The following is a 123,900-nucleotide window of genomic DNA, read 5'->3' as shown; positions in this document are numbered from 1 at the left end:
TCAAAGCTTCAAATCCAATGTAGCCTGGCTATTTTTCCCTTCAGCATGGGCAGTTACAGAGATGGGATGAATGCTCCCCATCTAGATAATTTCAAACCTGTGTTTAGCATGAATTCTGTCAGTTTGGAAAGCAGGCAGCTGACAGCACAGGGCAATGCAATGCCCTGGGATTCTGCTGGACTTGCACGTGGTAAGAGACCATGGTGTGTGCTTGCTGGAATGGGAGGGGTTTAGGTGAGATTAGTCAATGGGCAGAAGAACCTGCTCTGAGGGAAAGGTCTTGCCAAGATTCATGCAGGCAGTGGCATCAGAAAGGTGCTGCATTACAATAGACACACTAAAAGTCTTCCTATTCCCTTATTCTACCATAAGGACTGAGTTACTGTGAAAATCATGTTCCCTGCATGAAGGGGCAGAATAAAATACTGTTTGGCTTAAACCTATCCCTGCTTGTGAATGTAAATTAAATCTGTTCTTCATTTTTTTTTTTTTGTTCTGCTTCTTTTATCTTTGTGGAAATTTTCTTTGGTGACTCCTCTGTTGTTGTCAGCCTCACCCTTACAGGTGAAAATCGTGACCCCTTCTGAAGTTACAAGCTCTAGGAACATATCCTAGAGGCAACATGGAGTTACAGAACCCCAACTATTGTGCACTGGTACACTGGCTGTTCCTGCCCTCCTGTGCAGTTATTTGGGGAAAAGTTCTGTAGACCTGAGAAACTATATTCATAACATCCACTATTTAAGCCTCTCACTTGGATTCTTTCCTTGCAGTGAGAACTGACACACTGTCAAAGTTGACAGCACTATGCCAGTTTATTGCACCAGAAGACCTGGCTTTTCCTTTCCTCCCATCTGCAGAGCTTGGCTGCTCCCATTATAGGAGCCCTTTCTCCCTCCTGCCCCTAATAAAATCTCCATGCTTCACATGCTCCCTCAGCCTCCCTTTGATTCGTGCTCCCAGAGTCTTCCTCGCTGCTGACGTCGGGCGCCTGCACAGCTCTGTAATTTCCCGACAGCCCTTTTCAAACACTGCCTTTTAATCAGGTGCTGTGTTTTACCAGCACTTCCTCCTCTCGCTGAACGCCTTTGAAGCAAGGCTGCCAACACTGCTGGGGTTCCTTCTCTGCCGCCCTTTTTTGTTGTTTCCATACAGAATTCTAGGACAGAATTTTGTAGCTTTTTAGATGCTCTGATTTTTAATTTTTTTTTCTGTGTTGTGATCCTAATTTCCTGCAGGATTTCTTCTTCCTCTCCTGGGAAATTTGTCTCTATTTCTGGCATCTGTCCTTCCTAACCCTTCCCACGTTTCTTCCCCTCTAAAGACAGGGGAAAAGAATCCATTTAATATTTTTCTGTAGTAACGTCTATCTCATCTGTCAATAAATTACCCTTTGCCATCTCTGGGAGACCCCTTTGTCTCCCTTCACTGACCTTATTCTGTACCTTGCCTGTTTTTTTTTTAAGGGAGGATGCAATATCCCTGGGCTGTCATTCCATGAAGAACAGCTGTCATTCCTCCCATAGTGTATGCGAATGTGTTTGAGGAGGGAGGGGAAAGGGAGGGGGAAATAGGGGAGGATGGGGTTCTGCTGTTGGGAAATATGATGGTCCTATTCAGAGTGGCAAATGTTTTTTCATTCATGATATTCCACTGCAATTCTGTCTTTTTCTTCAGTGGTTTTAGACATTCATTTTCTTATTAATCTAACACTCATCTATTTGACATATAACTACAAGAATGTCTATTAAACATCTTTTTTTAACTCATTTTTTAACTCACTATGCATGCATTTTAGAAATGTCTAATTTCTGCACAGTCTCTGCAACTGTGAATGCTATCACACAGTCAGAGCTGCAGTCTAATACTACAGAGGTGGATTCTGAAAGCATTATCTGTGCCTCAAAACCATGAGTTTGCCATATCTTTTCAGTGTTACAAACTGAAATGCTCACTGAGAGGGTTAAAGAACACGGTATGGTCCTGCATGTAACTAGCTAGCTGTGCAGACCTGCAGAAGGAAGAGACAGGTCCACAAATCCAGCAATTCCTGCCATGTTCTTATTCCTCCTTGCGTTTTTGAAGCACTGCAGACTCCCAGATAACTCATCACAGAGCATTCCCTGCCTTTCTCATGGTCCAAGGGCTTTGTGTATAGCACAGGTACAAGCTCCTTTCTGCCTGCTCCTGCTCCCACACGCAGTCTAACCATAAATTAGTACAGTTTTAAAAAGCAAATACTAGTTTTGATTAAATTCTACCAATGTATTTTAAGAAACAAAGGAAGTAAATCCACCAAAGATGCTCTCACCTCTGTACCGTCTGGCAATTACACTTGTTAATGCATTTATTTTCACAATATTGGCATGAAATAAGGAAATGCAGTTATTGTCTCTGGTGTGCATAGAAACGCACCAAAGCGACCTCAAGGCACAAGACACAGCACGTGCTGGGGCCCTTAATCTCTGAGTACCTGAATCAAAAACCTGGTGAGTCTTGTTTGATCCAGCCTTGGGCTTTCCTTTGTTTGGAAGCCAGCAACAGGCACCATCCTTGTGTCACAGGCCAGGTTCAGAGATGGCCCCTGGACCTGTGAGCTCAGAGCTGTTCCAAAGGCCCAGATTAGCAACACTAGAGAGAGACTGAAGAACTTAAGACAAAGTCAAAAAGAATGTCCAGATACAACATACATGCCAAGCTCCTCACTTCCTTGTCCTGTGCTAGCAGGACATCAGCAGAATATCTTTTCTCTTAAAAGCACTGTAGTAGTTGTTTCACAACTGTTTTGTGATTGATGTCCACTCTGGCCCTTTCTCTCCCATCTGATGGCTCTGGCAGTCCCTGCTTGATTTAGCCATCCCAGCTGAAAAGGTAACCCATCTCCACAGCTAGAAGTAATAAATTCTTTAGCCACCACAGCAAAATACATTGATATGATCTTGAATTAAATCACTCATGTCTGCAGTCCTCAGTCCAGGATATCACAGTAAATTGGTATCAGCTGAAATCAGATTTACATTAGTAAATGTATCAGGCTATGAGCTGAACAGTTTGCACTGGCCATACCCCTCATTCAGCCACCTCTTCTTTGGGATAACTACTTCCAGCACCTTAGTAATGCAGCCAGCTGAACAGTGATACCAGACTTCTCCAGGGGGAATCACTGGGGCTTGGGAACCAGAGCTTTTACTTCCCTAGAAACAATCTGTGCCTTCAAGGACTAAGGCTCTGTCTGCATATGGAAATCAAGTTTTTAAATGTATTCAAATGTTGGTAATACCAACCCTGCTCCAACACCAGGAAGAAGGTGTGGAGTCTACTGAAGAATGGCTCTTGGCTACTGCCATCTTCAGGACTATCCCATGTTAATTATTCAGGTCTCTTGTAAAAAGACACCTGTGGCAACTGGCAGAGTATCTGCACAAACATTAGCAGCCTTGAGGCTGAGAAACTGTTAAATAGCCTTGGTAATAGAATATTAAAACCTTGATGATGAGCAAGCTAGCGTGGGTGGAATAATTGTCTGCTCAGAAAGAGGTGCCTTTTTCTCATTCTGTTCCTGTTGTTGAATCCTTATCTCCTGGATAAATAAAAACAAACTCCCCAGTTATTGTTCTCGTTCACCTTTTGACTCTTGATTAGATTTTCTGCAGATACATCCCTTTGGCAATGAAAATGGAATCAACGCATTTCTGATGCGCTCCAGTGGAATTCTCAGCCCCTGCTCCACCCTCAGACCACCAAGGTCCTCGTTTTCTGAATGGCAGTTAATTACCTGTCCTTCTAGCACATGGATGAGATACAACTTTCAGACAGATCATTTGCTCTGATTAACAGACTGTTCTGTTTCACTTTGAATCTTTATTCTCCTCAGCACTTGGAGCCAAACCTGATACCTTTTTGAAGAGAGAAACTCACGATGATACAAACTGCCTTGCTCAGGCTGCTTCTCCTTTCTATATATTTCAGTGTTTTCCCAGATGAGGCCCCAGGATTATTGCAAACGAGTCCCAGGAAGAAATGCTGCTCAATTAGGCGAAAAGAAACTCGAAGGAAAAAAGGAGTAGAGCCAGCAAATTGCTTGAGATAACAATCTCCCCCCACCCGTGTGTCTCTGTAACTAAGAGGATTAGCTGAACTTTCTGTGTCACACCAAAACTGACAATAAGCAACAGTGACTTCCCCCCGCTGGCACTTGTACCTTCACATGTTTCATTTTCTTGCCCACACTACTGCCTTGCCCCTTGCTGATTGTATGACAAACTTGGGGATGAACATGATGGCTCTTTCCTTTCCTTTAAGATTTATGACTCAAAGCCAAATAAAACCCAACTCAAGTTATTACATGCTCTGTTTCCTCCTAACAACAACTCACTTTTAACAGTGTAAGCTAAGCAAGGAAACATGGAAATATGGTCTCCTTGATCTCACCTGATCCATCTGCTGCTAGAGATGCAAACAGCAGCCTCGGGTCTGCCAACACGGGAGCAGGCATAAAGACGTCCCTTGGGAGCAGGACCAAACGTCTGGAATATATAAAGAAGTCCCATCAAAATTCAAAGTAACTGGGGTTCTGTGTAGATACAGCACTGCCAGCAAGGAGCTGGATGTTTATTTCAAGTTAAGATTTATCATTCTGTGGTAGGAGGACTACCCAGGGTAGTCTTGCAGTGAAAGGAAATAAACTTTGTTAAAGGACTGTCACCAGTTATGGAATCAGCCCCATGTTCCTCTGACAGTGGTGTACACATGATGAAAAGAATATGGCTTGTGGCTGAAGATGATCAAACATCAAATTATTCCAGGTTCTAAAGTAAACTAATTCCTTTTGCTTATGTAGACCTGTGACCTGTGTAGAACATCACTGTAAACCTGGTGAACAGCTCCTTTCCCTGAGCCTGCCAGAGAATGTGAACAGAGAGATGAAGTTCTATGAGACAAGGCAAAGGAGGAGCATTCTCCCAACCCACACGTGCTCCCTCCCTTCTCTTCCCTGAGTTTCCACAGAAGACTACAGCAGAAGGTGATGAAAAATCTGAAAGGTGAATGTCTCTGATACCTGAAGGGCTACACACAGGGACACTGACTAAGTAAGCACCTGTGCCAGAGTGAAGAAGGAAGTTGAAAGCAAGAAGGAGGTAGGAGAATTAGAAATGATTTCACACTGATGTAAAGCAGGTACCAGTGCACAAAAAGGGAATGTTGTGATAAAACAAGTTGGGATGTGGGACTCGGGTGATCACCCCCAGTGTAAGGTTGAAGGGAAATGCTGACACAGCAAAATCTGCAGCAAGTATTGGGGTTGGGTCATAAAATGCATGGGACTTGCCAGTTCTTGTAAAGCATTTTAGGGAACTAGGCATCTGTGCTGTGTGCCCTCTCATTGCTACACAACTCCCTGGACCTAAATTAAATCACTATGGCACTTCTGCCATGTTAAACGGTCCGAGCAGGTACTCTCAGGCCACATAAATTCAGTGAAGTAGTGTTTTGGGTGTCCCTGTACAGCTTTATTTGTGATCAAAGGGTATGGTGTTGTGGGGGAGAAATACTTCCAGACAGATTTAGACTTTTACTCCAAAAATCTGTTCAGACTGAGGCATTGTGAAAACTGCCCGGTGTATTGCCACGGGGCAAGACTGCCTTGTCACTCTGTAGCAAACCCTGTCTCGCCTATATGGAGGAGCAGTTTTAGTTCAAAGGGATCCAGGTCCATTCTCTTTCCCCATTTACATGAAATGGGACTAGAGTGGAGCGTGGCAGCCTATTAACAGTGCCCCACAGCACTGCAAGAGTTCTGCCTAGAGAGTGAAGGACACCGTGTCCAATTGAAATTACAGAGGAATTTGGGGTAGGCAGAATGTAATTACACAATTGGAATTTAAACTGTGAAATTAAAAGGAAATATTCAAGGATGAAGGGGCAGAGAGAATCCCTAATCTCCAGCCAGGCTGGGCTGTGTGACAGAAAAGTCCCTTTCTGAAGAGGGAATAAGCAAAGAGCTGTCCTGGAAGAAAGGGAGGTAGAGAATAAAGACAATGTTTTCAAAAGCACCCTAACTCCAGCTGTGTGTTTGTTTCATAGGTTATGTCTATTCTACAGAAAACCTTGCGGTTGCTAAAAGGCATCAGATGTGTCCCTCTTGGCCCCCTCTTCACTGAGGTCAAAAACAATTTGGTTCCTCATGTAAGCAGCACCAAAGCATTCCCAAGGTCTACAGCAGAAAGCGTGCTGTACAACTGGTCAAAAAAAGGAGTTCAGCCCTGATTTTCGTATAGCTACAAACCAGAATTTGCCCTTCCACCTGAGTTTGTCACACTGCTGGCACTCTTGCTTTAGTATCTGAACTTTTCCCAAATCTTAGCTAGTAATCATCCTAACAAAAAGCAGGTATTTTTTAAGGGTTTTGCTGTAGCAAGGGGAGGAAGAGAAAAATGCTGAAAGCAGGTCTGTGACAGTTTGGAGTGGCAACTCGAATCAGGCAATTGCAAATCCCACTCCTTAGAGATCTGAATCAAGTTGTAGGACCTCATTGTTGTCCCTCTCAGAGCAGAGAAACAGGTAAAGATGCCGCCAGCCCTGTGGGTCTCTGGGAGAGGAACAATAACTGCTCAATAGGGTCCTTCAATCAAGGCACAACAGAGAGAACTGGGGGCTCGTCTTCTGGGGCTGCCCAGCTACACATGCAACCAAAGACAAGTTTCTTCATTTCTCTGCTTTAGTTTGCCATTGCTAAAAAAGCACAGCAATAATTTTCTAAATCCTCAAAGCTGGTGATTTGTAAGATGTAACTGGTTAAAATTGGAAGGTTCAGAAGCTGCATTGATGACAACTATTGAAATGCATACAAAAAACTGAGCTAGAGCTAAAGTAAGTGCAAGCAAAACAGCAGAGAGTGAGAAATAGATTGAAAAACCCACCTGAAAAGATAAGTGTCCTTTTAGTAATTACCTCTCCCTTTCCTGAGGATGTGTGAAGGTTCTGAATTACAGTTTTTTTTTAAAATATGAAAATGAAAAACATGCTTCTTTTTGTCCATGCTCCCATTTCTTATCTCCAGAAAAGCAGTTAGCTGCACTTGGGAGGGGCAGAGTATTATGAGGTGATACAACTTTCCTGCTATAATTTTATTATTTTTAAGATTCAGAGGAGTGGCAACAACTCTCAGAAATAAGAGATTCAGGGTCATCCTTTCTCCAGTCCAGAGACAACAGAATAGGGTCAGAACTGAAGGCAGAAAGCAATCTGGTCAAAGGCAGCCAGAGGAGTGTGCAAGGGGAAAAAAACAGCCAATATATGCAGTGGACAGTCTCCATTTCTCTTCTGCTGTTCGTGCTCAGCACTCACAAGGTGCGTAGGAAGGAGATGTGAAGAGGGGGAAAAGTATAATAATGGAGAGAGACAGGACTGGTGGGTCCCAAGCCTTGGGGATAAGGGTGGACTCTTTTCCATGCTTGAGAACAGGAGGAGAGTGGAACAATGTAGGAGAGAAAACAAAAACAGCGTTGTGGTTAAGGTACTGAACTGCACAGCCTCCAAGCACCTGGGTGTGAGTCTGTGTCCCACTAATGTCGGCTCTGACACTGGAGGGACTAGGCACAGTCTTTACCTTGCTTTTCTTCACTTCTCCTTCTCAATCAAGAAGGTGCAAATCCTATTTTTCCCTCGTTTTTTCCCTGCCAGCTCTCTAAATTGCAAGCTTTTTGAGAGGCAGTGTCTTTTGCTATCGATAGCGTGTTCAAAAAATAACACTGTAGCAGGGAGGCTGCCGGTTCCTCTGTCAGGTTGCGTATGACGATGAGAAATAGGAAATGGACAGAAGCACACAGATAAGTTTAATTAAATGTGAGACAATCCGTGCAGTCCCCAAGTGAAAGGAATACAGAGGTTTCTGAGGACCTATGTATGAAAACACAAGGGGTGAAGAATGACTGTTTTGAGGCAGAAGCCTCTAATTATCTGGATGACCAAAGGGAAAGCAGAAGTAAACGTGATTGTAGTAACAGGGCCTTCTGTAGGGGAGAAATCTCATGTGAAGAAAACACGATAGAGAGAAGGGGGACATCGTGTGAGAAAAGCAGCATCTGGGATTCACATCTGAGTGGCACGGTGGAATTGGAGCAGAGCAGATAAGTTTGCTCTTAATTTCCCTATACACTAGAGCTGTTTCATGAAAAGGATAATTTCCTTCCCTATGTGCTTTTTGCTTAAATACTGTGATTTGTGTTTCTTTTGATCCCTGCCTTCCCGCCTCATGTTTCTTTTGTCCTCTGCCTCCCTACCTTAAAAAAAAAAGGTCTGTGAAGCACTACTGAATTAATTCTAGCAGGAGACAGAAAATTCAGAAGGTCACATAGCAATCATAGAAAATTTGGGGTTATGGGCACAAGTCAAGCAGGCCAATTAGGGTTAGGAATTAAGAGGTATCTGGTTCGACACCAAAACAATGGACGCAGATACGCTGCAGAGCTTTAAAAGATCCTCAGATACCATTTCTTCCCTTTACATGTGGTGTTGATTTTGAACACTGTATTGTTTTTCACCACCAGAAAATCTTTTTAAAGCAAAATCCCTGTGAGAGGCAATTCTGTGTGGCTGACAAGTCCAGCCAGAGAACAGAATCACAGGGTGCTGCTCGCTGCTCACTGCTTTGGGCTCTGTTTCAGCGCATACTTCACCACCATTGTGAGCCCAGTCTCACTGACTGCAGCTGAACAACCAACTTTCTTGCTTATGTCTTTTTGTGAAATGAATCCAGGGTGCTCAGCTCCTCGCAGGACTAAGCCTTGTATCATCTTTGTGTCCAATTATCTCAAATTTCAAGTATTTCCAGCAAGTTGCTCATGAGTAAGACACCAATCAGGCACTATGTGGCACTCACAATTGAAAGAGAGGTAAAATTTATCTGATAAATTATTCATCACTAATGATTTGGCCAGCTTTCCTGGATATATAGCCACAGGGATGTATGACACCTTGGGGAAGGCATCAGATAGAGATGCATTCAAAGAAAACTAGAGGAGAGGATGCAGACATAGATCCAGACTAATCTTTAGAGGGAGAGGGAAAGCACCTATGTGACTTGAGTGAATTAAGTTCTCTTTATAGGTGGTCAATTAGAAAACACAGAGCAGATTAATAACTCCCAGAAAATGACCAAAAAAAAACCCAACAAACAAACAAACATACAGAAAAAAACCCACCAAAAATAAAAACACCAAACCACTAGGAAGTACTTGTTTTCAGACATCTTTTCTGCGGTAGCTGTGGGTTCCAGCTAAGTGTGCAGAAGCTGAGTGAGAGCAAAGGCTAAATCAGGTGTGGTAATGGGCGCAAATTCTCCCCAGCAAGAAGCTGCTGGGATCAGGGAAGAGGTTACTGGGAAGTGGCATGCCGGACTGAGAGGAGTCTTTGGGCGAGATAGGGAGATACGGGAGAGAATATTCAGCGTAGGCAGGATTAGAGCTGTGCAGAGCCTTAATCTAGGCAGCCCTTTCTCTCCTCGTTTATCTGTCCTGGTGCAGCCCCTGCGTGCTGCAGTGCTGGTATAACCTGGCCATAAAACTGGATTAACTGGCCCACGAGGATCATGGCTGAACTGAAGAGGAGCACGACAATATGCCTTTGTTTACATGTTCGCTCCTGTGAGTGCAACACAGATCTTCAGGAGACAAAGTGCTTAATTGCTGGTTTAGGGTGTCAGCAAATGAATGTGCATGAGTAGGACTGGTGTTAGAGCAAAAACCTTCCCCTTTCACAGTGCAGTCCATTTCTGCTAGTGTTTTCTGCAATAACAAGAGGTTATTTTATAGGATGGCAAGAAAAAAAAAATCCCATTACCAGAGGACCTTATTTTTAAATAAAAATGACAAAATTACATTTCTGATTCACCCCTTGGAGATACACCCTGCTGTCTCCCTCATTCAGCCTTTCCTTTTTGGCTCTCTCCTACCAATGAAAAAAAAATCTAGTGGCTGTCTCTGATACGACTCCTAATTTCTTCAGCAACAGCATGCAAGAACAGATCCCCGACAGTTCCTCTTACTCCATGATGTTTTGCGCCCCAGAAGGAAATCCAGCTTGGACTCTGACCCATCTGAGTTAATGACTCTTGGAAAACGTTAAGACCGAGTCCTTAATGAATGCCATTCTACACCAGCCTCCCTTTCTTTTTTTTCTGGAAGTACATTACAAAGCTCAGGGATAACGTGTATTTACGCAATAATAAATGTGAGTAAGTTTTATTTTTACCCTGCCAAATCTGTCAGGAATTAACAAAGTTTTGCCACTCTGGCTAATTGCTCGTCCTGATTTGGAAGCTTTGAATCTCAAGCTAATTTTATTTGTTGGTCCCTCTGGTCTCATATTTACTCCCCTTTAACGAGGGAGGCATGAAACCCGACTCCCCTTCCAGGACAATTCGACGCGGGAAGTGTAAAAGGATAAAGTATTTGAGAAAAGCACCCCAGGAGCATTGGGCTGCCCAGAACGAGGGAATGTTGGGGTGGGGTTTTTTGAACAGAGGAGAATCGCTTCTGTGCAATCGCTCTTTTCTGGAGGAAAACCAGACCCTCGCTTAGGCACCCTCCTCCACGGGAACTGCAGGTTCTGCGATTCCATTTTCCGTGGATGCAATTCCTCTTTGTGCACAGGGGCTTAGTCCTGCCCAGGCTGGGGCAGAACCTGGGTGCAGGTGCAGTGCAGACGGGCATTTCCACAGCACCACTCTCACACAGCGGGGTTCACCGGGAGGCTCCTGACAGGCACCTGTCCCCCACAGATTATTCCAAGTTTACCCCCCCAAAATCTCCCTGCCTCTGCTGATTGCCTCAGTTTACCTCAAAATCTTCCTTCTCTCCCCTATAGATTAGCTCAGATTTTACCTCCAAAATATGAATTTTGTCCCTGATAATTACCTAGATGACCCATCATGAAAAGACAATGGCTACATTTACCTTATCCCCAAATTGTTCATTCTGGCCCTAAAGATTCAGTTAGATTTTTCCTGCAAAATACTTCTTTTTCCTTACAGATGACCTTAAGATTTCCCCCCAGATTTTTCCCTGTCACCAGTGATTACCTCATTTTTACCTTAATATGTCCATTCTCTCCACTAGAGATCATCTCAAGCTTTAGCCCCACAATTTTCCCTTCCCATCCACTACTGACAGCTTTGGTTTTACCTCAATATGTCACTTCCCTCCCCTACAGATTAACTCACATTTTACCCACCAAATTCCCTCTTCCTCTCCACTACTGATTACCTCAATTTTACCTCAAAATGTTCATTCTCTCCCATCAAGTTTTATCCCCAAAACCTTTCCTTCCTGCCCACTACAGATAAGCTTGTTTTCACCCCAACACGTCCATTCTCTCCCTCCTACTTTATTTGCTCCCCAAAACATTCATTTTGTCCCCTGTAAATAACCTAGATTTTACAACCATAAAAAAAAAACAAATGACCACGGGATGGACCTTTATTTTGGGGGGGGGGGGGGGGGTCGGACCGCCCCGTGCCCTGAGGGGGCGCGCGGGGGGCGCCTCAATGCGCACGCGCCTCCCCCCATCGCCCGCCGGCGGCTGAGGGGGAGCGAAGCGAGACGGTCCGGCCGCGCTGCGCATGCGCGGCGCCGCTCCGCGCCCTCACAGGGAAAGCGGCTGAGGAGAAGTGAGGGGAGGGGGGAGCGCAGAGCCCGGGCCGCATGCGCCGAGCGGCGGCGGCGGCGCGGGCAGGGAGGGAGGAGAGAGGGAGGGGAAGGGGAGGGGGGAGGGTTTATCGCGCGGCCGATTTTTGGTTAAAATATTCAAAATGGCGGACGGAGGAGCAGCGAGTCAAGATGAGAGTTCGGCGGCGGCGGTGGCGGCGGCGGCAGGTAATCATTACTGCGTTTTACATATTCATATTCATACTCGCGCGCGCGGGGCGCACCCCCCCCCCCCCGCCCGCCCGCCCGGCCCCGCTTAGCATAATTTATTAGTACTCAGGATTATTATAATTAACGGCACAGGAGGGAGCGGGGGGGGGGAAGGAGAAGGAGAAGCAGAGCAGCCTCCCCGCGCTGGGGAGACACACACACACACGCACACACCGTCCCTCCCGCACACGGAGCCCGCACGCCGGGGCACCGGCCATGGGGGCGATGGGCGGCGGCGGCGCGGCGAGGCGGAGGGGTCGGGGCGGGAGGGAGAGGGGACACACACGCCGGGAGGGAGGGGGGAGGCAGCCCCACACCCAAAAGCGTTCGGGGGTGGCTTGGCCGCCACCCGGCCCGCACGCCCACAATAAACCCGCTTTACATATTCATGGCGTGGGGGGGGGGGGGGAAGGGAGGGATGCTGGAGGAGCGATCCCGGCGGGTCGCCCGTGTGGGGCAGGGTCCCCCCGGCGGCGGGGCGGAGGGGGCCGGGGGTGCTGGTCCCTGGCTGGGGCCTGGGGAGGCAGATAGACTCGGTTTCCTTAACACTACCCTCGTTGCCCCCCTTCCCCGCAGCACACCCCCCCGCCCCCCCCCCAAGCCGGGGTTTATTTCCCCAGAGCCTGGGCCTTGCAGCGTGGGGCGGGTGGGTGCGGGGAGGGGGGCAGGAGGAGAGCGCGGTTCGGCTTTTTCATTTAAAGCTCCCCCCTCCCCTCGCAAGGGGCGGGTTCGGTGGGGGGTGGCCGCGGGGTGCACGGGCAGAGCCCCCCCGAGCCTTTCTCCGGCGGGAGAGGCACCCCTGAGGGCCGGGTTCGCCCCCCGCCGCCGAGGGCCGCGTCCGCTCCCCCTGAGGGCCGGATCTGCCCCGGCCGTGTTTGCCCCGCTCCCCCTTTGCCCCAGGGCACGGCGGTGCCGGTCCCGTCCCTCTTCCCCGCGCTCTCCCTCTCTTCCCTCTCTCTCCTTCTCATTTGAATAATGTCTAATTCGGGGAGGTTTATATTATTGAAATGGCCGCCCGGCTTTCCCCGCCTCTCATGTTTAGTAATTCAGACCTTTAATAACAGCCACTCAGAGCCCAACGCCGTGTTTATATTTTACATTCGCCCCATGTGCTTTTGTGGTTCAATATGATTCTTCTTTCTCGCTCTCTCGCTTTTTTTTAAAAATTTTCTTGGCAAACCCACAGGGCCCCGAGATCAAACCCAGGCTGTGTGAGGAGAGGAGGGGGAGAGCCAGGCCCCGGCTCCTCTGGCAAGCGCCTAGGCCTCACTCTGCTGCTTGATTTATTTACTAATAACCAAAATGACCCCCCCATCTCCACTCCACCCCTGCCAGCAAAAACAAAACCCTCCTGGGGCTTGAGCAGCATCAGATCTGCTCATAGATTCTCAAACACTCATGTCTTTTAAATAAGGAGCTTATTTTTAATTTATAGCAACTCAAGACTGTAAAGCTGTTCCTTTCATATCTGCTTTTCAGAGGCTTGGGCATTTTTGGTCCCTTTGTCCTTGATTCTTTTCCTTAAAGGAGAGTTGCTTCTAATTTACGTTTCCTGGCACTGAGAGGGCTATAGAAGACACACTCAAAATCTAAACAGCTTTCCTCCTCCCTCTGAACACAAACAGAATTGAATACTTTGAAGATAATCTTATTCACCTTCTTTTTGCTTAATGTGGATGAGGTCTAACAGTGCACTGTGTCAGATGCTTTTGTCACTGCTTGTATCTTTGACTGTTCTGGGTTGAGGCTTTTTTTTTTTTTCCCTCTCTTTCATTTAGATTTTGCTTTCAAGACAGAAGATACCACTAGGCAGTGCAGGGTCTAGAAAGGAAGATAAGTTTTCTGTGATTGTGCCATAAGAACGCCAAGTGAAAATTGAAATTAATCCTCTTAAATTGTCTGGAGTAATTCAGTTTTAAACCAGATATTAGTCTACTTAGAAATAAAACAAATGGGCTACTTGATTAGGGGGCGGCAGTAATTTAAAATAGAAAATATTTATGCAGGGATGTGTTTCAAATAAAACTGTGTAGGTTTTCATTAGTGACCATTGTTTTCACCCTGTGGAGAAAAGGATGGAACAGCAGGGTACTTGAGGGTAGCAGTGCCAGATTAGCATGTAAACATCTCTGAAACACTACTAGGAGGAGCGTTCACGTGCAAGTGCAGATGGTGTATTTCGTAGTTTGGTTCTAAATTTAATTTGTCACAAAATACTGCACTGCAGCTAATGAAAAGCATTTTGATTTAAAAAATAACAGCTCTGATATTTATCCTTTTTTCTTCACCCTTGGCTAAGACAGGCCTTGAATACAAGAGGAAAAAAAAAAAGCTGCAGAAGCTGTAATGAGACTGTTCAGGTGACTGACTGTTTCACAGACCAACAGCACAAGGCTGCCTGGACAAAAAGCACTAATATGATTTCATGCCTTAAATAGCATATGTTTTTGCACTCGCTTCACAAGATGTGGTCAAGCCGATGATGTCATTGGCCAGAGGACAAGGTGCAGTTAATTTGATTTATTGACCTGGGGTGAGGTGTAGCACTGAAACCTTCTCATAGGGAAACCATTTATCTGAGGACAATTTCCTTTATAGCAGCAATTTAACCACTGCTGAGACTGTAGATATTTTATCCAGCATGATAAAAATGTACATTGCATCTTGTGAGCAAAATTTCTTTGTCACTGGTGTTTTAGTAATTTTTATAGAATGGAGTACTGGACAGTGGCCTTGTGCAGTCTTATGGCTGAGCTGGGGTTTGTAACGCTGAATTCAGATATTTACATGCCAAAATACAGATCTGTTTCTCTCAAATATGTATCTGTGTACCTGTGTTGCAGTTTAAAATTCTACTGGAAGGTGCTGGTGGTAGAAATGTGTCTTCACCAGTGAAGCCCATAGGTAACATGTTAGCAGAATGCACCTTTTCCCAAACCTTGGCATCACCTTCACTTGTCAGAAGGTGCCCTGACTGCTGTGTGGGTATTACTGCTCAGTCTTGAGTGTTTGTCTGAGTCTCAGACTTCTGTGGTACTTTGTCACAGGCAGGTGTCAGATTTTAAGCTGCTCCTTGGACCATCTATGTGTGTGTTGGATCAGAGAATAAGAGAAACTTTTTTTTCTCTATTGTCTACCTGGCTGTTGTGAGAATGGAAGGTTGTGCTACTGTTACAGTGCTTCCTCTTTTTTATCAGGAGAATATACTCTATTTTGGCTGTCTTTTCAGCTTTTAATTTGCTGGAGACAGAAGGAAGTGTCCTCCTGTGAAATAGTTCCACTGCCTGATTACATCTACTCAGTTATTAAGGTGATGCTGCATTTTTTATCTTTTTTTTTTTTTTTTTTCCTTCTCTTTTTCAAAACTGACCAAGACTTAGCAGTCTGACACCTGGCTGGAAAACAAGCCAGGCTATGCCAGTAGCCATGCTGCTGCATGTGAAGCAGAATTGGGAAGGTGCGTGTCAGGATGGTTTTAAAACAGGAGAAGCTGGAGCTTCCTTCTTGCTTCCCAGAAAGAAATGAGGGAAATCTAAGCTTCCCACCCTGTTATTTAAATAAGAAAAAAAAATCTCAGGTTTGCTGTCAGTATCAATTTCTCCAAGACGAGCCTGCAGCGGTAATGCAGGCAGTGAGTTGCTGGCTCCCCGTGCTGGCCGTGGTGCCTTGCGAGCGCGCGCTGGTCTCGGCGAGCAGCGGTGGCCGTGGCTGGGGTGCCTCGTGTGACACGAGCGGCGAGGTTGCCTTCGCCTTGCTCTGCCTGCTGAGCCCCACGAAGCGCCAGCATGCTCTGTGCTGGGAGTCCCTTTTGTGTGAGGAACTGCTCTTCCTACTTTGGCTTGATCATAATCATTTATTGCCCAGGAAAATGAGCTTTGGAATACCATTGTCACTGAAATAATAGTTGTCAGATTTCAAGCGGTAAATTCCACATTTAGAGTAGCACACTTTTGCTGTTTTCTTTGTATCTAGATGTATGAGGATGCAAGGAGTTCTGGAGTAAATGTTTTTCCCATGCTGTTCAGGATGTTTTTGTTGGGTTGATTTGTCATTCAGTGTGTTGCTGTTAAATGGGGTGCAAGTCCCTCTTAGGCAGGTTTGTTTATTCTCCTGGTTCTCTGGCAAATTAGCAATAGTTATTTGTAGCATGCACTGAGTTTTCATTTGCTTTCCTTAAATTTTGACTCCTGTGGAGTTCAAGATTTCAAAACAGGTTGCAGCATCATCTTCTATTCCTCTTAAATTCTTGTTGCCCTCAGGACAATAATCTCGATATTTCTACTTTATACAGCTGACAATTAGGCAGCCTCTGCTCCTTGCTCTTACAGCTTTATTATTTTTATCTGGAGAGAATCAGTGACAGTCCTGGCAAATGACTGTCTTTTTTGACATACGTATTTTGAGTCTTGGTGACAAAGCTGTTGTCAAAAGAAGGTGTTGAACAAAATTAAGTATGACTTGAGCGTCCCAAATGTGATGTGCTTAAGCTGCAGTGTGAATGAGAGACTATCTCGTGTTGCTGGATAGACTTACAGTGCTGGCTGTTCACTGCTGCAGAGATTTGCTTCTGTTTAGCAAATCCCCCCCTTTTCCAAATGTGCTTCATTGTTATGCAGAGCAAGTTAAGTGTGGGAATTGTTGGGCTAAGTGTAGGAGATAAATTTAAGGGAAGATACTGGTCTCAGGGTGTATTAAATAATTGCTGGCATTTCACATGAAATGGTTTTACAATGGAAATCTAAAGGAAAAAGAATCTGTAGATGTATTTTCCTTTCTGTAGCTCTTTGCATTAAATTTCTTGAATTGTATGAATAGGCCCTCATGCTGCTTCATGTGCACTTATTTTTCTCTATAGAAAAGGGAATAATTACTTAAGATCTCAGTATTATTCCTTTCCCCAGTTTCTTATTTCACAACTATCTAGGAAATACCTACATTTGTTAACTGTATTATATATGTGAAGTTTATAGTGCATTAGAAAGTCTTTGCAAAAGGAGTTTTTTATGGACTGCTGCCGACTAATTGAATTCATTTAGGGTTAATAACACAGTTGAGTGATGAAGTGTTGGTTTGGTGTAGAGGATTTACTGGGTTCCAATCCTGAGTTTGTCACCAATTTTGCTTGCTTTGCTGTTCTGGGCTAAATCTGTGTAATGGGAATTATAGAGCACATTTTCACAGGGGTGTTGCTGGGAGAGAAATTAGCTAATGTTTCCTAGTGTCTCTGAGGGTAAGAGAGCTGTGATTCTTGTGCTTTTCCACGCAGTCATCCAGGCTGGTGCCCGGGTGGAAGTTTGCCGGGGATGTCTGAGTGCTGGCGCTGTTGGCACTCTCCTGTCAGCGGCGGAGGCCTCCCGTTGTACAGGCACAGATTACTGTCAGTTCTAACTATGCTGTGATGCAGATCTGCTCCAGGGTATGCGCTGCAGTGACAGCTTAAATCAGCCCCAGCCCGGCCTCGTCTCCCTGTGTGTTCCTGCCTCCTTCCCTGCGCTGGTGCAGATGCTCGCTGGATTCCTTTGCTGAGCTAGTCCAGGGAATTAAATTGGCAGAAAACAAGCCTAGCCAAAAATAATGAATAGGTTTTTTTATGGTTTAGCTCTTTGAACTGGCTTATAGTAAGATTAGACAAATAGCAGTACCAATCAAGGAAGGGAACAAGAAGCACATGTGTTGACCCAAGTCTTCTCATAATTCCATCCTCTCTGATGACTTTCCCATTGGCATAGATGGGGACTCATGCTCTCAGCCATGTGATCCTGCCATTTACTTGGCACCTGTCCTAGGACTTTACTGGATTCCAGGATGCCCCAGGTTAGCTTGCTAACCTGGTGGAAAACTAGCTCCAGATCATTTTACGTCTTTGCTTTGTGAAATTGGCTCCAGAAAGACCTTTAAGTGCAAGCAAGGGGGTAGGAAGAACACTGAGTGAAAGTGGAGGAAAGGAAAAGAAGGAAGGGAAAGGAAGCTTCCTCCTTTCAAAAGGAGCAGTATTCTGGTTAGCTTGGTTATAGAGCTTTGCTTTTAGATTGCCATAAATCACTGTGAAACCACAGTTGATTGAGTTGATGAGCTGCACTTGATTTAAAGTGGTACTGGCCAAGGGGAAGCAGTGGGAATGTACAGCTGTGGGCACTATGCTGGGGCTTCTCCTGTTGCAGTAGGCTGTGTATGGAGCGTGGAACTGCACCTGAGTAGAATAGCAGCTTGGGAACCAATAGATGCTGAAAATTTGGTGTGGTTTGTACTGTCATAGGTATGATTGCATTAATGGTAGCAAGAGCAGAAACTCCAATAAAAGTAGTGGATGAGACTGTTAAGTAGTTCCCATTATTTTAGTGCTGCTTATAGTGAGACACATCTGTAGAAGGGACTGTGGCTTTAAAGGACATATTGACAGAAGTACTTGGGAAATTACAGACACCATTACTTCTGCTAAATTTTGGACTGACATCCTTGTAAAGCAACCTTAAAAAAACCCCCACCAAACCCAAGCATAAGTGCTTCAGCCATTTAATATGATCACTCTGAGGCAGATTTATCTTTTCTATAAATTGTAATATTGTGACAAGAAACCTTTTGCTCATCATTCCTTTTATTTTTTCCTTCCCAGAAATCTGATTTGGCTGTATAGAGATGAAGTATCATATACAGCATGTTTGACACTGTATGACAGGGCATGAAGCTTTGGAAAGGGAAGATATGAACATCTGAGTTACTAAAACAGTAAATACAGTTGAAGACTTAAAATTAAGTGTAGAAAAACCTGTTGAATCAGGCTAGAGGTGCAGCTTGCTCCTTTTTCCTCCTCCTTTTCGTTGAGGGCTGCTAGGAAGTCACCATCTTTTTTGCAGCAAGCTCCTTCGCTGTTTGTTCTCTTTGTCCTTTCGATGATTCAGTTTTATTTGAAAAATACCACGTGACTTAGTAATTTGTGCCTGACCATAGCAGTGTGAAGTTGTGGCTTTATACTACTTGGCTGCAGCAGAGGGAGAGGAGTGTACAGTGAATACAGGTAGAAATGATTCACATTTGAATCACCCGTTTCTACATTATTAGTTAATGCAGTCTGCTGAATGGGAAATGAGATTCAAGTTTCTTTCAGGAATTCTGTTGGCAAAGATTTGTTTCTAAGTATTCATAATTTTGTTTCTTACCTGCTGATCTTTAGTAGGTTATTGCTTTTATTTGAAATTTCAAATGTAAGTTTAAATAGACACTTGAATTTTTCTAAGGCTGCAGAGAGATGGATATGCCAGTAAATGCTGCCTCCCCTCCCTGCCAGCTCCTCTGGGTGCATTTCCCACCCCATCTTCCCATGCATGTACACACAACTGCATGCACATATGCTTTGGAAAAAGTAACAGAAAGCTTGGGCTGGGGACAGGTTCTTCTAGCTCTGATTGGAGTAGTAGAAGCCCTTACTGTTTCTGATTGTCGGTGTTTTCTGTTCCTCTGTACCTGTTAGTAGGTATTTCCATTTGGGTACTTTTCAATCCATTTCAATGGAAATCAGTTGAGTTATTAAAGGCTGTGATTTGAAGTGTCTAAAGTAGCCCAGATCATTCAGATTGAAACCTGTGAGGGATGCTTGGAGTTGCTTTGTCCTCACACCTGAGGGTGCAGTTCATGTTACCCTTAATCCAACTGAGGGGTGGGCTGCTGCCCAAAACAAGAGGGAACGTGAGCATGGCAAGTGTTTGGCCATGGCTCTGTGGGCTGTTGCCCCTTTGGATAGAGGCTCTGTAGAACTCTGTCCTGGCTCCTTGCAGAGATGTGTTGGGGTTGTGTGAGGAGATGGGAGGTAGGAGTGCAGAGGGAACAGTCGCTTTCCACTTGTAACATTTGTTTCTGAATGAAGGTGTCTGTTGATTGCGTTGGAAATATGTGGCCCTTTTAAGGTATTACTGACTTTGCAATGATGCTTTCCTGGTTTTAATGAATTTGTGTTGATCTGAACTACGCATTTTAAATTGTTTTATTTCCAGTATCACAAGTGAAGCATGCAACTTAAAAGTAATTTCCCTTAAATGGATTTTATAATAAGAGCATCTTTACCTGCTGTTCCATTTCAGTCTCATTACAGATATTTTAGACAGCTTATGGCAGCAAAGTTAGCTAAACTTTGGAGTTCAGAAGTATCTTTTGGAACAATGGAGAACTTCTGCATATTTAGTCTGAGATTTAGTAGCTTGTGACTTCAGATCAGTTCACAGTGTGTCACACATCCCATCTTGAATCTCTTCATCACTAACCTCAATTCAGCTCCTGGTTTCCTGCCAGGATGGCTTTGCTTTGGTTGGGAGGGGTGTGCCAAGGTGAGGAAGAGAAGACATCAGCTGCCAGGCTGCACTGCTGCCCTAGACAAACATGGCCAGGTACCCATGACTGTAAGACAGGCTTCTAGCAAAAGTTCTCACGTGAGAGCACATCAGGTGGAGGAATGTAAGCTAGAAACCTGATTGGTTTCCTGATTGGTTGTACTCACTTTTGCAGAAGGTGAGTCTCCTGAAGTTGCAGAATTTTTTCATGTATTTGTTCACCCTTTTTCTTTTTTCAGTTTGTGCAAGGGGGTACAAAGAAGGAGTAAGCATGTTGTTCTTTACCTGTTTCAGTCACGTGTTGGGCTGCAGCTTGGCTTTTGGGAGTGTAATCAAAGGAGCTATCCCTGTGCTTGTCCTGTTTTTATGGTCTTTCATAGTTGCCTGTTGTTGGAGAAGAGTCAGGTAGATAGATCTCTGGTCAGAGCCAGGATGTGATTTTAGTTCTCTTCCAAACAAAAAGAAAATACCTTGCCCATGTATTTCCCAGTGCATCCTAAGTTTTGTACCTGGCTCCTTTCCTAAATTGTTCAGGAGCACTGTGAAGGAATTTAGGCAAGATGGTGTTCCCTGTCTGCGCATTTGCAGCTCTGGGGAACAAGTGTGAGGTTGCTCCAAGGGCTTTCCTAATCATTTTTATTCCCTACGAGGGAGTTGGAGAACTGGCAGCTCCTCTTGCTCTCAAAGCTTGTGCATACAAGAGGGTGTGTGTTAAAAATTCAGTGCCTCTGTTACTACTTTATGTAAGAAATAGATCCACAACTGAGCAGATTCCTAACTCCTTAAGACAATTTGAGGGTCTTGAGTATGAGAATTATCCTACAGACAGGGACTGCAGAAACCTGTAGATTTTGAGTTATTTTTATTTCCAAACAATTCCTTTACTCATTACGCTGGGAGATAGTGACATTGTGAAGAATATCTCCTCTCAGTTCTAAGAAATGAAAATGCTGTGTTTTATTGTTTTGTGATTGAATTTGGTTTGGAACCCACTTGCAATGTGGGTGCATCTTACATGGTTCAGTTCAGTGGTGCATAAGGGACTGGTTCTAAATGTACTAAGGTGTGAATAAAGGCCAGTGCCTCTAAACTTCCTTTAGCCATGCCTGGTTAGAAAAAAAATATTTAAATCGTTCTCAGCACAGTTAAAATTGAAAATGGATCCAGGCATATGTTGTAACCCATTTTAATGGTATTTAGAGTAAACATAACTATTTCTAAACTACCAGCTAAATTTAGTGTATATAGCATTGTATTTAAGTGCTTTTACACTCAAGTGTCCTGTAATTGTGGATGATGGACTCCCAACAGTGGAAAGAATTTGCTATATGGAAGTTTGAATAAAGGAGTTATAATAGTTGTTTGGCACCTTAAATCCCCTAGCCTTTCTCAACTGCATTTGCTGAGGGAGAGAGGAGGGGGCAGAGAGGTGGTGTTTTTTTGTGTTATGCTGTCTCTAGTTAGGTTTCCAAGTAGTTTGGGCTTCTCTACAGATCCTAGCAGGACATTTTTAGTTGTTTAGTTATTTTGTTACAATAGTGATACATGATAATAGTGACACAAGAAAAAAGGCCATATGCTGAGCTGGGCCAGCACCTACGTCTTTGCATTCCCCTATCTAGTATTAACATAAAAGTTAGACTTAACAGAAGGACTGTTGGGGAAGACCTAATTTAAGAAGTTCATTTCAAAGTCATATAAAAAGCTTTGTAAAGTCTTGAGATAATCCATAATTTTCTGTGTGCACTCAGAGAAGACACGTTAGTTGCTTAAGGGATCCATTAATGTGTCAATCTTTCAAACAGCAAAATCAGCTGCAGACACAGTGGGGTTTTTATTACTTATTAAGCAGTGATTTCATATTGTGTAAGAGCTGGAAATGCAGTGTGTACTAATGAGGAAGGGAATGTCATTGCCACTTGTCCTGTGTTTATATCACAGATAGGTTTGTGAATTGTATAATACAGACACTTCAGTTTATACTCAGTTACAGAGAAGGGGGTTCTGCATTTGTCATGTACCTTGCTTGAGGTTTTATCAGCTTCCTTAGTTTTCTGCATTTGTGGCAGTTGTTTTAACTGAATTTGTTGTATTAAGATGTGTGGTTGGAATCACAGTTGTACTCACCAAAAGCAGCATCTGTTCCTAAGGTTTAAAAAACCTATGAAAGATTGTTCATTTCCTCACATTTCTGTGGGAGGGAGCGCATTGGCATACTCCATGATTTCCTTAGAATGTGTTGTCAACTCTAATAATTTACCAAGTACACTTGATATTGTGGAACATGAGTTAAACTTGGGATTGTTGTCACCATTCAAGCAGCAGTCATCATTCTTGGTTGTGTGAGGTGTTATTAAGAGAACACTGAGGACAGAGGCATATGGGTTACAGCTGTCTACTAATCCTCAGCATCTGAAACTCCTGATTTTGTTGTTTGTGTTCTCTTTGTCCAGTGCTCATTTGTTGAGACAGTCTTTATAAAGAGGCTGGAGAGAGCAGGTTACTGCAGTAATTCTGGCCTTTCTTGTTGGTGTCATCACTGTGCTTGATGCCACTAGACAAAGTGTCCTACAAAGGTACCAAGCTGATGTGGAAATGTGCTGTTAATTGATAACTAGGGCAGTTTTCTTTTCTTAGAAGCTGAGAAAACCCCATCAATCTGAAACTGTTCAGACACACTGACTAATTACATGTAGTTATGTATAAGTGTTCTTTGGTCCAGCAATAATTTATAGATTGTTCTTTAAGACCCACTGAGGTAGCAAATAAGTATACTTTACTATATAGCGTGGTCTATTTGTTAAAATTTGTTTTGAAACAGTTTCTTTGGGGCTAATCAACCGTAAGGTTGAACTGTGAAACACTATCTGCTATTACTGACTTGCAGCTCTTGACTTTTGTATTCAGCAGGTTAATTTGAAGAAGTTAATTTTCAGATGTGCTTTCCTTCATGTGCCCTTTTAATACTGATTTATTCCCACATTGCAACATCAAACGGGTCACTTGCACATTTTATATGTAAGTGCTACTCAAAACATAATTGTGACCTGATAAATTGGCAACTGCCTCTTCTTTATATTTGTGAATGAGGAGGAGCTGGAAATAGGAGATCTGCCTCATGTGAAATAGGACTGCTCAGAGGAAAAGGGCTGAGGGTTTTTATGTACAAGGAAGCTGTTGTGGGAGCCCTGCAGATTTGAAGCTCTGTGTTTAGTCAGCGCATGAAAAACCGCGACTGGGGTTTGAGGGCGCTGCTGGTGCACTCCTTAAACAAAGGCAGCCATGGGCTCCAAAGGTGGAAAATGTTCTTTATCAGTCAGTTCTGCTGCTCTGTGACAGTTGCAGTTTGGCTATCTCTGGCTTGTTGAAATAAGAAATGGAAAATGTTGTTTACTGGAGGATTTTTGATTCTTTTTTTCCTCTGTTTCATGTCTAAACTGAGTTGTGTTGTGTATGGCTGCAGTCATATGCATAGGAGAGGAAAACACAAGAAGAACTACTCTTCTGGAACAACTGAGCAACACTGGAAGAAAACCACAGTTCTTTCAATTAGACTCTTTTCATCATGTATGTCAGACCTCTTTATATGTGCCATTGTGTTAAAAAAGTCTCACACCAGGTGAACAAAACAAGAGGTAAGAAGAAGCAGTCCACTTGCAGTAATCTCTTATTTCCTGTGTTGTTGACTGGATTTTTGTTCAAATAAGAGCATTTATTTTTGTGGCAGCACGGGTACTCCTTGATTCTGCAGTGAAGGCAGTAGTCTGTGCTTGATACTAGCTAGTTGCCATGGCAACAATTATGATGTCATGAATTCAGTACAGTGACTTCACTGCAGTGTATTTTATCTCTATTCTCAGTCTTCTTCAGATCTTTCTAGCAAACCAAAAAGCACCTACATGCCATAGTATGACTTGTTTATAATGTGATTCAGCCCAGAAAGTTTGCTGATAGGCAGGAAGAGTAGAATGCATTTTTTAATCACTCAAATGTGATTTTCATCTGAGAGAAATGTATTTTTAAAACTGAAAACATGAGAGTAGCAGTGTCCTGTTTTGTCTTTTCTATCAGAATTGCTTGTTCAATCCTGGCTTGCCTTTCTTGTTCCTGTATTCTATAGAAACAGGTGAAATGTTTTCTTAGTCTCTTTTTCACGGGTTTGTTGACCAGCAAATTGTAGCTGGGAACTTCCTGCCCATCAGCCTTTGGAAATGGTCAGCTGCTTTCAGCCTTCTGAGCACTTCCATTTATCACCTGGTTGTGTACCTCCATTTCAAGGTAGCAGAGCTGGCTGTTGAGTGCATACTCTGTCCTCTATTGCTTGCTGATAGTCAAAGAGAGAAGTATTTAGCTTTTTTTCCTATTTCTGAAATTGATACAATTTCCAAATTTAGCCCCAGTAAAAATGCCAGTAAAAACACTGAGTTTGACTAGCCTGCATTTCTTTTGTTGACTTAACTGTGTGTCTGTTTAGAGCTGGCTTATTGGCTTAACTCAAAGGTTGCCTGAGACTTCTGGGCCATCTGACTTTACATTATCAGTGAATAATGCAGAGTGTGTTAAAATGGTATGCCAGGTATTTTTTGTATGGGTTTTTTTCTCCCCCCTTGGTATGTAAATAGTTCTTCACCTTTGGCTTAGTTTGACAAAGATAGTGAGGCCTCATCTATATGGAGAAACTATGTTCTAAGTGTCCTGGAAAGCCTGGAGAAAATGTGGGATGTGCTGATCTCTTCCCATGGCTTCTTGCTGTAGTGCTAATTTGCATTAAATTGTATTGAGCATAAAGCTGTTAAGCCAAGGTTAGAATTAAATGGCCTTTTCACATTTTTCTTCCTCTGAAGAAAGAAGATTTGAAAAGCACCCAGTAGGAAGGATACTTCCACTGGCAGGGTAACATGGACACTGTATAAGGGAGATAAAAAACAAAGTTGCAGTTGTTTTTCTGCAGAAGAGAAACAGTACCCTGTGTAGCCTGTCATTTGTGATAAACATATCACTGGAGTTGAGCTGTGACATGCTGCAACTGCAGTTAAGAATATGTGATTGAGATGTTTTTGTTAACGAGCTACTGACAGAGCAGACTACAAAGCAGTGTCACAGGTACTGTTGTTCTCATCACCTCAGTGCAGAGGTCTTGTACTCGAAGGTTTCCTGCTTTTTGTTGCTAACAGCTGTGCTTAGTAGCTTTTCTTTAATCAGTGTAAATGTGCTGGTGATGGAGTAACTTGTGTTAAATTCTCTAAATGCTTTTTGAAAATTATTACCTTGTTATAATGTCTGTGCACATGGAGGGGTTTATTTACTTAAAAGAATGCCACAATTTGACTTGCTGAAGTTTTTTGTCTTTAGACTCCTTGGTCTAACACTTCATTTAGGTATTGGAGGTTTTTTCGCTTGTTTCCTTCTGTAATTTCTTTTCTAAACATGTCTGTTTTCAAGATGTGACTGGACATGGAACTAGAGAATCTTATCTAGGCTTTCCTTCCCACAAAAGGTTGGACCAGGTGATTTCTTGACATTCCTTCCAAGCTGGGCTAGTCCAGGGTTCTAGGATTGAACTGATGGAAGGAAGAACATCTTTCTTTATGGCAAACTGACATAACCATGTGTGAGAAAATTGCTAACTCAAAACTAACTTTTTAGTCATGAGAGAGAGATGAGATCATTCAGTTCTCAACAGCATTTCTATGAATGAATGTTGCATTTAGAAATAGTACTGTGCAGTTAACACCAGACTGAGTGTATATGGAATTTAAAGCTCTGGGCTGTTGGCAATGGCACTTTCTCTCATGGGAAGTGTAAGGGCAAGGGAAGTGTAAAAGATTTTTGGAGTACTTGGGAAAAGTGATCACATCTACAGTGCTTCAGTATGTGAAAATGAAAGGAAACTTGGAGTGGAAAAAGTAAAACCAAGGTTTACTGTGTGAATCCCTTGTTCTCTTTTGTGAATGGATTGGCACATGGCCTGTCTGTTCTAGATGGAGCAGAAAGGAGCCCGCTTACTTTTCTTAAACTCAGCATTTGAGAGACTGGGATGATGATGATGATGTGATGGGGAATGACAACAAGAAAACGCCCCCCCACCATTTTCTTTTAGAATTATTAAATATAACAACGTAAACTTACAGTGCTCTCTCTTATTCCACTCCAAATGGTTTTATAAGAACCAGTTATATTCTTGCCCACTGGGACTCAGAAAATAAATAAGCAAATTGGAATTGCCTCAGTTAGGGCTCTGCTTCTACTTAAACATGCAGCATAAACCCAGTGTGGAGCACTGGCTCCAATTTCACATTACAGGCTTTTACATGTGCTGTTAATACAGGGGTGCTGAAACCAACCTTTGCAGTTATTGCCAGTACTGCCAGTGCAAGGAAAAATGGCAGTATTTGTGAAAGTATGGGGAAATATTTGTCTTCATTTCAGGATACGGTGACAGATAGTGGCCTGAGTTTGTGTTTAATCAGTCTCTAATGATTTTAGTTGGGCACTTCTGTGGTTGCAGCTTTGAAGACTTTTTCTGCAGGTCAGCGAGGAGGAAACGTTTCCTCAGTTTCAAGAGGATTTAAGTGAAAAGCATTAAAATGCTTGGATGGATCTTTTTGCAGTGCCTTCTTCATAGTCCACAGCCAAATTTGATTCAGAGTTGGAATGTGCAAGATTAGTCAGCTGAAGAAGGTGAAGACTTGACGGGCTGCTTGCTGCTGTAGATGAGTTAGGAGGCTGGAAGTGCCAGGAAGGTGTTTCAGTGGCAGTGCCTGGTGAAAAGCTGAGCTTCTAAACTTTGTCCTGCTCAGGGGTCCCCTGTGACCTATGCCCCTGTCCATGGGTTCATCTGGCATCTTTCTGGATATCAGGTGACCTAACCCACCAGTTCTTTCCTGCTTACAGTTTCCTGACTGTGAACAGCATCACAGGTAGATGTGTCCTGTCTTCTAACAAAAACTCTGTCCTCTTTAGAGGATGGCGTTTTACTGAGTTCATAAACTGCTACATCTTTTGCCAAGACTTACTTAGAAAATTCTGCATATCGCCTTCAAAGCAGGTTTGAAATTTATTGGTTTGAAAGCAGTTGGGATAATCTTCATTAGTACAGAGGGGCTGGTCTTAGCAAGCAATTGTTAAAATCATTATAGGTGAGCTTTGAATTAAAAATTGGAGTTAATTGGGAGCGGTGTGAAAACCACCATGAGAAATTTGTAAATGGAGATGGGTGCTTCCCCCACAGGCAGGCCTGTGACTGGGAGTGCAGTGGGATGGGGGTGACATGGTTATCTTGGCCTCAGCAGGCTGCCTGGTTCCCTTTTGCTGCAGCTCTGATTCACATTACCCAGCAGTCCCCGTGCTTTGCCATGATCAAACGATACAGCCCTCACGGAAAAATGTGCTACTCAAAGCTCTGTGTGGCTCCTGTAGCCAACTTGATCTGTACAATGGGAAATAGGAAAGCCTTCTTTATCTGATTAAACAGCCGACTTTGGCATGAAATCTCCTTTTTAAAATCAACTTGCTGGAAGTGCTATGACAATAAAAATGCCTTTTTTTTCCCCTCTTGTTGTCAAAGCAAAAAAATTGACTGACGCTTCCTCGTTTCATGTATTACTGCCAGAGCATTCTCTGACATTCTTTGAGTTTAATCATCAGATGTGGTACCCTGGTTGTACTTAAGCACAAAACTTTTCAGTGCTCTATTAACTGCCAGTGTCTGTGCTGCATGAGGGTTTCTTCATGGTGATCTCAACTATTGTTTCTTCTTGCTTCCTATATTTGTGTTAGATGGATCAATAACAAAATGAATTACGTCTCAACAGTAATCATTAAATTAGAGACATCAACTCAAATATAAATAGTTTCAGGATGAACATGTTTGAGTCCTGAATTTCTCTTTAAAACAAATGTAAATTTTGGGAAATAACTTTTAACACACAAATAACATTTTAAATGTAAAATATACACATGGTTAACAAGAAAAAGTTTCATAAAGTTGACTGTTTATGTAAGGAAAAAAAGGGGCAAGTTAATTGTGTATCCTGTTTTTTTAGAGAGCTCCATGAATGTGTGTATCTAATTTGAACCTACTGGGTCTTGCCTACTGAAGCTCCCTCTACAGTCAGTGTAGCTGATGATTCAGATGGTGAACTTGGTCTCTGCTTCCAAATAGCCATGAAACAGTGCTCCTTGTGTACCCAGATCACCCTGCATAATGAGTGCTCGTGAACTTGCACAGATTAGCCTGGTTTCTGCTTCTGCTCTGGTTTCTAGTTTTGGTTCCTCTAGATAATTTTGATTATTGGGGACTCGGGAAAGGTGATATTGTTTGGACACTTTTCTTTTTGATGTCTTGTGTAAGGTTCTCTCCTTGCTTACCAAATACAGACATTCTTGCTTTTCTGCAGTGGTAGAGGAAGGGTTTGGGGGAAAGGGAGAGGAAACACAAAAGCAGAGAAATAATCCTTTGGAAATGGTTTGGAGGAAGATATAAGAGGGAGAGAACAGCTCTGTAGGAAAAGAATACTCTGCATATTCTTTATAAATAATGCATCATGTGGGTGAGCTTCATGTCTGTTCTGTGGTGTAGCAAATAGAGATACTTGCCTGGTTGTAAATGCCAGGTGTTGTTGGAGTAAATGAGAGAAAAGTCACAAACTGCGAAGGAGAAGTTTTAGGATCAGTGAACTTTTCCTTTTGTCATTCAGTTATCTATCAGTACCTGTAATTAAAAAAGAGTGGTTGGAGTAAGAGCAGTGTTCAAGTTATGCAACCTCGAGATTTTAGGCAAAGATTGGCATTTCATCTGGCTCCCCAGATTTGTGGCTTTTGCATTGGCTTCTGCCTCTCAGATAGCATTAATTCAGTAGAAGAAGAGAGATGTTTATTGTAAACACAGTCTTTCATAGAGTGTTTGTGAGCACTACCATTAATTCTAGGCACAATTAATTATAAGGTGAGGGTAATAAACAAAGTTGATGATAAACAAGGTTGGTATCTAGTCAGGCTGGAGAAGAGTTTCACTGAGATGTTATCTTGATAAAAGCAGTTGTCCACAGCTCTTACAGAGGAGGGAGCAGCATTCTTTGTGCTCTGAGGGGATCACAAGGTTCCACGTAGGATTTCTAGGGATGATTTCAGTTTTGAGAGCATGTAGAGCATTATATGTGGGACATAGCTCTTCCAAGCTAAAGGAGTTTACCATCATGTTTTACTAAACACACATACATTATAATAGTTTTGTTCTTTGACCCAGAATTAAATTAAAATCTAGAGACTATACAACTCAATTGGTTGTGCTCTCTTGGTGGGTTTGTATTTTAATTTGGGCAGTGTCTCCAATGGGGAGAGGACATACAGACTTCTTAGGAAGAATATGGATGTTTGATATTTCCTGTTCCAGACCCTTTGCTTGAGAAGCTGCATTGGATTTATTTCCCTTTTAGATTTATAAAAGCTATCCTGAACACTCAACTGTTTAAATACTGGTGTGATGTGCCACTGCAGAGGCGTTTTACTTTCATATTGCTTTCATTCAATAAGATGCGCATTTTTCCTGAATAAATGAACTCATATTCACTAGTGCAATTGATGATTTCTCCTCCTCTTTTTTTCCTGCTGTAACACTGGCAAACAGTTCAGTTCATCCAGGTGTCAGTGCTTTTAGTTGTGTGATCAGAATTTTCTAATGAGGGGAGGAAACAGTAAGAACTGGTTTGAAATCACTTTTCAAGGTCCAAAAAGAAAAAAGAAAGCAAAGCCATCTTAAAATTAACAGCTGGAGTATTATTCTTTATGGCCTTTCAGAAGGGAAAGAATAGAGCTGGGGGTTTTTTTTGGCTCATATAAGTGCAACCTTACACAGTTTTCCTCTCATTTTTCTCTCATGTTCACCCCTCATCTTTATCCTAGAAATGTAATTCCTCTTCTGATGTCTTTCCTCTGAGGTTTGTCCTCTGTGACGCAGACTTAGTTCAGTTGACACAATCTCTGATTCTGTTCAGTTCTGCTCTTTTTTTTTTCATCATGTCTCACGTTATTTTTGGTCAATTAATTTTAATGATCTTTTTAGAGAAATTTTTTATTTCAAGGTCTTTTTTTTTCTGAAGCCCAAGTGAATTGAAAGCAAAAATAAAGCCATTCCAAAAGCTTTCAGGGTGCTTAGGACAGAGTAGTGTCTGCACAAGGGCACTCCACTCCATCTTGTAAATAAAAAACTTGAGTGGGACACGTATTTCTAGGCTCCAGTTTCTGTTTTCTCTTGGCAGTGGAGGTGGGATTAACCACATTTAAATAGTATTTTGAATTTTTTTTTTTTTTTTTTTCTGTGAGGATGTTTCTACAAGGAGAGTCAATAATTTTTTTCCTATCCCCAAACAAGACAGAAATGGGAAGTCCTTCACCATCCAGGCTTGCTGGATCATAGCTGAAATACTGTGTTACCTGAAGTGACTGGCTTCTGACCTTGCTCAGTGGTCATGAGAGCTTTTTTCCCCTTGATCCAGGATGCTTGTGTCCTGTTTGGAATGATTGCCTGGGCTTTTTTGGGGCCCACTTGGACAACACTGGAATATAACATTTCCTCTAGGCAGCTTTTGATTTTTATGCAGTTGAGTTGTTGAGTGGTTGAGGCAGATGGTGTCTTCCATTTAACTAGTCTCCTCTTCCTAAAGCCAGTGGTTTTGATGGCTTGGAGCAGCAGCTCTGATGAGTATTTCACCTATAACTGAGTATGTTGAAGTGGGAATTGGGACAGGAAGCTGCATAATAATTGTGTGTGATTTCTAGACACACACAAATTCTGCAGACACAGGTTGGTCAGATGAGGATCTTTGGTACTGTCAGAGACTCAAGTGTGGGAGGAAAAGTGTTATTCAGGCTGCTTTGTAGCATTGATGCTTCCAGCGAGCAGAAACAAATGTTTGGCATACAAACTCCTATGACTCTTTGATTTCAAAAGATAGTCCAAGTTTACTCTAATAAAAGCCTATTTTATATTTATAGTGTTCTAGGAAGGAAGTTATTTTGCCCTTAGAAAGTCCCTGTAGGACTAGAGAGTCTGTAAAAGCATTACAAGTTATGTCTGTAAACTGGCAGCACAATGCAAAGCTGTAGTTGAGTGCCAGAACTTGCATTTGTAGTAGAAACAGATTTTCCTAGGCCTTTGCTGCAAAATGGTGTGTTCTAATATTTAAAACTGTTGCTTTGAAGTGCCTTCTCTGGGTTTTCAGAGGATGGCAGTTGGATCACTTTTCAGTCGAGTAGCAATTTGAAGGCACCCTCTTCCTTCCTGAAGTCTTGAATGAGAAGTTAATGCTGCAAGAATGTGGTCTTATCAGCAGGCTGGGCTTTAATTCAAGGTAAAAGTATACAAGGTAAAAGTCAAATATTCAGGAATTCTGTGACTCTTCCAGGCTTTCTTCCTGAGAAGCCAGCTCTTGGTGCTATTCTGTCTCAAAGGTAATTCTGTCTCTACCATAATCCATGTTCTTCACATCAGAGAATAAATGAGGATTCTCTCTGAATTTCTCTCTCATTTGATGAAGTTTTAGATGTTTCATGGAAAGACTTCTTTCTCTTACACAACAAATATCTTACTAATTGTGCTGTTTAACAACTATGGGGAAATTATATGGCAGGGTGAAGACTGGTCCTTTTATGAAGAAGCAGGAGTTTCAATTACTTTGTTTCATTTTAGAATAAGGATCTTGTCATTATAAAATCTAGGATTAGCTTTGGCTTCCTTTAGCACCATGCTATGAATATGTCTAATCCTGCAGAAATGTGAAGTACACACTTGATCTTCATGTAAGAGGAGAAAGTATTTCTAGCTATAGTAGCTGTAATTAATTTAATGACATCGTGCCAGTAACAGAGGGTCTGAGAATGCTATTATACTTCAGTCATATAATTCATGGTATTATAATTCAGTCATAGTTAAGAACTCATTTTTGCATGTAGATCTTGGGGCACAGCATGTCCATTCATCAGGATTCTGGTAAAACTTGAAGATCTGTAAGGATGAAAGAATAAGAGCTGGTGGAGGGATGAATAGGGATATTTAGAAATTCCTTTGTTGCACTGTATAGCAGTTCTAGCCAGGAAAATAGGCTGGATGTTACCTTCTTCCAACAAGAAATTTGGTGTGCTTGTGGAAATTTGTTGTAAAGTTCAGCTTTTCAAAGGGACATAATAAACCAAAGGTCTCAGCGTTGTCTTTGTGCGTTTCCAGTCAGACACTTCCAGGTCTCTGAGCTTTGATCTTGGAGCCAGCAGGGAGAGGCGCTGCCTATTGCAGGATCGCTGCAACTCTTGGCACCATCACCAAATTTTAATTTTATTGTTGGTTAGGGATTCTTTTGTCTCAACTGCAATTCCTTGAGGGCTGTTTTTTCATAAGTATTAGCAGATCTTCCCTGTTTCTCTTGAACATAATTCTGCCCTGAGGTGTTGTTGTTTCTTCCCTACATTAAGGTCGTGTGCATTTACTTTTAACATATTCAGCTCAAGATATTTCATATCCATAATGTACTTCCTATTTAAGGTTTTGGATGTTGTGAGATAGGAAATAGGACTACCTAGGAAATAATGTTAACTGAGGAGCAAAGAAATCAGATACAGAATATGTAGTAAAATAAATGGTTTGCAGTATTGTTTTGGCGATGAACTTGTGTCTTGGCAGAGAACCCTGGAGGTGCTCGGTTCCATAACAAAGGTACTTGGAGGTCAGAGAAACTTGGAGGTACTAGGTTCCAAAACCAAAATGAAATACAATCCTTAAAATAAGACTTGATTGCCAAGTCCAGTATTAGGGTGCTGCTTTTCAATATGCCACTGTGGAGTAAATTCAGTCAACTGAGGTAGGGACTTGAGAGATTTTCACTGGTTTATACTGCCTCCAAATGGTATTTTAAGCAAGTTTCCTTCCTTACGTGTTCCTCAGTTTCTCAAGTTACAGTGGTTTTGATTTTCTTCTGTTTCAAGTTTAAAAAACCCAAACAAACAAAATGTCGAACAAATAGAAACCAAGCAAAAAACCACCTCCAAACCAAAATCCTAAATAACTTTTCTTGTTGGGTGCCTGAGGTTTTAACATTTGGGATGTATTTTGTGACCCTTGGGTAAAATATACATTCCCTTCTTCCCACTTTAATTGAAGTACTGCTGGAATAAATAATCCCTAATGTTGCCCCACTGATAAAAGATACTTCAGACCAGATAGAGTGCCACAGACAAAGGTATATTCTTTTACTTTTCTTGCCCAAGTAAAGGCAAGTGGTGTGATTGCAACTTTAAGATTTGGGTTCTTTTTCCTTGAAATCCTGTCTGCTTTATGTTATTAAATATTCAGTTTGTATTTTTCATAGAGTGTTATTAAAACCACAACCCTTTGCAGCGGTTGGCTTATTTTGCACTGTCTGGTTTGAGTCTTCTGATTGCTGTCAAATATCTGCATTGTGTTATTTGGTTAGTTTTGGGATAGGTCTCTTGGATATTTTGGAGTTAAGAAGTCATAGATGTAGTAATCTAGCACTGATCAAAAAAAAATTTGCATTCTCAAAAATAAGAATTTGTAAGAATAGAAAAGTATGGTTGTCCAAGGAAGCTTTGGCTCTGTTACATCAGATTCTGAAAAGGAAAAGCCATACAGATAGAAAAGTAATTGTAGTAGCTTTTCTGATTGAATTAGCAGTGAATGCTCTTCTAAAAGCAGCCTTCATTATTAACCCAAATCAGTTACTCATACGTGGGACAGCTGAGTGAGGAGTCACCAAGAGTGCACTGAAGAAGGTGAGTAATTGTAAGAAGGACTTGAGGAATGCTCTTCCTCACTGGCGTGGTGTGAGCTGCTGCTGTGGTGAGGCAGGAACCAGGTACCTGTGATATCTCAACCCCTTACTGTTAAAATGAGGGTGCTGGCAAGTATTTGCTGTTGGCATTTCAGTATGGTAAAAGAAGGTTGAATAAATTGAAAGAAAATAAACCAGTCTTTGCTTAAAACTCCTGAGTGTGTGGTGCACAAAGCCTTGTCATGGGGGAAGTTGCTTCCTCTACTTTGGTTTCCTTTATGAGTGTCTCAGCTTCTCCAAAAGAAGCATGATGGGTGGCTTTAGTTACCATGGAAGTTGTGTTGTGCCAGGGCAAGAGGAAGAACTCTTCTGGCAGAGTACTTTTAGTCAAGATTCAAGGGAGATAATGTTCTTCTGTGCAAAACATAGACTGTGGTGTTATCAAGACATAGTAAATCAACACAGGGTTGTTAGAGCACCATTTAATCAAGCTGAAGCCTTTGAATTACACTGAAGCCATAGGTCTCAGAGCTGCTGCTTTTATAAGCTTCATTTAACTGTGATAAGGATGTCATTACTTGGTTTTACCAAGTAAACCAGATTTGGGAAGCTTGTGATACCAAAATCAGGCAGGAAATAAACGAACGCAATCTGAAGTATTAGAAAGCAGACATTCTTTACTATGGACACATCCAGAGGATATCTCCTCTAATCAGATGTGTATGGTGAGGTTTTACAACAGGGTATTTATTCCATCCTCATCAAACACTCATCACAACAGATTTCCTAGCTAATACATAAACATCATTTTGTCCTAGCATTAATTTCCATGCATCCACCTCCATGGGAAGTCCTTTTATGGTCCTGGAGGGTCATCTAAAGGGGTCTCTGGTGGCTGTACTCACTGAGTTCTTCAATATTAAAGGTGACCTTTCCTTGAACTTCTTTGGGCATGTGCTGTTGCTTCTTGTTACAAAACTTGCCAAAACCCCCACTATATTCCTCGTTATCTGTTTACTCATGGTTCCAGCTATGTTTATCATCCTGTGTGCATACTTTTACCTTCTTTTATCTTGGTTTAGGTTTTTTTACTACTTGGTCTTTAAGATCTGTCTAGCTACCTCAGGGGAACTGAAAATGTCTGTTCTCTGTTATTTATCACTTGCACAAACTCCTTCTCAGAGCATGAGACTACTTCACAAGTTGTACTCTGTATGGACCAAACCTTACTTGGGAGACAAGCTCTATCCATTTCTCTGTATGTGTAAGCAGTAGTGTGTCCATCTCCACCACTCAGACAATGGCTTCTGCTTTCCCAGCAGCCACAGCTGCTCTTGAGAGAAGGATGCAGAGGCCAAATAAAAGAGCACGCTTACAGCTCTCACAGATCTGAGGATGTGTGGCAGTGTTGGCTCAGGGAAAAATCATGCAGCAATTCCACAGTGTTTTCCTACTTCCTTGGTGTCAGGAACAAGTCTGTCTCAGGGTAAGAGTATCCATACAAGAAAAGCTGAGCTGCCTGCACAGTATTTCCTTCTTTAAGAGAATGAACAGTGGGAACAGCTTTTGAGCACTTGTTCCACCATACTGGCTTTATGTTGATTTTTGAACTAAAATAACTAAACTGGTTTAATATTGCTGCAGAACCTCATGATCATTCAGGACTTGCTAACTCACAGTGTCAGGGACAGAATTTGTTATGCTAAACGGTCTTGTACCAACCAAATTGAAGGGTTTGTATTTTGGATTTTGATTACAATGTTGCCTTTTTTTCCTCTTGATACTCTTTTTAACCTATACTATGCTCCTATTATCACATTGGCTTTAAATTCTGAATAAAAGTTACCTCTAATGCAGTTTCATGTTAGTTTATCTGATATCTGGCCCTTGATGAAGCAGATCCCCTTGCCTCTTTGACTGTTAGCTTTTATACCTTTCCTCACTGAATATTTTATTTTGTAATTGAACAGTAAAGGTATAGCTGTTTAATTTGTTAATTAAGTGAAAATCTGTCTCCCATTTCAGGGTTGATTTTTCACTCTTCTCAGGTGGAAGAACCAATTCTCTTGGTGCCACATAGTAACTGCTGGGAGGGAAGGAAGCTGTGGGAGCATTTGCTCTTTGGGGTAACTTGTCCCTTCACTTGGGTGCAGCCAGCTCACACCCTGGCTTACCTGTTTTGGGGAGCATCAAACTGGAGCATCATCAGTGTGATGGCCAGCTGTGTGGTGTGTTTTGCTTTTTGCTTTTTTTTTTTTTTTTTTTTTTTTTTTTGTAATACTGACACAGTGGATTGCTGCTGGACAGAAAGGATCTCCTGTTTCCATACCCTTGCAGCATTGCTGTTATTTGTATTGCCATGTGCCCAACTCCAGGCCTCTGCTAGGCAAATTCCTGCTGCCACTGGGAGGCAAGAGCAGTGCTGAGGTCAAGTGTGCAGAGACCAGGGGAGGATGGAAAGCCAGGAACTCTGTGTAATAACCCATTTGTAGTTCAGTTTAGAATGGTGCTGCTCCTGGCCTGCGTGAGGCTCTCTTTAAAGAAGCAATCTGATATAAGTAAAGTCTCTTTGCAACAAAGAAATGCTTTTGCCTGATTGCTTTCAGTTCTGGTTTGATTCTGCAGTCATGCTTTCTCTACAGATACCTATAGGAAGTGGGGCTGTGGTTTGACTAGGGAGGAATGCCAGAAAAGTAAAAAGAGGATGAGAATGTGGAGGGATGATGATTGTTGTGATTATTATTAAGTTTATTTTTGCTGCTTGCTGTGGGTCTAGTATAGCCCTGAAATCTAATGTGTCCTAAAGTAAAATAAAAAAGTGAGAGCAATTACCTGGTTTTGGTAGCACGGCAACATTTCTGGAGAGATTCTCTGAAGTATTCCCAGTGGATATGCACAATTAAGGGAAGTAAGTAGTCTGGGATAGAATATATAATCTACATAGTGACTTGTAGAACAGAAAGCCTCTAAGTAGACAGGTGATTACTGTGTGCATCACAGGAGAAGGAGGGCTGTATGAAAGCTATTGATGCAATATACATATTCCCTGTCTGAAAGCTAAGTGAGCCTATGCCTGGGAGCTGCAATAACAAAACAAACAGATGAGATTTCTTTTTAACTTTAAAATAATACAACTGCTGCCTCCAGTCAGCGTGAGGATGAATGACTTCTGTATGCTGGATTAATGCAGTATATTTTATTTGGGTTGCTTTCTGAACTGTTTCTTGATGACTGGTTCAAGTGTGGTATATGACTATGCTCTGCTTGTATTGTCCCAAAAATTAAGGGACAGCTGCACTCTGGAAGTCTTTTCTTAAGAAGCTGTGCTTAGCACCTTGTTCTCCTGTGTGCATGTGAAAGGATCAGTCTACTGTCTACTGAAGTAGTGGTGACTTATGTCAGTCAGTACCATCATGAGAAGTGTTGCTTGCCAAGTATTTGGTATTTTCTTTCCATGTACTTGAAGTATTCTGCTGCCTAAAACTTGTTTTTCAATCTTTTGGTTGAGAATTGTCAGAAGTCAGTTGTTAGAACTATTAGGCTTAAGCCAGAGGAAAGGTTTTGTACAAATTGAATCTCTTTTTACAGGAAACAATTAATTTTCTAGTTTAGAAAATTAGTGGTAGTGTATGTTTCCATTTCCCTGATTAGCATTCTAATTTTGGTTGATTTTGAGCAATTTGTCAAAAAGGCAGATGTGTTTTTTCTGTAAATTCCATGAAACTGAGCTGGAGCAGGAGAGGGATTTTAGGAATGCTCAGAGAAGACAGTGAAATGGATTCATGTTACAGGCATGGAGGAGTTAACACCAATAAATCTGTCTTTAAAAATGTCCCAAAAATAAGCTGTGGTCAAGTGTAATATATGAAAATTTAGCATTTGAGCATTAGTGTTCTCATAACAAGATGTTGAGGTGGTCAAAGCTCTGGATTTTGCCAAAATAGAAGTAATTGTAACAGGTTTCTGTGGGTTTTTAAAAAAAATAGATGAGAATTGTCCTTAGCAGCAGTAAGCCTCTGTAGTCATTCATGGGCTTGCTTTGCCAGCTGTAGGGGCTTAGGTGCTGTCCAGTATCACCAGGGACTTGTGTCTGCATTTCTGCTCAGGTGGTGTTCCAAGAGAAGACGGTAGAATCTTTGAATTCAACTGTTTTATACAAAGTTATGTTAGTGCTTGTCTCAAGTATTTTACATTTCTACAATTAGGACCTCAGAAATGCTCCGCTGCTCTCTGCTTCATATGGCTGTAACACTGTCAGTATTCAGAGTGTTTTATAAATTTAATTAATCTCAAAGACACTCCTGTATACAAAACAGATGGAGGGGTTTTTTTTAAGTTATTTTAATTGCTCTGTAAGTTCTCTGCTTCCATCTTTTTTTTGTTTCTGTTTAGTATCTATAATGTGAGATACATTCAGTCCGATTTGTAAAACTGACTTAATAGGTGCAGGTTCTGTAGTCCTTTCTAGTGGAATTCCCCAATTTATTATTACTAAAAGCCCAAACAAAACCCACATAATTACTTCAGAAACACAGTTCTTAATCATGAAGGAGCTCTTGAAAAAGGAAGGTTTTTGCCAATTTTATTTCACGGTGTTTCCCAGGTTACCTTACAGGTGGTGTAACAGAATATAAATATGCTGCCAACGTGAGACAGAAACCTCCCTCAAAAACACAACAACTGAAATCTGCTGTGTCAGTGGCAATCTGCTGGACGTGGATTTGTCTGTCAGTTTATGACCTTGCCTTTTTTGGTAGAATTTTCATAGTCTAACTATGCATCAGACTTCTAAAGAAAATTAATTGTGCAGGCTAATGAAGATTGATATCCTTAGAACTGAGTGTACTTTATATCCCTGTTTGGAAAAGAAAGAGAAATTAAGTTACAGAATTAATTTGAAACTCTTGATTTTGGGTACTGTTTTTGTTCAGATGAAGAAAAGATCTGTCCTCAGAATAGTCAGGAGAGCATTATCAAGTAGCCAAGTTACATTATTTAATGTTCCTTTCTGCACTCTGGACATAGTGTGCTCTAGGTAGATGTTTATGGTTGTCAGAAGATGTAAATCAGGATGGAGATGGGTTAATTGTTGATAAGGGACAACTTAAGATCATTATGCATTAAAAATCTATTATTGAATTAAGTTAAAGCTATTCACTATTAATAATTTATTGTGGTATTGACACAAATCTGTACATTTTCCAATCTCATGCTTTATTACAAATACTATTGGCAAACATTTTCAGCATATACATCGGAGCTAAAACCCCACAAAGGAATATATAAATTATGTGTAAGTAGTTGATGCACAGTATCAAGGGGAGGAAGTGGTCTAGAGGACAAAAACTGCTCGAGAGCAGCACAGTCTGCAGTTATGAATTATTTCATATAAATATTGCCCATGGCATGGATATTTAAAGGGGGCGAAAAGCCGAATATATTACACGGAGCTCATATCAGCCGCTGTGGGAGCCATTCCGAGAGGACTCCCGCGACTTGGGAGCCTCAGACGGGGCCGAATGTTTTGTGTTCGGCTGGGCAGAGCTCAGGCTGGTGCCAAGGGGAACGCGGGTGTTGCGGGCACGGCCCCGCAGGTGGAGCTGGCCCTGGGCACAGCTCAGGCTGGTGCCAAGGGGAACGCGGGTGTTGCGGGCACGGCTCGGGCACGGCCCCGCAGGTGGCGCTGGCCCTGGGCAGAGCTCAGGCTGGTGCCAAGGGGAACGCGGGTGTTGCGGGCACGGCCCCGCAGGTGGAGCTGGCCCTGGGCAGAGCTCAGGCTGGTGCCAAGGGGAACGCGGGTGTTGCGGGCACGGCTCGGGCACGGCCCCGCAGGTGGCGCTGGCCCTGGGCACAGCTCAGGCTGGTGCCAAGGGGAACGCGGGCGCTGCGGGCACGGCTCGGGCACGGCCCCGCAGGTGGCGCTGGCCCCAGCTCCGCTCTCCCGGCGCTGTCCGGAGAGCCGGGAATCGCTGTGCCGGGAATTCTGATGGATCCGTGCACAACCCGTGCCTTTCAGGTGACTGCTGGAAACCAGATGGTTTTGATAAGATTTTGATAAATGTATTGGGATCCACCGAGAATAAGATTTAACATGAAAATAAATAAAAAGCACCCAGGGGAGTAATTCTATTTTATTTATATTCCTTAGCTCGGATAGATTTATTTTTTAAAATTTTTGTTCCCTTCCTTTCTTCTAGCCTTCTTAATAAGAGCATCGGACAATTTGTCCCCACGATGAAATGATAAGAAATGTTTTTTGCCCTTTTTTTTGAATCTAAAACCTTCAGCAATGCATACAGCACAACTGAATTTTCAAAAGAAAACTCTTTGAAGTCCTTTTTTCTTTTTTCTTTCTTTGTGTCTCTGTCTCCCCCTTTCCCCATCTCTCCCCCCTCTTTCTCTCTGTCTGTCAAGTTCAAGAGCAGCTCAGATGCCATGAATTAAGTGAAGCACAAAAGGGGAAAAGGAGACCCTTTTGAAGAACAAAGGCCTCCCATTAGGCTGCCGTGTTCTTTCTCTGACCAAAATTGCTCCCTACATGGTTTTTATTGCTGTCCACATGCTTGGCACATAAGGTAAATACAGTAGGACCCTCGTTACCTCACACTCTCTCTTCCTCTTCCCCCTTCAATAAATGTTTTGTCTCTTTGATGTCCCTAGTAATTCTTATACTGATTGTTCCCACCCTCATAAAAGCCCCAGGGGTAGTCATGGTGGTGGATAGCATTAGATACTGTGTAAATGCTTCCAGAAAAGAAGACAAACTGCAGCCAAAGAATTTATTTCAGGTGGAAGAGAATGGGAAGGAAATACAGATGTTTTCTTTTCAACATGTTGCCTCTTTGCCCCAGCTACGCTTATATTTCCCAGGGAAGTTCATAATTTCTTCCTGTGTGTTTCAAAAACAAACAAGGAAATAGGGCTAAGTCAGAATTATGAGAAAATGCATGCCACAAGAATTTCAAGTGACAAGAAACTTCTCTTAAGCCTTCCTGATTATTTATTTTTCTTTGGTTTGGACAGCTCTCTGTTTCAGAGCTCTGGTGAAAAGTACCTGCTAAGGTTCAGACTCTGGTGGATTTCAAAATGTGAACTGTGCAGTGCATGCCTTTTAAAAATAAATCAGTCAGGCCCTTCCTACTGAAGAGAAATTTAAAAATAGCACTGAAATGTATGCATGCATACAAAAAAACTGGAACCACTGTAAAACGCTATCTTAAACCTAAAATTGCAATGGAATTTTTAGTACTTGAATGATAAAATTTGCTAATGGTTTCAAAAACATCTTTTGGTGAGTTAATTTTTATGGCAGAATTCTGAAAGGTGAGAATAATTGATGTGAGATAGCATAATTCATGCTGAAGTTGTCTGGAAATCGTGAAGTATACAAGTATTTCTTGGAATTTGAAATTATGTTCCTCCCAAATAACTTGCATTCAGAGATATTTGTTTTGTTATTTGTACTTGTTTTCATCTTCTGGTTCTGCATTTTCAGTGACATGAAGTAGTTTTATTAGGTTGTGTAACACAATTTAATATGTAATGATTAACAGAACATGTAACTGTTTTTATTTTTGGCACTGCTTCTTACTGCTATCACCTCATCTCCTGGAGTATATGCTTTTATGAGCATCTGCTGTTATGAACATAGTAATTCCACAGAAAATGTCAACAAGGCTACTTAAAGAAATAACAATGACTCTTATCAGTCTATTTTGTAGATTACAAGGCAGGGAAAATCCGCCTTGAAATCTGACTTTTCATGGCAAGCTTGATATTTTTTTAAGCTTCTTTTTATTCCCCCATGTTGCATAATAAATTTTAAAATAAATTGTTGGTTGTAATCAGTTGAATATTTCCTCACTCTGTGTGAGGACGGTTTTACATACACATCTCTGCAAAGGAATTAAATTTGCTTCCCCATCCCCTTGTAATTAGCCTACTTAGCTTCCTGCTGTGCGTGTTGAGGGGGAGGTGATGCTGGCACTAACTGAACTTTCAGTATGTAATTGGCATATTTTGATCCATATTTCAGGCAAGGATGGGTCGTCCAAAGTGGCATCTGCACCTTCAGGTGTTGCCCATAGGTAGCAGTGGTGGGTGTGGGTGCTGTGATTAATGGCAGTGGCTCCAGCTGCCTGAGTGTGGAAGATGAACCTTTGTTCTGCCTTCCCCCTCCCTCCTGCCACGGCCCATTTGTCATGTAGCCTCTCCTGTTGTCGTTTAACCTGTGTCCCCCTGCTCCGTGGAGCTGTACCTGCGCTGGTCTGCGCCAGGCTGGCACGTGTGCCAGAGCTCCCTGCCCCTCGGCCGCTTCTGAGCGCGGGTCAGAGCAGGTGCTCGCCCGTCCTGAGCAGCCCTGCAGGGCCAGGCTGTGCCAGGGCGCTCGTGGCTGGCACTGCAGCCAAGGGAGAGGAGGCACAGCTGCTGCAGCCACACTGCAGCCACAGCAGGGCCTGGCTTGTGTTACCTACCCACCAAGAGCACTGGGATGCTTTTGTGGGGAGCTGGCACAAGTCTGGGAACCTCTGGATTCAAAGGCTCCATGTTGGGCAGAGTCAGAGGAAAACTTTCTGAGGGAGGAGGGCTGTGTTGCACAGAATCACAGCACTAACAAGGTTGGAAAAACCTCTGAGGTCATCGAGTCCCACCTATGGCCTAACACCCTCATGGCACTGAATGCCACATCCAGTCTTTCTTAAGTACCTCCAGGGATGGTGACTCCAACAGCCCATTCCAATGCCCAGTCCCTCTTTCTGTCACGAACTTGTTCATTATTTCCAGCCTAGACTCCCCCTGGTGCAGCTCAAGGCTGTGTCCCCTAGTCTGGTTGCTGGTTTTCTGGGAGAACAATGGCATGCAATTACGTAACATGATTTTAATGCTACTTGGAATTTCTATGAGGATAAATAAGAACTAAAATATAAATCAGCTTTACCAACACAATAAAAAGTGAGTGTCAGCTTCGGAGTATTCCTTTCAGCAGTAGTAAAATTATTTTCCCAGGCATGTCTTGTAGGTAACTTTTATTGAATTTCATCAGATTATTCTTCCTTGTGCTTTTTCTTTAAGAATATGTAATATACACCTGAAAGAGAACATTGGGAATTTTCAATTGTATGTCTGCACAAAACAGACTCACAGCCTGAATTTTGAGTTTTACTTGACAATTTCTGTATAAAGACCAGTGACATAGTAGACATAAAAATTTGATGGCTTCCATTGAAGACTTGTTGAAATAAGTAATGAAAGAATGTGTTAGCAAGAGGCTTAGTTTTAATTATTCAAAACTCTGTTCCTTCCTTACATAGGAACTGCAAATTTGTGAGAATAGTACCTAGTGCCTTGGAAACGCTGCACAATGAAAACCACTTAGATTGCTACTGTTGAAATAAGCTGAACATTTTAAAGAAATGATGATGTCTTCAGAATGATTTTATTTCTTTGGCACTGATGCTGCCAGAATTTTCTCAGGTTTGTCTTAATTTTGAACTCCAAGACATTGAGGAAAGGCTTAGCAGAGCTCTGAAATGTGAGGTTGGTTATTGTAGTCATTGAATAGTCATATTCACAGTGTAAATCTCGGATAAGGGGTTCAGTGCATCATCTGTTTCTTCCCAAAGGACTAATATTTCTTATTGGATTCTTACTAGAGCCTTGAAGCTGTGTAACTACTCTAATCTTCATCACACAAAATGTAAAGTCTCTTGAGGTAAATAAAATTTTCTGCTCTTATATTCTTTCATTTGCAGACAGCAGTAAGCAAGAGTCCTTGTACTTCAGGTTGTAGCGTGCATTCTGAGTTCTCTGCCACTGGCACATGCTCTTTTTCACTAGCTTGCTTTAGGTTATAATACAGAGATTATTCTTTTTATGTTTATGTTGCTTGTTTCTTGTATTTAGTATTTTTTTCAGGCAGCAACATAAAATGGAAACTTGTGCAAAAAAGACTGTGTTGCATGTTGAATTTTGAACGCTGAGTAAAACTTTGAAAATGTATTTCCCTTCCTCTGCAGGAGGAGATTTTGCATACTTTCACTTGATGTTTTCTTTTCTAGGGGCTAAACAAAATGTTAGATAAATCAGAAATTGGTGTAGCAAATTCCATTCAACCACATTCAGTAAAGAGTGTTCTCTGGTGGGTGAATTTCTCAGGCTGTAGTGGTTTAGGAAATGATGACATGTTTTGCCATGATGGTGTGGCCTATCCTGACTGGCCATTAGAGAAGAGGAGACAGGAATTTACATGCAAGTGACCTTATGGTAACCACTTGCTCTGAAGGACATTTAAATAATTCTGAAGGCTAATCTAAATTATTCTGAAATATTTTGTACTCTGCAAGCACATGCCACAGGTTGCTGACACACTGTAACTTGTGCTGTTGGAGACCTGGCTTCCTTTCTTTTTTCCCCCCCATACAATTTTTGGATAAGGAGTCTGTTTAATTGATTTTTGGGTATGTGTGTAGTGTTCAAGTTTGGGCAGATCCATTCTCAGGTGAAGATTTTAGATATGGAGGACTTCATAAAATGTAGCCCTGAGATGTCACCTAGAGAGATGTGAGGTATCTACACGTACCTGTTTTCCATGGTTTAGATTGAGGGACCACCCCCCTGATTTTTTTCTGAGATACCTGCAAACTTACATGAGCATAACTTATAATATTGTCTAGAAGCAACTGTCAGTATTCTTGGTGAGGTCTAGAGAGTTGTGTAAATGGCTTTTTCACTTGGGATGAAATTTGCCATGTAGGATTAAGCACTCTGATCCCAGATTCTGTTTCTGGGCAGAGTACCTACATTGGAGAAGAGCAGCCCTGCAGTACTCAATTTTGCATTAAAGTCTCACGGATATCTTCCATATCCATACTTGGAGAGCTTAATTAACAGCACTAATTACTGTTCCAGATAGATCTACATGTCCCAATGCAAATTAACATGGAGTTGAAGAAAGTAGAAGGGAAATGAAGCTGTCATGTGTGTGGCTGCTTATCAGCTCTTGAGTCTGTGTTAGGAGTGCTCGCTGAGGGCTCCTGTGATCCTTGGCAGCAGATAAATGGTGTCCATGGTTGTGCTTGGCATTAGGAACAGCCCTTTCTGAGGCCAGGCTGCTTTTCCTTTTGCTTGCCTCACGGCCAGAGTGTGGCTTTGCTTTGTCTTCCTCGGGAAAATTGCTGCTGCTGCTGCTGCTGGCTGTGCGGGTTTGTTCTGCGGCCACAGGCTGGGAGTCTCGGGAGGAGAGAGACTCGCAGTTGTAATCTCTCCTTGCCTTGCCTCTGGTCAGGCAGCCCATTGTTTTTCTGGTTTGGTTCCTCCGGGTGGCATCTGTCTTCAGGAAAAATTTCCTTGCAGACAAGTGTGGGCTGCTGAACTGTGGCTGTCTCAGTGCCACTGTTTCTGACTGCTCCGCTGAATTAATTATGTCAGCAGTTATGGTGTAGGTGCTGGAAATGTTTGTGGCTGTTCAGAATGGAAGAGCTGCTCTTAAATGAATTTCTTTGTCATCCTCTGGAGCCTTTTTGTTTTTGTTTTTTTACTTTACTCTTAGAAAAAAATCCTGAAAGATAATATTTCATATATGTAAAAGTTGGGTTTGTGCCACTTAGAATCCCTTTCTTATCCTGTGATTTTATTCTCAGTATTATGATATGCCTACACAGCATTTCGCTCCCATCTCCTAAGCTTTATCTTATTGTAACTTTGTAGATGTAAATGATGTAAATGTTTGTTTAATACTAGTCAACTGTTTCTTTGTTGTTCAATGCATTATATTTTAACTGTGTGTTATTGACACAGTATTACTTGATGGCTTCTCTTAAATGCCTGTTTTAACAATCTGGAAAACAGTGTTCTTTTAAAGATTGGGTTAAAAATTGCTTGTACAGAATTAAAAATATGTGAACAGTGTGGCTGTACACAGCCAGATGTTGCAAGATCAGCATGAACCTGACAAAGCCTAGAAGGGATTCTGCTCCTGCTAGGTAAAGACTTGAACAAATACATGGGACCTGCAGTGTTCCCCCAAAGGCCAAAAGAAATGAATTCTCTCGAATCAGAATGTGATTTCTCTGGAAAAGTTTGCTCCACTGAGAGCACCTTCTCAGCATCTCCTGGGACTTGAGCCATAAAGGTCTTGGGTTCAAAGCAAGCTGGAGTTTGCACAAGGCAAGTGTAGAGAAATAATTAATCTAGTGAAGGCGGGGGAACTCGGTTCTCTTTTGTTTCATGGAGAAAATGTGGCTGTGTTTTTGCTGTATGAGTTATTCAATTGTTTTCTGTTGCAATAATTTTGTTTAGAAGGAAGAGCTTTAAATATTCACTTTACTTTTCATGTTTAATTTTTAAGAAATCAAGGGCATAGTGATTTATGCCATTCATAGCTGTAAAACTGAAGTTCTTTGTATTACAAGAATCAAACTTGTGTAATGGCAAACGATTTTCCAAATACAAAGCAAATGTGTATTATGCAGTGTTGCTTTGGCACCAGTGAGGTGCCCTTGCTGCTGAACAGCTTTACTGGTCAGTGGCTGAGGAAGGTTAATGGGACTTGCAGGCAGCAGAACCTCTTTAGGTGTTACACAAGAAAAGAGCATCACATTCATGTTCTTGTTTTTCTTACTAGGGAAGCCACGACTAAAGACACAAGTTAAAAGTATAGAAATGGCAAAATGCTATTAAAATAACAGAAATGTTTTTTAACATTTACCTGTGTGTAAAATATGCGGTGTAATGTCTGCTCTCAGAGATAATAACTGTATTTTTTGTGGTGAAAATGCAACACAACTGAACACAATTGTTCAGCAGGTACTTAAAGCATTACTGGGACAGCTTTGCCTACTTCACGCCTGCTATAAATTTATGTAAACTGTACCAAAATCTGGATTTTAAGAACATGTGTGCTGAAGTTTCCAGTATTGTTTTTTCAGATGTTTTGAGCTTGTCTTATGTGCATAGAAGTTCCTAGTGCCAGTGCTGATTTAAAGTTAAAATAAGTCTTTTGCATTTCAGCATGTGCTATTTCAAAATAGTATAGTTCCAAATAAAGGGAGGGAACTCCCTTATTCTATTTCAGAGTGTTCCTTGAGGAGGAACCTGTAAAAATGCTGCTTGTGTGAATTTTCTCCTCTTCATGGGCGAGCTGGGGAAGTAGAGACGAGCAGCAGTTGGAACTTGGAAATGGATATTTCCGTATAACTAATAAAATTACTCTTCAGGTCACCAGGGCTGCAGAGTCAGCTGTTGTGTCCAGTGGATTTTGATTAAATTGAAGCGCAACATTTTCTTTTCCCCTTTGTGTGAATCTGGCTCTTTGAGGCATGCCCTCCTAGAGCATGTACTGTTTCAGTCCTTATTTCAAGCATTTCCACTCTTTGTACCTGCTTTGAGCCCTAGGATTTTTTGCCTTATACCTTGACCTTGGTGTACTGTGCATTTGTGAAGCTAATAAGGTGGATTTAAGAGAATAGCCTGTCCCTCAAGTTAAGGGTGAGAGGCTAGGAAATAAACACAGCGTGCTACAGAATGGGAGAGAACAGAAAGAGGTATTTAAGAGGAGATTAAATCCACCTTTACATACTTTCTAGGTGGCAGGGAAAAAGATGATGTACTGACAAAAGGTTGTATTTTCGTTCTTTGGTAATATATTTTTGTTGTTTCTTAACCTGTTTACAAGCTCTAAATTAGATTTTTATACAAAAAGTCTCTGAGCTTTATTAAACCTCAAAGGGTGGCAGGAGTTTTTGGGCAGGGGGATGTTTAATCCTGTTTTTCAAAGAACATTGAGATGATTAGGTTATGCTGACTGTTAATTCCATTTCTTGTCATTTTTTTGCATCCACTGTCCAGTTGGTTACAATTTTCAGGGGCATGGAAGTCTCAAGGAGAATGGTTTCTTAGGGATTCCCCAGTAACTGGGCAGGTACAGCAAACTGCTACCATTCACATGAAAGGAAGGAATTCAGTAAGAACATGAGATGCCTCAATTGTTAGGAAATTAATGCAGAGATCTTTATAAACATGCTTATTGCAGAAGTTCAGTACATCAGAGAAACCCATCTTTAATCTATCCTATATATATATATATATATATATAATGCCCTTAAGGTAGACAAGTATTTTGTATAGTGAGCTGTACAGTTACATTTAATCTGTATCAATTCTTTGATTGTGTTTGTGGGACACTGCACAAATGATTGTACTGGTGAAAGTGAGGGTGTAGGGTAGGGCTGGAACAGGGCAGACACAGAACTGGGCTCAGAGGATGTGGCTGCCAAAAGATGGATTCACCGCCACGTGAATTCTGGTTCTGAGGTACAACAGATTTTTAGCTTTTCTGGAAATGACTGTGCAGAACAGCTTTTTGTGGGTTGAGTCTCTGATGTATCTACCAAAAGGGGCAAACTCTTGCTTTAATAGTCTGGTTAAAAAAATTCCAAAATATAACAATTGCAAGATGCAAACAATTCAGGAAAGAACCTTGAGTAATTTTGATGCCCAGTGATTTACATTTCCACTATCTGTGTTCTAATAACGTTTATATCTTGTGTTGCTTCTAGAGGAAAAAAGTTTTGGCTAACTTTTAACTGAAATATGAAAACAGTATAAATTTACCATGTTTTCTTGGAAGTTTCTGTTCTGAGAAAGAAGGTGGTGTCTAAATAGATTGATATAGTAAGGAAAACTGAAATTGAGCAGTGCTATGCCAGCTTTTTTTCTGGGAACTTCCTCTATTAGACTATTACACATATCAGATACTAATTCAGTCCAGAATATGGTATGGTGTGCTCTGTCTTGTTCTTCATTACCAGGGCAAGTATTGGAAGCCCCTGGAAAAAATGAAGGGTTTGTAGGTATCTTTTCATTCTCTGTTGCTGCTAAGAGAGTTGATAGAGCTCAGCCGTGTTATTTTTCATTCAGAGCAGCCTATCAACTAATTTTTAACATGCTTAACTATGAACTATTCAACAAAATTTAACTAGTAATTCTAAGAGATGAGAATTGCATTGGATGTCTTGAGTCACTGTTGACTAAAACATGTCCCAATTCTGTGGCTACAGCTTCAGTAGGTTTCTCTTGACAATGCCTCATGCATTGCATTTTGCACATTGCTTTGGATTTGAAGGAAGCTCAGAACATAAAGGTGCAAATGTATTTGGCAGTGTAAGACTTTTGGGTGGTCACTGCTGAATGTTTTGTTTAAGGGGAAAGCTAATTTGTTACAATGACTAATGTACTGGAGAAGAGCAGTAATGATGGTGACTTGAGTGACTCCTCTATGGGTATATCTGATTACAACTCTTGTTTTAGGCACTTTACAGTATAACAATGCATCTCCTTCTGAAACAGAACTGTCTATACTTAAGTCATGGTTCCAAGCTTGGCTAAGCCAACTTAGCAGCTCTCTGAAGCTGAAGTGGGACTGCCCTTGCTCCTTACCTTCAGCTTCAGAATTATCGTGTCTTTGCTCCTCTTCCTTTGCAAAGTCTTCTACTGTTCTGACAAGGTAAATACCCTTCTGGAGAGGTGTGGTGACAAAGCCAGCACAGTGTAGCCAATAATGGTGGGAAATCCAAGTGTGGAGTGTGCCCTCCTTCCAACAGTGCTGAGCCATCACATTGCTGTCCCTGGCTCTTCACACTCATGCTGAAGCTGTGACAAACCTTTTAAAGTTTCCTGCCACTGGAAGGACAGGGCACTTCTCCTTCCTTTCCCACTCCTTCATGATTCAGCCTCTGCCCTTGTATCTGTTTGCAGTCTTTGGCTACCACACATGGCTGATTTAACTTGAAAGGAAGCAAAATTTCTGTTAAGTTGGTTTTCTTCTGGACTGCCAACTAAAATGGTCTCCCCCTCTGGTTAGGTGAGCGCCAGGGATGGCAGCGTGAGGGAAGAGGGAGAGCCAACTTGTTGTCATTGGGGGAAGGAAAGAAAATGAAGCTTTTCTTTTTCAGTGCTGGACAGTCCTAAGATTGGCTTTGTTATAAAATCCAAAAATATTGTGAGGTTGTGGTTTAAACAATTCAAACCAAACTAGACTGATTCTGCTTGGTCCCAACCTCAGCGGCATTTGCTCTGCTGGGCTTGTCTGATTTTGCAGCCATCCAGCTTGGGAGCTGAGCTGCCAGAATGGTTTTTCAGAAGGGATAATTTCCTGATGCCCAGTTCTGTGGGCTAGTCATGCCAGCCATGGGGTGAGTTGAGTGCTGGTGTGACCCCATGGCAGGGATGGCCAGGAGAAAAGGGGGGTGCCCTACAACTTTGTCAACTTTGGTTGTTTTCACTATCACATCAATAAGATGTTTCAACTATTTCTACATCTACATGTGTTTTGTAGATGGGATAATTGGCATACATGATGCAAACAAGAGGTAGATGTTATGTCAGTAAGACAATGTTTCTGCAGCCCTGAGAAAGATGGAGTTACAGTGAGAATAACCAGGGGTTTGTGAAAAATATGAATCAACAAAGGAGATAAAGGAGGCTCTTATGGATAGAAGGTACTTGACTGGGGCTTCTGGGAGTCAATATGAGACGTTCTTGGTATGTTCCTGGCAATCATGTTCCCATGGTGATAGGAAAGCACTCAGTTATCTGTGTCTTGTTCTGGACTTGTATTGGACAGATGGAAATCAAAATACAGATCTTCTACTTCTTGCATAATTAACATTTGCATCTCACTGCTGTGAGATGTAACGGAGGCCAAAAGATTAACAGGATCAGGAAAGAAAAGGGATTATTCATTTACAGTACATTATGCTAGGTTAAATGAAAGCTTTGTAAAGCCTTTGTAAGGAATTGAAAAACCATTATACAACAGGGAACAAATAAAGTGCTAACCAAAGGGGATTAGGAAGAAACTTCTCTGGTAAGTGGGCTATTCCATGGGTGTCCACTGTGAGGTTTCTTGTACCTCATATTAGTCATACATGAGGCAAGTTTTATGTTCAGCAGTTCATCTCTTTGCAACAATTCTTAGGACCATTTAAACAGATGCTATCTGTTGATTTGAATAGAAATAGTTGGAAAGACTCCTTAGGAAAGCAAAGTTTAAATTGACTTGTGCACGAGATCTCTTTCCAGGAGAGAGTCTCTGGAGAAAGGCCAGGTCTGCCACCATCAAAGTGTAACCAGAAACCTGACAAAGAAATAACTAGGGTGATTATTGGCAGTAGGGGTGTGTGGTGAAATTTGTAAGTGAGGAGCATGTGGAACATCCAGTTGGTGCTGGGGAGGTTTAAAAATTCAGCTAAAATGGTGGGCACATGATTGAGAACTGAATGTATGTCTGATTTCAAGTGTGATAATTGAAAAAAATTATTAGTAAAAATTGGTGCTCTAAGCAAATAAGGTCATCTCAGCAGCAATAAAAAGGGCCTTTATAGTATGATACATATGTTTCTGTAATTAGCAGGACAAAACCCCTAATAAATTAATCATTAATTTGATTGTTAATTTAATAGGCAAACTGATGATTCATTGCACACGTAGGGTAGATTATTGTCAACTGTATACTGTAGGATTTCAAACTTGTGAAGTGTGTGAAGTAGTGAAGTAAAATATGTGAAGTAAAATATGAAAGTAAAGTAGTATGAAGTAAATATAGTGAAGTAAAATATGAAAGAGGAATTATGAGGAATGCTGTTTAAAGAGACTTTCTGATGTTGGAGTCTGCCTGTTGACTCTTGCAGCCAGTCTCTGAAAGAACAGCTCATGGTGGATGGACAAGTATTGATGGCTGGTATTTTAATACAAAAATGAGGGAAATGAAAGAATAAACGCAGATGACTTATTTAAAATTGTACCTCTGCTACTGGGTATCTACTATTCATCAGCAAAAGCTGCTTGACAGACAAATAGCTGTCCATGCTCTGCTGTTTAGAAGGATGCTATAGATTTTTAGATACTAAAAAAAAATAATTTAAGAATAATCATAATAAATACCTTATATGGCTCCCCCCTCCTGATGAGGCAAAGAGGAGTCCACATGGAGGTCTGGCCTTCAATGTCTTTCTGCTGGCTGAGGAGGATTCCAGCTCCAGCCTTGCCAGTTTGCCCTCTGTACTCTCCTTCTGAAATAGCAGTCTGGTTTTTTCCCTCCCCAGTGGTCATGTCCTGGTTAGCAGGTAAGGAGCAGAGGCAGTGGCAAGGCTTGGGAAGCACTGGCTGGTGTAGTCATGTGGAATTACCTTTCTCCAGCTAATGAAATACAAGTACACAGGGAACTGTTTGGAATGCTCTGATCTATTTTTCCTGATGGTGTTTTGCAAGCTGATAAAGCTCAAGTATTACCAGTGAATGCCTTTATTTCAAAATTTGCATACAGCACCTGCTGTGATTGCATGGTGTAGGATGAATGTGTCTGCAGATAGGACTTCATGAGCCGAAGTGAGCCACCACAGCAGCACCTCTCCCCATTTATCAATTTCTGCACTACTTAGACACCTCTATGGCCTGATACAGTAGTGCCAAAAAGCCACACCAAGCCCTCAAAACAGAGGAAATAATGGAATTTCCACTCCCCTCTTTGGTGAGAGACAATTGTTAGGCTGACTGAGCAGCCTGTGGAGTTGTAGTCCTTGGACACTTCCTGAAATGTGCAGAAGGGTGAACACCTCTGTTCTTACACAGATCACCACCTGCTCACCTGCTTTTGAGTGGCCTTAAGCGTTTCCTGAAAATGGGGAGAAAATGCCATTCTCAAAGTAAGTGTGAATGGGGAGGAAGAGGAATGCTGGGGAGACTGTATGAGTTGGATTTCTAAACTGTGCGAGACAAGGCAGCTTGCATCTAGTAGTTCAGACTGACTGGAAAGAAACCTCTCTAATTTGTTGATTTTATGTGTTTGTTGGTGTTGGTAAATCTTAAGTGACCAAGGAAGCTGTAGAGAGAGGGTGGAAAAATGAGTGAGTCAATAATGTCAAAAACGGGGCAGTTTTATTTTAAATGCTGGAGGTAAGTTGCACTCGCTTGAGTAACAAGATAATTTTATTTGCTGATAGACAATTTTTGGTCAATAAAAATAATCTAATGTCAATTCATACAATTTTCTGGGGCAGGAGAGAAAGTCTTTTCAGATGAATTTGCTGTAAGCCTTTTCAGTTCTTGTTAAGATTAAAGCTCTGTTTTGTAATTGTATTGATAAAATGCACTCTTTTATAATGTATCTGATTTAGAATGGCTTACTTCATTGATTACCAAATTAAAGTGATACAAAATCAATAGTAACACGTACTAAAAGGATTAAGGACAGGACAACTGAAAAATTTCAATACAGTTGTTAATGGAAAGTCAAAATCTACTGGCTGTGTCTTTTTCTTCAGCAAGTGCTTTCTGTATCTGCCAGTGTAGAAGAAGTATGGAAGCTTTAGTGGTGAAGTTTTCATTGGATGCAAATATTGGTGGTTACTGCTGTCAGGTCCATGACTGCTGTACCCCAAAGGGGTCTAAGTCACCATTTTTTTTCTGGGAACTTATCCATGTATTTTAATTCAGCTAAATAAAGTGTCAGTTAAACACCTAGCAAAAAAAGATGTAGGTTTCACTTTTGGTGGAGGAGCTTGTGCTCTGAAGCATGTACACTCTAAAAATGAGTTGAGATGAATGAGAGTCAGGAAACGGCTTTTGGAGTGAGGCAATACCTGTGATAACACAATACTTGAGTTACTAATGTGGTTGAGTCCAACCTTTTGGTGCTGCTAGGAAATTTGTAACATCAGGAGAGTTGCTAACAGAGCCAGAGATGTGATGGATTCAGAATGTGAAAAGCCTGTCAAACCGAAATTAAAATTCAGAATTGAAAATTTAGAATTTTTGGTTACACCAAGTTGGACCTGCTGAACAGTGACTGCTAACTGTAAGGGGTCTTATGGTTAAGGGAGCCTCTTTAACCAGCCCAGGGTGCACAGAAAGATCCACTTACTGGAAACTGATGCTGGTGATTTCAGTCCTAGGGCATGCCTAATAAAAAATGAACTGCCAGTTAACACTGAAGCTAAGAAAATGGTTTATAGCTCTGTCTATTAGAGTGTGTCAATGAGACAGTTCTTAATCCCATCCATCACCTGGAAGTTGAGGCTGTAGTTACACAGGAGGTGCTCAAAGGCCTCCTACTATTACAGAAATGTTGTGTTTGTCTCCAGATCTCATCAGAAGGCAAAACCTTCGCTCCTCCCTCTGACCTCCTCCCTTCCCCTCCATCCCCTGTTTCAGCTGTTCATAGCAAGAACCATGTGTAGGGTTAGAGTTGGTCAAATGACATTTGAGTTGCATATGGACAATTTCAGTGCAGGTTTGTCCTCAGCATGCAACAAACGTCATGAAAGGAACCACAACACAGATGAGAGCTGTAGAGGACAGAATCAATATGTACTGAAATCTTCTATATTTTTGAGATGTACAAAACTTGCCTCTTTGTTGGTGTAAGGGATATATATGAGTGAGAGCTGAGAGCATGTGTGTGTGTGCTTGGGTAAATTTGCATTTAGAGTGTCTCCTCCTTAACACCAGACATTAAATATTTATTTGTTATACCAGTATTAGCTGATATTACTACTAATTCTTTCAAAATTGCATGTTCACTTTCAGTATAAAATCTCTCCATTTTTCAGCCTCTCAGGCTCCAGACTCTGCCAGTTTTTTATTCCCCTTTTGTTTCTTCCTGTAAAATGTGCAATTTTACTGGCTTGCAATACAGACCGAGTGCCTTCAGTTTTTAAGTCTTTGGCTTTTATCAATATGCAGTGGACTGTCAGTGTTAATATGGTGTGGTTCCTAAAGTGCAAATTATGCCAGGTGAGAGAATAGGGGAATACTATTTTTTTCTTCCTTCTAATAAATTGTGATTTTTTCCCCCAGCTGAGTGGGCTTACAGTCATCATTTTTAACACTAAATGGCATGTTTCTCTTGCTCAGTGGTTGTGCCCTGCTAAAGCTTTGTGTGTTTCCCTGGTCATTTTAATGCCACCAGCTCAGCTGTTTCTTTGAAGTGCTGCTGATTAGAAAAAGAAAAGAAATCTTGGAGGCAGAAAAGGTAGAGAAGAAAAGCAAAAGTACTTAAGCAAATGAGCAGCTTTCAAGGTAGTGATGGATTCAAGTTAGTTCCCACAGGTGGGATAATGGGAAGAGCTCACAGGTATGCAGTGTCTTGTAAATGTTATGGAGGAATAAAATTTATAGCTAAATGTCCAATATGCACATTGAACTGCTCCTGGTTGTTTATATTTCCCCTTTCCTAGATAAATGTACATTCTCATATGGGACAACTGGCATAATGGTGGCCTTTTGTGAAGTTACAGGCTGAATGTTCCTGGATAGGCTTGCCATGCCCTCCGGGAAGAGTAGAGATCACTGAGAGATGATTATGCCAGGTACAAGGACAGACACGTGGTAAAGTCAGCACAAACAGGAGAGACTGATACTGAGGCTGTTCCTTATCAACCTCCTGCTCTTTTGGGGATTGATAAGCATCATGTTGTTATTTTTACTTAACCAGATTTCCAAAGGAAAGAGAGGTTTGTGTTATGTCTTTCTGACTTTCCCTTTCCACTCTCTCAAAACCTGTTGTCCAATTTTAACCAAATTGAACAGATGTTTCAATGATACTAAGTTCTTCTTGAACAAGAGATAAAGTCCTGAGTTTATGTGCAGTTAATATAGAGATTCCTAATGCTTCATGTATGAGATCTTTTATTTTACAATTTTTCATGGAAATAGCTGCTGTATTTTCATGCTCAACAAGTAGTCAAAAATCCAATCAAATGCTAGGACTTAACAAGAAAAGATCAGAGTGCAAATATAAGAAAAAATAGCATTGTGCCACAATCCATTAGTGCTTCTTTCTCTTAGGTACTAGGCTGTGCAGCTCTTCTCCTCAGACATTTAAAAAAATATGTAGAAAAGCAGTATTAGGAATTATTTTATGGAATCCATTCACACTTTTAATGGACAACTGTGTAGACTGTATCCTGGAAGACAGAGCTAAGGGGGGATATGGCAGAAGTCAGTGAAGTGCCATGGAGAGGGAATAGAAGCTTACAGTTCATGGATTCTTATTGTGCAAGAAGTAGGGGACATTACAGTGGTGCTGCAGAAGAAGATAGATTCAAAGCAAAATAGAAAAGAATGTTCTTTATTGTAGGCTTAGACTGTAGGACTCCTTGCTGCAAGCTGGTTCCTCAAAGTTTGCAGGGCTTCAATGGGATGTTAGTGCAGATTCATGGCAGAGAAAAATCTGTTGAGGTTACTTCATGTTTAGTAACATCCTCTGCCCCAAAAAGTCTTGGATTTGTAATTGGGGGTGGGAGAGAGTGGGCAGTGTCTTGCTGTCGTATTCCTGCTTCCCAAAGGATATTAGCAGGGATACTTGGGGCCATCCTTTCCCCTAAGCCTTGTTCTTAGCTGAACCCTCAGTCTGAGGAGAGGAGAGATTTCTTGTTTGTGGCTGTGCCAAAGGAAAAGCAGGGACAGCCTGGTCCTTCTCTGTATGGCTTTTCTGGTTGACATGTGGCCAGTCAGTCCTCCCTGGTTCCAAACCAGCCCCATGCCTTCTCCCTGGTTGTTTTGCCAGCTGGATTTGGTGAGAAATGGTGTGGAAACAGTGAGAGGGCTGGGGTGAAGAGCTGCAGGCTACAGTAGAGAGCTGTGCATGCAGGATGCAGAAAGGCATGGAATTAATAGAAGGAGGGATCTGTGTTTGTAGGTAAGGAACAAAGGGCAGGTTTTGTATGGAATGAACAGCTGTTTGTCAGTCACAGTAACTTTGGACTTCTACACTGAGACTTAGAAAGCTGATACAGAAAGAGTACAGTAAAAATTTGAAATATTACAAAGCACTTGTCAGAGAGGTACTGTCTTGTGAAAGTCTTATAACTTGTCCAGAAGGATTTCAGTTTCTGACTTTTCTCTTCCAGCTGTGTTTTTTCTTGATGGCAAGGTACAGAATGACAGGCATTTTCCAAATGCTGCAGTGTTTCTTAAACTTCAGCTCCTTGCAGCAGAAAAGAGAAGCCATTTCCCTCACAGGCATCGCCTCTTCCAAATAACAAATATTCACTTTACATGCTGAGCAATTGCTGGACTAGGAACATATCCAGAGGTTTATTTTCCTGTGTTAATCAAGGAAAAATGGATGTGCTTTTTAGTAGATGTTTCCTTTACAAGATGCAGTAATTGGTGTTTCACTTGCTGAGTGTTTAAACTCTGTGGCCAATATGAAGCAGAGACAACCTCTTTCTCGTGGCCAGCTGTGCAAGTTGCTATGGGAACTCGGTGGGGACTATCTGCAGATTACTGCTCTGGGGACCACACCTGGCTTATTTGCATTCAATTTAAGTTGGGGAAAATTCAAAAGAAGAAAAGAGGAGTGTAGGCTCGCTGGTAGGCAGGCAAAAAAGGGCTTGTCATTTTGAGACTGTGACATTGGATGGAAAAGATGCTCGTATTCACGCTTCTTGCAGGCTCATGCAGGGCTCTGAATTTTGTAACCTTTTTACATGCATTTCACCAGTGTTGTGAGGCTTGCTGGAACTGGAATGTCACAGAGGATTTTTTTTAATTGCCTCTGACTTAGTTAAATCCCATAGAATTTGCTAACTTTCTCTGCATTTTTAATGAGTAATCTCTCTGTGGTGGGGAGGGATTGTGAAAGCAATGTGGAATACAGGTCCTTCTTTTAAAATGGCATGTTAGATCAACTCTGTGCAGTATTAAAATGTCAGTGCAATATTGAGTGTTGCTGGAGAGCTTAGCTTGAGGGGGTTTTTCTGAACACTGAATTGCTCTTCTTTCAGTGGTGACTGACTTCCTAAGAAGGCTGGGGAATGATTTTCATTCAAGTCAGCAGCAGTGGTCAGTTGGCAGCTCTTGGGCTGTTCCTGGCTGGATTTTTGGGGATGATGGTATCCTGGCACTTAGGGGCTTTACTTTTTTCTTGCTTCTTCATCCTCACTACAGCAACTTGCCTTTTGATCATAAAAGTGATGAAAACAGCACTGTATGCTGACTTGCTCTTTATGTTATTTCTTCCACTGGGTTTGCACTATTGTGGTACCTTTCTGCAGGAAAACAGAACATGTAAACTCTTTTCAGAACAGTAGGCTTAGAAGCTTTGAGAAATCCGAGATCACTACCTTACTAAAAAAACCCCCCTAATATGAACATATATACTATATTTATAATTTACAATATATATAGTATATATAATTATTATATAAGTATATATAAGTATTATAATATATATAATATATATAATTTATAATATAATATGAATGTTTTATATAAAACATAAAATATGCATAAAAATATATGTTTATATGTCATATTCATATATACCTATATATATACATTATATGTATATATATATATATGAAGAATTCTGAGGGTTATTGTGTGGTTGCTTGTAAACAGCTTCAGTTCTGATCTGTTGTTAATGTCACCAGAGCTGTAGTGTCCCTTGAGAATTCCAGTTTTCAGCCTGGCTTGATGCTCTAGATCAGCCTACAGGGGCTTTATTCAGAGGTCTCAGACATTCATGAGGTGTGCTTGTTTAATTTCTGTAGATTGGTCTACTGACATCTTAGAGTTGTTAGTAGTTATTTTTCAATTCTTAGGTGAGCAGTTCCTTGAATTTGGGGTTTAGTGCTCTAAGCTGGGTCTGTGCTAAACTACTTACTTGTATAATTGTATTTGTTATTCTGCTGCTGCTTCTCAGTCAACAACTCCCCATTTTCTTTACTTTCAAAACCTTGCAATTCTAACGCCTTTTTCAATGCATCTGATGAAAATAAGTGATTCTGTAGTTAAATTTGACAGTGTAGGAATCACATTTCCATTTTTGAGCTTGGAAATGGCCTGTGAGAGACCAGAAATCAGAGTATTCTCCAGAGTGGCATTGGTGGGGTATGTGCATATGTAAGTGTACTTGATAAAAGTTGTCAGCATTAGTGCTGAGAGTCAGTGTCCCAAAGAGGAAATAAATAGCTGTTGTGAGATTTTAAGTTTTAATTTCTTCTGTTTGTCACACAATGTACATGCCAGGATTCATAAGATGGGTGTGTAACACAGGAGTGGACTGAAGCTGTAGACAGTGAAGGTTTTGAGGCAATATTCCTGCTGGAACCATCTTTCCCATTTGTTTGTTTCTGTGACCTTGCTGCCTGTGTGTTTCACCAGGGTAAACATTTCTCCCTCTTGGATTAAAAAACAGATTTGGGTTAGTATTTCTCCTTGCAGCTGGAGTAGTTTTAAGGCAGACCAACTCTCTTGTGTAGCTGTGTAAGAGGCAGCAGGGCAGCAATGCTGCTTTGTGCTGCCTCAGCATTCATGGCCCATGGTTGTGGTACTGACAGGGCCCTAAATTCAGGGTCCTGGTTTTAGTTTTTTAATTCTCTGTGGGGAAAAAAAGAGAAATATGCATATATAAGACTTGTGTTTTATTGAGGAATGGGCAACTAAAAATTTAAGTATTCTGTGCATCACTTTTGAAAATTTTTAGTTAGATCTTTTGACTTAATCTTTTCAAATGTCTTCTTTTACTCTGTAATTTTTAAGTAGATCATGGCTTTTTTTTCTTTTGAGAGGATTCTGCACCTGTCAAGCTAATAGTTCCAATCAAAATAAATTACAAAAAGTGAGGCAGTGTGCAAAAGTTTACCTCTTCTCTGATTTGCTGGAGAAATGAACAAGACATTCCCGTGTTCAGTGGTGTGTCCATGGACTTGCAAATCCAATGTGCATGTCTTCCCAGCAAATGCTCTGCAAACACAGCCACAGGTGTCAGTCGTGCTGCCCTTCAGCATTGTTTCTAGTAAACCCCTTCTTGTGGTTATTTCATGGAAAAGCTGATCAATGCCTTTTCTGCTTTAGCACAGCATAGGTGCTAAAATGGGCAAAACCAGGCTTGTGAACATCTTGTGGAAAAGCTCTTATAGGTCGTACTTTATGTGTGTAGTTATCCCGTGGTTCTCACTTTGTGCTGTTCCTAAATTATTGCAAATTAAAGACCCAGATGCCCAAGCACTCTGTATTATTTTTTTTCCTGGCTGATAGCAAATACAGTTTTATGTTAGCTCTGAGCAGCCAAGATGATAGATCCTTGGATACGTATGCTGATGGATGGAATCAGTGTCTGCACTGTGAATAACTCTGTTTCTTTCTTCAGATCTTGCATCTGGCAATTTTTTGTTCAATTTGTAACATACAAAGCAGCTTGTCTGGAATTTGGCCTTTTCCTCTTTTGAGATCAAATAATTTAAGCTTCAGAAAGAAGCATTCTCATGACATGTCTTGTGGTTCCTACAGGTGTTAATAGTGTCTGGATCAGTGTGCTGAGGGCATTAAAGCAATATCCTTCCTTGGATTTGAGATAGTTATTAAGGAAGAGAGAGCAAAAGCAGTTCCTGCAAAGTGTGGGCACAACAGCCGTGCACCTTCAATTCCTAGGATGAACTGCAGAGGTTTTGCATGTGCTTTTTGCTATTAATTTGTTTGTCAAACACTCTAATTAGCTAACTAGAGCTAAATACTATCAGGGCTGTTGGTATTGATGAATCCAGTTGGCTCCAGCAGGACTCACTGTAAGCTGAAACCCATGACTTTGATTTATGTATTTGGAGAGTGACCTGTAGTGTAGTTAATGACAAGTGGTGTGGAGGCTCTGGGATTTGAGCAGTGCTGTGTGGTTAAGCCATACACTGAATTAGTCTCTTCTTTGTAGAGACTGTTCATCAAGCTAGACTAGTAATTGCTGCTTTGGCAAAGTGGAGAGCAGGGAAACAGCGTGTTGGCATAAGGCATTATGTTTTGATTTACAGGTGAGTTTGAAAATAATGTTTGGAAGCTTTGAGGGCCTGTCTCTGTTATGTGAGTGGACACAGGGAGGCAAAATTAATGCTTTTGGAATGCACATACAGTGATGCTTCCAGGCTGTAATAATTCATACAGCTGCTAAAATAAATATTTCTGTTCAATATTTGAGCTTGGCATAAGTACTCTTCTGTGTCAAGGCAAATCAATTGTGTTGTGATTTGCATATTAGATAATATTTATCTTTCTGAAATATTTGGTATTTTTAGTTTGTGTTGCAATAACAATTTGAAACTACCTTCATTGCTTGGTGTTTTGGCAGTATGACTGCATTTACCTTTCCCATTCAAATGAGTGCATGATTTCAGTAGAACAGTGGGGAAGAGATGTTCCCATAAATGCCATTTGTGGGACAAATGACCCCACCTTAGGTCCAGGAGGTGCATGAGGATTAGCTGGCGTTCCCTGCCAGGGGAAATTTGGGGTCACCACATTGCTCATGGGCACCTGATGGTGCTCCAGGTTCTCCAGCTGCCCCAAGGTGCACCATCCATAAAAGCTTGCAAGCTTTTCATGAGGCTGGTTTTGGGTTTTGTTTGGCTGAGGAGGGAAGCTGGGAAGGAGAGGGAAGTAATATGGCTTCTTTTTTTTCCTCAGTACTACTGTAACATAGACATGCACCCTTACATCCCTTTTTTCCTAATTCTGATAAATGTTGAAGTTTTACTGACCTTGTTCTCCAGCCCTCCCTTGTGTTTTGTTCATGCAACTTCACATCAGTCTTCTCTTCAGACTTTATTTTATCCTGCAGTCCTTTTTTGAAAAGCAACCTGAGGCATGCAAATCCTGTGAGTGTAATAAAATACAAGAGGTGTTAACTAATATACAAAATATATCTACCCAAGGTGCTCAGTACTTGCCAGTGTGGAATATTTTGGATTTGACAAACCAATAATTTTAAAGGAGAATGAGACTCACATAAGTGGACAAAAAAATCCAAACAGGTGTTTCCCATATAATAGTCACATTTTAAGACATTTTTGTGTGTGTTTTTAAAAAAAATCCTGTTCAAGTTTGCACAGATTTTTGGTTTTTATACAAGTTTACTAGAACAATGAATATGTAGTGGTATTGCACCATACCTGAAGTGTGGAGGAATCAGCATGATTTGTTCATTTTCTATTCTAACTTCAAGTTAAATTGGAAGGAGGTGAATGCCCTGAAGACAATCAAATGTGCTAATGTGCAACAGCTCTGTGGCAGGTGGAACATGGTAGTTAAACACAAATTGGTTTTCAAAGGTGTGGCACTTCAGGTTGGTTTTGGAATTTAGTTCCTGGAGTCAGTGCTTATGATGCATGTAAATAAACAAAAAAACCCACTAAAAACAACATGAAAGAAAAGTTTCAAGCCATTATGAAATAGTCATGAAATCATAATGAGTGGAACAGGAGAGCTTAATTCAGAACATGTAAAGACCTAACGTTTACTGCTCTTCAAAATATTCTATAAATTCTAAGTAAATGTTATGACAATAACATTTACTTAGATAACAAGGGTTGACTGCACTGAATTTGTGTCCTTTGCTATTGGAAAGAAAACATTCAACAGGATGGAAGAAAAACTTTAATGTAAATGTAATATGGATGCCTTCTTACGTGCCATGGTTTGCAGGCAGTGAGAGTAGGGCAAAGTGTTCAGGTGATACTCCTGAGTGGCAGAATTAGCTGTGAGTTTCAAATAAGGCTGTTTGCTTGTGGACATTATAATTCTATATTTTTTGAATAAGGATATTTATTTTATTTCTCTCATCATATCACAGCCCTCCTTTCTTCTTCCCTCCTTGTGTGGTGGTATTGTAAATTTGTCATCAACATACTTTTCTTTCTATGAAAAAAAGACTTAATCCATGGTAGTTGCTACCTTCTGTGGACAAAAATAAGTTGCATAAAAAACCAAACCCACAAACAAACCCTTTTCTATTAATGTATCAGGTGCTTACAAGTATCCGCTGTCCTGCACTGATAAGATAAATTAGCATTCCTGCTTAGCTCTCCACATGCTTAATTTCCTTCAAAAATGTACACAAAGGAATTTTGAAAGGCATTTTGTGTGGTTGAAAGTTTTAAAGGATGGTTATGATTTGAGTTTGTGGGAAGTAAAATTAGATGTAGACTAAAATTCCAATTCATAGCAATTGCCTAATGACTGGTAAGTCTAAACCAGGCCAATTTTATTTGACTTTTCCAGACAACTGCTCTTTCTGGCTTTCAGAGCAAACTTACCAATTTTCAGATAAAATCAATTCTGTTAGCCACAGTCAAAGGTGGTGGCTAAAATTAGAGTTAGCTTGCAGCCCTAGCTATGAACAGACTGCTGTCTGTCCATAGTTACTCTAAGAGGATTGTGCCAACTTTAATAACAGTTTATTTTGTTGAAGTATGTGATTTTTACAAATTTTTAATAACATATTGGGGTTCTGTTTGTTGAATTTTTTTTTAGGTTTCCTTTGGGTTGTGGGATGGAGACTTGGAAATGTCTTGAGTTACAATGTAGTACCTCCAAGGCAGAATGTCCTAAGCATTGATACACTAGTGAAAGCATCATGCTAATGTTGCAGTTATTTCCCTTCCCTGTATTTTGTACTCCATTTGTATGGATTCCTTTGCACTCCACTGTTTGAAAGGGAAATAATGAGTTGCCTTATTGGGTAATCTCATCAGAAAGTGCAGCCCTGAAGTTTGCAAAGGTCATGCTTGTCACTGAGCTGGATAGGGGCAGAAATTTCTTAGCTGTCATGGAGGGCATGTAGTAAATGACATTTCAGTAGTATATGGACACACATCCATATAAAAAACCCAAGAGTTGCATAGTCTACAGGTAAAAATGATGTTCCCTCTCCAAAACCAGAGTTCTTAAGGAATCAGGTATTGTCATTATAACTGAATAAAGAAAGTAACATACTTGTGGGGCAGACTGCAAAAGGAAGACATTCATTTGAAGTGGTATGGTGTGGAAAATACGTAGAAAGTGACAAAATAAGAGAATGGGGTAGAAAGAGTCTCCTGAAATGTTATCTGCGAGTTCTGAAGTGTCTGGCTGAAGAAAATCTGCCTGTGTCATATCTGTATCTGTGTTAGTTCCTTTGGTTTTAAGGAAGAGTTTGAATTGGATTATGGGGGAAAATCATTAATGTAAAAACCGTAGAATTGACTAAAGAGGAGACACACATTTGTTGAGATATCTGTATTTTCATGGGATGTGGCAAGCTTTTTACTTATCACAAAGTGCAGCATTTTCTCTTCAAGAGGTGCCTTTGGAGGAAAAACAAAACTGAGCAAGGCCCAGAGTGCTGTTTTGCTTAAACATGAGTACCAGAAGTATGTCCTTAGTTCAGGATGTTAAGTAACTTTTAATAAGTAGCCAGAAAGAAAGAATGGGCAGTGTTGTGGCAGAACCTAAAGAGAGCATTAAACTAATGTATTCCACCACTGGTTTTGGAGCAAAGTGAATGGCTCCATTCCTCCCCAGATATTTTCTTTCTCTACTAGAGCAGAGATTAAATGGTAAATTTAAACAAACAAACACAAAAAAACTAGAGCAAAACAAAAAGTGGATGCCCCATCCCTGGAAGTGGTCATGGCCAGGCTGGACAGGGCTTTGAGCAACCTGGTCTAGTGAAAGGTGTCCCTGCCCAGGGCAGGGGGCTGGTCCCTTCCAACCCAAACCATTCTACGGTTCTATGAGCTTAGATAAGAGCTAAGATAATAAAATTGTCAAAGAATGAAGTGGTCGCTGAAAGAACCATTTTGTTTGGGTTTTTTGTGGTGTTTGGTTTTGGTTGGCTGGTTGGTTTGGGGAGAGCTTTTGTTTATTTGTCTTCTTTTTTTTGGCCAGTTGTTAGTTAGACAGGTGAACACAACAATACTTTTTGACTCGAGTGAGGCTGTTAGTGGGTGTTAGAGCTCCAGGGAAGGTTTGTGTGGGGGTTGATGTTTGTGAGCAGATCAGCCATGGCCGTGCGCGTGCCCGACTCCAACGGTCACTTCCTGCACGCTCGGGGCTGCACCTGTGCCCCACCAGCCAGCCCCCTGTGCTCTGAGGAGAGCTCTGCTCTCCTGCTCTGCTCTGCTCTCCTGCTCTGCTGCTCTGCTCAGCCCCTTGCTTGGCCAGCTGCTTGGTTTGCCACACCATTGGTGTCCAGGCTCTTCCAGTAAAGCAAGCGGATTATCGCCAGTGCGCTCCAAAAGTATGTGTGCAGGAGTGAAGTTTACTGAAGGTCTGTGAACCATGAATGTGTGCCTCAGAGGTCTCAGTGGGACACATTAGTGAGTAGAAAACCAGGTATTAGGAAAGCCTATTCAGCACATGCAGTTGTCTCCCTGTAGTAGGGAGCACCTTCTCCCTCTCTTCTTGCAATCTTTTTCAAGTGTAGATCACTCATGTTAAATATATAGCTGGGAACATCTTGTGTTAAGTAGAGATATGAACCTGAACAGAAGAAGAGGTCAAGCGTGGAAATAAATTCCAGTCAGTACTGGATGATTGAGAAGTCCCTTTTCTCTCACTCCCTCTTGTTTGTAGAGGTGGTGCTTGAATTCACTTGAGAAATGAGGAGAAGAAAAGTACAGCTACGGTATTTTTAAAGGAAAAAAACAAGTTACTCTTTAATCCACATTAGCACCTGGAAGTGGGTGGCTCAACCCTATAATCATCTGCATCATCATACTATCTTTTCCTGATCAGAATATGGAGTAATAAATTTTGTGATGGCCACATCATGCTTGAATTTATATAAAAATGTTCTTGCTGTTTAGGACACGAGTTTTTGAGTGGCAAACAAACTATTTGAAATGGTTTAATAGAGCCTCATAGTTAGTCCACTTACTTCTGTGGACCACTTTTGGAAAAGAAGATTGATTTCTCCATAGACCAAAGCCTCTTCTCAGTTCTCCAGTGTACTTTGTGGTCACAGCGGCAAGCGCGTTCTGGTTATCACTGAGTGCTTCAAAGATGCAACGTGGGTGTGACGTGCCTCTTTGAAAATCCATAGCTCTGCAAATAAGCTTTCTTTAGCCATATTGTGTACATGCTTGAAGGGATTAGTAATAGATTTTTGGGTTTTTTCTTGCAAGTCATTGGAAAGCAAAAGACTAAATCTATTTTGATTTCACTCGGGATAGATTAATGGGTGTCAAATGTTACACAATACTTGACATATCCACTGCTGCTAAGTTGGCCGTGGCAAAGGGATTACCCGATAATGAATCACCAAGCTCTTTAGCCGTTTAAAGGGAATCGTGCCACTTCCTTGCCCTGGCAGGGCTCCCTTCCCTGCCCGGGACCGTGCTGAGCCAGTGCGTGTTCGCGCGTGGAAAACTCCACGCAGATGTGCGAGGCTTGACAGCTTTGTGTTCGGCTTCTACCTTGCTAATTGTTTTCGTGGGATTATTTGGATTGTGTGGAAAGCTTTTTCCAAATCCCCTTTATTACTGATGTTATTGTTGCCAGCAGGAATAAGATTAAAGGTGCTTAAGTCTGTAGAGTTGTTTCTAATTTGTACGTGTCATTTCAGTGGCATTTGAACAGAACTCTGTCTCTTCCCCTCCCTGATCCCCTGTGGTACTGTGCTTGAGTTAGGGCTGAGAAGCCAAGCTATTGGAAGAAAATTCATTTTGTTCCCTAATTATTATGCTGGCACTCGGGAGATAATTTTTCCCTTCATGCACTGCCAATTAATATGCAAATGAGCTGATAAATATTTATACCGTGATTTAAATTATGCAGGGAGTGCTTTCAGTGTACTCTGCAAATGAATTGTTCATGGACTTCAAAGTGCTGGCTGCTGTGCTAACGAGAGGAGATTTGCATAAGGCCCTAATCAGGCGCATACTGATTAAGCTTCATTATGGAAACTGCCAGCTGCAATCTTTGTTTCTATTTTATTACAAAAAGGGGAACTTTTCACGCTTCAGTCGCCTTGACAATGTCAGACACAGCTAGTAGGAGAGACTAAAACTCCGCACAGCAACTGAAGTTTCCCTGTTCAGTTGAAGATTGCTATGGTGTAACTGAAGTTGTATTTCTCCCCCCACCTCCCCACTCCCTTTCATGTTCAGTGAGAGCAGTAGTGTAGATTTGATAGAAATTGCCATTCTCCCGTTCCTTGGACTATCTGAACCTGTAGAGGATACCACAGCAATGCTGGACTGCAGCGACTACGTTCTAGGTGGGTACCAGCTCAGCTCTTTCTTGTGGACACCGAGGCTGGGAGATTGCCTATGCATAGAGGCTTAATCACATATGCAGAAGGTATTTGTGGGGCTGAAGCTCAGCAGTGCATCGGCAGCAATAGCTGCCTGCTAGGTGGATAGCTTGCTCTGTACCAGGGAAATACATGCTTTGGTTGGTTTGTTCGTTCGTTTGGTTGTTTGCCTTCTTTTCCCTGGCTCCAGGAGAATTTGTTTCCTTTGCACAGACTTGGGTGATATTAATACAGACCTTTTGCTTTTAGGATTTCAGTCTGAGAAGCATTTGCCTTCTAACAAACACTGGGCTTGACTTGCATATCTGTGTGTTATGCATTTTAAAGCATTAAAATGAATGAGAGGGAGCCTAAGTGTTGAAGGAATTTAGTAACTGTATTGAGCCATTCCACAACAGAATGTGTGTTATGTCTGTGTGTTTTTAATATAGCAAGGTTCTTCGTGTGTAATAGAAAATAAGGGGGAGTGCACAGTGGTTGCCATTGATACCGTTGCAAGCTGTGCTTAAGGTTACTGGGATAATATATTTCCTGCACTGAGATTCCATCAGGACTGCAGAGCAGACATGCCATAATTCCTTCTTCGTGTCTTTTAAAGTTATTTATAGTAATGGATCATCTCAATTTTACAATAGGCTTTATTTACTTTCAAGGCTTTTCCCCCTGAAGCTCCATGTGTATATATATATATATATATATAATTATCATTATTCTTTTCATTCTATCAAATAAGTTCATGTAAGAACTTATATCTCTAAGTAAAAGAATATTTTTTAATGGTAAATTTTAAAGCAGACATTTGAGTATGTTTGTTTCTCAATATGATGTGGTTTTTGAAAATGAGTTTCTAAATAATTCCTGTCATGTTTTCACTCACATTAAACTTTGTTTTTCCCATGCACATAAATGAATCATTGTTGCTGGTGCAAATGAAATATTAGGCAGTTCCACTTTAATGGGTGAAAGGAAACAGTTAATGGTATATACCATGTTAAGATTTTCTTTGCTTTGCCAGCTGTGTGCAGTCTTTATAACGCTTCAGGTTGGTCCGGTGTCCACTGCTTCTTTCCCCTGAATGCCTTTGGAAATGTTCCTGAGGGTGTGTGAAAGGCTGGCACAGCACTGCCTGGCGACACCTCAGCCCTGCTAGCAGAGTAGCAGCATGGAATGTATTCACTCCTGAGAGTTTGATTTCAATCATGCACCTGCTGCTTTCGATCCTTCCTTCTGGGGAGTTTGTTTTTAGATAATGTTGGCAGAAGTTGTAGCCCAGGGCCTTTATTTAAAACCCAAGGAAGATCTAAAGGAAGAAAAAAAGGTGAAGGCATTAAGGCCTGGGGTTTTTTAGCCCACTTCATTTGTTTATTCTTTTAAGTTTGAAGCAGAAATTGCACGAGCACATATAAACCCAGTAGCCTTTTTATGCGACACAGAATGAATCGGTGGTTGAGTATCCCGCGGATACGAGCCTGTTTTGCTGGTAGCAGTTTTGTGCTTCAGATGGATGTCATACCATTTGCAATGGAAATAGCTGCATTGTTCTTGATGCTTTACATGCAGAAGGCCCACAGATTGAACAAGAAATAGTCAGCTGGTGAAATAATGGATGCTATCCTTCGCTTGAACCTGAGCACTACCAGAAAGATGTTTCTTCTTACAACTTGCTGCTTTTTTCAATAGCAATGTTTGAGGTCTTTGTTAAGGATGGATCTTTACAATAAAATATTCTTCATTTAGACAGGCTTTTGGTAGTTAAGTAAACTTTGTGTATGACTAGTAGTATCAAATCTATTCTAGAAGGATGTATTTTGCAGCGTAGCCTGACAGAAAAACGTGTCCTGGCTTGCTTTTTGGAAAGAGGTCTGTGCAGTTATAACTTTGTGTAACTGAGCAAACTTGCTCATGTAGGAAGGCTTCTTGTGTGAGCTTGCTCATGGGACAGAACAGTGGCTGCCCTGCTTGTGTTCTGTGCACAGGACAGCTGTGGTTTAGTTTGTTTTGCTTATTCTATCATTAGTACCCTGCACCTTGGCTCTAATGTTTTAATTCCTGCTACAAACTAGCAACAGGAGGGCCTCTCTTGTTTTTCTAGCATGAACTTTCTGAAGTGGTTCAGCAAATGGATTCTATGTTTCTGAGAGACAACTTTCTCAACCTGTGCTCTTCCCTTTTGTGGTCAGTTGTATCTTGGGTTCAAGCTATTCTTCTGCTCTGGACTTAAAAATTACATCCTATGTCCAGCAGCCTCCTGAATTAGCCTGGTTTCCACAACCAAATGTATGTGACTTGTAGGAACTCTTTGCTCATTTTCCTGTTGGATAAGGACTCTTCATATTTATGTCCAAAGCAAAGGACTCCCATTTGGTGTTCTCTAAAGTGAAATTTCAGTAGCCATCTGTGTGTAAAGGAATGAAGTAATGCTGCTTATCAAATGCATGTTGCCTGTAATCACTCTAAACAAATGTGCTGTTACCACAACAATAAACTCAATTTAAGATATTTGCAATGTCTAGATAGAAACACAGATCTCTCAGCAGAGAGGGCCAAGTCAAGAGCAGACATTTCTGTATAGTCAGTGGAACCCATGTTCTGTTTCTAGAGTGTGAATCATGCTATCCAGATGTGGAAAATGGCAAAATAAGGAGCCTGGAAGCAATAGGTTCTGTACCTGCAACCTTAGCAGAACTCTTGTTTTTCAAGACTCTGAATTTGTAGCTTGAATGTGCTAAGGAGAGGTTGTGAAACACAGGGCAAAACTTGCTGCAGTGTGGGGCAACAGCACTCAGCTGCAAAGTTTCTCCTCATTCCCTCCCCCTTTCAAAAAGCAGTTTAACACATCTGCCTTTATACTAAGGGTAACCCTGATAGTCCAGATCTCTTTTCCATGTGGCTGAACATGTGAAAGATGTAAGAATAGGCATAGGAACTTTCTGAGAAGAGTTGAGGCTCTGGACATGTTGTGTTAGCTTGTCGGGGAGGTTTTGTGGTTGTTACAGTCCTGGATTTTCACGACTCTCTCGGGTTCAACTGCCACAATTGTTCATGTGGAAAATTATATTAGTTTTAAAAATATTGATCACAAAATCATAGAATGATTTGGTTTGGGAGGGACCTTAAAGATTATCCAATTTCAACCCTCAACCCCCCTGCCAAGGGCAGGGATACCTTGCTCCAAATCAGGTTGCTCAGAACCCATCCAAACTAGCCTTGAAAACTTTCAGGATGGGACATCCACCACATCTCTGGGCAACCTGTTCCAGTGTCTCATCACCCTCACAGTAGGAATTTCTTGCTAATATCCAGTCCAAACTTGCCCTCTTTCAGTTTAAAGCCATTCTCCCCTGTCACTACTTCTAAAAATTCCCTCTCCAGCTCTCTTGCAGGCTTCTTTAGGTACCGGGAGGCTGCTGTAAAGCTTTCATGGAGTCTTCTCCAGGCTCCACAGCCCCAGCTCTCTCAGCCTTTCCCCATGGCTGAGGTGCTGCAGCCCTCAGACCCCCTTGGTGGCCTCTGAACTCACTCCAGCAGGTCCCTGTCCTTCCTGTGCACTGGTGGTAGCAGGTGGTGGCACATGGCAGTGGTTCATCTTCTCATTTCCAGCTTTCATGGACTGCCAGGCAGTCTGGGCATTCTTGGAGCTGTCTGGGGGAAAGATGCAGCACAGTTAATGCTGCTCCTGTATTCTTCTTCAGCCTGTTGGTATTTTGGAAATCACTGCTTTGATGAAAGTACATGACAGAGGTAACCTTTTAAGCACCTAGCGAGAGAATATCCTGGAGTAAAGGGTTCATTCTAAGCTCATTGAAGTTGCTTTTAGCTCATTATGGGAATGGAAGAGTGTGCTCAAGGATTTGCTTACACTTCTTTTTATGAGCTACTCTGTCATGAGATTCATTTTGTAATTTTGGTTTGTGATAATGTGGCACACTGGGGTCGGTGGCAAGGAATGAGGAGGTAATAAGCTGGAAAGCTGATGCTGTACACAGAACATCTGTATAGATTCCTATATAAGGAAACTATATTCTCTGTCTGCCATCTGGAGAGGCCCTCTGCATTGCACTGTATTCAGCTGACAGGCTTTGAAACCAGGAACAGACTTTTCAATGCATTCATCCACAGGGAGAAAGAAGAGGAATTATTTTATGTTTGTATGGTTTTGCCTGAATATATAAGAAATATAAAATAACTTAATGTCAGTGACATTCCAGTAAAATAGAAATGCAGTATTAGGAAAATGGCATCCATTTAATTATAATGACTGAATTTCCTTTCTTTTGTTGGGGTGGGGCAGGGGGAGCAAACACAAGAATAATGTAGGCCATGATGGTCAGACTTAATGTTTTTGAATCTTGGTGTAATCATTGTTCCTTCTTCCTCCCCCCCCCTTTTTTTTCTTCTATGACTTTCATTGTATTGAAAATTAAGTTTCTACCTATCATTGCCCTCCAGCATGCTGTCTTTTATTCCCTTAATACCATGTTTTCACATATGGGAATAATGTCATAGGAAATTTTGAAATAATATTTATCTGGAAGATTCAGTATTGTGTTCTGATTTTGCTTGTTCTTTTTTTTTTGTGTTATAAATCAGAATAAGGGTAAAGCACGTAGCAAATTTGTGCTGGTCTGTACTTCCCTTGAACAAAAAGGTACAAACAGATTTGGGGATTTTTTGCTGTATTGTTTATCTTTCTTTCTGTTTTCATGCAGACTCAAGAATGAACAATCCGTCAGAAACCAGTAAACCATCGATGGAGAGTGGGGACGGGAACACAGGTAGGAAATGATCAATTGGTGCAGATGTATTCTGGTGGAATTGAATGGATATTAAAAGCAAAGTTTCTTTACCTATTTAGTGGGATTTTAAAAACCCACAAAGCCAAACAAATAAAAAGCTACACCCTTTGATTTCAGATTGCTGGGAATGCTTTTGTCTTTAACCCTACTGCATACAGGGCTTTATTCATACCTACTTTATTGGAGCACCATCTACACTTTTTATGTAAGATTTCCCTTCCCCATTTTTTTAATCTGTAATGTTTCTGGTACTACCAAAGCTCTGGTGGCACTAGCTCTCCATAAAGTCTCATTTTTTCCTGGCAGAGCATACCTTTGGCACTTCTAACTTCATGGTTTATTTTTGGGTTGAAATTTTCCCTGGCAGATGTGGGCCACTGCCTGATCCTGTTTCCATTTTAGATTTCATTCAAGCTGTCACAACAGTTCTCAAGAAAAGTCAAATGGTGAAAGCATAATATATCATTTTTTTTTTAAATGTTAGTCAGCTTTTCTGTAATTTCTCAGCATGTTAGAACAGAACCTTGAAATTTGGTGGGGAAGAACAGATTTTGTGTCAGGGCCACTCTTAAGATGTGACCAAATTCTAAGCCACTGAAGAAGCTCATTGAGCCACTATAACTTAACCATGCTATCTCATGCTTTAGTTCCTTTCTGGAGGTAATATAATGCTCATTCTGAGTGTAAGAGAAATGACAGTCCTGAATGGAAAGTAAGTAGTTTAACCTAGCTGAGAATCTTTTCTCAGCTCAGAATAGCATTTGGGATGAGAAAATTCTGATGAGAGGGAACTTGTTGCTTTGAGAGAAGTCTGGTTACCTTGTATGAGGAAAACAAGTTTTCTTCTTCATGGTTTGATAATAAGAGTTTTATTTTAAACTCTGGAGTTGTGATGAAGTTAACATTATTTAATTTTCTTTTTCTGAGAGGTTGGATTTTTATGGCAATATATGGGTTCAGTGAAAAGGAATTCTTCCTGCTTAATAATGTGTGTTTTGTTGCTGGCATCTCAGGTTTTATAATTGTCATTGTATTTTAATGGGAGTGGTATCAATTTTTTTTTCTGCACAGAAGTGTTTTATTAGGTATTTAAGGGTCTAAGATTATATAAAACATTATTTCAAAAACATATGGGCCATAAATATTTCATGATCATAAGCAGCATCAAGGGAACAATGGTTTTAAATATCCCTGTGGACTCCTTGTAGCTGGGGGTTGTGTGTAAACTTCTGAAAAAATTCAGATTTCCTCCCCTGTGTGGCCACAGTTCCCTGCATGTGCTTTCTCCATAGTGCATTCCCAACACATTTCTTGTAGTGCACCTTTAGCAGTTTCACCTCAAGTGAGCTGGTAAGGAGGAGGATTTGTTTTATTCAAAGGCAATCAGTCAGTTATCACAGGAGCATTGCATTTGCTTCAGCAGATGCCGAATTCTAAACAATTCTGCTCTCTTAGGCAAATATTTCATCATTGTGAAGGTGGGGGTCATGACATAAAATGGATGGATTGTAAAGCTGCATGTGTAGATCCTTTCATGTTAAAAGGGATACAATGACTGTATTTATTTGTTAAAGTTCATTATTACAGAAGTTTGACTCTGACTGGTGGTTAAAACTTTGGGAATTTTGCTTCTTTAGTTTAAATGTTTCCCGTCTTTCCTTCCAGTTTTGTATCATGATTTTTAAATTACATGAGCTAAAGTAATCTAGAATTTTTGAGGACTCTCTGTTCTGCAGTCATTGCTTTGTTTTAAAACATAGTGCTCCTAAACCCCTAGAGATAGTGATTGATGGCATTTGTGATGTTCTTTGGGAGCTCAAGCATCAGTTGTATTAGTCAACTTGGCAGATGTTAGGCTCTGAAAGGAATACTCAGAGAATGTAATTTTAGGCTTCTGATCGGGGTACTTAGATTATGGTTCTGGGCTCAGTGCATACTTGAGTGAAAAGAAGTCAGCTTTCAGCTCAGATGCTGAGGAACTGCAAGTGCCATTGATTTTCTGTCAGTGCTTGTGCTCCCCAGATAATGCCTGATGATGATTTTTATAAACACTCGGAGTTCTTATTTTTGTAACTTTCTCTAACTGTCTGCTTTCCAGTGACATTTGTAAATCACTTGAGTCTGCTGTGTAAACACTAATAGTCTATCTTTTAAACTTCAGTGGATGCTTGTTTGGGTCATTCTTGTTTTAAACTGTAGTGAGATAATGTGACTTGAAAATGTTAAGAGAAATTACTGTGGAGCGTGAATTTACATTTGGCAGAGCTGTTGTTCTCAGGGAAAAAAAGAACAGTTACCCCTGGTTAAAGATGACATCAGTAGTTCTCTGAACTATCAGCTAAGTTTCATGGAAGTTAACAAACTTTTTTTTTTTTTATTTTGAGCTCTGACTATTTAAGAAACATCATAAAGTCCCCTAATTATATTGGTCACAATACAGTGCCTGAAATATGCTATAATTTTAAATCTTTTGTGCTAACTGGACTTCCCTTTTAAGCATCTGAAAAAGGAACCCATATTTCAGACCAATTAAAAACAACAACCAAAACATATGAGTACAGGATCTGTTGAATGGCTGTTTTCTTAAGAACATGTATTGACCACTGGTCATCAGTATTGCACAGTTAGAGAAATATTTTCCAGGCTTCAGATATGGGCAGACAGTCTACATAGTATCTGCTGGAGAAAGGAGAAGTAAGAAAAATATCTTACCTTACAGTAAAACCCTTTTGATCTCCTTTTTATAGGCAGCATAAAATTTTCCAAAACACCTCAACCTTTTTGTTTGTTTAATGCATCTTCTCTTGTAAAAGCTGTGTGAATGCAGAACTGTGAAAAGTCAAGGTTATAATGACTATGGAAACTGTACTATTATGCCATTTGTTGACATAGCAGCAAAATAATAATTATTCTAAGTGTAGTATTTGGAAGGATTATAAGGATACTTGTTTGCATTGCTTCATTTCCAAAGATTGATTTTTCCAGTTTCCATAAGAAGGAAGTCTGTAGGAGGGAGACCATGAACTATTCTTCAACTGCTAAAATCAGGCAATTATCAATGCTGAGCTTGCTGTTAGGAAATGTGGATAGGGAAACAGCAATTTCTGAGTATTGGGGGTATCTCTCTGTCTTTCAGCAGAGGTGGGGAGAGAGAGGTAACCTAGGAAAATATGGTGGTGGTGCTGGGAGATGTCTCCCAGAGTGCAGATACCCACTCCAGCTGGCTTTGAAATCATCCTTCTCCTTGGCTGCCTTCCCTTCCTGAGTTCTTTCTTGCATCTTATTCCACATCTCCTCTGATCTGGAGTTCCTCACTCCTCTTCCTTCCTAATGCAATTTACAAACTCAGGCTGAGGTCTGATGATTATAATCTGAAATTTTGAGAGTAAGTTGTTCTCCTGACCGCAGGTGCAGTGTTACCTTGCCTGCTCTACTTTGTCATGCCTTTACCCTCTGCAAGTACAATTCCAAAATGCCATAAAATAATCCATGTTCAGTATCTACAGTTCTGTTCCTTTCCCTGGAGTAGCACTGTATTGTTCTTCATCCAAACCAACTCTGTGATGTAGCTGAGCACATGGCTGAATTTATGCCAGAATTTAAACATGCTTGGGTTACACTGGACCTCAACTGAAATTCCATCCCATGGCTGGCTGAGGGTGGAGCACCCAGACCAAAGCAAGCTTTACTGGTGGAATACCAGGAGAGGGGCAGAACAGGGAGCTGTCCAAGATGGAGCTGGAACCAAGAAGAAAGGAGAGATGGAACATGGAGAGTTCCCACTCTTTTGGGGCTGTTTTTTTGTTGGCAAGCTCTAGCAGTTATTGAAATTGGGATGAAGATGGAAAATAGATTAATACCCTGAACTGTTAAAGTCATGCTGTGTGTGATTGTATCTGCTATGGCTGTTAATCATCACAGGGTTTTGTATTTAACTCTCATCTTGGTCAAAAGTGGCATTCTTGTCCTTTCTGTCCTTACAATATGCTGACCTTCTGCTTTTGACAGCACCATTTTCCAGCTCCTTATCAAGATATCTTGGATTCCATGGGATTCCACATCCTTCTGAGCACCTTAAAAGCAAGGCCTCTCATATGCTGGACTCACTTCATTTTCCTTGCTGTTCTTCAAAAGACATGGGCATCCTGTGAAAAATGCCAGCAGCCAGGGTAGCATTCCTTCCAAAATTAGGGCTGCATCCAGGGGGGAAGAGACATTGTGCTTCTAAACCAAACCTAACTGAGTTTAAGCTGCAGGTAGTAGAACAGAGAGTGAACAGGTGTGATGTGCATTTTTTCGCCCTGAGTTTAGTTTTGGGAGGCCTGGGGAGAGGGAGTTGATGTCTTTCAATTTAAATTGATTTAAATTTCAACTTAAACTAATCTCTTTGAATTTAAAGAAAATGTTGTTTTCTCTCAGTGCCTAAGTTGTTTGTTGGGAGCCATGAAGATTTTAAGCTCAGTCTTGGAGCTTGCTTTGTTCTAAACTATCACCTAGGAGGCTTTTTTCAGATATCCATATTAAGAGTCAGCAGAACTGATAACTGGAGCATTTCTTCTGCACACTTGCACAGTAGTGCTCTTTTAACATTGTATCATGATTTTTGAGGCTCTTTTTGGGAGATAGCTAACTAGAGCAGCTTCACTTATTTACCCAAGGTGAGGCCTGCAGCTGGTTCTCTCAGAAACAGATAAATTTTTTAACCCCCGCAAGTTTCCTATTGGAATGAGGAGTATTTGCCCTCCAGTAGGTTTTCTTATCTGTGTTTTTTTCACTCCCTGACCATTGAAAAGTAATTCAAAACCTTTGATTAAATGAGGAGGTGGTAGGTTGTTTCCTTTGACTTATGGTAGCTATTTGTCAGGAATTATTTTTGTATATTTACCCAACTACTGTTTCATTCCCTTTGTGTTTCTGCATGGAGAGAATTCTGAAGTTTACTGGAAAGAATGAAGATAGATGAGATTCTTCTGGTTCTTTCTAGCAGACCTTCCTTTATACCACTCTTTGGAGAAAGGCAACCAAGTTGCATTCCATCAGGAGCAATTCAGACCACTGAGAGTCCCTGTATTCACTTTGAATTGGAATTTTAGACTAATTAAGCAAAATAATTTGATGCAGTTGAAAATTGGAATATTTTTAACCCATCTGTGGATCTTTGGCTGCATGTATGTCTCTTAAGTTTGTAAACCTTGGCCCAAAGCATAGAATTGAAAACTTGGGAGTCAACCAAATCTTCCCACAAGAACCCCCACCAAGGATGCATCAAAGGGCCACCTTAGGTATACTTTACATGGATGGTAGAAAGTTTGATATTATGTCAGTATTCAATTGAACAGTGGCTCAGTCTTTGGAAATGTGACCTGTGTAAGCTGTTTGCAGGTCAAAACAGCAGTGTGAGATATTGGACAGTCTGTTTTACCAATCATATTTTATGCCTGCTTGCTTTTGCAGATGAACCACCTGTTGTTGTTCAACAACGGTGACTCTTGCTCAGTAGATAACCTAGGTTTTTATGGCAGAGAATGTAGATGATGGAAGGAATTTTGAAGTTATTATGTTACTATGCACACCTGCCTGTGGGCCCTGAACAAAATCTGATTGTCATGATGAATAAACATGCAAGTCTAAAGCTGGTTTAGCTTCATTTCAGTCACGCTATTTTAAAGATTGCATCATCTGTTCTAGAAATTCCCTGCAGCCTAACACACTTGGAGTCTCCCTTCCTGTGGGTAGTAACAAAAAAAAAAAAACAACCAAACCCACTTGTTTTTTTCTTTTTCTTCTCACACCCAAATTATTTTGTGATAATGGGGAGGTTTTTCATGTCTTCTGAGCAGTTTAGGGAAAGATTGCAAAAATGTAGGAAAATAACCAGGTTTTAGTTACATGAGAGTAAGTGAAGAAGCAGAAGCAAGCCAAGGCAGTTACCTAATGAGACCTCTGAACAGACGTTAACAGAAATGTAGAGGAGTAATTTCTGGAAAGAGTAAAACTGTGGCCCATAACTGCTGTATATAGTTGGGACTTCTGTTTTCATCAACTGTTATTTTACCTGTCCTTTAGGAGAGGTGGCTTTTATATGAACCTTGCTGTTGGCACTCCTTGAATCTGAAGTCAGTCTTCAGCTATTGAATAGGAGGTGCATGGAGAATGGAAATGGAGTGTAATCACAGCAGCAAGCACCCATTTGGTTCTCAAACTGTGTGGAGAGTGATGGGATAGTAGAGTACATAGAAACACAGGTCATAGAATTGTTTAGGTTGGAGAAGACCTTTAAGATCATCAAGCCCAACTGTTAATGCTGCCAAGTCCCCCTTTAAACCATGTCCTTAAGTGCCACATCTGCACATCTTTTAAATATCTTCAGGGTACACAAACAGATGATGGAAGCTAAAGGAAATATGATGTTGCTTTTGTTCAGCTGACAAATGCTCTGTTACTGAAGCTTGGACTCTGCTTCCCACCCCACTAAAAAAATGCAATTCTTGTTACTCTGAGTGTTTTTTTACTATATAATGTTGAGAGAATAGCAAGAAAGTTGGGTATTGATTGTTATTCCACTTACTAAGAGCAGTAATTTATAGTTTTCAATATCTCTCTTTCTCCAGGCACGCAAACAAATGGCCTGGACTTTCAAAAGCAGCCTGTGCCTGTCGGAGGAGCAATCTCTACAGCCCAGGCCCAGGCCTTCCTTGGGCACCTTCATCAGGTAAGAGAAGAGACATTTCAAACAGAGGAGGTCAGCTGCCCTGGTGTGTTCCATGTTCTCTCTTTCTGTGGATGATGGAGAGTCATTTATTGGAGCATAAATCTGCGTACACTGCCTGGTTAACGAGCGTGGATGGGAAAAGTCCTAATTGTGGCATTCACTTCATTGCATTAGGCTGCAGAACATGTCAAGATAGGGTGAGACCTCTTTGAGAGAACTGCAAAACACATTTTTGGTGACTTGAGAATGCCTAATTGTTGTGGTGTCATTTTGAGTAGGTTTTTTGTTTGTTTGCTTTGTTGTTGTTGCTTTAACGTAATAGAGAGACCACATTGAAAGGTAAGAAAAAATTTAAAATTTTTAGCAAAGGATTATATTGGCCCAATGGCTGCCAAGGTTCCAAAACTGTCACTTGCCTAGTTAAAAATACTCTTACAGATTAACTACAAGGAAAGTTGATTGTACTTACTAAGCATATATACCTTGTGAGGTTTTCTTTTTTTACAAAAAAGTTATTTCGGTGACCTGTTTGTCAGATGATATTCAGACTTCTAATACTATCCCTCTGTTCTGCTGCTGCTGTGTTTAGGGAATCAAAGCTGAACTTCAGATGCAGGCTGAAGCAAAATGGGGCATCCCTAGGTGAAAAGAAGTATAAGGGGCATTTTTTTGGTAGTTTTTTATCTGTTCGCACTTGATGTATGAAAACAAATGTCCTAATTTCTTTCCCTTCCTCTGCACCAAGTTAAACTTTAAAATACTGTACCTAATTGGATGACCTTGAATGTTTGAGGTCTGAGGTTGCACAGTTATTGTGGTATAATTGAAGTACTGAAGCTTTTATGCCCTCTTTTAAGAGCTCTGAACTGCCGTTTTATTGTATGGAACATTCCACACGTTTTGTCACATAATTGCAATTTTCCTAGCAGATTGGTTTATATAGGACTAAGGGAGTGCCACTGTTTGAATTTGCTGAACCAATAGGCTGTTGTAGGCTGCCTTTATGTGGAGAGAAGCTGACTAGTTTTTATGGCTTGCCAGTGTGTGTTTAACATGGAGACAGATAGAGCTGTTCTGCAGAATTCTGTGTGTTTGCTTTAGACTTCGTTTTGTTCCATAGATTGACCCAGGACAGTAATTGGGTTTTGCACAGTGCTTTATCCTGCTTTGGAAATTTATTTATTTAAACAGTTGTCAGGATCTTTATAACTTCATGTTTGATAAAGTGTGATTCATTTCTTGAAACTGGTTCAAAGGAAAATCTCAGGTATTCTTTTATTCACCTGCAGGTGTGTGGGAATCTATTGTCAATCTGTCCTCTGGTAGTGAGGCTGCTGTTAGTGGGGTGTTATTCAACCTTAACACACAGTGCTTTGCTCTAGACTAATGCAAAATACTGGGCTGTAGGCAGTATTCAGCATTTCTAATTTGGAAGTGTTGGCTGTGTGGTGAAAAGGATGCCCAAATTGCATTCACAGAGGTTTTCAGGAATGTGCTGGCTGTACCTGAGCAATCAATATGTATTTGTAGTCTTTTATGTGGTGTTTGTGTAATTTTGAAGTATTATTTTGAGTATATAGTTTGGATGTCAGGGTGCTATTATTTAGGCTATTCTCTGCTGTTAATCCATGGTAAAAGCACAGATTACATCGACTGTGTCAAACTGTATTTTGCTGCTGATGAGGAGGGGCTTTGCTGGGAGTGTTTGCTTTGATGTCGATCATGCTTAGTATGTCTAGTACCTTCATCTAAAGAAGTAGGAAATATTTCCAAGGTGACTCTTCCAAGGTTGCCTGTTCAAAATATTCAGTTATTAATTTCATGTACTGCAGTTTTTCCTGTGCCTGAAAATACGTGGACTTTTCTGTGTGGGGACCATATAGAGGTCCTCCATCTAGAGGCAAGAGTGCTGCCTTTTCCTTTGCTTTATTGTATCCTTACATGTCACCTGGTTTTCAAATGAGCAGTGGTTTTCAAACATGTCCAGAGATGGAATTCTCTACAGGCTGTTACTCTGACCTTTGAAAGTGTAGGTAATTAATTAGAGAACATTCCTTCTTTATAACTAGGGGTGCTGGTAGAAACTAGGTGAGACTGATTCAAATGGGTTTCAGTAAATGAAAAGATAGCATTTTTTGTACATTTTCCTCATTAGAGATAAAAAGCATTCCAAAAATCTCACTTTCTGAATCATCCATTTTTCCTTGCTGCTCACCCACAAGACCACCTTTGGGCCTGTTAATAACAAACATCAAATTCAAGTTTTAAGTGTACCTGACTCAATACAGCCTTTGTAAAGTGTCTCTGGTGCTCTGTGTTGAGATCTTCTTTTCAGTGGCTGAGGGCTGCAAATACTTGAATGGGTTAATTTCAGGGAGTGTGGTCGTGCTCTGGGTTCTGTGCTGTGCACATGCTTGCTCATATCAGAAAGCTGGTGAGTGCAGTGTTGGGGTGAGACCCGTTCTGAAATGGGAGTAGGATGTCAATGAGTGGAGCTTAATGCCCTGCCCTGGAGCCTGGATTTTTCCAGCAGGAATAGGACTAGTTGGCATGTCCAGTTCAATATGCTCTGTTTCAACTCCATCCATAATATCTGCATCCTTAGGCAGGGATACCTTCAGTAAGAGGTAGATAAACAACATAGTGAAAGAGTCTTACACATCTGTTTCAGCCTGGAGTATAACCCCTGTTCCACTGATTCAAGTGTTAGAGGGTCATGCTCTGTTATAGGGGGAGTTTTTTTGGAATGTGGGTGGGGAGATTGTTTTTTTTACATTATTAGTTTTCTGTGGATTCTACATTATTTCATTTCCATTTTTGCACTGTTGTAGGTCCAGCTCGCTGGAACAAGTTTACAGGCTGCTGCTCAGTCCTTAAATGTACAGGTAAAGACAGTTACCTTCTGCTGCTCATCCTTCTCTCATCCCAAACAGCATCAGTAGAGATAGTTCTTAACCTGTGATACCTTACTCAGTTTTTTTCAGTTTGACTAGTTTGGCAAGTGATAGGTATGAAGGAATAACATTTCTACAACTGTAAATCAGGTTCAGGATTCGTAAGCATTCAGGCTCTGGAGTTGTTTAAAACTTGGAGTAACCGTAACTTGATGCTGAATTTTAGTTGGTGTGGTGTCATGCAAACCTTAAAACTCCAGGAATATTTCTTGTTCTTCTGCTTATTAACTTGCTTTAAACATGTAGTGAGTATTACTTAGCAATCTGTCCTTACTTCTGGTAACTGTATATAGGAATATAAGGTGGCATTAACTATATAATATGGCTAGTTCAGACTGCTTGTGTAAATAACACACAGCGACTTCAAAGAGTAATTGTTGTTTAATAATGTACGTGAGACAGCAAAGCTTTCAAACTTTCCTATGCTGCTGAGCACTTCAGTTTATCTGTTAACATTCTACTTCCACTCTGTACTATATTAAGGGGCAAGGGATGCAGTTTTATTGAAAACTGGTTTCAGTATTGCATGTTATTAAAGAATGTAGGTAGTGCATTACATGAAACGCAATAGAATGTGGACCCACTTATACATAATAACAATTTGGAAAGAAGAGGAGGTATAGTGACCTTCCTTTCTAAGAGGAAGGAGGCAGAAAATTGCCTTGGTTGCCATGGTAAACTTCCATCCCTGAGAGAGATGTTGGCAAACAGGCTGTATCTCCAGTGCAGAATGTTTACAGTCCTGTGCTGTAATTATCGCTCAATGACTGGCAGAATTAATCAGAGCCTTTATGTTAATTAGCCCGCTCTGCAGTCCCCAAAACAGGTGGTGGAAAATATGCAAATCTATGCAGAATTGTAATGTTCTGCATAACCAGTTTTAATTATCATAAAACTCTCTCCCCCTCTTCATGCACTTGAATTTCCTCCCTCATGTCTTCACAATTTCTTCTTTTTAAAAGAAACAAACAACCAAACCACAAAAATAAATAAAAATAAACTCGAATCTTTTAAAATAAACCAGTATTCAATTAAATAAATGCATTGAGTATTTAAAAGCACTGTATATATTATATATCTTGCTGTAGGTAAAGAAACCTGTGAGGATTTTTGAAAAAAGGTTCTGTATAAGCCAACAGTATGATGACTTAGAGGTACAGGATGGAGATAGAGAAAATGGAAACACAATCTCCTTTCCCTTGTTCCATTGTTCAGGATTTTAGGCAATGAATAATTTTAACAACCTTCCCTTTCTTCATGGTGAAAGGTAGCGTCAGCTTCAGTTGCACGGTGTAAAATGAAGTGAGACCTGAAAATAATGTCAGAGAGTTCCAGGAGACCAGAGAGCCTCTTTGTTTTGTTTAAGCTGCATTACCTACAGACGTGTCTCAGCAATCGTAGCTGAGATGGTGGGCACACAGAGCCATTGCTTAAACACACTCTTAAAATAAACCCAAGGGCTTTTCGTATGCAGATGAAAGATTTTTATTGTGCAGTGTTGAGATAGCAGCGTCATACATTAACATCTGTTTTACACTATAAAGAGTTGTATTTTTTTTTGACTAGTCTAAATCTAATGAAGAATCTGGGGACTCTCAGCAGCCAAGCCAGCCTTCCCAGCAGCCTTCAGTGCAGGCGGCCATACCCCAGACCCAGCTCATGCTGGCCGGAGGACAGATCACCGGGGTAAGAGTTACCCAGGGATGCTGCAGTCCCACACAGGTATCATTGAGGGGCATTGCTACTGCCTTTAATTCACTATGAACTTCAGTGCAAGGGGCAACAGGAAATATTTGGCTACAAAAATAAGGAGACTGTAATATTTGCGGTTTGTTGCTCAGTATTTGCTTCCGAACATTAACAACAAAGAATTCTTTCTCTCTGTTCTCAGTATCCCTTTTGACCCTGCAATGAAATTGAAACCTGTTGTTTTACAACAGTTAAAATTAGACAGTCACTGATGTCATAAAGAGAAATTTCTTTTTCAAGATTAAAATGAGGCATCGGAGACCAAGACTGAATCTTATAGCTGAGTGAAGAAGAAAAATTATGGGAATTGTTAATTTTTCCTCTTCTCAAACGCATTTCTTTTTAAGTAACTCTATTAGTACTTTCCTTAAGCCTGTTGAACCCTTTTGTTCTAACCTAATGATTTTGAGGGGGTTTTAATTACAGCACTTTGGGAGTATATATGGGATAATTGTTGTTTTGGACTTTCTGGTGTTTCTGAATTGTGGTAAAGGCTTTCAGTCATTTCAAAAAAGAGCAAGTTTTGTGAATGGGCTGGCTAAAGAATTTGCTTCCCCATAATCAGCTTTGCAGTATAAGAGTTTGTGTGTTAATAAGCTTAGGGCAGTTGCTCTGACAATATATTTATGATTTGAAGTGTTAGGTTAGATCAACCCTACACTTGCATGAAATGACTTCTTAATCTCAGGCTCAATTGTTAAATCTTCTCCTATGTTACCATGTAAATAAACATCCTATTTAGTTTTCAGTTTAGCATTGAAAGTTTTAAAAGTGAGACTGTTTCAATGTGTTGTTAAAACCTGGCATATTTTATTATTTTTTGTATTCTCAGAAAATACTGGTTTGTTTTAATTCATGATTGTCTGCTGTAGTGAAACATTCAAAACTCCAGGCCTATGCAGATACAGGTTGTAGTAAATATGGGCATCAAGATTCATTTACATGTAAAGGAGAGACTGCTGCCACCTGTTCCACAGAGATAATGTGTGCTTGGGAAAGGGAAGGGATGTAAAGTTGCCAACTCTATTCTATTAAAAAAAAAAAGGCAGATGGGGAGACTCGGAGAGAAACAAATGGAGCTCATGTTCTTTACTTATATCTTAGGGCATAATGGAAATGATGGAATATGGCAGGGATTCATGCTAATGTGAAGCAGCTGGGGCGTTATCAGTTTGTTCAGTAGCCATAGCCAGCATTCCTGCTTCACATTCATCTGGCTAATCACTTGCTGTTCTGGGTGTAAATTTCCTTTCAAATCCTGGCAATACCAATTCTTTTCTTTTGCTTGCTACTTAATTGCTTTTTCCCTGAAACTCCTGGTAGAGTTGTGAGGAAAACTTCGGAGCAGAGTTAGGTTCTGTAGGTTCCCGTAAGTGCAGATGTTGGTGGTGGTGCAGTTTGGTTTGTGTCAGGCCTGTGGTAGGTTGGTTCCCGCACTGTGTTGACTAGCTAGCTGTCCTTCATTAAGGCCAGAGCCAGTGGAATAGCCCTAGGATTGCCTGGTTAACATAAGTACTACTGAGCTATCTAATGACTTTGTAGCTGAAGTGGCTCTTCCCATTATTAATGGCTGTGTTTTCTAATTGTTTATAGCTCACGTTGACGCCAGCCCAGCAACAGTTATTGCTCCAACAGGCGCAGGCGCAGTTGCTGGCGGCTGCAGTGCAGCACTCAGCCAGCCAGCAGCACAGCGCTGCTGGTGCCACCATCTCGGCCTCTGCTGCGACGCCGATGACGCAGATCCCTCTATCTCAGCCAATACAGATTGCACAGGTGAGCCTTGAGGCTTGAGAGGGTGGAAAACAAAGGAGGTTTTGGACTGATTGCACCATTCGAATGAAATCTGTTGTTCCTCGCTCAGTGAGTTGCTAGAGTCCTCGAGTGTTGTTAGTCTTTCCTCGTGCGTCGTTGGATGGTGAGGTTGGAGTTTGATAGTCCTAGTGAGGAATGTGTACCAGCTGCTCCTCATTTCCACTGGGCTTCTGGGTTTGTACCAGAGTCTGAGTAGATGCTGTGTTTGCTGAATTTTCCTCCTTGTAGTTAGTGTGAGAAAGGAGAAAAAAGGGTATGGAAAGCTGCCCACAGAAGTTGCACTTGTTGAGACCTGCATGGATGGGAAGTGATGCCTGTGTATCAAAAAGGATGCTTGTCAGACCTAAATGGTGCTTGTTAGAAGCAAAATGATAGAGCTGGAGAATGGCAATTTGACTTGACCTGTCTGTGTGCTGTTTTGGCTTGGTGTTCAATGCTGCAGGTTCCCTGACCAAGAATGGGCACTCCTGTGTGTCTGGAGAGAAACTTGGAGAATGAGTCTGGTGTTGGAATCTGTCCAGTCTCATGATCTGGTACTAAAGACTTTGTCAGTTCTGAAGAACTGCTCTCTGTGGATGGTCTGCTTACTAGAAGCAGGAAGGGACCTCCTGGGTCTTCCAGAATTGGCTTAATCCAGTGTGGAGATTGCAGTGGCACTAACTCTGTACTTGAGTACTGTGAGTAGGTGAATGTCTTGCTCATGTTGAGGTCCATCTTTCCATAGATTAAAGCTCTTGGTACATAATAACAGTTTTCTTAGTCTAGCTGTGCAAAGTGTGTGGGGTATATAATCTTCTAAGTTGCTGCTTCATAGAGTGACCAAGTTCTTTAAGACTGCCTGATGCTTTCTGTTCAGGCTATTTTTTCTTGCATTCAGCCGGGATGAAGTGTCCAAAAAGTGGACATAAGGTCTGATTAAGGACAAGAATGGAAATGTTGCAATTGTCTGTGAAGTCCGGTGGTGAAATGTTCAGTCCTTTACTGTGCTGGTCCACTAGCTGAATAACAGCAGCCTGGCTGTGCTATCAGGTTTCCATTAGCTGAAGTGACAAACTTTTGTGGTGTTGGTCTACAAGTTCTGACCTCTCTGGCTGTCCTTGGAGAGGCCAGAGTGGTGCCATCCTGTTTTTAAAAGGCGAGTGCTGATATTGCTGTGTCGGTGAGATTCCTCCCACTGAAGCTCTTGTTGCACTGAGGGAAGTCACATCACCAAGTAATACCTTTTTTAGCCAAGGAATCCACTTCACTGGCATGATGTAGAGATGAATGAAGGATGTAGCATTCAAGGAAACTTGTAATTCTCAAGATGATATCTCAGTTTTGTTTCTTCCTACTTCCTACTATCTGTAGGCAATAGTACACACAGATTTCAAGAGGATGGGCAATGTCCTTGTCAAGGAAGTTGTTGGTTATAGCTGCTGACATCTTTCATGCACCTGCCACAGAGTTCCCACTTGATGGGATGTGAGTCTTTTAACATATATGTAAGCAATCCACAGGTGTGCCTCTCCTCTTCCAGGTGTGCAGCTTAAGATAGCAAGGTCTGCTTCACTGAAGTCTGGTGGGCTAAAATTTCCTCTTAACAAAGTCTGTACCTTGAATTGTCAGGCCTTAGGTTTGTCAGACAGGCCACCAAAGCAGTGGATACCAGTGTGATGCATGTGTGAGATGTTTCTAACCCTGCTCTCCTACCTCAGTGCAAAGCTCTGAAAATGTGTGAAGCATTTACAATTACTAGTTTTGTACTGGCTTTTTCTCCAGAACTTAGAAAATCTTCAGAGAAGTGTTTGAGAAGAGTTGAAAATATCAGGCATGTGCTGTCAAATAAGAGTTTCTGAAGGCAGCATTGTCTGATTTGTGCACAGAGTGAGCTAAAGGCTCTCTGAAAAATAGTGTGTGATCTTGTAGTTGCCATGTGCAGAACAAATTAAAGCTGTACTTGTTTTCTGACGTTTCTAATTACTTAAATGTTTGACTTTACAATTAATGTCTTTCGGATAGGTTATTTTGATACATAAATGAGCTTGCTTGAATCTTGTTAACTGCTCCTTATGATGAAAGAGCAGGGCATAAATTGTGCAGGTGTTGGATATAATTTGAGGTACTTATGAAAAACATCTACCATCTAGGTTCATGGGTAGATAGCACCATGCTTTTTGATCTGTCTTGGCAAGGATTTGTAAGCAGTGCTCAGCTTTGTTTGTGTTGCTATTGTAAATATATAGCTGATTATACAAATAGCTGAATGTTTGTTTTAATTGATGGTTTTTGAATAATTGATTAACTGGCAGGTCTCTACAGCAGGGGGATTACCATATTTATTTTAATTAACTAATTGCAAAAGCATGACTTCTTTAATGTGCATTACAGTTCACGTAAGGTATCTGCTGCAGCAGCCTGGTGAGGAGCTTGTGCTGCTCCTGCAATGACACTAAACAGTTTTGTTTCAACTTTTGGGGTTTTTTATAGACTTCCTTGTTTTCAGCATCTAGGCTCTGTATTTATATGAGGTAAATCTCAAAATGAGTCAGATGCTTAAGTTTGTGCTGAAGCTGTAATTGGAAATAATGGTATTGAATTTAGAAATTTAGATTTTTTTTTAAAACAAAAAATCTTCCTCACAGCAAGACATAGCACTTGACAGATTATTCTGCTGAGGTAGGATTTGGATTGTTTTGATCTTTCTAAATTGCTAGGCAGCACCAGAAGACATGCATCTCTCCCTGAAAGTCTTTCCATCTCTTTCTATGTGCTTGTGCTAGCATACAGATTTTAACACTGAGGAAAAAAAGATCAGTATAGGAAAACAGTGTCAGGTTTGTTTGTGTGTTTGCTATTGGGAGATTTATAGTAATGGTATAATTAACTCAATAAAAAAACTTTCCCAAGGTGGAAATAAAGTTGAATTTCAAATGCATTTGAGAGGCTGGTAGGGCTATTTAGGAGTGATTAGCCTTGGAGGTATCATTTTCATTTTGCGTTGCAGAATTATATTTCTGTATTTAAACAAGACTTAGCCAACATACCATTTACCAAGGCAGATGCACAGAATAAGATTGCTTATATCAGTTCTCCCTGAGGCCTCAATTTAAAAACAGTTTTCTCATATTAAAGTGTAAGAGCCTGATGATAAGAGCTGTCATGTCTTGGCTGGGTAGCCAGTGTTATGAATACCATAGTCTTAAACAAAAAGCTCTCCTCCTTTGATCTTACAGATACACTGCCACTGTTTCTTTGTATTCTTTCTTGCATGTAACTCCATCTCCTGTGGGGGTGCTTCAAATCATCTGAGATCTCCTTGGTCATCTGGGGTGATTTCATTTGTTTGCTTTTGATTGGGAGAGGTCCTTAACCTGTCTGTTTTTCCAATGATACTTTTTTCTTCCACAGTGTCTTCCCAACTCTTCCTTTTGTGTTTATGGGGTTTTTTTTTCTTTTATATACCTGTATTTTCATCCTGCAGCTTCTCTTTATTTCCTTTTCTTCTGCGCAGTGTTCACAACCTGAGTCAGCTTGCCGAGCTCTTCACATTTCTGTTTTCAACTCTGCATCCAGTCCTTACATCCATTCCGGTATGAGCCCCCTCTGAGCTGGAGGGTCAGCACAATCTGCAACCAGCTGAGCATTTTAAATCAGTGAATAAATGAGTGGAGATCCATGTTGTGTTGAGCTCAGGAAGTAAGAGGTTTTGGTAGCAGTTCTGACCAATGTGATGTTAGGATATGAAGTCATAAGAAACATGGAGTTCCAGGATAGAACTGGAGTAATTATTGCTCTCTTTCAAGAGGGAATTTTGCCTTGATTTCTTTGGAATAGTTGCATTATTTCTGAAGTTTTCTGAAAGCAAACAATATTATTGACTTTAAAACCGCTTTTTTGCTCATGGGCACTTTTTACAATTTTAGCATTCTCTTACAAAATGGAAGTTTCCATTTCTTAAAGAGCATTGCTTGATCAATCCATCTGGTGTCTGTCTACCATGTTATTACACTGCATGCTTTTGACTTAACAGGGCTAAGTAGCCCCAGTGATTGATGACCAGTGTCTGTGTAATGCAGGTTAAGTAGTCGTTTTCTTATAAAGCCTGTCTATGATCTCATAAATCAGTGGACTCCCTATTTTTTCCCTCCCTAGTCTTGCTTTCTGACATTCCCTACCCCTCATCTCCAGAAGGAGATTGTTGCAACTTTCAAGTTACAGTTTGAACAGATTTAAAATAAAGTATTGTCACAGATAACAGCATTGTGTAAGAAAGAATTTCTCTTTGTCGGTCTGTCTTGACCTCTCATCTCCAAATCCACTGCTGGCAGTGAATGTCCTGTCCCATCCTCTGGCTGAGCAGGTTGTGGGAGTGCTCAGTAACCTGCATCAGCCCAAGGAGCAGCTTAAGGAGCAGCTCTTTGTTCCTCTGGTTCACTTGAACTCAGGTGTGTTTGGGGCTGTGGGAGATGAGCAGCTCCAAGCAGCCACACCAGGCACGGCTGAACGTGATTTCTCTGCAAACAGGGACCTGAGTGGCTTCCCTGAAACAGAGCTTTGGGGGAGTCTGCTTGGTTTGGTTTGTGTAATGGGAGGTTGCAGGTGTGGGGAGTATTTCATTCAGGCTTTTTTCCACCTGTTTGGTGAATATTTTGAAATAGATTCTTCCTGGTAGGATGGAAAAATCCAATAAGTGTTGTTTAGATCGTTTTCATGGATTACCACTGTTATGTTGGCTGACTTCACAGTATGTTTTTTAAATTTCAGTTGCTCTTGTTATTGTGTTGTTTGGAGATGAAAAGAAAAAGGCTGTTTAGGGGGAACAATTTTTAAGCAGTTTTCTATGTTTTCATTCTCCAGCTAAATGTCAGGTTGAAGTATTTTTCTTGAAAACCTCAGTTTCTCAGAGATTAACATTTTACATTGAGACCTGTCATTTAATTATAGAAAATTAATAGTCCTGAATGGTTTAAATACATAAAAGTAGGGTTCTTCAATAATGCAGTGTTTTGTATTATTCCTTTTAACCTTTCATTATAGTCATATCTATTAATCTTATTGTAATTTGTTTCAGAACAAATGAAATATATTTACTAATTGAGTTAGCTACTTTCTGAAATTTGAACCAAACAACCAGAGTGCAAACAAGGAATCTGTAATATTTTGCTTCCTTGTTGTTGATTCAAATGGTAATTGTAGACTGTTGTTACAAAAAAAATAGCTCCCAGCTAATATGCTTGATTTGTAGCAGGGTTCCATCCTCAAAAAATAAGTTTGAGAGATCTTTGTGTTGATGAGTTTAATGCATTTGAAAACTCCTGAGTTTGTGGAGGAAGGAAAATTGATTTGTTTGTTTGTGTTTTGTTTTTAAAGCAGAACAGTTCTGGATATACTTTGCTGGGTTATTTAGTAAATAACTTTGGTTTTATGAATGAAAGTGAAATTCAAATTGCCATTTTAAAGGATATTCAGTAGCAGGACTTCTGCTGTGTTTTACATCTACTTTTTTCTCTAAATGTTGGAGTATAGCTGGCTGATAGGAAATCTTATATTGGGAATTATTGCTGACTTACATGTCTAACACACAGCTCTTTCTTTTCTTTTCTTTTTTTTTTTCCTTTTTTTTTTTCCTTTTTCTTTTTTTGTCTTCTCTCTTTTATTTTTTTTTTTCTCCTGGTTTTTTTTGGTCTTCTTTTTTTTTTTTTCCCCTTCCCGTTTCCTTAAGGATTTGCAGCACTTGCAGCAGCTTCAGCAGCAGAATCTCAACCTGCAACAGTTTGTGTTGGTGCATCCAACAACCAACTTGCAGCCAGCACAGTTCATCATCTCACAAACGCCGCAGGGGCAGCAGGGTAAGTGCTCCTTGCCACAAAAGCAAATCATACACAGCGTTTTTTTAGAGGAAAAAGTGAAACTCAGGTGGTTCATACCAGTGCCCAGCCTGCTCCCAGCCAGCTTTTTCCCCCTGGGTTTATATCCTGAGTATGAGACTGGGTGGTGTGGAATGTCTTTGGCCAGTTTGGGTCAGCTGTCATGGCTCTGGACCCTCCCAGTCTGCTTGCTGGTGAGAAGCTGAAAATTCGTCCTTGACTCTAAATACTGCTTGGCAATAACTAAAACATCAGTGTGTTATCAACATTGTTCTCATCCAAAATCCAAATCACAGCACTGTACCAGCTATTAAGAAAATTACCTCTATCTCGGTCAAAGGCAGGACAGACTGGGAAAAGATTACAAAATCAAAAGTCCTTGTGGGAGTCTGGAAAAGTGCTTAAGCCTAAAGAGCAAACAATGAATTTTGTCTAAACTGAACTAATAATTAACACCTTGGGAAAAGAGCTAGAATGCTGGATTTGTGTAACAGCTCTTGTAATAATATTTTGGCAATGCACTGGGTATGACTTGCATGCCAAAGACGAGGCAGTGGTGGGTGGTGCTGTGCCAGAGCAGTTAAGTTGTTGTACAGTAGCTTTGTTCTGAGGTCTGATGTGTTCAGGCTGCAATGCATCACAGTGCTGATTGCACCCCATTTGTTGATGCCCACAGAAAACTGCATTTAGCCATGGCTTCTTATGCTGATATACTCCAATGGCCTTTTTTCCCCCCTTTCTCTTCTACATGAACTCTACTCAGTTGTTCAGGTCTGGTAATCCAAAGATTCTTGCTCAGAAGGCAAATCCTGTTATGCTTGAAGAGTCCTGCAGAGCCTGGCTGTCCTATAAAATAGCTCTTTGCACCTCATTTTTTTCTGTTCTTTTCAATTTTTTTCATGCATCATTCCTTCTTACATACTATGACTTGGATAGAACTGGCTTTCCATTACGCTGAAGGGCTCTTACTGTCTGAATGCTCTCACATTTGAATAAAGGGTTAGTCAAAATTACCTTCCTTTTAATAGGACTTGATTTAGGAGAGATTTTATACAGCACTGGAAGAAAATGGCTGAAAGGCTATTCATGAGAGCATTTAGTGATGGACTGCTTTCTTAAAATGAAGCAGAACTTGTAAACTTAACATACTCTACTAGAAGAAATCAAAGCACTAAAATTTACTTCAAGAATTCTTCAAAATAGGTGCTTGGGGTTTTCTTTTTAATATATTTTTTTAAGAAAACAGCAAGCACAAAAGCATTGTTTGGAAAAACTCGTTGGTATTGTTGTCTGCCTACGTTTTGAGATAAATTCTTGTGATTTTATAAAATACCTTTGAAGATGCTTTACAGAAAGGAAAACTAAGAGAAGCACATTGCATTCATTCCCCAAAATGAGTTGTTTGAATTATAGAAGGGAAGGCTTTCTTGTTTGCTTAAAATCTTCTGAAGTAGAATAAGTACTAGATGAGATCTTCACAGTACTTTTTCCAGAGGCCATCTCTGAAAAATCATTTCTTCAGTACAATTTAAGAGCTGCATATTGCTGTCCTCCGTGACGCAGTGGAGGTAGAGACATCATGTTTTACTGGTAATGTGCAGCCTGGACAACTGAATAGCTCAAAAATGTGGGAAGATTTATATGCTGAATTCTGACCATAGGCCATTAGTGTGTGACAACCTTCCAAACTGAAATGCTTGAATAGATCTCATTTTCTTTATGAGCACTCAATGATAAAGCAACATGTGTGTCATAATACCCCTTATATCACTTTTTGATATGTTTTTTTTGCAGTGTTTCATGGTTATGGTTAGAAGATCTCAAACAGTACATTATTATTTATGAGAAAGATTGAGAAAGTGTGTATTTTTATTTTGTTATTTCCTGTTGCGTCTGACTTTTCCATGTTGTTCATGTCCCATTGCTCCATTAGTCAGTTTCATAAAATAATAAATATTCTAAAGAAACTAGCATAGAATTTTCTTCAAAACCAATGGCATTATTTTTTTTTTAATGCTTCATTGGTATTGCATGGAGCTTTATATATGTACACATTTAATAATGAACATAAAAATTCAGATTTGTGTCTAGATTATGTATTCTGGAAGAAATTTCTTGCTTTACAGACTGTGCTACATATTTTGTGTATGCCATGTAGTCATGTAAATGAGAAACACTGTTTTTAAATGAGAAGAGTTTTGAGGGAAATAAGTGAATAATAGTTTATCTAGACAAGATTATAGAAGATGTAAACATTTGGTGAAGAAAAATGTTTTACTTCAAGAGGCAAAGGGTACAGAGAAATGCAGTTATCAGCAATTGTGTTTAGATTGTTGAAGGGATTTAACATTGTGAGACGAGATTCAACTTTTGAAAAAATTTAGGAAATTCAGTACCTAAAATATTAATCAATAATTGGGATGTTGTTCTACTATCTTTCTTCAACACACACATTATAGCTCCCAGCAGCAGATAGGAAATTTTCTCCATAAATCCACTGCCGTATGTCTAACGTAGTCACCTTCCTTTTCCACACGATTTCTGGCTATTTAGGGGCTTATACGAAACAAATTTTAAAGTTCCCATTTTTCATGGCTGGTAATTGATAACATCATAACTGAAAGAATTGTTTCAAGCCTCAGCAGATATGGAGAAGATGGAATGGAAATAGAAATTTGGAACATTTTCTTATTCAGTGCAACTGTTGTTCATATTATTGTTCAAGTCACCAGCAGGAATGTAGCACCTTGTAATACCTTCATATCTCTTGTATCTGCTCCTGTATCTAATAGAGCTGTCTCTAAAATAATCAATTTAACATCCCTTACTACAATTAGAGCTTCTTCTTAAAAATATTACCCTCATCAGGTGACTGTTCACCTTTTTACTTGTGAGATATTGCTAGTACAAATCGTATCAGTAAAAATCTGAAGAGAGGGGCAAGTGGTGCTGTGTTTAATATAAATTAATCTTGCAAATAGGAGTTGTTGAGATCTAATCAAAGACTGTATCACAGTGAGATTTAGAAATAGTACTTACAAAGAAAATATCCAGAAAGGAAAATGTGGAAGACAAGCTACTAATTAACTATAAACATTGAAACTGGACCTACCTAGTCTCAAGTTATTGCTATTTATTATTAAAGGCTGCCTTTATGATTTTTTTTTAATTGTAAAGTTGCCTGGGCCAAATCCTATCCTGTTTTCTTTTCTCATATGTATTATACAGACTTTGAGACCTCACTCATGTGGAAGTCCTTGTAATGGCTTTGTCTTGCAAGCTAACTTCCAGTGAGGGGATGAACAGCTTTGGCAGAGATAAAGCAGTCAAGTTCTTACATGAAAAAAATCACTCTTTTGGGAGATCAGTTTGGGATGAATTATGCATTATGCTTCTGGGCCAACTTTTAAAAAATTATGCTGAAAAAGTCTGTGCTTGAATGTTTGTTTTATCTTTTGTTTAATTTTAGATTGAACTGAACCCCAGATCAGTCCTGAGGGACTCTTGGCTGGCAGGAAGAGTTTTTTGGCTTGGACCATTATTCATGCTGCTCTTAGACATTACAGGAAAAATCCTGAATGACAATAGATCTATTTACTATAACTATTAAAAAAAAAAAGACTCTAAACTATCATACTTGTGCGCAGATCCTTATCTGCCTCCATGCAGTCATTCTTGTAGAGTGCCACACAGGTGATTTGTGTGCCATATTTAATGCAATAATAGCACTATACTCTTTAAACCCAGGACAGAGGATTAGGAATATGACCTATGTAAAGTATACAAGTACAATGGCAGCTTTTATAGGTTCAAAAATATCATGTGGGTTGGAAGGGACCTCTAGAGACCAGGTAGAATTGTTCAAAGCAGGTCCAGTTACAGCAGCTATTCAGCACCTCAGCCCAGTTGAATTGAACCTGTCCAAGAATGGAGCTTCTGCAACATTCTCGAGTAACTGCCCCAAGAGTTCACTGCTGTCATGGTAAAAAAAAATTTAAATGCTTTTCCTATATCTAGTTGGAGTTTTCCATGTTCTGATAGCCATTGAATCTCATTACAGTGTACCCTCGAGCAGAGTCCATTTCTGTCTTTGAAGAAAGCAGTAGCATCTCACCTTAGTCTTCTCATCAGGCTAAAAAACCAGCTCACTTACCTGTTCCATCCTGTTACCCACCTGTTTGTCCAGCTAGTCCAGACCCTGGCTTCTGGCCTGTTGACCACTTCCCCATCTTTGGCATTGTCCACAGACCTGCTGAGAATCTATTTTGTCTCATCAGCCTACTTGGTAATAAAGATGTTAAGCAGTATTTGTGGCAGTATGAGTCTTTAAGGAAACAGCAGTGTTTGAAATGCCAGGATCTCAGCAGGTCCCTAAAAGATGTGTGTTTACTTAGAAAAAGCAGTGCTATGTGCTCTGTGAGTTCCGTCACTGAAGTTACTTTGGACCTCAGGGATTTCTCCTCAGAAAAGTAATGAAGGAGGAGCTCAGACTGGTTCAAGTAATGTCTTAAAAGAGCACAACTGCAGCTGCCCACCCATGAGAGCCATGGAGTGCCCAGTGTGTGTGCCTGAAAAGGCTGTGATCAGGGGGAGACACATTTCCAAAATATTCCAGCTGCTTTCCCCATCCCTTTCAGTCAGCTGCAGGTTGAATTGACTTGCTCTGTCTGCTGTTTCTGCCTGTGACACCTTCTGTCAGCAGCTCTTACATAGGATAAAATTATGTAAAAACAGAGTAGATTAAATGTGTTCAGATTATTTTATACTGGTAATTCCATTATAATTACTTCTGACCATGTGAGTGAGAATAAAATTAGGAAGACTGTAGTCATCTTGTGCTCTTTAGCAAAATTGTTAATGCCAGAAAAACATCCTCTGGGATTTCTCTGGGGACAGAAAGTCACAAAAGGCCAGTCCTAATTACTCTGATTGCAGTCATAAGACAAGTCAGTAACTTGTAATCAATTGTGTTACCAGTGACTAGAACTCAAATGTCATCACTGTTGGCTGCCTGGTTTTCATTTGTTTGTTTACAACCCCTCTGTAGTGACAGTGTGATGGGTTTGCCCCTTTCTCTTTCAAGCTGTCAGTTTAAAATTCACTGTCACTGAATTAAGGTAAAAAACTGCACTTAGAGGTAACTGTTTACTAATTAATATTTAGATTTGGGCAGCTAAAATCATCTTTCAAGTGAACAAATATTTGCATTGTAAAAAAAGAAGCAGTGTGTGGCTGTAGTAGGTGGCTGTCTTGGAAGTTCCTTGAGCAGCTCTGTTCCCTCACAGTAGTTTTTCAAAAACACAGCTGGAACACGTTGATTATGTGGTGCAGAGCAAACTTACATCGTTGTCTGTGGTGTGCTATTATGTTACATAAGCAGCTGGCTGTATTCTGTAGGTCCTGATCATCTTGATAGCAACAAGATTGTTTAAAATACATAGTCAGTTCTTTGTTAAACAAAAATCAAATATTGCTGTCAGATGATAATTCTTCTATGCTTGTGTATCCCTTACTGAGCATACATTTTCTCCTTCTTAACCATAGTAATCCCTCTTTCCATGTCTCTTATGGCCTTAACCTTGCATAAAACATCCAGTTCTTCACTTGGTACTTATCAAGTCCTAAATTCTGTTTCTCCTGCCTTTATTCTACTAAGAGGTAGATCAGGCAGCTGATGATGTTGAATTTAAGTGCTGCATAGTTGATGGTGGCATAGCAGTCCATCCATCTGTTGTTCCCCCTGGGTTTTAGGGACTAGGTATATTGAAATGTAGGTTTAATTAGTTGGGTTCTTATTTATTTTAGTGGAAATTGATAGCTGTAGCCAGGAGGTACCTAAAAAAATAACAGCTAACATTTTCCACAGTAAAATTGAGGGATTTGACTAACTGTAGGTATATTTTTGTCAAGATTCTCTCTCTCAAAAATAGATATGTTTTTGCATTAGAAATGAAAAAAAAAATTATGGTTTCTAGTAGTTTAAAGTATTTAGAGATGCAGGCGTCTATCTGTTTCCTCAGAGATTTAATAAACTTTACAAATAGTGGACTGTAAGGGAATTTATTTGTAGATTGACAGCATATTATACATACTGGTTCTATCAGTTGCAGCTGTTCTTTGATGTTGGCACTTTTTCATAGTAGCAGGGTTTTCCTATATTCATTGTAGTGTTTATTCTATTTGTTAAAATGGAGCAGTGTTCAGTATCTCACCTAAATTTTAATTCCAATTACTTTTCCAAAAGATTCCTACTTTATTTGACCCAAGAGGGAGTTATCTAGGCTTGTTGTGTCTTCTGGTGTGGTCTGCTTAAGTGTGCCAGAAAGCTTCCTTCTTGTCAGGCAGCTGGCGTGGGGTGGTTTGGAGAGGAAGGAGGGTGATCAAGAAGACAAATTTGTGATTTTAATTAGTATTCAGTTGTTGAATTTGATCTCATTAGTCTCAGTATTTTATATGGCTCCACAATTCGTGGTCAGCTCTTGGTTACCAGAAGAGGTGCATCCAAACTCTGCATGCTGAAAGGGGCAGTAAGTGATTCCTGCACACAGGACTGGGATGACCTAGATCATTACCAACTCTTTCTGCAGAGGACACTTAGACACTCTTCTCCCTCTTTCCCTTCCATCACCACTTACACTGCAGGGAAGTGCAAGGGGATTTTGGGCTGAAAACTCCGAAGTCTGAACTTACCTATGCATTGATGAAACAGAAGCTCACATCTCAATTTTTTTAACCTTTGCCTCATTTGGCATGAGCCTTGTTTTACCTCATTTCATGTTTGTGTTTTTGAATGACAAACCAACCACTCCCTTTTCTCTCTGCAGGTCTCCTGCAAGCGCAGAATCTCTTAACGCAACTACCTCAGCAAAGCCAAGCCAACCTCCTGCAGTCTCAGCCAAGCATCACCCTTGCCTCGCAGGTCAGGCTTTTCCCTACACTTCTTGACTTGCTTTGAGGGGATTTAAACTATGGCAAGTGAATGGACCCTTTGTATTAGTTACCTGAATAGATGTTGTAGCTATAACCATGCATTTGTCTTTCTAGCTCTAATAGTGCATTTGTAGCTCCCACCTCAGTGTGCCTCTTTCAGGCTTTAACGTTCTAAAGTGGATTTTTAGCTGGAAATTTTCATGATTGGTACCTTGAGTTAATGGCATTAGAGCATTGTTTCATTTCCTGTAAGGTTTTCTTGAGAATTCAGAGGAGCAAGGTGTGAGCTCCCTCAAAAGCTCCAAAAGGGGTTCACTGACAAGCCTCTTTCTGAAGATTGCAGTGGTAACCTATCTTTATTTTAGTGTAGTTATTTTGCAATCACTGCTAAGTCACTGCCAGTCTTATCCGTTAGCATCTGTGAAACTGAAGAGATGGTTAGAAATGAAATACTCGAATATTCTAATAGATGTATATTAAAATAACAGGGCTTTGTGATTAAGTTTTCAGACTATAAGAAAAGCAATTTTAAGGTTGCATGTGCCTGCAAATTTAGTTGTGCTTGGCTCTGGGTTTTACTGTGCAGTTTAGTTTCATGGCTGCATGCTGTTTCTCAAATGCCATGTAATATCACACAGTATCTTCCTGCCACCTTGGTTACATACAAGAATTTTCTAGTCTGCAATAAGGTGCCTGAGTCTATCAGAGTCTTAGAAAACTACATTTTCTATTATACCACCTCTGGTAGTTTTCATGCACCATGTGGAAAATGGAATTTGTCTCACCTCTAGCTCATACCTCAGCTTGCAGGATGATTCCACACTAAAGATTATTCTTTGATTAAAAAAAATATTAAAACCACTAAGAAAGAATAAATTATGTAAAGTGGGTGAAATCAGTGAAGACATATTGCAGTAATTACCCACTATGATTAATATAAATTAAAAAATATTAAAAACCTTTAAGTGTGACACATGTATTTGCAATTCTAGAAAAATCATACATGATTACATTATTTCTCAAGTAATGGAATTATAGTTCTTGACCTCCCTCTACCATCTGCTGTGCACTGCAAAGCACTGCACTAACCCAGAAGGAAAACAACATAAGGAGTTATGTAAAGATGTAAAGACTGAGCTATATGTAGGCCATTTCTTTTAGAAGAGCCTTTTCTGAACCTTTGCATAGACTTTGTATAATACTCTAGTGCTGCCTGGACTTGTGGCTGTTCTTGTTTGCCCTGAAGGAGTCCTGAGTTTCACAACTGGGTGCAGGACACAGAGGCATGAAATCACCTTTACTGAAGAGCCCCAGCTAAACTGACTAGAAATTAACTGGAGTAGATGATTTGTCTCTGCATCTCACCTGATCATGGCATGAATAATTTTCTGCAGATTGCCTTTGCCTAATTTCTTGTGTTACCAGAATGTTCATTTTATTGTTGCAACTGTCAACAGAAGGGTTATAGGTAAATCTAGTCTTTCTTTCCTGAACAGTTGAGTCAGTCACAAGAGATGGCATTGGAGGAAGCTTGCCATGTTTGCTACATCTGCATGTGCTCACTCTTCCAGAATTAAATAGGGGATTTGCATCTTTTGGGCTGATGACAATCTGCCACCTCACAAGACCAGTAGATACAATTTTAATTTTTTTCAAAAGGGATGAATGCCAAGGTGTCTGTAAGTGATAGAAGCATATCAAGTAGAGTGTGTTCAGCCTTTCTTTGAGCAGCTTCTGCAGCAAGTGAAAGCTGTTGGTTACCATTGAACATCTCTTACAACAGAGCCATTAAAAGCCTGTGATACTGTTGAAGTTTTCTGGATTGTGTTTACTTGTTCTGGAGAGGAATGTTGATAAACGGAGGAACTTCCAGATTTCAGCAAACGTCCAATCCACTGACCTCTCTCCCAAGAACATCACATAGCTTTTAGGAATTTAATTTCTGTTGATTATCCTCTTAAGTCTGATTTTCATCCTTTCCTTGCTGTCTCAACAGCCAGCAACCCCAACACGCACAATAGCAGCGACCCCCATTCAGTCACTTCCACAGAGCCAGTCAACACCAAAGCGAATCGACACTCCCAGCTTGGAGGAGCCCAGTGACCTTGAGGAGCTTGAGCAGTTTGCCAAGACTTTCAAACAAAGACGGATCAAACTTGGATTCACTCAGGTGAGACTGCGTACCTTAGTGCCTGCTAGTGTGGAACCTGAGGTCTCATCTTTCAAGTCTGGGGGGAGACTACAATTCCATCATTTCCTAGGAGAACCTGCTTAAATAGGGTTATGCTCTGGCCTTTATGTGGGGGATTTCTAAGAAATAACAGAAAAAGCCATACATCCATCTTACTTCCCTGTTGGTTTTAAAGCATAGCCATTTTCCCAGCAGGGGAAGACGTGAATTTACCAGCTCCAGATGTCATTGCATGTGCACTATTCATTCCATGGGATGTGACATGAATGGGACAAAGCACTTTAAAGCTGCCTTCAGAAGTACAAAGTTCCAAAAATCATACAGTACAATTAACTGCTCTGTGTGTTTAAAAAGTGTATCACATCTGTGCAGTTGCTTTGGATGTCAAAGGGTTTTTATCTCTCGAGCGTATTTTCCTATTAAACATCAATGATTTCTGTATTTAATGCTTTTGCTAAGGTTCCTAAACAAAACCTGAAAGGACTGTCACCTTTGAAGTTTTCTCCTTACAAGGGTGAACTGGAGTTGTGGTTTGTTTTGGTTTGTTTAAAAGCTCAGAAATACCCATAGAGCGGAAGAAAAATAATCTTGAACGTAGTGAAGGTGGTTGAATGAAGACCACAATTAAAAGTACAAAGTGCATTTATATGTTCCATTATTCTCTTGAAAGGAACTTGGTTCCAAGAGTCCTTTCTTATTAATATCAAAATTATTTTTTTTCCCCCTGCAAAATTAAAACATCTCCCCAGGTAAACAATTAGTTTTGGCAGGAGTCCATGGTTAAACATAAGCATGATTTTACTAGAGGAAAGAGCATGAATATATCAAAGTATTTAAAAGTCCGAGCTCAGAGCAGTCAGTCCAACATATGTGATGGAATAGAATAAGTAAATCTACTCTAGCTGAAAGTATGTACTGAATTCAGATTTATTTTTCTGGCAAAGTCCTAAATTGAAAAATCAAAGTTCATAATGAGAGTTCCTGCCAGCATCTTAATTATAAGTCAAGAACAGAATGTTCTTAGTCAAATGAAGTGCATTTTGCTGGCATGTGTGTCTCCTTCCCTCCCTTCTTTCCACTAGAGGGAGGCACAGAAGTACAAGTGATGGACACACACAAAAGCTTGAATAGAGCAGCACAGAATAGGGTAAAATACAATAGCTTCCCTATAGCCTGACAGAGGAGGTTCGTGTAGATCTCTCATTATTATGTTTAATCTGTCCTGCTGTGAGATGATTATAAGAGCTCAACTAGACTTTTTAAGCTATGTGTTAACCTTTCTTTATTGACCTGGTTATGAATTTTCATGGTGAGGAAAAATGAACACAACTGCTCAGGCTTACATTTTAGTATTTGCTTTTCAGATTAAAAAAGGGGAATCTTGAGATTGTGATAAAATTGCATTCGGTCATTCCTATCCTGCTCTGAGTTTGTATGTGTGTAATCAGGCTGTTCTAATAACTTTAACCTAATTGCATAATTGGATGATAATTAGAGACCCTGATATTACTTTGGTTTCCTATAGTTGGATAAATAGACTGCCTTTCAGAGGATAATAGAAATTTATTTCCAGCAGTACTGTAAGCTTTTTCAGACTCACCCCACCCCTGCCTTTCAAAAATAATTGTAAGATTTAGTTTGCATTGCAAACTAATCACTTACTACATTCTGTCATGTGAACAATAAAACTGGTTTTGAATTTCAGCAGTTCTGCTTCTTCTCCCACCCTGAAATGTGGGTGATGCATTTAAATCCCTTTGTTTGTTTTCCTTCAAAATACCTCCATGTTTGACACACAGGGACACAGTGAGCAAACTGCACCTTAGCATCATTGCAGGCCTGGGACTAATTGCTCAGTACAGGTTCAAGAGACGTGAGTGAACATTTTAGAAAATGTTGTTTTTATTCTGTGAAAGGTATTGCTTCTGCTAGACCATCTGAGCTTCTTAACAGACCAGTACACACAACAATGATGCACCTTATAATCAGTTGCAGTTCATTACCAGAGCTTCAGTCAGCCTACAGAGTAGATCAGATGTGTATTTAGTGCCTTTATACTCTGTTCCGTCCTATCTGTGGGCCATCCCAATATATAAAATTCTCATCCCAATATGTAAATTCCTTTCCCTGCAGCTGAAATGCTGCCACCTTTCGGCATTGACAAAGAAATGGTTAACTATTCATTTTAAATCAGAAGGCAAATGTTTGTAAGAACAACATAAGTCCAGAATTAAATTTAGTTGGGGGACTGGAGCAAATTTCATAACTCTTTCCTGCCAAGACATAAATCAACTTATCTCTAAAATGGTTTACATAGCCAGGTTTTCTTCTTCATAAACCTAGAAGAGCATCCACGCTACTCCTCTTGGAATGATTTATGAGTTTTAAAATGCACAGAATTCTGGCGTATGAGTAGAGGCATAAATGTGAGTTCCCACGTGTTTCCTCTGATTGAAGGGCACACAAACCAATTGTTCTGGTCCTTTTCTAGGAAGGAAATTGTTTTCTTTGCTCAACCTGCACAATTTACTAAGCTTCCCAAAGGTTGTTTTCTTCCTGGCTTGTGTGTGGCCACTCTGCATGCTGTCAGTGTACTCATACCCAGCTGTGGTTGTGGAGCTGACCTCAGAGAAAAGCGAGCTTTATGCCCAGTCCAACTAACCCATTTGCAATTAAACTCCACTAACTGTGCTCCAGCTTTTCAGCCTCTTCTTCTACACTTCTCATACTTCGTTTTGTGCTTAAAAAAGTAAAAATCTAAATAAAGCTGCTTTAGAAGTAGTATACTTGAAATATAAGTGCTTTTTTTTTTTTCCCCAAAGGGCAAGATCTTCCAGCTTTAAAGCAAAGCCTGAAAATACTATGGTGTTTTTAATGGCCACAATCAAAAATGGATTGATTTCTTATTTTTTAAACACCACTTTTCAAGTGTATACTTACACAGCTATTTAATATATACATAAATATTAGGATAAGCAGAATGTCTGCTAGCAGAATAGCTAGCTAAAACTGAATTTAGAAAGCAATAACAGATGTAAAGAGATGATAAACTGCCTGTAAATCTCCTGGATAACTTTCTGGCAGATGGGTAATGATAGTCAAGACTGCAGTTAATCATTACTTGAAATGGTTCAACTTCTTGTCTGCTTTGAAATTTGTATCTATTGGGGAGAAATTTGGTTTGAACCTCAGAAGATAGTTGCAGTTCAGATAAAAATATTTCTGCATCTATTTAAATGTGATGTATGTTTGCAGACATCTTGTCCTGAGTATTTTCTACAAATTTGGGAAAGTAAATTCATTGCATTTCTGCTTATTTGAACTTCCAGTGTGAAATATGCAGAAAAACTTAAATCTGCTCCCAAAGAGAGCTTGGCCTTTACTTATTTTAAAAAATTACAAGTTAACATTTAGCGGAATGTGCTGCTCAGTGATAATGCTAAGAAGACAAAGCATCAGGGATTTCCTGGAAAGAGTTGCAAGGTTAAACTGACTGAGGTTTGACATTTCTTTATGATTATTGCTTTAGCATGAATCTTGGTAGCACTGATATAGCCTGTGTGCAACTGCAATCCCACACAGCAGTGGTGTCACTAAGAGAACACCAGAATGTGACAGGATTCCTTGCTTTGGAAGTGCCTATGTCAGTGAATCCCTTTTTTCTCTTTCTTTGTCCAGGGTGATGTTGGGCTCGCTATGGGCAAACTCTATGGAAATGACTTCAGCCAAACTACCATCTCTCGCTTTGAAGCCTTGAACCTCAGCTTTAAGAACATGTGCAAGTTAAAGCCACTTCTGGAAAAGTGGCTCAATGATGCAGGTGAATGAGTCTGTGTATTTCTTCACCAGCTTACCAAAATCAGTAGGGTCCTGAAAAGCTGCTTCGTTTGTGCCCTTATGGTTTTATGAAGCTACCAGCCTTTGTAGCTGCCCATGGGACAAATGAGGGTGTAGAAATAAGGGTCCATAGTTCCCTTTCCATGTGCCTGTATGCATCCAAAATAGTTCCAGTATGAACTTTCAGAAGTGTGTTCTCTAGACAGCTGAACCATTGCATGGGATGAGGTACAATATGTGTCATGGTTTTCCTCCTTCGTGTATGTTAATGCATATAACTTCTAATCCTCTTCTAGCTTTCTTTTTCAGATGTGTAGTAGAGAGAGGGTTGCATGATTTGTTGTTTCAGTAGGCAGAGCTTATTGCATCCATCTCCTTCCATACCCCTGTGTGCATTCCTTTTATCTCTCTCCAGTGGTTCAGATAAATAATATTTTTCCCTGTAGGAAGAGATTTTGTGGGTTAGGTTTTGCTTCTTCCCTCCCATATTAGCTTTTTTTTCTGGGATACAAGTTATTCACTATGCCAATGTTGGTAGTGTTCTTTTTTTTTTTTTATTTTCCCACCAGGAAAAGGAGCTTGTGTGGTGGTGCTAGGTGTTAGGAGAGAAAGCATTTGAGAGTGCTGTCAGCCAGATTTTTCTTCCAAGTATGCAATTGTGCATAGCATAAAACTGATGGATATGTTAAGCAGATGGCAGGGATGGTGTGTGCCTTCCTATTTTTACCAAAATGGAGAGAGCTTTATGCTGGCACCTACAGCATTCTCTGAAATTTCGAAAGTAATTTCATGCAGCATTGAAAATTTGTCCTGCATTGAGAAAAGGAAGTGTCATTCTGTTGTGCTGACAGAAGTTATCATTAGGTGTTGTAGGTCTGTGATAGAAAACATAAATAGCTCTGCACTGAGTGCTCAAGTCCACAGGACAGTGATCCCCAAACCTTCCAGCAACATTGGAGGAGTCCAGTGCTGCAAGGAGTGTCATTGGGGTTATTTTTCCTGCTAGCCTGAAGAAATACTTGTACTTGTCTCTCTAAAGTTGAGTGAACAGTGTTGTGGTTCTTCACTCCCTGCAAGCCATTGTCTTTGGCTCTGACTCAGTTCCATGAAAATCTTTGGAAGAAAGATTCAGGTGACTTTAGAGGCTACTGTTTTACTTTTAGGTAAAAGTAGGCAAGAGAAGCATAATGATGGTTCCAGAATTTATTGCCATGGAACTCAGCTGGTCCTCAGTGAAATTTTCTGTCAGAGGAAGAGTTTCCACATATTTGTAGGTGCCATTACTATTTTTAAAAAATCTAGAAAATACTTGCCCATTTGAGTCTATGAGAATAATCATGGGCATTGTGAACTTTGACACCTGCTTATCACCCACATGCCCCAGTGCAATGAAGGAACTCCAGCCACAATTAAAAATTTTGTTTAAATTCCCTGCCGAAACTTGCCATTTGGTTAGATTGCTCTTCCTGCTGCAAAGTGGGGTTAAATGTTCTCTCTTTGCTCCTCTGTGAAGCCAGAAAGACAGGATTAGGGGTTAAGAGCCCTGGTGAAGTTAAGAAGGGGGAGCTGCTTGCTGTGTGGAGTGGTTGGTAGCCTTGAGGGTCTGCTAAGATGTCCAGAGAGAAGAGACTGAACACTGTGGAGCTGGTTATGAACTTCTCTTCCTCGAGTGTTTTGTAGAGTGGGTAGAAGAAATTTCAGGCTCCTCAGACTTTTTTCATAACTGCCTGTGACTTTCAGCTATGGCCCATGGATATCAAGTACTCCTTTTTCCTTTAAACTGGGGCGTGCAGTGAGTCAGTGGGGAGTAGAATGAGATATGGGAAACAAACTCTGTATAGGTACTGTAAAAGGGATGCTGTGGTAGCATACAGGAGCAGAGGGCATCCTCTGGGCATATTTGTAGGTTTTTAGTTTCGGGTATATGTTGTAATTTGTAAATACAATGATTAATGCATGTGATCTTCATAAACCTCTATGTATTTGGAATAGATACAGAGCAGGTCTTAACATACCTTGCACAGGTGAAGAACACTTGTATCAGACTGCACTGCATTCAGATGAAATCTCCTGATTTGTATCACTTTCTTCTTTTTCAGAAAACCTCTCATCTGATTCAACTCTCTCCAGCCCAAGTGCCCTGAATTCTCCAGGGCAAGGGATCGAAGGCTTGAACCGTAGGAGGAAGAAACGCACCAGCATAGAGACCAACATACGTGTGGCCTTAGAGAAGAGTTTCCTGGAGGTCAGTGCTCCTGCTGCTCTGCTCAGCCTAGGAAAAAATGGAGAAACTTCACTTAACAATTATATATGTTAGAGTGAACCTGTTATTATGCTGTTTGGGAAAGTGCTAGTACTAAACAAGGGGAATACAAAAGCCATGCCAAGAAATGTGCATGAACATCTGTTTCACTTTAGAAACAAACACAGACCCCCTCAGAAAAACTCACTGGTTCTTGCACTTCACTGACTTTGTGATTTTGCATTCCACTATACTCAGACATATATTTAAACAGTACCCCTCATGAGGATGGATAAATGAGGCAATCTGAGCACACATAATTTGAGGTTTTTAGATGGAGGGCAGAAGCATCTACTGTGGTTTGTCTCTACAGTACCACTCACCAGATTCTGGATCGAAATCACTAATTCAGATATCTCCCTACTGGAGAAGAAGCTATGATGCAAAACTTCAGGAGGTAATTTCAGAGCTTTTGAAATCGCATTTTCTTTTTCCAGAACCAAAAGCCTACCTCGGATGAGATCGCCATGATAGCTGACCAGCTAAACATGGAGAAGGAGGTGATCCGCGTTTGGTTCTGTAACCGGCGCCAGAAGGAGAAAAGGATCAACCCACCCAGCAGTGGTGGAACCAGCAGCTCGCCCATCAAAGCAATTTTCCCTTGTCCAACCTCACTGGTAAGAGTCAAGAGCTGTGTTGACAAAGATCACTGGTGGAGGTAGTTCTGCTGTGCTCACTGTGGAAGCTACACGTGCTGCACCTTCTTTGTACAGCAGATTATTCTCACATATTTATGTTTTACTGGCATTTTGAGTGTTCCACCTGGATACTGTCTGAGAGGGATAATGCTTACAAATCAGGCACCAGTCAGCCCTTCAGTGAGGGTGTTGTATTTAGTCAGCTCACGAACAAATATTCTGGCTACCAAATTTGCACTTGGGGTTATTGTTTTGAACTTAGTTCAGATAATGCTTCCAGTTTATACCTGGACTTTCCTTCTTCTACCCAATTTTTAAAAAATAAAATAATAGTAATTTTTTTAAAGTGCTTATTAGCTCTCCCCACCACCTCTTATTTTAGCAGCTCTGCTCAGTAAATGAGCAGCAGTAAAATGTGTCATGCAGTGGAACAGGTTGCCCAGAGAGGCTGTGGAATCTCCCTCACTGGGGTTACTCAAGAACCATCTGGGTTCAGTTCTGTGCCATGTGTTCTAGGACTGACCCTGCAGGGAGATTGGACCCAAGGACCCACTGTGGTCCCTTCCAGACTTACTCATCCTTTGATTCTGTATCATTTGGAGACTTAGGGTACACAAATCCAATGATACCATTGTTGTTATTTCTAGTCAGAAATTATTTATATAAAAGAAAGGCATGGAACAGAAGAACAGTTTAGCTAATACTCATGTAATTAATTTCCCACACTTGTATTTACCTCAGGTAAACACAAACTTCATGAAAATAAGAGTAACAAAACACATGCATCAAGGTTCCTTCAGCACCTTTGCTACCAATGTCCATGGAGGTCTGTTTTCATAAATAGAAACAGTAGCTATTAGATTTCATAGTAGCTATGCTAATAGGAATGTGGTGGAATTTATGTAGCCTGTAGCTGTCCTTTTGTAGTATTTATTCCACCCTCATCACTGTAGTAGCTAATATCTTCCAGTACTTCATTAAACCATTAATTTTGGTGACATGTTATTCTCTCCCCTCATCCTTGTCTCAGGGTGTGTGCATGCAACCTTTTGTTTCAGGGGAAGGGCTGTGTTAAGTGTACCTAGTCCTTTTTATTGTTATTTTGGTTTGGGATTTTTTTTGCTCAGTTTCAAAGCAAGGTTGCTTGCCTTGCTACCAAAGCAGAATATAGTGAGATTTATGATAGTATGTTTTAGGAACTGTGCAAGTTCCCTCAGACTGCAACTTAAAGGAGCTTTCCTAGGGAAATTTTCCTGTTGCTATAATCTGCCATTGTATGTAAGAAATTGAGGGGTTAACCACAGTCTCCCTTTCATCAGTGAAGTTTCACTAGTGTTTTCACTCATTCTAAGCCTCTCTTAATACTGTGCTGCTACTCAAATGGATGTTCCAGCCCTGCTGCCACCAGCCTTCACTGACTGTGTGCTTTGTTGATTCCTTGTGTCAGCTCTGGGGATTGTGTCCATAGGATGCTTGGGCTTACTTTAGTAGTTTGACTGCAAATTAGCCATGTGAGGAGCAATGATGAATTTTCAGTGTGGTTAGATAGCCAGTGTGACTTGCAGCCTGGCTGCACGAGGGCAAGGGCTCTGCAGCAGGATTGGAGGAGAAGGCTCCTTTTGGGGGCAGCCTCCTCTTGCATTGGCTGGAGTCACTCACTGTAACCATGGGGTGAGCTGTATTAATTCCAGGTCATTCTCTGCCCTGAAATAGGGATGGTGACCTTGGCCTTAACTGCTTGCTGGACAGATGACAGATGTGGTGGCTGGGCTGCATTAGTGGGAGGTTTACTGTGCATCCAGCTCCTCTTAATTTCATACACTGTTTGAGATGGGCAGAAAGCTTTCAGATCTGTCCCAGTTGCCCCAGTCTTGTTTAAAATGCATGAAGCATTTGATTCCCTCTCAGAGGCAGGAGAGATATTTCTCTGATAATAGACTTACAGTAAGAGAGTGGAAAGGAGGAATGTTTAGCCTATATCCTTGGCTATGTTCTCTTGGGCAATTCTAAAGGATTCATTTCTCTCATTGATGTATAACAGCCTTCAAATACTACTGCTGGACACCATTTCTTGTCCATAAAAAGTCCTTTCCTTATATTTAATTTTTCCTTATAAGCTGGTTTCTCCAACCTTAAATCTTTGGTGTTTGTCTGTAATGTCTTCAGTTTATTGTAGCTTTCTTGTAATAAGCCATCCACGATTGAAAAGTCCATTTGTATGTTTTAAAATTCAGGGATCCTTCCTCTGGCACAAGGAAGCTTATCAAAGTCAAGTTCATAGTTTGGTTGAATAAAAGTGAAATGTTATTCTGCTGCTCCATATAAACACACTACTCTAAATACCTTTGTTAATGCTGGGGCATTTACATAATTTTGTCAGAGAAAGATTTGGAGCTGAAAAGATGTTAAAACAAGAAAAAAATGTAGAAATAATATATTTTGTAACTCCTTCTTAAGAGTGTCTCTATTAAAACAAGGTGCTGTCTTTGTGGGGCGGCAGAGAGGGCCAACTTGCAGTCTTGAGACAATATGGATAGGGGTGTATCTGCTTTCAAGTACTGAGTTATTAGGAATAAACATACTGCTTGTAATTAGAGAAGATGCTGTGTTTGTCTCATTGAGTGATAAAGTTACCAAATTACAAAAAAAAGTTAGTTTATATGCAGTGTTTTTGCTGATAACTTCCTCAGCTGAGGATGGAAAGAAAGAAATCAAGGTCTAGTGTGTAACTCTGTCTTTGAGCAGCTGAGCAGTTTTATTTGTTTTTGACCTCCAGGTGGCAACCACGCCAAGCCTTGTGACTAGCAGTGCAGCTACAACCCTGACTGTCAACCCCGTGCTCCCTCTGGCCAGTCCTGCTGTCACCAGTCTGTCAGTCACAGGTAAGGGCTGATCTCTGCTGCCACCACATCAACCCCTGCTGTTTGTTCCTTTTGAATTCTTAAGAGAGTCAGTCACTATTGGTCACTGCTATTCCAGGACATTCCTGTCATCCTTCCTTGTTGCTGCACTAAGAAGCTTCAGTTTTTGTGACCATTGAGTTGACTTTTCCAGGAATAAAATCACAGGTGGCGCTGAAACAAAATATACTGTATTTCATTGCTGGCTTCTGGAGCTCCTCAGCCCCCCGCATTGGGAAGTGTAATTTCATTTTTTCATTTGAACTCTTGGTACTACAGAAATGTGTGCTTGTGCCCCTTCCAGCTGGACATGCAGTTGAGATCAGGTGGGCAGGGGTTTCTCTTGTCTGGTGTCCCTGTTTTGTACTGGTCTGACCAGAACCATTCTTCCAGGCACAACAGAAACCACCTCCAACAACACAGCAACAGTGATTTCAACAGCCCCTCCGGCTTCTTCAGCAGTGACATCACCCGCCCCGAGCCCTTCCCCTTCTGCCTCAGCCTCCACTTCCGAGGCCTCCAGTGCCAGTGAGACCAGCACAACACAGACAACCTCCACCCCCTTGTCCTCCCCTCTCGGGACCAGCCAGGTGATGGTAACGGCATCAGGGTTGCAAACGGCGGCAGCGGCCGCCTTACAAGGAGCTGCACAGTTGCCTGCAAATGCAAGTCTTGCTGCCATGGCTGCTGCAGCAGGGCTAAACCCAGGCTTGATGGCATCCTCGCAGTTTGCAGCTGGGTAAGGATCCATTTTGCACACCCTTTTAGGTGATAGAAGAGTGAAGGAAAATTCTTGGGATAAATTGCTTTTTTGTATCGCTGTCATTTATCTCAGATTCTGACGGTGTACTCATAGATGGGAATGGACCATTCCCATCACAGTACACAAATACTGTGCTCATTTTAAAGGTGAAAAAGCTGTGTTGCAGTGACGTTGTTTGATAAATCATTCATCCCACTGCAGAGCTTGACTTAAAAACTGCAACTTGCCACTGAACCATAGAATCTGTTCTATTAATTGTAAAATGGAGAGATAGCCTACACCCACTTCACACCTCTCTATTCATTTCTCCATCGTGAGCAAGAAGTTCTTAAAAATGGAAAATGATGTATTGTTGAAGTTACAGTTTTAGAAATGTTGCTCAGACAGATGTTTAATTCCTCTTGAATTACATATTTCTTATCTGCATTTGGGAGAGGATGATAGTTCTCTAACAATTAACAGTTTTCCCCAAATACTTTACAAGAATATTTTACACCAACAATCAATGCAAGTAATGTATTTACACTGCTTGTACTTTGGGCATGTCATGAACCCCTCATGGAGTTAAAAGTAAAATAATCCTAAAATAGCCCTTGATCTCTGGTCTTTCCTCCCGCCTTGCCCTTCCCCCCTTTTAAAAATATGATGGTGTACTTTTGAACAGTGACCACCTGTTCTTAAAAGTAACGCTCTTTCTCTTTCCCACCTCTTCCATGATCTTGCTGCAGAGGTGCCTTACTCAGTCTCAATCCAGGGACATTAGGTGGTGCTCTCAGCCCGGCCCTGATGAGCAACAGTACACTGGCAACTATTCAAGGTCAGTAGTGTTCCTTTTAATGCATCTCCATCAAACAACTTCAGTTTATGCACTCTTATTTTGTCTACCAGAGAGCACTGACTCCTCAGCACTGGGCATAAATTCTGTAGGAGTAAAGGCTTTACAAAATTAAATGTGCAAATACATTTTGTGGGTCACAGAGATAAGAGCAGGTACAACTTCAGATAGGGAATCAGAGCTGTGTATGATTTAAAGGAGGCGTTTAATATACTGAATATAATCTGGAATTTATTTTGTTGTCCTTGCCTCATTGGCCTGTGTCTTTAGCAGGTTAGAGATTTGCTTTTTATAGCTCTTCTGTAGTCTGCTTGAGCAGACTTGCACCATTCTGAGGTCTCTGGGAAGGGCAGTTCTGAGCAATCTTGATCCTGAATTCTTGTCTTCATATGTATTAGAAAAGAACCTGCAACAAACATCCTGCCTCCTGAAATCCTTACGTAGAACTTGAAATACATAAATCCACATTCAGAATAGGATATATTTATTTGTTTTGGAAGTAGCACAAAGGCAAAAGTTACCACTGGCTTCAGCAAGAGTTGTTCATAGTTTGCCACCCTGGATGGTACAAGTGTCTAAAGAGCTAGTTAAAACCTGTGTGTTCAAATATCCTCTAAATTAGCTGAACAAATCTTGTTTCTAGGTTGCAAGAAAGAACCATTTCATAAAGTGTCACAGATAAATTTAGGAGATCATAATCTAAGGCAGACTGAACACTGTAGACCCATGAGAGTAAGTTGTAACAGTGGTTGGTTATATGTCAACATTTAAAATGTTACGCTCAAGGTTACATGACCTTCTCCATCTTGTGATAGCTGTCATTTCACATGAACCCTCATCTCAACCCTTCCCAGTGCAAGTTGGCTGGGTGCACAGACTCTCTGTGGCAGAAAACATAGATCAGTGTTGTACTAAAAGAGCTGAGGAAAGGCACAGTGGAATTAGTTTAGCAGCAAATGAAAGATGCATTTTAGTATCTGCAGGATCTCAAGCAAGTGATTTAGAGAGCACACGCATGAGAGAAAGGCGAATGCAGAGACCCCTTGCTTTTAGGCTCATTTTGCATTGTTGCTTACTGTTAACGTTATCTCCTCCCTGCTCAACTTTCCCTGTTTTTAGCTCTTGCATCCGGTGGCTCTCTTCCAATAACATCACTGGATGCAACTGGAAACTTGGTGTTTGCCAATGCTGGAGGTACCCCTAACATCGTCACTGCCCCTCTGTTCCTGAACCCTCAGAACCTTTCTCTGCTCACCAGCAACCCAGTTAGCTTGGTCTCTGCAGCTGCAGCCTCCGCAGGGGCCTCTGGACCAGTCGCCAGCCTTCACGCCACCTCCACCTCAGCCGAGTCCATCCAGAACTCTCTCCTCACAGTGGCCTCTGCCAGCGGGGCCACGTCCACCACCACTACTGCCTCCAAGGCACAGTGAGCCGGGCTGGGCTCTGCTCCAGCAGCCTGGGTCACTGTGCGCTGGGATCGGCTGCCAGCCCGGTCGATGGACTGAAAATGCCGTGGGCATCCTCTCACCGTCTTGCTGGGGACAAGAGAGAAAGAGAGAGAGAGAGAGAGAGAAGGAAAAATATTTAAAAAAACAAAACAAAACAAAAAAAACCCAAAAAAAAGGAGAAAAAAAAAAAAAACAAAAGCAAAACAGGAAGGATTTAAAGCTGGGACAGACATTTGCCTAATTTTATAATAAACACTGTCTTTTCAGGATCGCTTCATGGATCGGAGAACTTTCTAACCAAAAATGTAAAAAAAAAAAAAAAAAAGCCACAAAAAAACTAAAAACCGCAAAAACACAAAAAAAGTGAAAGGACTACTTATCATTTCCAGCAGTCACAATGACAAGTTAAGGTGGGTTATCAGTTCAAACATAGGAAGGGGATTTCTTGGTTTTTTTTGGTCTAAATATCTTTCTTTTTTAATTATCATTTTATAGGTCTGTTGTACAGGCCATTATGTCATACAAGGTGTTTATAATCGTATCAATCATGTTGGGGGTTCCTTTCTTAACTGGTACAATTTAGGCAGGCCTGTATTACTGGTGTATCTCTATTATTATTATTATGATTATTATTATTATTATTTTTATATATATAGTTTGGACGCGTTTGTCTTTTGCTCCTGGATTATTTTCAGCGAGCTCCCACACCATGGGGGGAGGGTGGGGGGGTGGAGAGGAAGAATGGAGCACAAATAGACTTTGTATCCTAATCTTCTGGAAATGTTCTGAACAGTTTCCTCATCCTTGAATTTGTCTAATGCCTACTTGTAGGGATCAGAAGAATTTATATTCATCATTTGTGCAGGAAGCTCAGTGCAGCAGCAGAGATCATTGTGTGCAAACTTCCAGGCTGGTCTCTGCTTGGTAAGCAGAGGTAGGAATTTACTCCAAACTGCCGTTCTTCTCCTCTCAAATATTTAGACAGAACAGCCAAATTCTGCTCTTAGCCTTGTGTGCTTGGTTCCTTTTACTCCAGAGAGCAGGATGTGACCTCCCGAGTGTGAGTTGTGTGACAATACTGATGGCTCTTCTGTTCCATAGATTTCATTTTGCTGTGCGAAAGCACACACAAATATTTAAAAACCATCATGACCCAGGCTAATTGGCAGCATGTAAAGCAGCATCTAGAGTTCTAGACACCCTCTAGGTGAGTTGGTACCAGATTTCAGAAGGTCACATTCTCCCCATTCATAGCAATATTCCTTTTCTGATGCTTCCAACACTATTTAGAAGAGCTTCCTAGTAAAACAAAAAGTGCTTCTGGCTGCAAAAGACAGGAGCCAGGACTATGGGAACAGAAGGTGCCATTGTTAATGCCAACACAACAGAGCCACTCTGGGGCCTTGCACACCCCGGGCTGATCTCGTGTGGTCTCTGAGCTGCAGGGTGAGCGCAGCTATCGGCTCCTCTGGCCAGCGCCTGGCACTGCAACTCACTCTTTAAGGTGATTCTGATCTGTGGAGTGAAGGATATTTTTGTGGATGAGGAAAGGAGTAATGAACTGTACAGAAGTTAGATCCATATATTCTTAAATATACAATCCAGTGTCTGAACCAAAAAAGAAAAAAGATTTTTAAAGAGAGAAGACTGGATCGCTGCAATGCAGTTCACGTTAAACTTTCCATTCCTGATGGATTTAAAGGTTTCTGCCATGTGTACAAAACTAAATTACTTTTAGCTAGTAAGGGTATTAGAAGAGTCCCTTTCCCACCCACCCCCTTTTCTTTTGTCACCAGAGTGTCCTAAACTAATGAGCTGATGCAGCTATGTTCATTTTGTTGATGATTCAGGGGGATCCTGGAGCTTCTCATCCAAGATCCGGAAGGCAGCAACTTTAAACTCCACACATGGTCTGGTCTGTGGCCTGAGCATGTGGGAGTTGTGTTTGCACTCAAGTGGCAGAACCCCTTATCTCTCCCCCCACCACCATGGTTTTGCTCTGTTCATCTCTAACTCTCCACCTTCCTGTTTTACTGATATTTAAACCAATTACCCCTAAAACTTCAGAACTAGTGAACTGCAAGCAGGGAAACTAACAAATGTCCGTCCACCGTTTCTTATGTGTTTTTGATTTTTTTATGTTTTATTTTTTTAAAACTAAGCTTGAACCAAAGTCAATTTCTAGCAAGCTGCTGTACTAATGGACTAGTTTGTGTAAGTGCAGTTCAGATGCAGAGAGGCGATAGATGCTACTGACAATTTCTTTTTCATTTGTCTTTTGTTTTTATTAATTTTATATAAAAGTTGCTGCTTGTTTTTAATCTTTTTTTTTTTTTTGGTTGGTAATTTGTGTTATCCTTGGGGCAGACTCTTAACTTGATTTTAATTTGTTTTCTTTTATTTGATGTGTAAATAGAATGGCAATGTCAGAGGATTGTTATCCAAGAGGTCCCACCTTTATCCCCCCAGTATGGATGAATCTCTGTATTTTTGATACGTCTCTACGTCTTCAGGCTGTGCAGGAGACTTTTAGGGCTATGAATAATACTGCAAAAATGGCAATGGCCCACAGCAAAAGCTTCAGAGCAGCAACAGGTACAGCTGGGTGGGCTTCAGGGAGGTAGGGAAAAAGTAGAAGAGAAGATACTGGTACCCACTGTGCTGGTCTGGAGGCCACAGCACGGTCTGTAGTTTCTACCAAAGGAATGCAAGTCCTTGGACTTGTTTTGGGTGAAGTAAGAGGATGGGGAAAACCGCAGCTGTAGCGTTTGTTCCTGACTCTGAAAGTCCCTGCTTACTTTCACGCCTGTGCAAAAGTACAATTTATCAGGAAGCTTTTTTTGTTGGGGGGAGACCACCGGGCTCGTCTTGGATGGATTCCCTCCTCCCAAGGGTTTTGTGGTGGGTGGGGGGCGTGGTCCTTGCAGATATCTAGGAAACACAAAGAAAGGTGGGCCTTAAATCAGTGGAAAATCCTCTCTCCACAGTTCCAGGAGACTGTGCCATTAGCTGTCTGAATGAGTTTTCATGTCCCATTCTTGCTGGTTTGTGGTTGGGAGAGGGTCTTGTTGAGTACATATCTGGAACACTAATGCAGCTTGGATGGTTTATTTATTATAAAAATCTGCTTTTTTTCCTGACTACCTTTGCATTGGTCACATGGCTTTGGTGTGAGCACCTTATACCCCTTTCTTTACCCTCCTCTTCTCTACCCATCACCCTATCTGGGGCCCAGATTCCAGGGAATTTCTTAGCGATTTTTTTTTTTTGAGAGAAACTGGAAACTCAGAGTAGCCACATATCCAAAAAAGCTTGGTTTTGTTTGCAGAAACTGACATAATACCCAAACAGCACATATCCCATGGCATCCATTGCCAGTGTGCTCTGATTCATTGTCCCCTAAAACATCCCTGTGGCTGACTGACTGTTGTTCCTGCAGCCTACCTTTCATCCCTATCGGTGTTTTTCCTCATGGATGCTGGCTACCTCCAGTGTTTAGGTGAAAGACAGAAATCAGACTGGCAGTGGGTGTACGTCTGCCAAGTTAGAGTGCATGTGCTCCTTCAGAGAATGAAAAGAATATGAAATCATGTACCAGAATTTAGCAGAAGTTTCTTTTTAAAATCATCATCGTGCTGGCAGCAGAAATTGATGCATCTGAAAAGAAACAATAACAATTGTGTACAGATCCAGTAAATATGATCACAGAAAGTTTGGTGGTGTGTTGGAAAAGGATAATAGCATCTCTTTTTCAGACTTCCATGTCTCTGTATTTAAAGGTGAGAGGGTTGCTTTTCATAGTTGCAAGCATGTCACAGTACCCAGGCAAGAAAAGATACGGTGAAAGCTCTCCCTGCAGACAGGGATAGTTCAAAAAGCAAGAGATTTCCAGGAAAACAAACACAGATATGCCCAGAAGGTCAGAAACAATTTAGAGAATGGCTTCAGGAGTTGGTCTTGTAGCTTGGTGCTGACATTTTTTTCTGATCTTAAGAAAAACGTGTTTTGCTTTAGCACACTTTGACTTTAGCACACTTGGTCACCTTAGAACCCACTCTCCACAGTCACCGTGGAAGGATTCACAAACAGCCCAAAGAAAGTACACACAGCCAGGTGTGGCTGCTTCCACTTGTTACATCTGCTTAGATTTCCTCCAGAGCATTTATTTTGTTTCTGAGTCACTGTACAACACCTGTTAGTTGAAGTATGTTTTTATCAATCACTGTGAGGTGGTGTGGATGTGACATCTTTTAGAACTGTGACCTAATGTTCAAATGCCACCTCTGTAAGCCTCACACGGGGTGCTTTGGTACATTTCTGTAGCTGAGTTAGTGAAGGACACAGGAGAATTAATTCCTTAACTCTGTGCACATTCCTGCAAAGCAGCGTTCCTTAAAACGGGAATTCCCTCTTTTTTTGTTGTTGTTGCAAATGGAGCAGCACAACTATTACAGCTGGAGCCATACCACAGATACTAAACCAAAGCAACATCTAATTTACCTTAAATATTAATTCATATTTTCTTAGATAAAGGCATATATAAAGATACAAAATTATCTTAAAGAGACAGGTAGCTTCTCATGGTCATTAGAGTGTTTTAGGAGGGATAAAGTAATGCATGGTCCAAACTTTCAATGATACTTGGTTTTAAAGTGGAAGTTTAAAATGTAGATGTTTTTATTGCCACATTAACTTTACAAAGAGTCACTATTCCCTGTTCCTGTTCTACCTGAAATGGTTAAATGCTTTTTCTCCACACCCTGTACCCCAGCAGGGCCTGTGTGTCCCTGTTGGATGATGCCTAGGGTGGAGTATTACCAAAGGAATAAGCTGGCCTGCTGCTCCCCACTGCATTTATGGCTGTCAGTTCTCACACAGCCAACTCTAATCCCTTTCTGTTTTTGCAACCAGGACATCTGCCCTCTCCCTCCCAAAGTACTATAGCAATATAGAATTCAAGATACTTACCTTGCACAAGTTCTGCCCTTCTCACTCATTAAATCTCTTGTTGCTGCTTGTGAGTTTCTCTCTTCTTTCCAGAGGGGACTCCCCTAAAATACTTTAAAGATATTTGACAGGATATTTTTGTCAAAAAGCTGTTGGCTCACAATTCACAGTTTCTTAGGTTCATATCTTTGTCTCCACATTGTGAGTGGTACCTGGTTCCCTCTGTGTCAGTGCAAGGAATTTCAGTGCTTTTGGAACGATGAAAAGCAATTCCTCTATTTGCATATCTTCACACATGGACATAGTAATGCACAGAAGAAAACCCTTGATTTTTTTCAACTTATCTACCTGCATTTGATCTGTCTGCCACTTCTCCCAGGATACTTCAAGTGCGGACATGCTCTGAATTTTTACCCCTGTTGGGATGCTGTTAGAAGGGCGTTAGGGAGATTGCACTGAAATGACAAGTAGTTTAACTGTGGGAGAAAAGACATCTTTTACTCACGTGGGCAAATAAGGTCAGCATGTAAAATGTATCAGGTACTTATTTTCTGACCAAATTCCTTAACATGAAGCAGCTACTGAGCTTTGTCTTGGGGCTGCTTTTGGGTCCATCAGTGATGCCCTGCTAAGAACCGTCCATAACTGGAATAATCTGGGCCCCCTTTCTCCCTCCTTGTCTCCATCCCTCTGCCTCTTTCCCTCCTTGCTCCTTCCCCCTCTTCCCTCAGCAAAAGGTAGCACCATACAGCTCTGAGAACAATACTTGTGGGTAGCAGCTGGCTTCTGGCACCTTCATAAAATACCTCAGCATAGCTTAGCATTGTCGCAGAACTGGTTTTAAACTGAAAAAATCAGAAGAGAAAAGCAAACTTTATAAATAGTGGAGATAATTCTAGCTGTAGAGTTTAGTTGAACTGATGGTTTATTATGATTGATAAACATGATTATGCTGTATGTATTTGAGATCCTGTTTATAGGTTACAACTTTATAGGGTCGGGTGGGGGTGGGTGGATGTTGAGGGCAGAGAAGGGGGTTTGACTGTGTTAGAAGGAAAATGTTTGCTCATAAATTTTTTTCCTTGTATCTGTCTTGCCAAAGGAAACATTTTGTCGCTCCTGGGTTTGGGATTGTTGTTTGGTTGGTTTATCTGTGGTCTAATCTGCAGCACAGCACGTGGTGGCATGCAGGTTACTGATGGGGTTGCTGTTCAGGGTCCTTTCGAGTGTGCGCACACTTCCCTCCCTCTCGGCCTTTCCTTGTCCCTCGCTGGGATCTGAAGATGAGGCAGCAAATATCGGGGAGGCTCGAGGGAGAGATGGCTGTGCAGGGCTGGGATCGACCTCGGGGCTGGAAATCCATTTTGGTTGAGTTGAGTTGCTCCAGAGCTGAACTGGGTCCGCTGTGTTTAACTCCAGGGAGGGACAAGAATGGTTGTCGCATCTTAATCTATCTGGGAGAGCAAAAGTGAAACAGGTTCCTTTTATCCCCCTTGTCTTGTTACTGAATGTAGGGCTTGTAGTGCTTGATAATAGGTGGAAAACTTTTTAAACACTTCCTTTTCTAATAGCAATGCTAATCCTGTCTAGACCAAAAACTATGAAAGAAAAAACCAAACAGAGAGGTGAAAGCTAACCTACTCCTAACACCTGGCTGGTCTGCCTGAAAGGGTTGAAATACTGTGAGAAGGTTGTGGGAGAGGAGCTTTGAGGCGTTGTTGGCGAGGGACCAGGTCGTTCTCCTGGCCGATGTCTCGGTGTTGCAGTGGCAGTAGCAGAAGAGCGAGTGGTTCTTGCCTTGGGAGGGTGTTGCAGCCAGCTCCGTGCGGGCTCCAAGGCTCCCTGCCCATTTCCCCCGGGCTGCTGGAGCCGGGGAGGAGGGCAGGGTGTGCGTGGGTGGGTGTGTGTGCGAGTGCGTGTGAGCGCCGGCTGCGCGCGGGAGCGAGAGCTGCGTTTCTAAAGGAGCTCCACTCCACTGGGGAGGGAGAATTCCCAGTGGCCTCGTAGGGAACCAAAGGCACTGATAAGTTGTCAGCTCTGCTGTTCTCAGAGCGGGTAAGAGGAAAAGCTGGGTGGGGGTTTTTTGAGCTTTGGGTCAGTGTCCCTTCCTCTAAGGACCTCATCTCTTGCGGGTACTCCCACCTTTTCTGCATGGAGTTGCATCGGCTCTGTGAAGACAGACGGTGTCTGGGGTTTGCCCAGTGCTGCAGGTCTTAGGCTGATGTTGGGATACAGTCAGGGAAAACTGTTTCTTTCCTTCAAATGTGGAAGCAGTGTAGTCCAAGGTCAGAGTCTGTTCAACGGCTTTTGCAGATGGTCTTTCTCTTAAGGGAGGGACCTTGAAGACTCCTTTCTTTGCTCCCCAAAGTAGCCTTGTACGTGTTCATGTATCGTGCTATTGGGCTGAGCTGTTTTATCAGTGAACTTGGTGAGCTCTTGTGAAGAAAGGGAGGGAGGAAGGGGGAGAGCGGGTTGTCCAGCTACTCTTCCTCCGGACACCAATCGGGTTGCAGAACTTCACTGAAAGCTTTACTAATAGAATTGTTGTTCTGACATTATGTAAAAGTGGTATTAATATTGTGTGACTTTTCAAAGAGCTAGTTAGATTTATAGATAGGTAATAGGGATATTGAAGAAATGACTTCTCAAAGAAAAGAGCACTTGGAACAAAAGAAGTGGAAAACAAGGTGTGCTTTATGGAAAACAAATCTGAGGAAGGAAATGAAACAGCTTGTGGGAGGCGAGGGAAGATGATACCTTTGACGTTCCTTAGTGCTGCTGAGGCTCAGCCCCAGAACTGGAACATACCCCCTCTGCCTTATTTCATCTCTCTACCAAACAGGACATTGTCAAGTAGCTCAGACCAAAACGCTGATCTGTCTTAAAACTGTGTCGGTCTGCTGGGGGATATTCTCCGGCAGAGCTTTACATAATACCATAAGATACTTAATTTATCACGTTAGCTTCCCCTTCCCTCCCAAAATTGTCTTATCTGTTGTAGGCCCCACTTCAGGATTCACACTGCCTTTGGGGAATTCTGTGGCAGCAGCTGCAGAAGCCCCTTTCCCTGAATGTCATAACTTCGTGTGCGTTCCAAGCCGGCACATTGCGGTGCTATAAACCCCTGAGATTATTTAACAGTAGGAGTCCTAAGACCTTAGGGAATGGCATGCCAAGGGGCAACTCGTGGAGATCGCACAAGCCCCTTGAGAAACGATTTAGGAACAAGAGCACCCGTGACAGTGTCCTGAGAACAAGGCAGTTGAGACAAAACCTTTAGTTCTTCCCCCATTCACTCTCCATGTGTCGGCCTCTGTGACCCCGGTGCTCCCTGCACCCGAGCGAGTCTGAGGGGAAACGCAAAGAGAAAGGCTTGGAGCTCCGGGCCGCTCCCGGCGAGTTCCCGGGGAGCCGGGCCGCACCTCCCCGCAGCGCGGGGAAGGGAAGGGAAGGCAGCGCTGCGGGGCAGGGCTGGAGCAGCTCCAGCCCCGAGTGCCCCCGTGCCCGGGCAGGAGCTCCTGCTGCGTCCCTGCCATGCCGTTGTTCCATTTCCTTCCTCTGTGGTAGTATCTAAGGCTAGGTGTGAGTAGGTGTGGGGTGTTTATCCGCCACAGGTACAGGAGCTGTCGTATACCTCATTTCTAACTCGTAACTGAGTAACTTGCTTTAACTTTCTCCAAACCCCACAGAGTTGCCAAGTCTGCCCTCCCTCCTTTGATTAACACTGAACTCTGGCCTATAGCACCCCGTGACCTGCAACCTGGGGAGTGACCCCCGAACGCCTCTGAATGTCGCTGCTTAAAAGCTACTGCAAAGTGAGGGCAAATTGCAATCTTATCTTATTTCCTTTGGTTACAAGGGGTCCTCTTGATTAGTCTGTGAATATCCACCCCCTCCCCTCCACTCTCCATGGAAAAGGGCCACCCACGCTGCCTTTTCCCACCCCAGAGCCACGCTGAGCTCCAGGGCCAGGAGGCACTCTCAGCCCAGTGCTGCATACATGCCTACTCACTTTTTACCATGACCAAAAAAAAACAAAAAAAAAAGGAAAAAAATTAGAAATCTCCAAATACTTAATTTTCTTCTTTATTATTTGACAATCCTGTATCCCTTCCCCACTCCCCAACCTGGCCAGAAGCTGCATCCTTAACCCGGTCCATCTTTATTTGAATGTAGTTCCCCTACCCCCATGGGAAAGAGAAGCTTTGTCAGGTCACGGTGGCTGCTATAAGTCGGGAGGGGGCGGTTTCTTTGTTTTGTTTTGTTCTTTTAAAATTTCCAGCCAAAACCAAAGATTTCCTAATGATTGTATAAACTCAAAACAAACAAACAAACCAAAGACAAAGGGCGTCTTCAGCACCAAGCCCCCCTGTGAGGCCGGCCTGGCCTGGGGCTCCAGAACGGCCCGGGCAGCATCTCCCGGCCCCAGGCTGAGATCTGGGGCGCAGGCTGGGAAGGGAGGCCGCGGCTTCGCAGGTGGGTTGAGGAGCTGAAGACTTGGGTGCAGGATTGGCTGCTCTGCTGGGTGCTTTAACCCTCTGGGGGCTGGGTGATGTTGATTAATACACGCTGAGGTGCACTTCTGAGCTTCCCCCCCCTTCACTGCTTGGAAGAGGCTGTCCTGTTGTGAGAAATCTCTGAAAGAAGAAGAAGCAGCTTTTCATTTCTCCTCTAGTTCCTTTTTTCTAGATTTCTTTTATTTTTGCAGCACCACTGTGCAACTATGCATTGTATTTCTCAACCTTTTATGCTAGGTAGATGCCTGTGACTTTTTAACTTTTGGGGGGGATTGCAAATGGAGGAACTTTTTACATGGATCTTTTTAATCTCAGTTGATTGGGGGGTGTTTGGTTCTAGGGTCAGACAAGCTCTATCCCAAAGCAAAATCCAAATGTTAATATTATTAGCCTGATGCAGATACCAAAGATAATTTCTTTCCTGCAGAACCTTAGACTTGTGTATTAAGTACGATTACCCAGCACTTGCATTAGTCTAACCTCAGTAATTCCAAAGCTTAGATGTATATTTTGGTATATTTCTGGGATATTAAAAAATTGTCGTTTAAATTCTTGTTTGTTTCAGTGTAATGCTCTTAAAGTCATAGCATGGAGATAACTGAACTTGTCCTATTCTTAGTAGTTTGAAATAATAGTATTTTTGTATGTTTTGGGTGTGTCTATGTATGTATTAACATAACGGTTTTCACTGCCTAGGTGTTCATAAATAATAATAAAAGAAAAACCAACTACAAAGGGTTTTTAAACTGTACATAATATTCCGTGAGGAATTTCCACCAGACCGCCAATTTGGATTGCATTTTCACTGATGGCCGCTCCCAACTGGGATTCTTTCTTTCTTTTTAAAGAGACAGCATGTTCTTTTGTTTTCCCCACTGACCTGAGGTTCTTTCTCAGTGCAAAGGGGGTTTCACTGTTTTTAAGGGGTGGGCCAAAGAGGAAGTAGCTCAAATTTTGTTTTAAAAACGTATTTGCAGTGTTAGTTTGAAAACTACCCCTTTGTATGAAGAATTGGGAGTGGAAAACCGAGCCCTTTCTTCTAAATCTGATCATAATTTTCAAAATGAGGATTTGTGAATGTTTGTAGTGTCTGGGCAGTCCTTTTTTGCTTTGTTTTCTAAATAAGACAAGTTTTTGGTCCTAATGGTTTCACTGGTCTGTGCAACTGCCTGCTTACACTGGCTGGGAGGTTTTTTTTCCTTGGCCTTCCTCATACACTGCATTTATACACTTGAGGTCAGCAGAACACTTGAAATCAAGGGCCATTGTGGGAGTACCCTACCCAAACGCAACCCAAGCTTTTCTGGAGACTGAAATGTGAGAGTCCCACACATTTCAAAACCTTGCTGATCACACTAAGGGTGAGGAGGAAGGCGAAATGCTGTCTCTTTAAAGATGTCCTTTATTATTATTATTATTATTATATTATTATTATTTTCCCAGTGGTTGCCTACAGATAGCTGTAGGCATTGAGAGATTGTGTAGATTACAGTAAATCAGAATGAAAAGGTAGATTTTGTGTAGATGCATTTGTCTGCTGTAATTTTTTATATATATTAAACTTACTGTAATTGTACAGTTCATTTCTGTTGTAAACATCATTAAACCATTTTCCAAGTGTTTTAACATGTATGCACTT

At 41.1% G+C, this 123,900-nt stretch overlaps 1 protein-coding gene across 1 annotated transcript; it reads left to right on the top strand.

Moving 5' to 3' along the window:
• The first annotated feature begins 11,827 nt into the window (after positions 1-11,827).
• On the top strand, positions 11,828-113,001 carry POU2F1 (POU class 2 homeobox 1). Its single transcript, XM_059493318.1, has 16 exons — positions 11,828-11,873; positions 71,791-71,856; positions 78,489-78,589; positions 81,421-81,474; positions 83,110-83,229; positions 84,886-85,065; positions 90,809-90,935; positions 97,778-97,872; positions 99,880-100,053; positions 103,753-103,894; positions 106,011-106,156; positions 106,651-106,830; positions 109,628-109,733; positions 110,145-110,490; positions 111,243-111,331; positions 112,469-113,001. Exons 2-16 carry the CDS (start codon positions 71,799-71,801, stop codon positions 112,777-112,779), a joined length of 2,229 nt encoding a protein of 742 aa, XP_059349301.1. The 5' UTR covers positions 11,828-11,873; positions 71,791-71,798; the 3' UTR covers positions 112,780-113,001.
• Positions 113,002-123,900: the final 10,899 nt, after the last annotated feature.

The sequence above is a fragment of the Ammospiza nelsoni genome, chromosome 2 (genome assembly GCF_027579445.1).
Source record: "Ammospiza nelsoni isolate bAmmNel1 chromosome 2, bAmmNel1.pri, whole genome shotgun sequence".
Classification (NCBI taxonomy): Eukaryota; Metazoa; Chordata; class Aves; order Passeriformes; family Passerellidae; genus Ammospiza; species Ammospiza nelsoni.
Note: the sequence above shows the minus strand (reverse complement) of the source record. Positions and strands in the feature narration are given on the sequence as shown.

What these genes read in the sequence shown, in the direction of transcription:
- POU2F1 (XM_059493318.1), top strand. Translation starts at nt 71,799, where the DNA reads ATGAACAATCCGTCAGAAACCAGTAAACCATCGATGGAGAGTGGGGAC. An exon ending in AACGCCGCAGGGGCAGCAGG is followed by an intron (nt 90,936 to 97,777) that starts GTAAGTGCTCCT and finishes TTCTCTCTGCAG; the next exon opens with GTCTCCTGCAAGCGCAGAAT. An exon ending in TCCTCGCAGTTTGCAGCTGG is followed by an intron (nt 110,491 to 111,242) that starts GTAAGGATCCAT and finishes ATCTTGCTGCAG; the next exon opens with AGGTGCCTTACTCAGTCTCA.